The sequence below is a fragment of the Papio anubis genome, chromosome 17 (genome assembly GCF_008728515.1).
Source record: "Papio anubis isolate 15944 chromosome 17, Panubis1.0, whole genome shotgun sequence".
In the NCBI taxonomy this organism is placed as follows: domain Eukaryota; kingdom Metazoa; phylum Chordata; class Mammalia; order Primates; family Cercopithecidae; genus Papio; species Papio anubis.
The window spans coordinates 15,222,566-15,350,990 of NC_044992.1; the positions used below are offsets into that span (position 1 = coordinate 15,222,566).

Genomic DNA, 128,425 nt, shown 5'->3' on the forward strand with positions numbered 1-128,425 from the left:
TATGTTAATTTTGTATCCTGCAACTTAACTAAATTTGTTTAACTATTCTGTTAGTTTTCTGGTGGAGTCTTTAGGTTTCTCCAAATAGATGATTGTATCACCTGCAAACAAAGAGAATTTGAGGTTTTCCTTTCCAAGTTGGATGCAGGGCTGTTATTTTATTTCAGGCCATTTTCCAAGCTCAATGGTTTTTGTCAGAATTCAGTCCCTGTAGTTACGTGACTGAAGATTCTGGTTTCTTTTTGCCTGTCAATGGAGAGTTGCTCTCAACTCCTAGAAGCTGCCCACCATTCTGTTGCATGCAGCCTTTCCTACAGCATGGTAATTGTTTACCATGGAAGAAAATCTGAGAAGAAATCTTCATATCACCTACCATACAGTTCCCTCTAAATTTCAAATAGTCTTATTTTCCCTAAAGGCAAAATACATTTACTCCCTCTCAAAGATTTTGTTTCATCATCAGCTCAGATCCAAAGTAGTATTATCTAAATCACATCGTCTAATCACCTCAAAGTCCAAAATGGCCCCTAAACATCATAAACTTGAAGTTTAAAATCTTACCTTCTAAATGTTCTAAATCAGGTGCAGATGTTACAAATCATTTAGTGCAGCTCCTGGGGGCATACTTTTAATTTGTGGACCTGTGAAGCTAAAGAAACAAGTTATTTCCTCCAACAATCTGTTTGGGTGATCAGACCCAACACCAGCTGGTGGGGGCTATGAAGTTCAACGGAGTCAAAGGAATGAGACAAGATAAGAGTACGTAGGGTGGGTCCAGGGGGCCAATGCTAGTATGGAGGCTGCAAAGGCTCTGAGCTCTGGGAGCCCACACTATTTGTTGGTAATCAAACAAAGAAGCAGGTGGTGTGGACGTGGGGGTAGATAGGTGAGGACGTGAGGATGTGGGGGTAGAAAGGTAGTGGTGCATCAAGCGTAGCTGTGACGGTTTAGCATATGCTCTGCTACTTGAAATAAGGGAGAACAGATTCTTCTAATTCAAGATACAATCAGTTTATGATCTTTGGAGAGCAAGAAGCAAGGGGCCAGCGAGTCTGGACACTTTCCAGAGGCTACGATGGGTTTTATGCCCTGAACCCTGGGTGCTCTCCAAGTCACGAAGGGTTTTATGCACTGGGCTTAGATTGTAGTGCAGCAGGGCAGTCTTCCACTCTTTGGCAAAGAGCTTGGTGTTCCATAGGCCACAAGGGGTTTTAGACCCTGGACCCAGGACATGTTCCAAGGCTCTTTTACATTACGTCAGACAAGCAAGCCCTGCCTCAGCCCTTCTACCAATATGTCTCCCTTTTTTGTTCTGCAAAACTGCCACAGCTATCGTTGCTTGTTCTTGGCGGCGGCTTTCTCTCCAGAGGCAGCTTCTGCATCTATAGACTAAAAGGAGACAGCACAAGCACATAATTATTAGAACAAAATTTCCAAGTGTAGAGTTTCCAATGGTCTTAATTCATTTAAGAGGATTGAGTGCAGACAACCCATCGGCTGCCTTGCTTAAAATATCACTTCCTGGAAGCAGGGCTAAGTGAGCCTGAGAGACTTCAAAAACCTGTTCTTTTAATTTTACAATATTGAGGGTGAGATTTTCCTCTCTTCCCTCTAGATGGCGTTTAATTCTTTCCCACTGGTGTTCTGTTTCATTGTAACCACAAGGAGTAATGCAAAAATCGGATGTATTCGAATCACATTGCATTTGAATTCTAGTTTCTAAACGTATGATGCATTCCCCTATCCAAGTCACTGTCTGAGAGAGATCATTAATTTGATTAACTATCTTTTGATCTATTTGGGCTTGAGAGTTCCATAATTTTTTTTGTAGAATTATTTTGCCATTTATTAACAAATTCAACAGTTTGCACAGATGAGTGTAAAGCCACACCAGCTACTTCAGCAGTAGTGGTAACCACAATGAGGCCAATTACAGCAAATATAAGAGCAACTATAAATCTTTCTGAATGGGATAAGAGTGTTTTAAGGATCTCAGTTACAATATGAATGGATGGTGATGACTCCTATGGTCTATTTAGAGACACCCGGATCCAAACTCCTTCTCTGTCTCTAATTAACAAGATAGTTTGGTTTTTATCAAAGGTTGAGTTAATGCAAGTAAACAAGTGACCTTCAGGGCAGGTGATAAAACGGGTATTCATGTCAAGAGTAATATTTCCTATTGCTAACATAAAAGGTGGCCGGACACAACTTTGAATCCAAAAGGTCCTGTTAGAAAGAAAGGAGAGAACATATTTATCTTTACCTCCCTCCCCTTTATACTTATTATATTTACCCTCTCAAATTTTGATTGAACTTTGAGCCATAGCTAATTTCCATAATTCTGAATGTTCCTGTCCTATGGCAGGAGATACCATTTTTGGACTAGGAGTGACAATGCCACCAGGGCTCCATATGATAGAGACATCAGCTTCTGTCTGAATATACTGTGTATAGTTTTTTTTCCGATTCCATTGGCCTATTTTACAAGAAGGCCCTCTAGTGCAATTTTTCTTAAAAATGCCCTTAGGGGACCAATCAATGACGATTCCATAGGAATTATTTTGTAGCACCTCAGCCTTACTTGCTATACAATTTTCCCAATTTCAAGCATCCACACCTTCAAACCAAACTCTATTTTGTTTACATTCGAGTTCGTTTGGATGGAACTGCTGAGTTTTAGGGCTAGAATGTTTGTATTTTAAACTTTGCCCTGAAATCATATGCAAGGTAGCCTGTGATTTATTTTTTTCCAGGGATTACTGCCAACCAAACTTGTGTGCAAATTTGTAAGCATCCAGTGGTAGGTCCTAGGCATATTGGAGGATATTTATATCCTATTGATATATTTATTTTCATCCCTTCCTCATTAGCATGCATTGGCCCTCAGTTATCTATGGGCTCAGGCATCCAGGTACCGTCATTGGTATACACCTCATAACAGGTTCCATCCAACTCACAGACCTAATTAAAGGAGGAAATGGGACATATGCCCAATAAGGAAAATTTTGAGTTGCTCTTACAGTAGGGAGGCTTACTGCCGCAGTGAGTACTGCCATCATAGCCACTGTTACGTTACTAGTTGTTTTTGGTTTGTTCTGTGCTCTCAGATTGTCTTCTGCCATCTGCACCAGTTTCTTGATTTGTCCCCATGTTGGAGGATCTGCCTGGGAGTATTTTTGGTCTTTTCCTTTGTCTCTGAGAGTTCATTCATGCTATCACTTGCATCAGGAATTCTGGCTCTTCATAGAGTCCTCTCTTCCTGGTGAGGGTCATGATAGATCTTCAGATGTTTGGTGGGCACCCATACAGGCACCTGATTGTCACCTGGAGAGACACAAGCAAATCCTCTTCCCCATGTAATTATTTTTCTTTTTTCCCAACTCTTTGTATGTGCATCCCTCCACCATACATCTTGTCCAGCTTTTTTATTTTCTTTTTGTCTTGTTAAGTGTTGTTAAGCTGCTGTCATGGGTTGATCTCTTTGTAAATTAAAAAAATTTAATGTTAATAAAGCTAAATATAATTGCATATGGGGTGTTTTACATTCCTGATCTCTCTCTTTTTATTTTTGTATTTGAGTTTTTAAAGTATGATTAGCTCTTTCAACTATTGCCTGTCCTTGTGAGTTATATGGAATACCTGTAGTGTGAATAATGTTTCAGTGTTAAAAAAAAAATGTAGCCATGGCTTTCCTGCAATACCCTGGGCCATTATCAGTTTTGATTTTTTCTGGGATTCCCATAACTGCAAAGCAAGAAAAAAGACGTCTTTTAACATGAGCTGTAGCTTCCCCTGTTTGACACATGGCCCAGATAAAATGTGACTAAGTATCTACTGAAACATGAACAAAGGACAATTTTCCAAAAGTGGGAATGTGTGTTACATCTATCTGCCACATGGAATTTGGAGATAAACCTCTAGAGTTGACTCCTGCTCCTTGATGTGGCAGATGCAGGACTTGACAGGCAGAGCAGTGTTTTACAATCTCCTTAGCCTGCTTCCAGGATAAGCCATATCTTTTTCTGAGGCCTGCAGTGTTAAGATGCATTGAAGAATGGAATGTTTGTCATTTAGCAAAAGCTGCAGAAACCAGTGCATCTGCCCTTTGATTAAGTTTAGTTAAAAGACCAGGGAGGTTAGTATGTGTTTTTATATGAGTAATATAGAAAGGGGAATGTCTTTGTTGTACTGCTTGTTGTAAAGAATGAAATAAAAGATTAAGTTGTTCAGCAATCACATCACGAATTAAAGTACTTTCAATATTTTGTGTGACTTGCACCACATAAGCTGAGTCAGAAACAATATTAACTGGCTGTTTAAAAGTTTTCAGTACTGTAATTACAGCTGTAAGTTCAGCCCTTTGAGCAGAAGCAAAGTCAGTTTGAAAAACTTGTTGTTGAGGTCCCACAAGTGAGGCTTTTCCATTACTAGACTCGTCAGTAAAAACAGTAATGGCCCCTTCAATAGGGGCTTTTTGAGTAACAGAAAGTGATATCCAGGATGTTAATTTTGGAAATTGAAATATCTTAGATTTAGTATAAAGATTATCAAGAATGCCAACAAAAACTCTGCCAAATTAACTTGCCATTCCTGGGTATTAATATAAGCTTGCTGAATTTGTTGTTTGTTTAATGGAACTATAATTTGATTTGGATCATATCCTATTAACTTTGTTGTGTGCAGCCTTGCTTGTCCTATTAGTACAGCAATTTGATCTAGGTACAGAGTGACCATTTCGGTTGTATTGTGAGGTAGAAAAAGCCACTCAACCAGATCATTTTATTGAACAGTACTTCCTGTAGGTGAATGTTTAGTAGGAAAAACTAAAAACTGTAATGGCTGCATAGGGTTTGCTTCACTTGTGCCTGTTGAATTTTTTCTTCAGTTAATTGAAGTTCCTCTAATGCCTCTTTGGATAGGGCACATTTACTGTTTAAGTTAGAATCACCTCATAAGGTAGAAAAAATGTGAGACATAGCATAGGTAGGAATGCCTAAAGTTGGACGAATCCAATTAATGTCTCCTAAAAATCTTTGAAAGTCATTTGAAGTTTTTAAATTATCTCTTCAAATTTGAACCTTTTGAGGCTTAATAGCACTTTGTTCTACCTTCATTCCTAAATATTGAAAGGCAGTAGAAGTTTGGATTTTATCGGGGGCTGTGATTAATCCTGCTGCAGTCACAGCCTTTTCTGTTTGTAGCATAGCATTAATTCCTCCCTAGTTTCAGCTGCACACAGAATATCATCCATGCAATGGATAACATTTTAAAAATTGTTCTCTAACTGGCTTAATAGCTTTTCTGACATAAGTTTGGCAAATAGTCAGGCTATTTAACATGCCTTGTGGTAATACTTTCCAATGGTATCTATCCACTGGTTTTTGTTATTTATAGTGGGAACAGTAAAAGCAAATTTTCCATAATCTTGGATCGCTAAAGGAATGGTAAAGAAGCAATCTTTTATATCTATCACTATGAGAGGCCAGTATTTAGGAATCATAGTTGGAGAGGGCAGCCCTGGTGTCAGCATGCCCATGGGTTGAATTATAGCATTAACAGCCCTTAAATCTGTTAAACATTCTCCATTTACCTTCATAACATATTCTTCTTAATAACAAACACAGGAGAATTCCAAGGAGAGAAAGTAGGCTCTACGTGTCCCTTTTGCAATTGTTCCTGCACCAATTCTTTTAAAGCCTCCAGTTTTTCCTGTTTCAGTGGTCATTGCTCCATCCAAACCAGTTTGGCAGTTAGCCAAACAAGAGGAATGGGAGCCGGAGGCTCAGCAACGGCCGCTCCTAAAAATGATACCCTAATCCGGTTCAGTCTGTTTGCCCTTTTAGTTCTAAAGGTTCTGGTTGGCCATTTTCATTTTTTCCTAGTCCCTTACCTGGGAGATACCCCATTTTTCTTATTTGTTTACTGTTATTACTACACTGGTCCATAGGAATAGATATTTCAGCAACCCATTGTTGCAGTAAGTCTCTACCCCATAGATTGACAGGAATAGGTGTAATAATAGGTTGAATTATCCCTTCCTGGCCATCCGACCCTTGACATGGTAAAATTAAAGAACTTTGAAAAACTTCTGAAGCAGCCCCTACTCCAACAATACCAATGGATGCCTTTTGTCTGGGCCAGTGTCGGGGCCATTGATTTAAAGCAATAATAGAAACATCAGCTCCAGTATCTACTAGCCCTTCAAAGTCCTTTCCTTGAAAGGTTACTGTACAAATAGGTCTCTTATCAGACACTTGATTAACCCAATACACAGCTTTTTTTGCGGGGTTAGTACTACCAAATCCTCCTGTTCTTTTTACTCTGCTGCTTCCCAGTTTTGTATAAGGTAACAGCAACAACTGAGCAATTCTTTCTCCTGGGGAAGCAGACCATGGAGTTGAGGAACCAATAGCTAGTTGAATCTCTCCAGCATAATCAGAATCAATTATTCCTGTAGGTACAGTGACACCTTTTAAATTTAAGCTAGACCTTCCAAGCAATAGATCAACTGTTCCTGAGCGTAAAGGGCCCTGAACTTCCATGGGGACCTTCTTTGATGGCTCCCCAGGAAGTAAAGAGACAGAAATTGTGCTGCAGAGATCTACGGCAGCACTGCCTGCTGTGGTGGGGGCACAATTGTTGTACGTTTGTAAGGGCACTGACTGTGCCGGATACACCTCAGTTTGTTGAGGGGCCCGAGGTGATCTCCTCTTCCCATTTCCTGAAAGGGGTTGCCCATCTTTGCTAAATTTAGAATGACACTGATTTGCCCAGTGATTGCCCTTCTTACATTGGGGGCATACGTGGGGACTTTTCTGTTGATTGATGGTAATAGTTTTTGTCTTTTTATTTCCTTTTCCACATTCCTTTTTTGTGTGTCCAAATTGCCCACAATTAAAACAAGAGCCTGAGAAATGGGGCATATTTCTCCCCACCTTTAGTCCAGCCATAGCTTGAGCTAAAAGAGTAGCCTTATGTAAGTTACTTCCAATGCCATCACAAGCCTTAATATATTCAGCCAAATGAGCCTTCTCTCTCACAGGTCTAATAGCATTTTGACACTCTGTATTAGCATCATCATATGCAAGAGGCTGTATTACAACATCCTGAGCTGTTTTGTCGGTTATAGCTTTATGCACAGCCTCCTGGAGCCAAGAAATAAAATCAGCATATGGTTCTTTAGGTCCTTGTCAGACAGAACTGAAAGAAGGATATTTTTCTCCCATAACATTTATTCTCTCCCACACCTGTAAGCACATGGTGCACAGCTGAGCAATGCCAACATCCTCCATTACTGCCTGATTTTCTAATCATTCCCAATTAGGGCTGACCCCCATTAACTGTTCAAAAGAAATAGGCACAGGTGGCTGTGCTGGTGTATTTTCCTTTGCCTGAGTTTGTGCTTTATCAACCCACCAGGTTTTAAACTGTAAGTAGTGAGACGGAGTGAGAACAGATGTTGTTAAAGTATCCCAGTCATATGGTATTAATCTATTATCAAGAGCCATATTTTTTAGTAACGTTTGTACAAAAGGAGAATTTGGCCCATATTGACTAATGGCTTGCTTAAATTCCTTTAATAGCTTAAAAGAAAAGGTGGCCCAATTAGCTATTTTTTGCTCTCCTTGCTAGGTTATAGTAACTGGAAATTGCCATGCTTCTGGGTCTCCCTCAGCTCTAGCTTTTTGAATAGAATTTTGTATAGCACCAACAATCGCTCCAGGTTTTAATGTTGCAACTACAGGAGCAGAAAGTTTTTCAGCTAATTCATTTTCTCGCCCATTACGGGGAGGGGGAGGAGGTGGCCATTCACTTAATTCAGCAGGCAGAGCCAACGGCTAGTAAAACATACCTTTTTCAGTTTCCTTTTTCTTTAATTTTCTCCGATTTTTGCTCCTTGCATTCAGAATCCGAAGTTAGTTTTTTTTACACTCATCTTCCTCTTCCTCATCTGAATCTGCCTAATCATCTGTTTGAAATGGCTCAAGAGCTGCCTTTATCAATGCACACACCGACCAAACAGAAACTGGAATTTTGGCTCCTTCTTTATACGCCTTTTTAAAATCTCTGCCAATTCTTTCCCATTCATCCAACTCCATAGTCCCTTGTTCTGGGAACCATGGGCAAAACTGCTCTACTGTACTAAAGAGTTTTAATAAATTCTGAGTATTAACTTTCCCTTCCCTATCTCCATAATAAATTCCTTAGAAAGTTTAAATAAGCAGAATGTTTGCTTTCATTCTGTCCCATTGTTACCCTGATTCTTCCGAGCACCTAGCTTACCTGCCAAGCTTCTTTCAGTTGTCCTCAGGTGTCCTCTGATGATGGATCCCCTGCTTTCACATGCTCTAGCGTTCCTTCACCAGAGTTTTCATAGCCCCACATTGGCACACCAGAAATGTTGGGATGATCAGACCCCACAACACCAGGTCATGGAGGCTACGAAGTCCGGCGGAATCAAAGGAATGAGACAAGACAAGTTGAGAGTACATAGTATGGGTCCAGGGGACCAACGCTAGTATGGAGGCTGCGAAGGCTCTGAGCTCCGGGAGCCCACACTATTTATTGGTAATCGAACAAAGAAGTAGGTGGTGAGGACATGTAGATGTGGGTGTAGACAGGTGAGGATGTGAGTACATGGGGGTAGAAAGGTAGTGCATCAAGCGTAGCTGTGATGTTTTAGCATATGCTCTGCTACTTGAGATAAGGGAGAACAGATTCTTCTAATTCAAGATACAATTAATTTATGATTTTGGGAGAGCAAGAAGCAAGGAGCCAGCGAATCTGGACACATTCCAGAAGCTATGAGGGGTTTTATGCGCTGAACCCTGGGTCCTCTCCAAGCCACAAGGGGTTTTATGCACTGGGCTTAGATTGTAGTGCAGCAGGACAGCCTTCCATCCTTTGGCACAGAGCTTGGTGTTCCGTAGGCCACGAGGGGTTTTAGACCCTAGACCCAGGACATGTTCCAAGACTCTTCTACATTATGTCAGACAAGCAAGCCCTGCCTCAGCCCTTCTACCAACACAATCCTAATATACATTACTGGACAGGCAGAGGATAACAGTTATGTGCATCTGGATAAAGATAGGTGCAGGAGGCTGGGCGTGGTGGCTCATACCTGTAATCCTAGCACTTTGGGAGGCCAAGGTGGGCAGATCACCTGAGGTCAGGAGTTGGAGAGCAGCCTGACCAATGTGGAGAAACCTTGTCTCTACTAAAAATACAAAATTAACCGGGCGTGGTGGAACATGCTTGTAATCCCAGTTACTCAGGAGTCTGAGGCAGGAGAATTGCTTGAACCTGGGAGGCGGAGGTTGCGGTGAGCCAAGATCATGCCATTGCACTCCAGCCTGGGCAGCAAGAGCAAAATTCCGTGTAAAAAAAAATTACATATATACACACACAATATGTTCACAAATTAACAAATGAGCCATAAATTGAAAGAGATTAAAAATTAAAGAAGCTATTTCACTGAATATTATACTGGTCTTCATTGATGTTTGCCAAAATGTAAACATTTCAGTTTGTTGAACATGTATGTTAATAAATTATAGATAAGAATATATGTATTTATAAATATATTTCAACAGTTTCACTTCCTCAGAATAGTGTTGCAACTCAAGTGTCAAAAAGGCCATTTGAGTCATGAACACATGTAGAACCATAGACACAAAGTTTATCATCTAATCTTTGTGGGAAAAAAATGCTCAAAAACCTAGAGATGTGAGCAGTACCAATAAAATTTCTACAATTTGCCAAGATTGTTTAAAATGATAAGTCTATTTCCCTGGTTGGCTGTTACTTTTCTGGAAGCCTGAGGAGAGGAGAAGCTGCCAGTGAGGTCTCTGAAGTTACCCAGGCCCAGGAGAGACACAGCATCAGCTGACAACTGTGGTAAATGCCACTGAAGACCCTCACTGGAAAGAGGCTGCAGGACCGTGTCTGCTATGCTTGTGTTTTAAATGCTGGCCAAGATGAGTCAAAACTCCTTTTCCTTTTTCAAATAGAAGAATTTTCAGTTACTCAAAATATGTCACACAAGACTAATTTATTGTGTTTGCCCTATATAATTTCTTTCCTAAACAATTTAAGCAGGAGTTATTTCACATGCTGTATTTGGCAACCAGTTTTTGCTATTTCAAACCACTGAAGACAGTAAATTTGTTTTCTTCCTCTTTTCTTTTTCTCTTTGTTTTTTCTTTTCTTTTCTTTTTCTTTTTCTTTTTTTTTTTTTTTTTTTTTTTGGAGACAGAGTCTTGCTCTTGTCCCTAGGCTGGAGTGCAAGGCTGGAGTGCAATGGCGCGATCTCAGCTCACTGCAACCTCCGCCCTGGCTCGCTGCATCCCTCCCTTCTGCAGGTAAGACGTCAATATTTACCCTACTGACCGTGGCCAGTTCTTGGTATTGCTCAAGACCCCTGGGTCTTCAGACTGGCAGGTGACTTAACGGACCAACCACCCTGGGCCTCTCCTGGGACGAACACTTGGCTTCACCCATTATCATGTCTTGTTCAGCCTCAGAGGAGCGTGGTTGGGGTGGATTACTTCATGCCTTGATTCTGCCTTGCCGGAAACCACAGTGGCAGCAGGCTTGGGTGTCACCAAGTCACCACGTTTCATGCTGTTTCTGGAGGTTCTGGCCTTTGTGGCCTCGGAAAGGAAGGTGATCTGGTGCTTTGGGGAAGGCCCTCGGGATGCTCCTCCAGATGGTCTTCTTCAGGCCTTTTGCTCAGCATTGATCTGATCAGTTCTGCCAGCTCTGGGCCATGATCTCTTGGCACTGGTGCGGCTTTCCGTCAATAATTTCATAAACTCCAGACTTCGCGTCTTTTGCATGGAAAGCACGCGGTGCCTATTTCATATGACACCGCACCCCGGAGCCCAAACGTCAGCCCTGCGGGTGTGGGGTTTGTTGGGGACAATTTCGGGCTCAGGTCTAGGGGGCGCTTCCCCAAGGCGGGCGCGTCCTGGTCCCCATCTGAGGCCGTGGGCTCCTGGCAGGAGGACCTGGAGTTTTCAGATCCCCGGGAAGCATGCATTTCTCCCGACTCTAGGGCACAAACTGCCCTTTGCTGGTGTTGGGCATGGATCATGGCCTGGCAGAAGCTCACGACAGCGTAGAGCAGGCGGTGCCCCCCGCCCGGGACTCCTCAAGGGTGATGGCTCCGGGAGGCCTAGGCTGGGACAGAGCAGGACCTCCCGGTTGGTCAGCAGCCCGCCCCCGGCTGCCACTTTCGGAGGCTTGGGTTTGGAAGACACCGCCTGCCATCCCGTCGCGCCTCTCGGGGTCTGCTCCCCTGGACTGGCCCTGCTCACGGGCGCGGCTACTAGCTGGCGGCCAGGAGCCAGAGGCAGGCGCGGCCGGTGGGACGCCGGGCAGGAGGCTGCGCTAGAGCCCGTTGGGCAGCGCCGACCCCTAAGGCAGCTGGGAGGGTGAGCGAGCAGCATGGCAGTAAAGCGAGGAACTAGTGCTTCCTAGGGCTGGGGTTGGGTCAGTACCTGTGAGCTGAGGGCTGAGAAATGAGGGGCTGAGGCTGCATGTGGCTGACTATGAGGGGCTGGCTGAGGGGCTAGAAGAGAACCTTCTGAGGCTATGTGAGGGCTGGGAGGCAAAGGAGCTAAAAACTAGAGGCTGAGGCACTGAAATGAGTTATGAGAGAATTGAGACTGAGGGGCCAAAGAATAAAGGGAATAAGAAAGGGGAATGAACTGAGGAGTCAGGAGGTTGAGGGACTGAGAGGACAGGAGGAACAAAGAAGAATAAAGAAAGACAAAAGAAAGAGACAAAGGGAACTAAAGACAAAAGAGAGAATAAAAGACAAGACACAAAGGCAAAAGAATAAAGTGAAAGAAAGAACAAGGACAAAGTCAGGATCAAAATAAAGGGACAAGGGAACTAAAGAGAACCTTGAACAAAAGAGCAAAGGGAACAAAGGCAAGGATAAGGAGCCAAAGAACTAAGAAACCAAAAGAATAAAAACTCTTTCAAAAAACAAAACTGAGAACTGAGGGGCTGAGGGCTGGGCAGTGAAAGCCAAGGGACAAAGGCAAAAGGACAAAGAACAGGACAAGGCGTGAGACAAAAAAGAGGGATCAGGGAGACTGAGAGCTAAAAACTAAAGGCTTAAAGAAACGTAAAGAACTAAGACTAAACTATGGCAAAAACGAGAGCTAAAGAGACTGAAAGCCGGTGATCCACTGTCGCCAGGTAAACCCGCCACGTCAGCGATCGAGCTGCTTCACCGCGAATATTTTCATCATACCGGGCTCCTGCGCCGACGTCCTTTCTTTAACTCTGTCTCTGTTTCGGCATTCTGCTCGACCCAGTCTTTTAATTTGCAGTTTGCTGGGTATAGCAAGGATGAACTATATTTCTGGCATTTATTTTATTATGCGTTTTCTCCTAGATTTTGGTATCATTTTTATGCTGACTTGATTAAACATTTTGGAAACTTTGCTGGAACTGATAAAATAGCTTTGATATGATCTTTTTCTTGAGGTCATAAAATAATTTACTTTGAAATGTCTCAACCTAACAACTTTTGTGCTTTTGTTGTTTTGTGCAGAGGTGGGAAGGCTCCTTTGCATTTTGGGTATAACTTCCGTGTTAATGATTTTGTTGTTTGCTTCGCACACTTAGTGATCTGTTTTCCAGCTTCGAGTTAACATGTATCATTTTGTGAATTAAAAAATGTCTCGTATGTCTCTTTGTATGTCTCTTTTCGTTTGTCATATTTGGAATTGCCTTCATTTTTTTCATCATTAAATCAAGAATTTATTAAATATTCCAAAAAGACCAAAGTTTTACTTCCTCTCCTAGGCATTCATTTTTCAATGTGTTGTTCACTGATTTCTCCGTGTTCATTAATACTGGGAATAATTTATAGAAATTGATTATTGCTGCGTTACGAGCTTACAGAACAACATTCTTTGTCTTCAGTATTTTAACGTATTTTTCTATTAAATATACTTCAGTCACTTACACTGTATTTAGGTTTATTTTCCTGATTCTAGACCCACTAATTATTAACTGGAATGCTGATAATTTTCCCTAAGCTTCAATTGTTCATAATTTATTCATTTATTTATGACACATGAGCGTACAACTACTTCGTTACGAAGATTTAATGATATATTATGTAGATATTTTATACTATGTGCTTGGACACAAACACTCTTAAATAATTGTTATATTTTTTCTACCTGCTTTTGACATAATGAAGGTGCATTTTTAATTTTTTAATTTATTTATTTAGTTGTAACAGACTTTAGGATGTAATGGTCCCAGATTCTTTTGTTATCTATTTTTTACCCACATTGTTTATTCTATTGTCATTATAGGATATTTACATGCTGTATTAGTCTGCTCAGGCTGTTATAACAAAATGTTAAAAACTGGGTGTTTTCAACAACAGACATTTATTTTTCACAGCCCTGGAGTCTGGGAAGTCTATAACCAAGACAATGGCTGATTTGGTTCTTGAACAGGCTTTCTGGCCTCTTCTTATAAAGGCATTAATTCCATCATCAGGGCCGGGCGCGGTGGCTCAAGCCTGTAATCCCAGCACTTTGGGAGGCCGAGACAGGCGGATCACGAGGTCAGGAGATCGAGACCATCCCAGCTAACACGGTGAAACCCCGTCTCTACTAAAAATACAAAAAAATTAGCCAGGCGTGGTGGCGGCGGCTGTAGTCCCAGCTACTCGGGAGGCTGAGGCAGGAGAATGGCGTAAACCCGGGAGGCGGAGCTTGCAGTGAGCTGAGATCCGGCCACAGCACTCCAGCCCGGTGACAGAGCAAGACTCCGTCTCAAAAAAAAAAAAAAAAAAAAAAATTCCATCATCAGGACCCCACTCTCATGACTTCATGTAAACCTAATTACCTTCAAAGGCCCTATTTCCAAATCCCGTCACGCTGAGAGTTAGATCTTCGGCATATAAATTCTTGGGGAAACAAATATTCATGCCACAGCACACACTGCTGACCCTTTCTTTCCATTTCCATAGTTGTTTAATTTTATTATTTATAATATTTTGGAGGAATACCCTAATTATATTTTGGGTACTTATTAATTTTTTAATATAAAATGCATTTATTAAGCAGTCAAACTGCTAATACAGTCATATAGTAGTTGCTTCCTATACTATATGTATCTTGCAATATTTCAGAAAGGTAGATTTTGCATAATATATGTAATGCTATCATTCAAATATCTTTAATAAGTTGGTCAGATAGAGAAGAATGTTTTCCATGTTCAGCCAAACTAAGGATACATTCCAGGTTCAAATCACCAAATCTAAGAACTTAGATTTAAATGTTTGTAGTCAGGCATTCAACTGTTTAGTTACACCACACCTGGAACACACATTTTATTCTCAGTTCTCATATCAGCAGGGCATTGATAACGTGTATTTGTCTAATGGCAAGTCTGAACATTAGCTTTTGATAGCATCTTAACCCAATTTGACGTTTCTGTATGTGCTTAAGTGTCCAGATAAGCTTTCTCCAACACTTTTTCTGATGCCGGATATGTTCTGTATTTATGCTAAGAAATGTGCTAACCACTACCCACATGTGGCTTTTGAGAACTTGAAAGGTAGCTAGTGTGACTAACCGAATTTTTATATTGTTGTAATTAAATTTAAATGTAGTAGCCATGTGTGGCTATTGGACAACGTGCCTCTGGGTCATTATCACTGGTATCTAGATAGATGAGACAATTCACAGAAGCCTCACACTTTACCCCATTCTTCTTAATGTCAAAGCATGGGGCCTGCTACTTCACCTGTCTACACTTTTGAGTTATCACTCATTTTTTACCCTAACGTAAGTCAAAGTAGACAGTAGGCCAAAAATTACAGAAAAGTAGTGACAGGCCAGGCCTGGTGGCTGTAATCCCAGCACTTTGGGAGGTTGAGGCAGGTGGATCACGAGGTCAGGAGTTTGAGACCCCCCCTGACCAACATGGTGAAACCCCGTTTCTACTAAAAATACAAAAATTAGCCAGGCGTGGTGATGTCCACCTGTAATTACAGCTACTCTGGAGGCTGAGGCAGGAGTATCCCTTGAACCTGGAAAGTGGAGGTTGCAGTGAGCTGAGATCACGCCACTGCACTCCAGCCTGGACGACAGAATAAGACTGTCTCAAAAATAAAAAAATAAAGAAAAACAAAAACTAGTGACAAAATCAGTAACTTAGCAGTTTTCCTTGAACTCTTCGATGTGGTTCAATAAAGAATCTTGTGGGTTTTTTTTTTTTTTTTTTTTTTTTTTTTTTAGCGGAGTCTGGCTCTGTCACCCAGGCTGGAGTGCAATGGCGTGATCTGGGCTCACTGCAACCTCTGCCACCTGGGTTGAAGTGATTCTCCTGCCTCAGCCTCCCAGGTAGCTAGGATTACATAATCTTGTGTTTTTAGTATAATCTCTATATGTTGATTTTATTATCTTTGAAATTATAACACTAGGAAGACCTACTTTATATTATTTTATTTTTTTGAGACATGGTCCCACTCTGTCACCCAGACTAGAGTGCATTTGTGCTAACGGGGCTCACCCCAGCTTCAACCTCTCATGTTCCAGTGATACTCCCACCTCAGCCTCCCAAGTAGCTGGGACTACAGGTGGGTGTCACCAAGCCCGGCTAATTTTTATATTGTTTTATAGAGACAGGGTTTTGCCATGGTGTCCAGGCTGATCTCCAATTCCTGAGCTCAAGAGATCTGCCCACCTTGGCCTCCGAAAGTGCTGAGATTACAGATGTGAGCCACCGTCTCCCGCCCTCTATAATTTTAAATTAGGCAACTGAAGTAATGCATACATCATACCATATCATGTAAAGCATAAAGTCAGGATAACAAGGTGGTTAAGAGCATGAACTTAGAGGTGAAACCATGCTGGAAAACATTACTTTCGGTAAGAACAACAACACATGGAATAGAGGATAAAATCATCTTTGAATTATTTGTAATATTTTCATTTTTACAAAAATGTTTATGTTTGCATTTAATGTGAAGGGAAAATTTTAAAAGAACTATTTTAAATAGCACAAAATATTTATGTCATTACTTTTTTTTGTTTGTTTGTTGAGACAGATTCTCTCGCTGTCACCTGACTGGACAGTGCAGTGGCACGATCTCAGCTCACTGCAACCTCTGCCTCCTGGGTTCAAGTGATTCTCCTGCCCCAGCCTCCCGAGTGGCTGGGATTACAGGCACCCACAACCATGCCCACTCAGTTTTTGTATTTTCAGTAGAGATGGGGTTTTGCCATGTTGGCCAGGCTGGTCTCAAACTCGTGACCTCAGGTGATCTGCCCATCTTGGCCTCCCAAACTGCTGGTTTATAGGTGTGAGCCACCACACCTGGCCTATCATTATCTTTTTATTATTAAAGGGTTACATTAAAATGATAGGATTTAAAATATCATTTAAATTATTCAAATTGTTATTCAAATTTGAGAAGGAAATACTGAGTTACGGAATAAGCATTATGCTGTAAGTTCTGTGTCCTGCTCTGAGCATAAGTGGTCTGATATTAGGAAAGTCAATAATTACCTTAATAGTACTTTCTCTTTAAATACCGTAAATAAATAATGCAATGAAATGTATCATTTAATCATTACATGTGGTAAATCAGTCACTCAGTCTCACACACACACACACACACACACACACACACACACACAGAGTGAATTTACCAGATGCATCTCATCAGTCTGGCAAAATGCCCATGATTAATAAAACATGTGTGGAGTCATATTGGTCCCTACTCTTCAAAGTAAAATTCAAGTGGATATGGATATATTATCTTTTCCTTTGAAACTGAAATTAAGGTAATATTCTACCTTTTAAAGTGATAATCATTCTCATTTTTAACTATGAGACTATTTCTATCATTCATTTACCTATTTCACAATTCTGAGACAGCCTGAAACAAAATGAAAAAGAATAAACCATATGTATTTATATATATTACCTGACACAAAAATTATTTTGACTGTACTTCTGCCCTTTATTAAGATATATGCTGATTAAATATTATTTTAGAGGATTTGTAGATGATGATGAAATAATTTTCAAGTACAATTTTTAAAAAGGCTACATCTACTCTTGCTGTTCCTGTCATAGCCTAGACTTATAGCTAATTTTCATGAGTTACAGTTTTGTATTACACATCCCCCCACCCACGTCACTTCCCAGCTTTTAAAAGAACTTAACGATTTTTAATAGGAATTTAGACAAAGTATTGCTGCCTCCTATCAGAATTTACTGACACCTTTGCTCACAAATTGGAGGAATAATATGTCACTGTGACCCTTATTGGTATCCCTGATGTATAACATCAATTGCACATTTTCTTTCCTCTGATTTTATGTGTATATTTGGTAGATCACATAAACCTGGGACATGTCGGCCAGGCATGGTGGCTCACGCCTGTAATCCCAGCTATTCGGGAGCCTGAGGCAGGAGAATGGCTTGAACCTGAAAGGTGGAGGTTGCAGTGAGCCAAGATTGCGCCATTGCACTCTAGCCTAGGGGACAAGGGCAAAACTTCATCTTAAAAAAAAAAAATCCTGGGACATGTCAAAATGTCTATAATGAAATGCTTGTGTTTGCCTAAAATAAATTCCTATTAGAACAATAAAAGTGAGAAACAAAACAAGCGTAAAATGGAAACAATTTATATAACCTGGCAAAAGACACTAACATTAACCTATATTTAATGAACACATCTAAACGCAAACCAATAATTATCATTGTAGTAAAAACATACAACAGAAATTATGAGATGGTTTCCTCAGTGAAAAGCACTGTGTATACAATCAGTCCCTAGGTCACTTCTTATTTCTCTAGTCCAATTCTAATAATTTGCTCATAATAGTATAAATGAAACTGTTTTCCAAATAATATTAATGTCTACCTTTACCTATCACCATTTGGTCAATATTTGTGTGATCCTTTAAAATTTAGAAGGCCTGGAAGGATGCTTTTGCTTTTGCAATACCAAAAATGGCCTAACACAGATATAGATGATAGAGATACAGATAGAAAGGGGGCTGCATTTTGAAATTTATTTCTCTAAGGGACTTATTTCACTTCAAGTTTGAAATTATTCTGGTTTTAAAATTAACAAATGATAAACCTTATAGAATGATACACAATTGTACATGTTATAAAGTCACAGGGTATATCAAATGATGAACCAATCATTTTGTGTTGAGGTTGGTAGTATTTTCTTTTTTATCTGAGACTTCAATTCTCAGTAAATGAGAACAGTTTTTATACAGAGGGGCAAACACCAGAACATACTGGGGCTGTTCTCAGACTGTGAGGTTCTGCCCACACCAAGCCAGGATGAGAATTCTATTCCTTATACTGTTCTCGGTACTTGTTTGTATCCCATAATATTCCCCCCCAAAGTTCATTTTTTATGCTGTTTGTTATTCGCTTACATTTAATACATGTATCAAAAAGTTATCTTTTTTTTTTTGAAACGGAGTTTCGCTTTTGTTGCCCTGGCTGGAGTGCAATGGCGCAATATTGCAATATGGGCTCATCACAACCTCTGCCTCCTGGGTTCAAGCAATTCTCCTGCCTCAGTCTCCCTAGTAGCTGGGATTACAGGCTCACGCCTCTACACCTGGCTTATTTTTGTATTTTTAGTTGAGACGAAGTTTCAACATGTTTGCCAGGCCAGTCTTGAACTCCTGACCTCAGGTTATCCACCTGCCTCGGCCTCCCAAAGTGCTAGGATTACAGTCCAGTACAGTTTTAAATAGGACAGATGAGAAAGGGCATCCTTGCCTTGTTCCTGATTTCATGGGGGGAGTGTTCAAGTCTTTCACCATTAAGTATGATATCAGCTGTTGGTTTTTTGTACGTATCCTTTGTTAAGTAAGAGTTTCCCTTCTATTCCTAGTTTGTTGAGAGTTACCACATATAAAAACTGTCTTGGTTGTGGAATTTTGTGTAATGCTTTTTCTTCATCTGTTGATTTGATCATAGGGTTTTTCTCGTTCAGTTAGTTGATGTGATGAATTACATCAGTTTACAAATATTGAACCAGCCTTGTGTTCCTGGGATGAACCTCCCTTGATCACAATGTATTGTGCTTTTATAGATTAATAGATTAAGTGTGTACTCGTGAGAAATTGGCATGTAGATTTCCTGTAACGTTTGTGTCTAGTTTTGGTATCAGGATAATGTTGGGATCATAGAATGAGTTGGGAACTCTTCTGTCCTCTTCCATTTTTTGAAGAGATTGTGTAGAATTGGTATTCTTTCTTCGTTAAGTATTCGATAGAATTCACAAGTGAAATCATCTGGGTCTGGTATCTTTTGGAGGGTCTTAACTACTAATTCAAACAAATGTCATGCACTATAAGATTGTTACTAATGCAGCATACTCTGTCTTCTGAAATGTACAAAATATCTTTTCACAAATTCTCAAACATGATGTTAACAATGTACTAAATATTTTTAGTTCAATTATTATGAAGTTCAAGCATGTAAGATTGTCTGCGTAAAACTGTGAATTTTGACTGGACTTCTGAGTCCTCTCTGAGATTAAAGACACACCCTTTCCATCACACAAAGTGTGCAGTGTGCCATCTCTCTTGCATTTGTAGGCATCCCTCTTTTCCCAGAGCTCATCTATCTCCAAATTGCATGCTCAATTCTTCATCACTTCCTTTCTGTAAGTCACGTTAGCAACCCACCTTGGTAAGAATTTTAGCTTGCCAGCGTCAGTCTGTGTGCAGTCACAACTACAGCAGTGTAGGTAGAAAGAGACATTCTATTCTAGTATTCTATGAAAGTTTGTTTTTCTTTTAAAATTGTTCTAGGTATACCTGCATGGAATGTTCTACCAACTCCTCTTCCACTCCTTTCCCATGATTAATGATATGCTGATAATTTTTTAGCATCACCAGGGAGCAGAATAGGTGAAGTCTGTTCAGATGTTGAATCAGGGGACAAATGGCTCATTAACAGCCTCAGCCAGCCCTGTCAACGCCCAGGAATGGATGTGCTAAGTTCAGCCTTACTTCCATGGCATCTCTGCTTCTGGTTTTACATCAGGATACTTTCCTACTATTCTCTTGTAACCACACAGGAATCCTAATTCAATCCCAAAGTTCATTATTAAATGTGTCCAGTGGCACAAATTTCAGAAAAGTTTGACTGAGTGCCTGACAAGATGCCCACCTTCTTGCCCTTCCCTTTCTGGCCTGGACTTTATGCATGCTCATTACAAGCTCCTTGCAAAATGAACAAAAATAAATCAGTCAGTAAAACCCAGCAAATTAGCAAAAGTAAAAATAAAAATAAGCAAACAAATCACCAAACTGTATTAAATAACAACAAAAAATCACGTCAAATGGTAACACTTAATGCTGGTGAAATAAATGGTTGCATTTGAAATTGGTTCAAGGCTTTTGTGACAATCCCACTCTTAGGAAGTCATCTTGAGGGACTAGTTCGACAGAAGGAAACAATACTGCACAAAGATGCTGATCGCGAAGTCTGTGGTGATGACAAGGTGAGCATACATAGCATGCCGTGTCCCTCGTGGACAGCAGTTTCCCTGGTCAGTGCGCATCCACTAGAATGGCAGCCCACAGAACGGCACAGTAGCACGGGGACCCGCGTGTGAAATGCTCAGCCCACGTAATAGCACGTGTACCGTGCTGGGATCCTGGGGAATTAGAAGTGTGGATTCAAATGTAATTTAGAAACTTGGAAATCATTTTAATAGTGAAATTATGGGTGACTTTTGCTTTTTAAAACTTGTTAAAATGTTGTCATATGGTTAAAAGATAAAAGTGGTGGGAGGTCATGTTTTCCATTTTTGGAAAGGGACAGTATCTCCTGAATAAGTGGGAGGAAAAGGCCTTTAACTCACCGCTTTCAGCACCACCTGTGCTGACCTTCACGTTCTGTTTGCGTAAGTGCAGGGTTTCCAGGGAGTTTAAGCCCTAACCTGGATTGAAGTCCCTGAGGGGAAGGGGTCTGTGATGTCCTGCCTTGTGATCTGTCTCCCATTCCCTTCCCCTGCAGGAACTCAGCGAGATGCTGTACACATACCAGCCCGACTGGCACAGCATGATGCAGTATGCGGCCCAAATCTACAAGTACTCAGACGTAACCCTGGAGGGCCGGAGCAGCCACCACTGTCACCTACTGCAGCTTATCCTGGAAACACCTGATCACTGTCCACCGACCCTGCTCTGCCCACCACCCAGCTGCCTAGACTTCAAAGGCAGGCTCAATCCAAGTGGACCAACACCCAAATAAGAAACAGAGTGGGTCCCACTGTGTACCTGTCTCAAATGCAAACGCAGCTGGACTGTAAACTGGGGACTCTTTGATCTCCCGCAGGTTGCTTCTAAAGAGGGTAGCCTCCCTCCTTACAGATCAACACCCCACACCCAGGCTTGTTTTGCTGATTACATCGGATGGCTGAGCCCATCATCTGCAGAAATTCAGACAAACAGCATCTCCAAATCAGTTTTTTGGTTGTCGTTGTTAAAAATCTCCTGGCTTTGCCTTTATGAAACCTTTGCCCTTGACTGGGTGTGGTAGCTCGTGGCTGTAATCCCAGCACTTTAGGAAGCCAAGGCAGTAGGATCGTTTGAGCCCAGGAGTCCAAGGCTGCAGTGAGCTATGAGCATAGCACTGCACTCCAGCCTGTGTGAAAGAGCCAGACCCTGTCTCAAAAAACCAAGAAACAAAAACCAAAACTTTGCCCTTGTGAACCCTCCCTTCCCCTCCTCAAAAAACAACAACAACAATAAAACACAAAAAGTAAACATTTGTTCCAGAGCAACCTGGAACCATCTACTCACTCAGCCTTTTGAGGAAAGATGGGAGTTCTAGGTAACAATGTTAACACCTAGAACTTGATTCACTTTTAGCTCTCACAGTCCTTTATTTGATTCATTGTAGCAAAAGGAAAGCCTGTGAGAATGCAAGGGAGCCCCTGGCTGCTTTCCTGGACCCGCTGGGAGGCGCCCCACACCTCTGCCACCGCAGTGTGCGTGCTCCCAAGCAGCCGGCGGCTTTCACACTAGGGAAACGGCAGTCCTCGTCACCCGTGCCTTTGTCCTCCCATTCAGTCACACTCACACCCACATAGGCTTGTCCCCCACAGAACTTGACAGGAGGTCACATGTGTGTGAAAGGCCTGTGTCTGCTTTGCAGGGTTGAGCAGGCTGAGGGTGTGTGCCTCTGGGGACGCCGGGCTGACACAAATCCCGACAATATTTCGGCTTTGGACTGACTGGGCCTTCAGTGCTTCCCCAGGCCTCTTACATCAGCATGGGAAAAAGAAGCCCTTAGGTGTGGGCAGTGAAGGCCCATTTATAATTAACAAAGAAGAATGCAGTTGCCCCGGCACCCTACTGGTCACCTCAAGTGGCAGCACAGCCCCCCACCAGAGCTGCCCCAGTCCCTCAGAAGTGCTCGATCTGGCCCAGGTGCCCATCTAGTGGTCCTGTGGTATTCTTTGGGGCAGATCTGTGTGCACTACACAGTGAGTGAGGGTGTGGCTCACACAGGTGGTTGAGGGAAATGGGTAATGCCCATCCCTTGCTGTTTTAAGTGCCAAATAGCCTGTTAGTGCCCCTTCAACAAAGGATCATCCTTCCAGTCCGTCACCGAGAATGACAGTGACTGCCATTACTACTCAAAGTACATTCTGCTTGCTGATCTGAGTCACTGGTTCAGAGCCAGGTTCTAGAGGCTGCAGGTCCAGCCCCTGACCATTCCTGGAGAGGTAGGAGCTCAGTCCCCTCCTCCAAGCCAGACCTTTGTAGAGATGGCAGCTGGGCTGCACGGGTCAGCGGATCTCTGATTCTCAAGCCACCTTGAGACGAGAGACTCCGCCCCAGCCCTGGTAGTGCATCCCAGCTGTGGCTCTGCATCAGAACCTCCAGCGGACCCTTTTGAAAGCACTCTTGGCTGCCCTAGTTGGTTGACTTCAGAATGTCTGGAATGGGACCAGAGATGCAGTCTATATGTTTTGAAAGTTCTTTAGGCGATTGAAGCACAGCTGCATGGAGAACCACTGAAAGGGTGGACACTTTTCCCTAGCAGCCACAAGGCAGGCAGCCTGCTGGAGCTCCTGAGCAGCTGTTTGGCGATGGTCATTATATCACCCATGCCTTTGTATTTAAATGAAACTTGACACATAGTCAGAACCAATTCAACCATAAAGTTACCACTTCTGCTGCTTCAGGCACTTGTCTGAAGCATTTTTTAAATCAACCCTGTACTTCTTCTTTGCCCACCATTAAAGTGGGGGAAAGTAATATCCCAAGTAGTTCAGTTGAGCTGTTGGTTGTTAGATTTAAGCTGGAATTACTACAGGGTTTTATGTGGGGAGGCAGTTGCTGTCTTGGGATACCCAGAGTGGGAGTGGGTGTTTTCTGTGATTGGTTCTGTTCTTTATTTTTATTTTTACTTATTTATTTTGAGATGGAGTTTCATTCTTATTGCCCAGGCTGGAGTGCAATGGTGCCGTCTCAGCTCACTGCAACCTCTGCCTCCCGTGTTTAAGTGATTCTCCTGCCTCAGCCTCCCAAGTAGCTGGAATTACAGGTGCCCACCACCGCACTCGGCTAATTTTTTTTGTATTTTTAGCAGAGAGAGGGTTTCATCATGTTGGTCCGGCTGGTCTCAAACTCCTGACCTCAGGTGATCCACCTGCTTTGGCCTCCCAAAGTGCTGGGATTACGGGCATGAACCACCAAGCCCAGCTGTTTTGTTTTTGTTTTTGTTTTCTGAGACAGAGTCTTACTCTGTCGCCCAGGCTGGAGTGCCAGTGGCCCGATTTCAGCTCACTCAGCGGTGAGCCGCCACACCCCACCTGTGATTGGCTCTGTTTTGAGTAATTATGTGCAAACCATCTAGAACCAACTCTAGGCAATGGTGTTGCAATTTCCCTCCCTCCATGCTGGGGCCATACCAGCCCCTCTCCAATGGGAGCCCAAGTTGCCAATGACTGTGGCCAAACTCCCCATTTTTGTCTGTATCCTGCTCTCTTTAGGTTAAAAAGAAGGAAAGAAACATGAAAGGCCATGTGCAATTTATTTTTATAACTCAAGGAGTTTCCCCGACTACCTTTTTTTTCTTTTTCTTTTTCTTTTTTTTTTTGCCAGTGGGTGTGCATGTAGAAGAGGAATGCCATGTTCTGTCCGTAGAAATACACATGGTGGTGAGGCATGGTGGCTTATGCCTGTAATCCCAGCACTTTGGGAGGCTGAGGTGGGAGGATTGCTTGAGCCCAGGAGCTCGAGACCAGCCTGGGCAACCTGGCAAGACCTCTGACTCTACAAAAAGAATTTTTTTCTTTTTTGAGAGAGTGTCTCACTCCATCTCCCAGGCTGGAGTTGTATGATTTTGGCTCACTGCAACATCCGCCTCCCAGATTCAAGCGATTCTACTGCCTCAGCCTCCTGAGTAGCTGGGATTATAGGCACATGCCACCATGCCTGGCAAATTTTTGTATTTTTAGTAGAAACAGTTTCACCATGTTGGCTAGGCTGGTCTCGAACTCCTGACCTCAAGTGATATGCCTGCCTCAGCCTCCCAAAGTGCTGGGACTACAGGGGTGAGCCACTGTGCCTGGCCCACATTTTAAAAAATATATTAGCTGGGGACAATGATAGGTACCTGTAGTCTCAGCTGCTTGGGAGGCTGAGGTGGGAGCAGCACTTGAGCCCAGGAGTTTGAGGCTGCGGTAAGCTGTGTTTGTGCCACTGCGCTCTGGCCTGGGCAAAAGAGTAAGACTCTGTCTCACACACACACACACACACACACACACACACAAAGAAAAGAAATACAGGTGGTTTTTCCGGGAAGGGAAGGTTCTGCTGGGGTCCTGGAACTGTGACTGATGGCCTCAGGGGTACAGGAATAGGCCCTCCAGCATAGCAGCTAGTAGGCTCCCCCAACCCATCTGCTGGCGTGTGGAGGTGCAGGACCTGGGGGAGGCAGTCCCCCCGCCCCCCCACCCCCAGCTAAGCCAAGGGGTAGGGTTTTTAGGTCTGTTTTTAACAGAGCTCTGAGCACCAGGTGAAGGTGGAAAGTTGGTAAACTGGGAAAACAAGGTCAGCATCTTACATTTTCTATACTCAGCAGAGTGTGCCATTCCCAGTTTCTGTCCTGAGACTTTCAGAGGCCACAACAGCCACGTTTCTTTCCATCTTCCCTCAGCCAGTACACAGTCATTTAAAATTCTTTGGTGGTTCTGAAGATCCTTTTTTAAAGATCCTTTTTTTAATGTATAATTTTTATATGAAAGATAGCTGCAAAATGCAAGCCCCAGTAGAGTGGGGGAGTTTTTCAAGGTGAGAAGTCGTTGTCCTCTGCATTGAACATAGATTGAATTTTCCTTGTCTGATGGTAGCCCATGGCTCCCGCCCTGCGGGCATAACATTCTCAGGAACTTCTCTTGTCCTAGCCCCTTTCATTTCAAAAACAGTATTAGTCTTTTGTTTTCCTTTTTCATTCAGTTGTTGTTTTACAGCTTTTGTAGAGACCAACCCAAGTAGATGCCGGTGGGTGTTAGACAAAAACACACATCCCCAGGGGACAAGCCATCCAACGGTGAGGAATCTCTGCCATGTTCTCTTTCCTGCTGCCCACAAACATTACAGAGACTCCCTTAGTCTCCCCCTTCTCTTCCCCACTGAGGAGTGGCTTGTGGACATGGAGGACTCGGGCCTCTAGATGCAGACCCACTGTCAAATCCAGCAACAGTTCTCACTCTTCCAAAGCTCAAGTGCCATTTTGAGATGACCTACCAATGACATGCAGTAAGGGATATAACTTCACAGCCTTTTTAGAAGCATTTTGAATATCTACAGTTGCCTCAACTCACAGGGCATTTCGCTCCTCTGATCCAGGTTGGAGTTTTGCTAAATCTGTAACATCCTGAGTAGCACACTAATTTTAACTACATCAGTTGAGTGTAGTTGATACATCTGCAGCCTCGTGTCTATAAACAGCACACTAGATTGTATCCAGCACTTTTGGATCTGACATGCTAATTAGATGTATTTAACTATTCATTTTTTTTTTTTTTTTTTTTTTTTTTTGAGACGGAGTCTCGCTCTGTCGCCCAGGCTGGAGTGCAGTGGCGCGATCTCGGCTCACTGCAAGCTCCGCCTCCCGGGTTCACGCCATTCTCCTGCCTCAGCCTCCTGAGTAGCTGGGACTACAGGCGCCCGCCATCGCGCCCGGCTAATTTTTTGTATTTTTAGTAGAGACGGGGTTTCACCGTGGTCTCGATCTCCTGACCTTGTGATCCGCCCGCCTCGGCCTCCCAAAGTGCTGGGATTACAGGCGTGAGCTACCGCGCCCAACTATTCACAGGAAAGTGTATGTTAAATGACTGTAATATTTCTAATAAATATATTTTGTTTCTAGTTATTTTTTCTCAGTGACATTCATCAATGATATGTTTTCAAAGTCCCACCCTTACACTGAGTCTGTTTTCAAACCAGCATCTTCATGCATATATCCTTGTCAGGTCAGTCTCCACGGAAGTTGCTCTTGTGGGTGGTGCTGGAATTTTCCACAGAGGACTGGGCTCCTGCTGGCTCCTCTGCTGCCCATGTGCAGCATTCTTGCTCAGACCACAGGCTTATGTGAAGATCACCCTTCAAGGCTCACCCAGGACGCTGCTGAGCTGTGCAGACGTGCACACAATATGTGCAATGTCATACGTGTGACTAAATGCCAACTGAGACCCCAGAAACCACTCACAGGGGGAATCATGCCAAGATTGAGGAGCCAAGGTGAAGATATTACTTTTTTATTTTATTTTTTTGAGATGGAGTCTAGCCCTGTCGCCAGGCTGGAGTGCAGTGGCACAATCTTGGCTCACTGCAATCTCCGCCTCCCGGGTTCAAGTGATTCTTTTGTCTCGGCCTCCCCAGTAGCTGGGACTACAGGCACGTGCTACCACACCCAACTAAGTTTTGCATTTTTAGTAGAGAACAGGGGGTCACCATGTTAGCCAGGATGGTCTCGATCTCTTGACCTCATGATCCGCCCGCCCTGGCTTCCCAAAGTGCTGGGATTACAGGCCTGGAGCCACTGCAACTGGCCGAAGATCCTTTTTTAAATGATTGCTCCCTTACTCCTTCCTAGTTCATGTTTTCTTATACATAGTCACATTTCTTCCTTGCTATACTACAAATCCCTAATTTTAGTCGATCAGAGAGATGGATTTGAGACTGAGCTCCCATCTCCTCGGCTGCAGCACCTGATTAAAGCCTTCTTCCTTTGCAATACTCATCTCAGTGATTGGCTTTCTGTGGGTGAGCAGCGCAGGACCTAGGCTGAAGCCCTGAGGCTTCAGTGACAAAATCTGTTTTTCATAACGCGATCTGTCTTAATTGTCCTAAAGAATTAGTATTTGAGTGCTCTCTAGATTCTCCTTTGTCCCCTCCCTCCCTTCCTTCCTTCCTTCCTTCCTTCCTTCCTTCCTTCCTTCCTTCCTTCCTTCCTTCTTTCTCTCCTTCCTTCTTTTACTTTCTTTCTTTTTTTGAGACGGAGTCTTGCTCTGTCGCCCAGGCTGGAGTTCCGTGGCACTATAACAGCTCACTGCAACGTCCACCTCCCGGGTTCAAGCGATTCTCCTGTCTCAGCCTCCGGAGTAGCTGGGACTACAGGCGTGTGCCATCACGCCCAACTGATTTTTGTATTTTTAGTAGAGACAGGGTTTCACCATGTTGGCCAGGCTGGCCTCGAACTCCTGACCTCAAGTGATCCGCCTGCCTCGACCTCCCAAAGCACTGGCATTACCGGTGTGAGCCACTGCGCCCAGCTGTCACTTTTCTTAAATCTCACTGGTGCTCGCGGGCTGCAGGGTCAGGACGGACTGGAGGCTAACAACCCCGGTGGCACCAGGCGTTCCCCGACCCGCCTGGGTCGCCAGCCGCACGGACCCTGGGCAGATGCGCGTGGAGCTGCAGCACAGGGCGGGGAGCGGCTGCTCGGCCCCATCCTAAAGCAGCGGAATGTCCAGAGCTGGTCCCTGGCTCCGGGCGCAGGCCGGGTAGGAGCTGGAAGGGCAGCTAGGTCGGGCAGACCCTTCCCGCTGGACGGACAGCCCGCTCTGACCCAGCCATCCGACTCCGCTTGCGTCCTGCAGCGCGGACCCCGGGGCAGCTTCGCTGCGGTGGCCAAGCCCGGGGCGGCCAAGCGATGGCGGCACCGGGGGCGGGAACTGGCCTGCACCCCTGAACCGAGCAAACCGAGGAGCAGGTGCGCCGGCGGCGCTGTGAGGCGTCACTCATGACAGGCAGGCTGGGCGCTGCCATCCCGAACCCTCCCAGGGAGGATCCGCCAGCCCAGGCTGGCGCTGGAGCTGCAGCACCACCTGCAGGCCAAGAAGTTTTTTTTCTGGGAGGCTGGAACTGCAGGTGCAGTAACGTCACCGGCGCGCAGGCGCACTGGTATGTAACGGTTTGGCTTGGCCTTACCCGCGTGGCTTGGCCTTACCCGCGAGGCTTTGCGGTGGTTGCTCGGCTTGGCGGTGATCGCTCGGCTTGGCGGTGGTAGCTTGGCTTGGCGGTGGTCGCTTGGCGTGGCGTGGCAGTGATCGCTTGGCTTGGCATTTCTGGCTTGGCGGTGCTCCTTTCACAGATTGGAAACCGCGGGCTTTCCTGCTGGGAGGTTGTGGCCGAGGCAGTAGCTCGCTACTGATGGCCTTCTGGGGTGGAGAAAAGCGGGGAGGGACTGAGGGGTCTCTGACGCCGGCAGTCTCTGCCATGAGGAAGACCCCTAGCGTCGAGAGCCAGGAGGACCAGCGCTGGTGGAAAAACAGCGCCGTCGAAAGCGAGCACGATGAGGGCGCCTTAGACCAGCCCCAGCACGACGTCCGCCTGGAATATCTCTGTGAGCTCCACAGAGCTGCCCGGTCGGGCGACGTCCCTGGGGTGGAGCGCGTCCTGGCTCCTGGAGACACTGGCGTGGACAAGAGGGATAGGAAGAAGAGGTAATGGCCAGGCGAAGGAGGCGGGCCCGCCATCCTGTCCGGGACACCGGCTTTGTGGTGCCCGCAGGCCCCATGGCACCCGGGATGGGGAAACCTCGGAGGGGTCGGGGCCTAGGCCTCTTAGTGAGACGGGAGCAAATATAAATGATTATTACTATTGCAAAAGTGTTGCTCTACTTTACAGGAGTTTTCTTAAAAAATATTGCACTTCCCCACTGTTTATCCATTTTCTCAATTTATTCGTCAAACATAAGCTGAATACCTATTATACAGCAGACACATTCTACTATCGCTCAGGTTCCTTCCATCCTTAAAAACATCATGTTGACCGGGCTCGGTGGCTCATGCCTGTAATCCCAGCACTTTGGGAGGCCGAGGAGGGCAGATCACGAGGTCAGAAGTTCGAGACCAGCCTGACCAACATGGTGAAACTCCACCTGTTATGCTTTTTATCTCACCCTAGACTTAGCCAAGACCTTCATGATAAGTTATCCTTTAGGCCCTCGGGGTTCAGTTCAAATAATGTTGCAGAAAGAGGTGAGTTTCCTTTTTTCATTGCTACCAGATCTGTATGCTAAGGCCCCTTTATATCCAGTATGATACCTTTTCTTAGCTCGTGGAAGGTCCCATATTATCCTTTCCCAGAGTTGTGGCAGGAAACTGTCACCAGAATTCTGAGTCTCAAGTATGTTAGTTGGATTTAACAGAGCTAAGCCTCATCCATGAATCATGAGTATCCATGTATAAAAGGAGAGCTTTGGCAGGGCACGCCTGTAATCCTAGCAATTTGGGAGGCTGAGGCGGGTGGATCATGAGGTCAGGTGATCGAGACCATCCTGGCTAACACGGTGAAACCCTGTCTCTACTAAAAATATGAGAAAAATTAGCCGGGTGTGGTGGTAGGTGCCTATAGTCCCAGCTACTCGGGAGGCTAAGGCAGGAGAATGGCATGAACTGGGGAGGCAGAGCTTGCAGTGAACGGAGATCGCACCACTGCACTCCAGCCTGGATGACAGAGCGAGACTCTGTCTCAAAAAAAACAAAAACAAAAACAAAAAACGGAGATCTTTGTACTTGCTTCAGCAGCAAACATACAATAAAATCGAAACAAAATGCAGAGAAAATTAGCATGGCCCCTGTATAAGGATGATGCACAGATTTTTGAAGTGGTCCATATTTTGCGCAATCACTGGGAGTTCATTTGACTATTTGCTGACTAGCTCCAAAGAAACAGTGTGAATCAAAGCAAACTGGGTGTCACCTAATATTAATAATTGTGATTTTTCACTACAAAAATATGCAGTAAGGTGATCTATGGAGTGAGAATGGAGCTGAGTAACAAGTGGGATGTTGTGTGCAAATAAATATATTGTTAGTATGTATCTCAGAAATGAGAGAATGTCAACTTGCATCTCTTTCATGGAACTGAAAACAAAAAATAAAAGTAGAATGTTGTTTTCCATGTCAGTTGGAGATAAACATGGGGATTGAGCATCGTTCTAACAAAGATCTGCCGATTCAGGGCTTGAGTCTGTATGGAACAGGAGTCCAAGCTAGGTCTTGACATCTATTAGCTTTCTGCCCTTGACGTGATTGATGAGCTCAGTAATAGGGCACAGTGATGTTATCTAGTTTGATGAAATAATATATTTATAAGTAAATTTAGTTACAAACTATGAAATAGCTGTGATGCCCAAAATTGTAAGCCACAAAGAATAGAAAAACTAATAAGCAAAACTAGTACTTAATTACAGTTTTGGAAAACTGCAACATTTGCATATTAGAATCTCTGGAAAAAATACACATTGGGTTTTACTTGCGATTCCAAAACCATTTCAGCAATTAAGCGCAAGGACAAGTTATTTCATTGCTTCACTGTTTCTCTGAGCATTTACAAAACGTTATCTCGTTAAATCTTTAACAACCTAGTGAAATAAGGCAGTAAAATCCTTGCTTTTTAGAAGAATACATTGAACCTAAGAGAAGCAAATTGTCAGAGAACAAATAGCTGCTGGTAATAGCGCTAGGACACCTTCCATTATGCCAAGCTAATGTGAGTTAGTTTACGGAGCTATATACTCCCTTCAATTCATGAGTACTTGTCGTTTTTTCTTCTTTAGAAGCTTAAAGAGAAGTTGGTAGAACTCACATATTGAAGTATATGGGATAATTAAAGTTCTGATATTAACTCTGATATTGTTTGAAATACTCTAAAAATTTCCTATATTTGGTATTTTTCATTTGTTTTGAAAGAGTAATTTCATTTATTACATTTTTTCCATAGCATTCAGCAACTAATTCCTGAATATAAGGAAAAACAGACACCTGAAAGTCTTCCTCAAAATAACAATCCAGGTAAGACTTCTGATAGTGAATTATTTTCGGTGGTCCTACCATAGATAAAAAAAGTAAGAGTAAGGAAGTTTTGATCATGAAAGAGCAGTTTAAAAATAATCCATGTGTGTGTAAGTTGTTGTACATTTTTCTCTTAATTTCTTTCTGGGTAGGTTAGATTTCACAATTATTTAAAAAGTTAATTGCAGGTCATTTATTTTTTCAAACAATCTGGTCTGAAAAAAATTTATTTAATTATGGTCCCTAACATCCTATGTGATATTTTTGTATAAATAGGAAAAAGATATTTTTAAGTTAGTAAGTTGTACGTTTTCTTTATAGTCACACTATAATGAATTAGACTTGTTATGAAATTGGAACTTCTATTTAATTTTTAAAATAAATGACTTATGTTTAGTAAATGAATATCAATTACAGTTGGCCCTTAACAACATGGAATTTAGGGATGCTTGATCCCCTCTGCAGTCAAAAATCTGTGTATAACTTTTGACTTCCCCAAGAACGTGACTACTAATAGCCAACTGTTGACCAGCAGCCTTTTTTTTTTTTTTTTTGAGACAGAGTCTTGCTCTGTCACACAGGCTGGAGTGCAGTGGCGCCATCTCGGCTCACTGCAAGCTCTGCCTTCCGGGTTCATGCCATTCTCCTGCCTCAGCCTCCCGAGTAGGTGGGACTACAGGCGCCTGCCACCACGCCTGGCTAATTTTTCATATTTTTAGTAGAGACGGGGTTTCACCATGTTAGCCAGGATGGTCTTGATCTCCTGACCTTGTAATCCACCCGTCTCGGCCTCCCAAAGTGCTAGGATTACAGGTGTGAGCCACCGCGCCCGGCGACCAGCAGCCTTATTGATAACATAGTCAATTAAGGTATGTTTGGTATGGTATATGTATTAATATGCTGTATTCTTACAATAAAGGAAGCTAGAGAAATAAACTGTTAAGAAAATCATGAGGAAGAAAAAATATGCTTACTGTTCATTAAATGCAAGTGGATCATTATATAACTCTTCATCATAGTCTTCAAGTTGAGCAGGCTAAGGAGAAGGAGGAAGAGGAAGATTGGTCTTCGCTGTCTCAGGTGGGAGAAAATCTGCTTATAAGCAGACCCCTGCAGTTCAAATCCATGTTGTTCAAAGGCTAACTATATTACAGAGTGATTTGTGTCACTAAAAAAAAGAAATTAGTTTCAAAACTGGAAACTCAGCAATACCTTTCTAGCACCATAAACAAATGGCAATAAGAACTGCGAAATGGCCAGGTGTGCTGGTCCACACCTGTAGTCCCAGCACGTTGAGAGGCCTAGGTGTGAGGATCGCTTGCATCCAGAAGTTCCAGACCAGCGTGAGTGACATAGTGAGACCACATCTCTACAAAAACAAATAAAAAATTAGCTGGGTGTTTTGGTGCACACCTGTAATCCCAGCTGCTTGGGAGGCTGAGATGGGAGGATTGCTTGAGCCTGGGAGTCAAGGCTGTAGTGAGCTGTGATCGTGATCACAACCTGGATGACAGAGTGAGACCCTGTCTCAGAAAAAAAAAAAAAAAAACCCTGCAAAACATACCCAATGTGCACTAATACTAATGGGAAATTATTTTTTAAAGATACCTTCTGAGTGCAGAAGTCAGAAAAGCAATTCCTTGTTGGGAAGAACAGGTCATGTCACATACTTATAAACCAACAAGGTGTCACTATTATTGACTTTCCCCCTAATTTTAAATTGAATGAGGTATATTTACTTCATTAGAACAAGATGTGTTTTTCTACCTGCTGGTTAATTGTTATGTTAACAGTTATTTTGTTAGAGCAAGGTATGCTGTTACCATTAGCCAAAAGATTATCATAATAAATATTCAAATAGCCCAACTCTAGGCTCAATAAATTGTAATAAAAGTATAAAAATGTTTCACAGGCCGGGCGCGGTGGCTCAAGCCTGTAATCCCAGCACTTTGGGAGGCCGAGACGGGCGGATCACGAGGTCAGGAGATCGAGACCATCCTGGCTAACACGGTGAAACCCCGTCTCTACTAAAAAATACAAAAAACTAGCCGGGCGCGGTGGCGGGCACCTGTAGTCCCAACTACTCGGGAGGCTGAGGCAGGAGAATGGCGTGAACCCGGGAGGCGGAGCTTGCAGTGAGCTGAGATCCGGCCACTGCACGCCAGCCTGGGCGGCAGAGCGAGACTCTCAAAAAAAAAAAAAAAAAAAAAAAAAAAAATGTTTCACAATAGCAAAAATGCTTCTGTGCTACCAAGATGTGATGCCTAGTGCACTGGACAATCTAAACTGTAAGAGGATACCTTTAATTTAGTACATATTAGTCAAAGAACTTCCCTAAGTTAGGTTTTGCAAGTTATGGGAGACAAACAGGAAATAGACATAGTTTTGGTCCTTGAGGTGCTCATAATAGAATAGAGCTTTCTCTATTTAATTTCTGTGTTTTTTCAACAGAATTTTCAAAGAAATCATTTATTCATTTGTCCACTTAACAAATAATTATCAAATGTCTTTTAGATACTAAGCATTTTTTTTCTAGTGTTACAGAATACAAACATTTAAAAATACCGTTGGGGCCAGCCACAGTGGTGCAGACCTGTAATCTCAGCACTTTGAGAGGCTGAGATGGGAGGATCACTTGAACCCAGAAGTTCGAGACCAGCCCGGGCAACATGACAAGACCTCATCTCTACTAAATTAAAAAAAATAGGGCCGGGCGCGGTGGCTCAAGCCTATAATCCCAGCACTTTGGGAGGCCGAGACGGGCGGATCACGAGATCAGGAGATCGAGACCATCCTGGCTAACACGGTGAAACCCCGTCTCTACTAAAAAAATACAAAAAACTAGCCGGGGGAGGCGGCGGGCGCCTGTAGTCCCAGCCACTCGGGAGGCTGAGGCAGGAGAATGGCGGGAACCTGGGAGGCGGAGCTTGCAGTGAGCTGAGATCCGGCCACTGCACTCCAGCCTGGGCGACAGAGCAAGACTCCGTCTCAAAAAAAAAAATAATAATAATAATAATAATAATAAAACATTAGCTGGGCATGGTGCCAGGTGCCTGGTCTTCCAGCTACTTGGGAGACTGAGGTGGGAGGATTGCTTGAGCCTGGGTGTTTGAGGCTACAGTGAGCTATGATCATGCCACTGCACTCCTGTCTGGGTAACAGAGTGAGATCCTGTCTCAAAAAAGAAAAACAAACAAACAAAACCCAGGAGCTTGTTATTATCATTGTCATTTTAATTATTTGCTTAATTATTTATTCAGTGCCTACTACTGCGTGTTACATGCCCTCTGGAAGCATATGGTAATCATTTATTATGTTAAATATGTGCCAGACACTTTATGTGGTGAGGAATGAAACCTGTAAAAAAGTGGGTAGAATTTAAGGTAAGCATACAGAGTGAGTAGAACTTTTCTAGGTAAAGAGGCACAAGGCTGATGTGGGCAGAAGATTGTGTCTTTGGCAGAAGGAACAGCAAGTGCAAAAGTAAGATGCTTGAGTAAACTTTGCAGCATTTATGAGCAGTTCAGTTTTGCTAGTGCAAAACATATGAGATGTGAATGGTTGGGAATGAAGTGAATACCTAAGGCAAGCTTATGACAGACTCTTTTTTTTTGTTTGAGACAAAGTCTCACTCTGTCACCCAAGCTGGAGTGCAGTGTCGTTCTCTCAGCTCACTGCAACCTCTGCCTCCCAGGTTCAAGTGATTCTCATGCCTCAGCCTCCCAAGTAGCTGGGATTATAATCGCGAGCCACCATGCCCAGCTAATTTTTGTATTTTTAGTAGAGACAGGGTTTCGGTACATTTGACAGGCTGGTCTCAAACTCCTGACTTCAAGTGATCCACCCGCCTCGGCCTTCCAAGTGCTAGGATTACAGACGTGGGCCACCACTCACTGCCCAGACTTTTTAACACTATAGAAATGAGTTGATCTTGGGCCGGGCACGGTGGCTCACGCCTATAATCCCAGCACTTTGGGAGGCCAAGGAGGGTAGATCACAAGGTCAGGAGATCAAGACCATTCTGGCCAACATGGTGAAACCTGTCTCTACTAAAAATACACACAAAAAATTAGCCAGGTGTGGTGGTGCACGCCTGTGGTCCTAGCTACTTGGGAGGCTGAGGCAGGAGAATCACTTGAACCTGGGAGGCAGAGGCTGCAGTGAGCCAAGATCACACCACTGTACAAAAATCTCCAAGGCAAATGTCAAAAAATAAAAAATAAGCAGATTAGGGAAAGGCATTCTGTGAAATAACCTTCTGATTGTAGTCACATGTAACACATCAACTTAAACAATAAAAAAATTGTATAATGCAATTTCTCAGGGGTTCCCAAGACCACCCTAGGTTTGGTAATTCACTGAGAAGGACTCACAGGACTCAGCAGACAGTTATACTCGGGGCTTTGATTTATTACACTTAATACAATGAAAAGACACAAAGCAAAATTCGAGAAGGGAAAAGGTGCATGTGTCAAAGTCTAGAGGAAGCCAGGCACAAGCTACAGGAGTCATCTCCTGTGTAGTTAGCAGGATATGCTTAATTCCCCCAGCCTCAAATTTTGACGACACATGTGCAGTGTTATCTACCTTACCAGAGTTTCATTAGAGGCTCAGCACCCATGTTTTCGAGGGAGGCTAGTCACATAGGCAACCTTTCCTCTCCCTCACATGTAACAAAATTCTAGACTCCCAGGAGGAAATTAATTGTTCATAGTAAACCACATTTCCACAAACAGTTTAGGCACAGTGAGCCATTCCCTTCTTCTAAGTTAGGGAATGGTGGGAACCCTCCCAAATTCAAGGTCTCAAACACCAGCCAAGGACTAGCCCTGCAAGCAAGCCTTTCTAAGGATGGATGTCTCGTGCCTGCTATATGAAATCTTTGCTGCCCAGCAGCTGTGACCCTGACTAAATTTTTGGTGTTACCTTAAAATTTTATGTAATATAATAGCAAACAATATGATAGACCATAACATTGTACTGGTTTCCATTGCATTATTCATATAAAGTAGCAAGGCTGCTTACATTTTTGTCATTCGGTGAATATTTAACAGGTATTGGTACATCAGTTACTATGACAATATTAAGTAATTATAATCTGTCCTTCTTATCTGATTAGCCTTTCAGCAAAATTGTGGGATAAAATAGGCATAATGTGTTCTGATTTAAAATTAGAATAAAAATTGTCTTTCATTTTATTTTCAGGGATGGACCAGTTTTGATTCATATTATGCTAAATCCCTGTTTATAATTATCAAATAAGAGTAGATATTCAATCATTTTTATCAATATTTTTGCCTAAGTATGCAATTAAAATTAATTGCTTTATGTGTTTTTGTATGCTTCAGTTTGGGAGATAGCACTCATATTCTGTTACCTTGATCTTTAGTGATTTGCAATTTTCAAGGTGACTCTGTCCTTTTATAATTTAGGATAATAGCAAGTTCAGTTGAGTATGTTTTTTTTAAAATTAATAACATTATTTTCCGAACAGTCTTAGATTCACAGCAAAATTGAGAAGGTACAGAGATTTTCCATATTCCCCATGACCCCTGACATATGAACAGCCTCCCTCATTATCAGTAACCCCATCAGAGTTCATCAGAGTTAGAGTTGAGGAATCTACCTTGACAGACACATCACCCCCAAGATCCATAGTTTACATTAGGGTTCACTCTTGGTGTTGTACATTCTATGGTGCTGGACAAATGTGTAATGGCATGTATACACCCTTGTAGTGTCATAGACAAAATAGTTTCACTGCCCTAAATATCCTCTATCCTTCACCTCTATCCTTTATCATCTTTTCCTCTCCACTGGCTTCTAGCAACCATTGGTCTTTTTGGTGTCTCCATAGTTTTGCTTTTTCCAGACCAGTCATATAGTTGGAATAAAACAGTGGTGGATATCTTTTTGAATATTTAAACAATAAAGTTCCATGGTAATTTGATTCTGTCATTTTAGATGTTCTTTGTCCTTGCCTTTGTTTTCCTCATGTTTTGTTCATCGGAATAGGATCTGATGGCATATGACCTGACATGCCGAGAAAGCGTGGTTTCTGTAGACATTTGCCATGTAATGGGGAGGGTGGGGGAAAATGGCATCATGCAGTACTGCAGAGCACTAACTGGACCATCGTGCTCTAGGAGATGGGTCCAGATAGACTCTAGCAATGGGACGGGATAATCTCAAGAGCTGGACTTTATAAAACTGGAATCACAAAGTCTTGCATACTTAACTTGCACTTAAAAAGAAAATCAGGCAGTGAACACTACAGGTGAATAAATATATTCCTCTCTGGTTGTCTTCCTTTTAGGGATGAGCTTGAAAATAGTCTATATTATTATAATATGGCTCATCTACAACTAGATGCTCTGTCATAGGAAATACCAGTGTTTTTCTTTACAAGAAGTGAAAAATAATTTTGTTTTCACCAGAGAGAGTAACAACTGTTGGCACATTCTGGCAGCTTGAGTGAGCTGATAGTTCTGTTCATATATATTTTTCATATCAGGTAGTTCTCCCTGGCAACCTGCCACCACCATGGCAGTGTTTCTTCTTAAGCTTCTCTCTGAATGAATGGTACAGCTCAGAGTGAATAAGCTCTTTAAGGGAGTGATCTTTCCAGTGGTTCTTTCCATGGGAGGTAAAATGGGAGGTGAATTTGAGCCTTGTTTGTGCTAGAGAAAATAGCTAGAACTAAGTAAACATAACCAGCATCTGCCCCAGAAGAGGAGTAGTGAGAGTGAGTACATTGGTCTCCCTTGAGCTCTTCTCCACTGGCAGCTGAAAAGCCTTTGCAAAGATCCTTGTCCCTGATCTCTTCCCTATGTTTTGCCATATAACATAGCACAGTACCCATAGACCTACACAACAAAATGTACAGTTTTCCCTGCTTATCCATGGGCGATATGTTCCAAGACCCCCCAGTGAATGCCTGGAACTGTGGATAGTACTGAACCCTAGATATGCAATGTCAGGATAGAAGGAAGAGAATAAGAGTAAAAGGGGGAATAAAGAATGTGGAAGGCAGAGAGTATAAGGAGTAAATGAAGGGAAAAGAAGCAGGTGGATATGATGGAGGGTGGTGAAATGAGATAATACTTCAAAAAAAGGAAGTATTTTATATGATTAAATATTATTGCCTAGAGGTAACCGACACCCGGAATTAAGCATTTATCATGTACATTCCCTTTTAAAACATTTTGTTACATATGTGTATGATCATAAATAATATGTAGAATTTGTTTTCTCGTCCTAAAATTGTATATAAATTGTTGTACACTCTACATATTTTGCAACTTTCTTTTATCTGGTCACATTACATTTTTGAGGTCAGTCCTTATTGACACAGGAAGCTCTGGTTTTCTATCAAATGACTGGATCTCAATTAAACTCTCTTCATAATGATAAATAAATAATTAAAATAAATAAAAATGATTGTAGATTCCAAAGAGCTTTTATTTAAGTCGGTTGTATCTTTTGGTATTTACTATTTTAGAAACAAAAACTAAAATATTTGAAAAACAAGCATGCACAGCCATACATTCCAATAGCCTTTAGAACTATGACCCAGTCACCATTAGAGCTATGATGTTATGACACACCATGTCATGAAAAGCTCCACTGTACACTTGAAAGAGAACGAGAGTGAAGATGGCAAGTAACATTTTGTATTATTTGACGTCTTGGCCCCCCTGCCCGGACCTGAAACTCCAGAGATCCTCAGATCATAATTTAGAGCCAACATTTTAACCCACATATGTGGTTGTGAATAAATGTGCCCTTTATGATGAAATGGACTTCAAAGTTTCACTTCTGTGTTTTTGGCTTTTTTCTTTCACTTGTCTTAAAAAATTTAAATCCCAGCAATTTTGTTTATATAGGAAAAAGGAAAATAGTTTTGTTACGTATTCCTTTCCTGTTTCGTGGCACTGTGTGCTCTTTGGATCTAGTGTGATCCTAGACTACTCCTGTTTTTATATGGGAACAGTTAGGGCCCTTATGGCTGTCATTTTGCAAATAAATGTATGAAGTTTATCCAAGTATTTGAAAGTAAATTCTGAAGATAGTGGGGCATTGAGGAAAGACCATCTCATTATAATTAAAATAGTTTTCAAAGTATATTTATTATGAATTTTTGTAAATCCTGTGTCTCTACAATACATACACACAATGCTGTCATGTATATTTAAGCTTAAAATGGTTACACATAAATTCTGTTTATAAAAAATTTATATCCATGAAGATTCTTAACAGAAAGAAAAATATGTAATAGAGACTGCTGAGTGAATAAAAGTAAGTAATAGTAAACAGTAAAAATGTAGAAAAGTGAGAGATGATAGTTAATTAAACTTACCTGAATGAATTGCAAGCATAGGACATGTAAAATATAATAAGCCTGAATGTGTAGAGTGTTTTGGGAGAGAGCAGGACGAAGGACTGTTTCTGTGAAGAAAGCATGTATACAAGTTAGTCAGATTATTGTGTTATTTACATCCTAAAAATGAAAACTTCATTTTTGGATTTTTCAGATTGGCATCCTACTAATTTGACCCTTAGTGACAAGGCTTGTCAGAGATCCAAGATTCTGAACGTTGATGATAAATGTCCATCTGTATCACCATCAATGCCTGAAAATCAGTCAGCAACCAAAGAACTGGGACAGATGAACTTAGCAGAACGAGAAAAGATGAACATTGGAGTTATACTTCTCTCAGAGAATGATACTCTCCGTGACCTGTGCCAATCACAGCTACCAGAAAACAAAGAGAGCAAAGACGGTAACAAAGAAGCATAGAGAATTCAGTCCTAGAGTGCCTCTGCTTGCCTGCATACTGTTATAGTTCTGACTTAAAAAAACTTTTTCTGGTAGAATGTGCTTTGTGTTTACTCACCTTTTGCACCAAACAGAATACCTTTTGGCAGGATATTTGTATTCTTCCTTTAACCAAAGCAACATCTAGGTAATGGAGAATTAGGGGAAAGCATGATTTTCTTTAGGAAGTAGGATTATATTTAGAATGTAGGGACTAAGTATGGTTAGGGACTAATGTGAGATTTTATTTAGGATAACTCAGTAGAGACCTAAAGATTGCTGACTCAAACACAATGTGGTTTCTTTGCTTTATTTTTACAGCTCTGAATTCACAGCTGTTAGTTATAACTATATGCACTATAACTTAAAAGGCACCTTCCCATGCCTGTAATCTCAGCACTTTAGGAGGCCGAGGCGGGTGGATCACGAGGTCAGAAGTTTGAGACCAGCCTGGCCAATATGGTGAAATCCCATCTCTACTAAAAATACAAAAAAAAAAACAAACCAACCGGGCGTGGTGATGCATGCCTGTAATCCCACCTACTCAGGAGGCTGAAGCAGGAGAATCACTTGAACCCAGGAGGTGGAGGTTGCAGTGAGCCGAGATTGCGCCACTGCACTCCAGCCTGGGCAATAGAGGGAGACCTCATCTCAAAAAACAAAAAGCAAAAAAACCTTCCAAAAGCAAATATTAAGTACTTCCTATCATTTCTATAACTTTGTGTATTATAGAATTAACTTTCCAAGTCAGTAATTAATGAGACTCATTAAGAATTTGCTGCATAGTATCTCCTTGACTGTGTCCACATGAGCTACCACCTTGCGTTAATAAATGTGTTCACTAGGGATGTTGGTTTTGGCATTGACAGTGTTTTATCACCAGTGCAAATAAGACCAGGGACCACTCTTAAGAACATTAGTGTCCATGCATTTAAAATTATACATAAGGCTTTCATAATGTAACTTCTGCTCTGCTCTCCATCTTTAGCCCTTTCCACCGTGTGCCCTTTCTCTGGCCTTACTGAACTGCTGGTCCTGTCCTGCTGACCCATCCCTCGATTGTAGGCAAATACATATACTCTTTCAGGCCTCTCTCTGCCTTTTGTTGCTGCCTGTCATGCTCTCACTCTTTCCTGTCCCCTACCCCTTCTAAGAGTTTGATTTGCAAATGACAAAAAATATGAACCAAAATAGTGACAGTTGCAGTACAAATAACTATAAAAGCCTGAAACCTAAATTAGAAAATCTGAGTTCTTTACCACCAGATTCTGACAGAACATCAGAAGTATATCTACATGAGGAATTACAGCAAGACATGCAAAAGTTTAAGAATGAGGTCGACACATTAGAAGAAGGGTTCCTGGCTTTGAAGAAAGAAAACGTTCAGCTTCAGAAAGCGGTAGGGTTTTACTTGCTGCCACTCTTTGTTTTTTCTCTATTAATTATCTGGTCCATTCTGATTTTCAACTTAGGAAAAGTACATGAAAAGCATACAGTTTGGTTGTCCAAATCTGGAATTGTGTGTAGAAACAGATGATTTCTAAGTAATAGGAGTTTAGGAAAACTTTCTCATAATCTTTGTTTCTTAATTGACCTAAGTCTCTCTGTCAGTCTTCCAAGTGGCGTATGGATTGTGAAACTCATTTAGCCATATATCATATGACCTTCAGAACCAGGAGAAGCATCAAGAAAATCGCTAAAGAAAATGTGAGGAGCTTGAGGGCTTTTTCCTTTTACTGACTTAAAGATGAGTTGTGTCTAACAATAAGATGGGAATACAGTAGAAAGGAAGCAATGACTAAGAAGAGATATAAAAATGTATCTGGCAGGCATGGTGGCAAACACCTGTAGTCTCAGCTACTCGGGAGCCTGAAGCAGGAGGATCGCTTGAGGCCAGGCGTTCTGGGCCATAGTGTGCTATGCCGATCAGGTGTTCACACTAAGTTCAGCATCAATATGGTGACCTCCTGGGAGCGGGGCACCACCAGATTGGCTAAGGAAGGGTGAACTGGCCCAGGTCGGAAATGGAGCAAGTCATAAGTAATTCCCGTGCTGATCAGTAGTGGGATCGTGCCTGTGAATAGCTACTGCATTCCAGCCTGGGCAACATAGTGAGACCTCATCTCTTAGAAAAGAAAAAAAAAAGTATCCAGCCCTGAGAGCTGCAGCAAATATTCCTGGCCAATGAATCTGTTTATTGTGCTTTTCAGGTTTATCTGTTTAACTCAAACTGTTGGAACTTACAATTCCATCATGACCACTTTAAATATTTTTCAACAACAAGTGTATACACTTTAATATATTTGTTAATATAACCACTCTCCACTGTTTTTGTTGAATCAGACTTTTGTGTTATGTTGTTTAACAAAGTACAGTAAGTTTTGGCATACATATTTTTTCCATATAAGTAGCATAAATGCTTAGCCAAAAACTTAGTATATGATGCCAAAGTAGAAAGCTGAATCTTCTACATTGATTAGGGCAGGCCTCCCACCCTCCGCTAAGGCATTAAATTATTTTGCCCAAGTCACACTTTTAACCTATCTGATTAATTTGCTGAGTTTGTCTGATTCAGCATTATGGAGTTGTATTGTCTCTTTTGGCGCCACAAAATTCTAGGTAATGGCACTTAGGGGCTTTGGATCAATCATTTTAATCATTTTTGGCGTTAGCCCAGTTATCAATAGACAGTAGGCTAAAGTAGACTCTTACACTGTATATCCCCCAGCTATAAACTTTTATGGCTATTGAACGTGAAATTTGGGAAGCATCCCATTTCCAGAATTCCACCCTAGCTCAGCAGTTTCACTCTGCTTTTTGTGTTGTGGCAGACTTGTATTTCAGTAAGCCCCTTCACCTTTTTGATATCCCAGGATTCACATGAAAAAAAAAAAAAAAAAAAAGACAAAAGTTAGTGGGAGAAAAGAATAACTTAGTGCAGAAAAGGGAAGCTTCCTTTCTGTTCCTGAAGCCCCACAGTGTTGTATCTTCTCAATCTGGCTGTTTAATATGAAAGCCAAGTGGCAAAAAGACAGAAGAAGACATGCTTTGTGTCTTTGTCTTCTTATTTCTGTGTTTGTGCCAGTCAAATTAGGTAAAAATTCATAACACATAGTGACAGGTGGTTGGGAATGAAAGCACAAAATTAAGGAGGGCCCTTGTTGAAATTTTGGAAAATTCTGTCTCATTCATTGAAACAGAAATGAAGCTAACTTTACAAAAATGTTGATGATAAACTTAAAATAATTATAATTATATGATGATAGTTCCAGATGTGATAAAATTAAAGTAAGCACCAAATATTTTAATGACTAAAATTATGATATTAAACTGAGTCGAGCGATGAAATCAATGAAAGCAGAAAGAAGTTCTTTGTATTGAATAAAGCAATAACAATCATCCTTAACATCAAACTCTTACTCAAGGTTGAAGAAGAAATAGAGAAGCACAGAAGTAATAGAACAGAAATAACAGGAACCCTAACTGATGGTGCTACTGTTGGCAGTGATGATGATGGACTAAATCAGCAGATTCCTAGGAAGGAGAATGGAGAGCATGACAGGTAAGTGTACAGCAACGTTTAACAGGAGACAATTGGCCAGGCACGGTGGCTCACGCCCGTAATCCAGCACTTTGGGAGGCCAAGGCAGGTGAATCACCTGAGGTCGAGAGTTCAAGACCAGCCTGATCAACATGGAGAAACCCTGTGTCTACTAAAACTACTGAATTAGCCAGGTGTAGTGGTGCATTCCTGTAATCCCAGTTACTCAGGAGGCTGAGGCAAGAGAATCGCTTGAACCCGGGAGGTGGAGATTGTGGGAGGCAGAGTTTGCGGTGAGCCGTGATCATGCCATTGCACTCCAGCCTGGGCAACAAGAGTGAAACTCCATCTCAAAAAAAAAAAAAAAAAAAAAAAACCAACCAGAAACAGAAACAAAAAACAGGAGACAATTATGTGCTATGAAATGAATTCTAATTTGGGCTAATATTCATGATGAACAAATTTTATACTTTTACTAGGATATTCAGCCTTCCTTGGTTATCAGAAAAATGCAAACTAACAATGAGATACCATGTTTTCCAATCATATTGATATTTTATTTAATAAATAGGAAGTATTGGCAAATGTAAAGAAAAAGGCATTTTTATACACTGCTGTTAAATGAAATTGATGAATCCTTTTTGCAGGGTAGTTTAGTAGCATGTATCAAAATTTCAAATACGTCACTTCTTTAACCTAACAACTTCACTTTTGGGATGCGATCCTACAGGAAAATATGACTTGTGTAAACACATACACATATGTGTTAAAGACATTACATGTAGTATATAACATACAATAGGCTAATAGGTTAAATATATATAATATTAAATATATATGATATATTTATGTTAAGGATATTTACATATGTTACATATATACTTATGTATAAGGATATTTATTATAGCATTATAATATCAAAAAGTTGGAGATAGTCGAAATCCTTAGCAATAAGGAAATAGTACAATTGTCATACCCAGAAAATAATGTAGTATGCAATCATTTTAATAAAAGAAGTTGTTAGACTTGGAGTGTACTTATTGTTTCACAATTAAAGTCTATTTAAAGGCTTTGGTTTAATGACACATCTTAAGCCAGTTTTGTTGGAATTCTCATAATATCTACTGAGTTACAAAAGGAAGCTAGCTACATGCTACATTGACACTGTACCTTGTTAGCAACATAATTCTAGTTATTAAATTTTTGTTTTTTGTTCTCAATGCGTGAGTGCTGAAATACCAGATCCTCAAATTAATCTGAATATTGCCAAGGGATTGCACATGGGGATTCATATTCCGTATAAGCATTTCAATATACTGGGTAAGACTTGCTAAAATACAACAGAGGATCTTAGATCTACTGAACTAAGAATTGGACAGCTCTTTTTGTAAAGAGTCAGTTAGCAAATATTTTAGGCCTTGTGAATTATAAAGGGAATAAGTGTGGCTGTATTTCAAGGAAATTTCCTTATGAAAACAGGCAGTGGGCTGGATTTGGTCCACAGGCACCAATTTGCTGATCCTTGGGCTAAAACCAATGTGCTGTTATGCAGTGAATCCTCTTTTTAAAGGTACCCTACATGCATGCCATTATCCTTCCTTTTAAAAGATAATGTATTCCAGTAGGAAACACACCATATTTTTCAACAGTAGCTTCATATAATTTCGACAAATTTGATTTACAAAATAAGATTATTTTCTGCACATGTCCCCTTTCATTCTTGTTATAGAATTCCATATTTTGACTATTACTTTGTATATTTGATGAGTATAAAATATTCTAGAGTTAGATGATTTTTATCAAGCAAGAAATACTTCTCCTGAAACTGTTAGTCTTCCTTGGTCTTTATATATAAGCATGAGCAAATGATAATCAGCTTATATAATCTAGAAATGTTCAAGAGGTCTTTTGGTTTTATAAGTTAATGAATTTTTTATTTAATACCTTCATCTGGCATTTCAAAAATGCCATATAGATATGATTTAATAAAACTTTTAAAAGGTAAAAATATAGTATATAGTTATATAAGAATTGAAAAATACAGCTAAACAAGAAGAAAATTAGATCATCAACGTCATGCCCCTAGGTATGTTGGCCTTGAAAGAATGGTTTATACTCATGGATTCAGATTTCCTGTCTATTCACTCTTGAGCTGACACCAGTAATTTTCACTCCCACCACTCTTCCAAGATTGTTGTTCTCAAGTTTACCACTGATTTGTAAATCTAGACATTGTTTCTTAGACCTCATTTTATTTAACCTGTCAGCAATATTGGACCCAATGGAAAACTCTCTCCTCCATAACAGTATCTTCACTTGGCTTTCAGGATCTCACTCACTCACCTGGCTTTTCTTCCTGCCTTTCTAGTTCATCTGTCATAGTCTGTTTTGCTTTCTTCTCATATCCCACCTTTTACACATGGTATGTCCCAGGATGCAGTCCTCAATCTTCTTTCTCATGACTTTTATTACCTTGTGTGTGCTAATGATTTCCAAACACATGTCTGCAGCCTAGATCTCTCTCCTTAATTCCAGACTTCTATGCCAACCTGCCTACTTGACATCTCTGTTTGATTGGTCATGAACTGTTAGGTATCACAAACTTACCAGGTCCAAGATTGGGATACCGATATTCTTTCTCATACCTACCCCTCTCATAGTCTTTCCTACTTGCATTTATGGCAACTCTTACAGTTGCTCTGCTAGAGACTAAGGTGTCATCCTTGACTCACCTCTCTCTCTGACACCTCACATCTAGTCTGTCAGCAGATCTTGTCAGGAGTACCTGAAGAATATATCCAGAAGCCAGTCATATCTTCCATTTCCAAGCCACCACCATCCGCTGTCTAGATGCGTGTAATAGACTGTTAATTGGTCTGTTTTTGTTTTGTTTCGTTTTGTTTTTTTAAAGAAACTTCTTTTCATTAATCCTTAACTCAGTGGCCGTATTTAAAACATAAGTCAGATGAATGTCATTCCTCTGCTCAGACCATCTAATTGCCTCCCATTTCATTCTGAGTATGTGTCAGGGTTCCTCCTCATACCTAGAAGGCAACACATGATATGCCCTGTTCTCTCTCTCACTTAAACTTCTGTTTCTTATTCCCTTTGCTCTCACTGAACTTCTTGCTCTTCCTTTTCTATCACTATTGCATAAATACTCCAGGCAGACCTCTGACTGGGCAGTTCCCTCTGTCTGGGATGCCTTTTCCTCAGCTAGCCTCCTGGCTTTCTCTTTGCATTCCTTCAGTTCTTTACTTCAAAGCCCCTTTCTCAGTAAGGACTTTTCTGGCTATCCTAGAATTCCCACCACCCCTCCTCTCAAACCTGTAAACATTTCATTTTCCTGCTTTAGTTTTTCTCCTCTAACACTGTATATTTTGCCTAATCTATCTACTGTTATGGTGTTTATTTCACTCCCATGAGTAGGATTTTTGTGTGTCTAGAAAAGAGCCTAGCTTGCAATAAGTAGCTACTCAATAAATACTTATTAAATGAGCAAGTGGAGTTTACCCTTCCGTGTATTGTTTTAAGCATTAGACTGATTCACATGTGAAAAAAAAGAAAAAAAAAAAAAGGTTTGACACAGGCTCATTCTAACACCTTTGCCTGGCAATTATATGCATTTTTGGATTTTTTGACTCTTTGTAATAAGCTACATTGTTTATATTAATAGTTTTCTAATTCCATTAGAGAGAAAAGCTCAATATTGTGGTTACTCACTATTCTTTTACTAATAATCATGATAATTTTACTTATGATAAAATGGATCAAAGGAATTACATACTTCATTGGTAATTTATAAAGAAAATTAAAATATAAGGGTGGTAAATTTAATGGACTTAAAAGTTGTTTCCAAGTGATTACGAACCTTCAGTACTTGAAGTTAGAAGACCAAGTTGGAATGTATTGTTTTCTGTAAGAGAGCTATGCTGATCAGGCACTCTGTATTCTGACAGAGCAGCTGTTGATCTTACATAGGGTTGTGGGAGGAGCAGGCTTGAAGGATTGGCAGACTCTCAGCGGCATAAGAGGGTTGACATCATCTGGAGAAACATGGCTGTCCAAGCAAGGCTGCTGTGGGTTGGTTAATACTCCCAGGCTTGTGGATTGGAGTGAGTTTGTGTTTGATTGGCTGTCTTTCAGAAGCAAGTGGCCCACATTGATATTGGTTGGTGAGAGAGGCCAATGGTCACTGATTGATTGACTGTATTTACAACTGGCTGTGGGTGGTTGCTTGTTACTACCATGGCTACAGGTCAGTTCTTTCCTCAGTTTGAGGCAACTTTAAACTGCAGTTTTCTGTTTAAAAGTTGCCTTCCATCAACTATGTTTAAAATGAAAATGATTTCATATTCCAGAACTATGGACTTAATTTGGAAGTGTGGGTCAAGAGGAATTGTTTAATAATTGCTCTAAGGAGGATCTCTTTTTTTGATGCTTAGTCTTAACCAGAAGAATTCTCTACATAGTTAAAAAACAAACAAACAAACAAAAAGCAATTACTAGTTTTGTTTCAGTTTTTGGTATTTTCAGAGACTTCTGCTAAACTCCTAACATAATCTCCAGTGGGAAATGTTTGTCTCTTTGTTAATGTATGTAGTTATATGATAGTGATACTCTTTTTTTTTTTTATTCCTTAATCTTGTTTTTTGGTTCACTTTCTGTTCCATGCAATGATAGTGACATAATGTGTGTTTACTTCATAAAAAAGTAATTACAATTTTCTACTGGCAAATTCAACTTTTTATATTAAGACTAAATACTAGACTAAACATGTAGGAAATTTACCAAATTATTTTATTTTCAAACAAACTTATATAACTAATCAGAATATTGCTATTTTTGAACTATATATAATGATTATAATGACATTTAGGAATTTTAACAATAACATTTTTTTCTTCCCAAGACATTTTCCTGATTTCTTCTTTCATGTAATATGTGCCTGTTATTTTTAAAACTTTGTTTAATCTGTTTAAACATTATTATATTTAAAAACAAAACCCAAAACATAGCACAGATCTAAATATGAGTTTCATGTGTAAGAGTCATTGCCTGTGTGCAGTGGAATCCAGCTGTTTTTTGTTTTTGTTTTTTTTTTTCTTTTTTCTTTGTGACAGAGTCTTACTCTGTCACCAGGCTGGAGTACAGTGGCGATCTCAGCTCACTGCAACCTTCAGCTCTCGGGTTCAAGAGATTCTTCTGCCTCAGCCTCCCGAGTAGCTGGGACTATAGGCGCGCCACCACACCCAGCTAATTTTTGTATTTTTAGTAGAGACAGGGTTTCACCATGTTGGCCAGGATGGTCTTGATCTGTTGACCTCATGATCCACCTGCCTCGGCCTCCCAAAGTGCTGGGATTACAGGCATGAGCCACCGCGCCCGGCTGACTCCAGCTTTTTAGTGTAGCATTCATCTTCCATTCTTATTTTCCTTGTGTTTTACATTTTTCCATTCAAGTTCCTAGGAAACACCTAGATTCCATGGAACTAATCTTTGTGCCCTCATTCCATTCTCCAAGTGGAGTAGTTTTCTCTGTTTTTCTCTGGTGAGCTCCTCTTATATTTTGCCTCTTCTGTAGTGCCTTTCTTGTGCTAAAATATAGCTTTTCATATATCAGCTCTTAAACTACACATTGTATCATAATTGCATATTACCTGGTTTTTGAGGCAGGAAATATATATTTCTTTATATGTTGTTGATAATTCATAACTGTGTTTTTTAAATTAATGAATTGAGATGGGAAAGAGTTGGAATTTTACAAAATTGTTTTTTATTTGTTATCAGTAGAATTATTGTAAAACATTGGCTTTTTATAGATTTTTTAAAGTTATGGTTCTGCGTTACATATGAAGGAAGTAAAGAAAAATGAAAATAAAAAATGGACTTCAAAATAATCTGTGATTACACCAAAGTTTGAGAAGGCTAATTTAATAACTCGTGGTCTGCTACAGGGAGATGATGACAGCTGTTTAAGTGAAATAGATTAGGTTGAAAGAAGCTAAAATGTAAAAATTCTTTATTTCTCTGAGAAGGAATATTCGCAGTGGTTACTTTTTCTGGAAATAGAAAATAGTGTAGTCTGCCAAAGCTAGAGAATACTCAACTATATCAACACTGAAAGACCGATTATGATGAGGGCTGGTGACTTTGACAAGGAGCAGTTTGAATAAATAATTGCCATGGAACCCTGACTGTAGTGGATAAGCATAGACACCCCTTGAGGGAACCATTACTGGGAAAGGCAATAGAGAAATGAGTGATAACTGAAGAAGAATGTGGGATTCAAGGGAATTTTCTTTCTTTTTTATTTTAAAATAGAAGCTTTTAGAGTACGTTTGTATGCTGCTGGGAATGATAGGGACAAGGAGAATATGTTTATGAGATTTAATTTTGTTTGTATGTCTAAGTGTTTGAAAGCTCGATTCATTATCTTTTGTAGATGTTTAGCAAACTAATTGTCCTTAAAGTGTTTATTCATATAGAGTTTTATGGTAAGAGTTTGTTCCTTCAGCATTAGTTCAGAAATGTAACATATTAGCGTATTAGTTCAGAAATGTAACATATTAGTGTAACTGAACATGTAAATGGTGACCTAAAATTTAAATTATCATATGCAGATTTTTTAAAATTGTGAAATAATAAACATGCAAACACTTAGGCCATATTGAATAGAATTTAAACATCCCTGATGAATAGGTATGATCTGCTAAGGTACTCTAAAATGTCAGGAATATCAACTTTATAGTTGTTTAGATTCTGAGGAGAAAGGGAGGGTTTTGTTCAAGTACTTTAGAAAAGCTAACTGTTGACAATCTATCACAGATTATTACTTCTGGATTATAAAGTGATTTTTTTTGTGTGTGTGTGTGTGACAAAGTCTTGCTCTGTCACCCAGGCTAGAGTGCAGTGGCACGATCTCAGCTCACTGCAACCTCCGCTTCCCGGGTTCAAGTGATTCTCCTGTCTCAGCCTCCTGAGTAGCTGGGATTACGGGCGCCCACCACCGCACCCAGCTAATTTTTGTTTTTTTAGTAGAGACAGGGTTTCACCATCTTGGGCAGGCTGGTCTTGAACTCCTGACCTCGTGATCCACCCACCTCGGCCTCCCAAAGTGCTGAGATTACAGGCATGAGCCACTGCACCTGGCCTATAAAGTTTTTTTAAAAAATATTTAATCAAGTTGACCTACAATGGATTATAAAGTTCTAAATTATCAAAACCATGTTCCCCTGGACCAACATTGCCATCGCATGTATTGTGTGCTCAATGAGTATTTATTTGTTGAATGCATGAATGAATGGGTGAATACATGAATGAACACCTGTTGATGGATTTCATTAAAAATACTTTTTAGTTTTTTGAAAATAGGTTTCTGAACTTGCCTCTGTATGAAGTTTTTTTATTAGAAAAAATTGCAAGATTCTGAAGTTATTATTTACAGTTGTGGTCAGAAATGGAACGACAATATGGGTTCGTCTGCTATTGTCTCTCTTTAAAACACTTGCAAATAAATGTTCCCTTCACAGCATATCATGAAACACATGTTTTTGAGGCGGAATTGTTGGGTTTGAGTTCTGGGTCTGCTACTGGCCAGCTGTATGGGCTGAGGAAAGTCACTTGGCCCTTCTGTGCCTATTTTCTTTCTTTATAAAATTCTTAGTATGTTACTGACCTCACAGAATTGTTATGAGGATTATATGAGTTTGACACATGGACAGTGCTCAGAATGATGAATAGTATCTGCATAGTAAGTCAAGAAAAAGCTAACTAATATCATCATTAAAAATGAGTTTTCCCTATGTAAGAATGTGAGCAATATTTTCCAAATAGGTTTTAGTGCCCGTAAAAGCTTGTTTTTATTGAAAAGGACAACAATGAGACCTGGTATATTTATTTTTATCACATAATGCAGGTAACATGTTTTTTTTCTTTTGGTTTTACTATGAGAAATCTTGACCTAAATTTAATTCTTTGTAATTATATTAGTAGTAGTAAATTTCTTTACCCCTTAATGTTGCTGCTTCTGTTTATAGTTTAATGTCCATTGTAGAAAATTACTGCATTTTACATCACCTGTAAAAAAATTACCTGTGCACTTGATGAATAGAAGTAACACAAATGCAGATATTTTATATGATAAAACAGTAGTATTAGATATTCTTTGTATTTTACATCTTTGCTACTTTTCTAAAAGGAATTGTTTCTTTTTTCAGGTCTGCAGATAAAACATCTAATGAAAATAACAAGGTATTGTAAAAAAGTAAATGATCTAAAATACTATTTTTAAAAAACATATTCTAAAAGGTAAAATAAAAAAACAATGTTTTGTTGTAAAGCTGTTTGGTTAGAAAAAGTGATTAAGAAACAGTAGCCATTGATAACAGTACCTTTTAAGAACATTCTGTTGCTTTAAGAAGTACCTGTGGTTTTGCTCATACAAAAAAAAATGGAGAAATACCACTTATGTACATTTAGTATATGCTATAAATCTTACGAGGACATTTTGAAACAGTATTATTTATCTTATAGGTCAAAAACCAAATACATCCTGGGGCTGACTTTGCTGACTCAGTGGAGCCATCTGAAACAGCCTCAGAGGATTGTGAGTTGTCTCATTCTGTTTATGAGAACTTTCTGTTGCTGATGGAACAACTTAGAATGGAGTGTAAAGGTAGGACCATCGCATAAATGCAAGGCCTTTTGATGTATCCTGCAGTAATGTGTGTATACATTGCTGAGAACTGACCTATGATAGTGAAGCTCATCTCAGAAATATGCTCAGTGTTAAAATAGAGAACTAATTTATACTGTACACCAAAGAGCTATGGTAACTCCACTGTACTTTGCTCAGTGTGAATGGCACTCCCAGTCTTTTTGTTGACTGTTTCTCTCCTATTCCTTACCCCCAATGTCAGGTTACCATATTCTTCTCTACCTGGAATGCTGTGAGAATCTTAGGAACTTAGGAATCTTAGAACTGTTTTCCCGAATACCCCACTTCCTAAAACCATGGTCTACTGTGCAATCATAATGATAAATTTTTTAAAATTTGGATCTGATCATGTTACTCCTTTGCTTGTAACTCAGCTACTACTTCTCATTGCTATAAGGTTAGAAATCTGAATTCTCTAGCTTTACCCTGCATCGTTTTTACTCTTCTCTTTCTCTGTGTCCCACCCAGAGTCTTAGATGTTTGTTCCAGCGGTTGATAGCTTCAGTGAGGTATAATTGATATAAGATAGATTGCATGTATATAAAATATACAATCATATGCACATTTGAAACCATCACCATAATCAAGAGAGTTAACATGTTCATCATCCATAAAAGCCTCTTCTTGTCCCTTTGTATTTCTTTATTAAGAAACTGCTAAATTGTTTTCCAAAGTATTTGTATTGATTTTCCATTCCAACCAGCGGCGTATGACATTTCTTGTTGTTCTGTATCATCACAAGCTCTTATTATTGCTGTTTTTTAATTTTGAAATTTTAGCCATTCTGATGGGTGTGCATTATGCATATCATTATGGTTTTAATATGCATTACCCTAAGGACTAATAATGTTGAGCACCCTGTATGTGCTTATTTGCCACCTGTGTATCTTCTTTGGTGAACTGTCTTTTCCAATCTGGGTAGCTTATGAACTTTTAAAATTGAGATTTGATTCAATCAGCTTTTTTACATACACCAAAGGTAGTCAAACCTTTTCATTTTCAAACTGTTATCTTACTAAACATAGTAAATATTTTAAACTTGTGACAAAATGGTCTCTGCCACAGCCAATCAACTCTGCCATTGTAGTATGAGGTCAGCCATAGACAATACATACGTTAAAAAAACACAGCTGCATTCCAATAAAACTTTATTTGCAAAAATAAGAAGCTGCCCTGCAGGCTGGATTTTAGCTTTCCCTATTATGTGATCATGATTGTGAATAAATACAGTTTTACTTCTTCCTTTCAACTCAGGTAGCTTTTATTTCCTTTCCTTTCCTAACTGCACTGGCTTCAGTACAATGCTGACTAAAATAGTGAAAGGAGACATTCCTATATAGTTCCTGATCTTACAGGGAAAGCATTCAGTTTTTCTTTCTTTTTTTTTTTTTTTTTTTTTTTGAGACGGAGTCTTGCCCTGTTGCCCAGGCTGGAGTGCAGTGGCGTGATCTCGGCTCACTGCAAGCTCCACCTCCCAGGTTCGCGCCATTCTCCTGCCTCAGCCTCCTGAGTAGCTGGGATTACAGGCGCCCGCCACCACGCCCGGCTAATTTTTTGTATTGTTAGTAGAGATGGGGTTTCACCGTGTTAGCCAAGATGGTCTCGATCTCCTGACCTCATGATCCGCCCACCTCGGCCTCCCAAAGTGCTGGGGTTACAGGCGTGAGCCACCGCGCCCGGCCAGCATTCAGTTTTTCATCATGACACATGTTAGCTGTAGGTTTATCAGAGATGCTCTTTATTGTGCTGATGGCATTCCCTTGTATTCTTTGGTTACTGAGAGGGATTTTTTTTTTTTTTTAAATCAGGAATGAATGTTGTATTTTATCAAATGCCTCTATCTACTGAGATGATCATATGGTTTTTCTCTTTTAGTTTTTTAATGTGGTGAATAACTGGTATTTTAATGTCAAACCAACCCTGTATTTAGGGATAAACTCCGCTTGTTTATGATGTATTATCCTTCTAATATATCATTGGATTGGATTTGCCAAAGTTTTATTTAGAACATTTTAAAAGACTGTTTTTTAGAGTAGTTTTAGCTTCACAGCAAAATTGAGAGTAAGGCACAGAGATTATCCTTGTACTCCCTGCCCTGACACGTGCATAGCCTCCACAATTATCAATATCCTCACCAGAGTGGTACACTTGATCTCATTGATGATCCTGAATTGATAGTCACAATCACCCAAAGTCCATAGTTTATATTAGGGTTCAGTCTCGGTGTCTTACATTCTGTGAATTTGGACAAAAGTGTAAGGACATGTATTTATCATTGTAATATTATCCAAAGTAGTTTCAGAACTTTAAAACTCCTTTGTGCTTCATCTGTTCATCTTCTCCCGCCTTCCCTCCCCAGCTCCTGGCAACCACTGACTTTTTTTTACTATATCTATAGTTTTGCCTTTTCCAAAATGTCATATAGTTGGTATCAGACAGCGTGTAGCCTTTAGACTGGCATCTTTCACTTGGTAATATGGCTTTGTGGTTTCTTCACGTCTTTTCATGAGATGATAGCTCATTATCGTATGGCTGTACCAGAGGTTGTTTGCTCACCTAAAGGAGGATATCTTGGTTTCTTGAGAAATTGGTTAATTTTTTACAACCGTGTTCATGAGGGAGTTTTCTCTTTTTGTAATATCATTGTCAGATTTTGGTTCAGGGTAATGCTAGAGTGACAGAATGAGTTGTATTTCTCCTCTATTTTTTTTTTCTTTGAGGGCAGGGGGAGAGGTCATGTAAAGTTGTTATATTACTTCTTAAATATTTGGTAGAATTCACCAGCATAGCTATCTGGTACTGGAGTTTTCTTTCTAGGAAGGCTTTACTTATGCTTTATTTTCTTTTATAGATACAGGACAGTTCAGGTTATTCCTTCTTGATTGAACCTTGGTAATTTTTGTTTTTCAAGGAAAGTGTCCATTTTATGAAAGTTGTCATGTTTAGTCACATAAAGCTCACCTTATTATATTGCTATTCTTTCAGTATCTGTAGAATCTATAAAAGTATCATATTACTATGTTTCTGAAATTAGTAATTTACATCTTCTTTTTTGTTATCAACCTGGCTAGATAGAGTTTTATCACTTTTATTGACCTCCTCAAAGTGTGTGGCTTTATTGATTTTTTTTTCCTATTGTTTTTCTGTTTTATTGGTTTCATCTTTGATGTTGTGGTCTGTTAGGCCTGCTACAACAAAATACCATAGACTGGGTAGCTTATAAACAACAGAAATAGATTTCTCACAAAAGTCCAAGATCTAGGTGCTGGCAGATTTGGTGTCTGGTGAGGGACCAATTCATGGTTCATAGATCCCTTTTTTCCCCCCTGTGTCCTCACATAGCAGAACAGGTAAGTGAGCCCTCTGGGGTCTGTATGTAAGGGCACTAATCCCATTCATGAGGGCTTGGCTTCCATGAGCTAATTACCTTCACGAAGCCCCACCTTCTGATAACATCACCTCTGTGATTAAGTTTCAGCATACGAGTTCTGGGAGGATACAAATGTCAGACCATAGCAGATGTTTATTATATCATTTCGTCTGCTTGCTTTGAGTTTAATTTGTTCTTCTTTTTTAGTTTCTTCTCTTTTTTTAGTTTCTTCAGATAAAAGTCAAGACCATTGACTTGAGAGTCTTCTAATATAGACATTAAGTGGTAAAAAATTTTAAGTACTGTTGTAGCTGTGTTCCACAAATCTTGATATGTAGTATTTTCATTTTCATTCAGCTCAAAATACTCTCTGATTTCTCTTTGCATCATGTCTTTGGCCTAGGGTTATTTAGATGTGTTACTTTGTTTAAAAATATTTGAATATTTTGATGAGATACTTTGTTACTAATTTGTGATTTGATTGCCTTGTGGTCAGGGAACATACTTTGTATGACTTAAATCCTTCTGACTTAATTCTTTAATTAAGATTGATTGTAGAACCTAGAATGTGGTCTGTTTTGGTAAGTGTTCCCTGGGTACTTGAGAAGCATGGTGTTATTCCAGTCTACTCCATTCTTGCTGATTTGCTGCTCCCTTGTTTTATTACTTATTGAGTAAGTGATATTCAAATCTCAGACTGTACTTGTGAATTTGTCTATTTCTTCTATCGATTTTTGCCTCATATATTTTGAAGCTCTTATTAGGTGCACAACATTTGAGATTACATGTTCTTAACATAGCCATTTCTTCTCAGGCTTCATTTGTCAACTCTTAGCCTAGTATATCTTTTTCTGTTCTTTTGAACAATTTATGTTTTTACATTTAAAGTGCTTTTTTTTTTTTAAATAGGAAGCATGGAGTAGGTTCTTGCATTTTTATCCAGTCTGACAATCTGTCTTTTAATTGAGATTTTTAGGCCAGTTTCATTTATAATGTGCTTATTGATACAGTTAGGTTTGTCTGTCATCAAGCTGTTTGATTTCCGTTGGTCCCTGCAGTTCTTTGTTCTTTTCTTTTTCTGCCTTCTTCTCAATTAGTGCAGTAATTTTCATGATTTATTTGTATCTCCCTTTTATGGCTTATTAGCAATAACTATTTTTTTCTATCTTAGTGGTTGCACTACAATTTATAGTGTATGATTTTAACTTATCACAGTCCATCTTCAAAAAATATTATGGCATATCATTTATGGCATAAGAAAATTATGAATGAAAACCCAAACATTGTCTGTTCTCACTTTAAGTGGGAGCTATGCTGTGAGGATGCAGGGGCATAAGAATGATACAATGGAGGTTGGGGACTTGCGGGGAAAGGGTGGCAAGCGGGTGAGGGATAAAAGACTATGGATTGGATACAGTGTATGCTGCTTGGGTGATGGGTGCACCAAAATCTCAGAAACCATCACTAAAGAACTTATTCATGTAATCAAGGACCACCTGTTACCCAAAAACCTATTGAAATTTTTTAAAAAAAGAAAATTGGAATAGTATACTTTCATTTCTTCTCTCCCAGCCAGATACTTCTGGATTTGTAGGATTATAGTTTTCTTTACATTTAGAAAGTTTTGGCCATTCTTTTTTTTTTTTTTTTTTTTTTTTTTTCTGTCTCTCTTTTTCCCTCTTTGGGGACTTATTCCTGCTTGAAGTTTTCTCATAGTTCACTGATGTCTCAAATTTATGAATCTTCTCTTTGGTGATGTCTAATCTGTGTTCACTTCCATCCATTTTAGCTTTCATTCCTGACATTGTAATTTAATCTCTACAAGTGTAGTTCGCTTTAAAAAAATCTTCCATGCCTCTGCCTATCTGATTGAGCTTAATTTTAATATACAGTTGAGTTCCATATGAACGGCTTGATCTTTCTGATCTTGCTTTTATGATTTGGTCGAATTTCCTGCTCCTGAGGCAAGATCTTTGTGATGGCTATTCATTGCCATGCGAAGTCTGAGTCTTCCCAGCATCACTCATGGGAATGGACACTCTTTTTGGCACATGAGCACCAGACATGTTTCTTACCAGCGTTTTTTAGATGTTTTTTCCCCTTGGTCTGGGGTGGTTTTCTGGCACACATGTGCTGTTTGTTACTCTGCTAGATACCCAGGAGGTATTTTTGCAGATCTTCAGTGTTCTTTCCCTGTACTCTGTCTCCTTTGCGGTGTTCTGTTTTGTGATCTCTGTCTGCCTTGGCTTTACCCGACTCTCAGCTTCATCATATCATCTCGGGGAATTTGGTGGATTCTGATTTGTTTTATGCAACCCCCAGAGCAGGCGCCAGAGAAAAGGCAAGTAGGCAAGGTAAAAAGAAACTTTATTAGCTAGCCAATGTGAAGGAAGAAAGGGCGAGGTTCACCGGTCTCCCGCGGTGGAGGCCGAGGAAGTCGCTCCGGTGTTCTCGGGGGAGGTTCCTAGGTCCGCATATGAGGAGGGACCGAGGAAGTTCGTGCTGCGCGCCTGCCGGGAGCGGCTTTTCTGTCTAAGGCTTGGGAGTCGGAGGGCAATAGGCGGGACACAGGCGCATCGGGGGCGTTCGGTAGGTGCGGCCAGGTAAGTTTCGGTTTCCTCGTTCGGACACCATGTTGCGCCTGCGCAGTTGGTCTGTATTTTTCCGCGGGCGCGGGCTGCATTTTCCCGGGCGCGGGTTAAGTTGGTGATGAAGAACCCGGAAATGTGCCATCTTAGTCGTCTTTGTCCTCTTCCCCCCGTCCAGTCAGATTCTATGTCAGTTTTTTCTCTGTGTGGTAGCCTGGAAACTCTGTGAAGGCAGGGAGCTGGAGTGCTGGTATGAATTTCATTTGTTTCCTGTCTTAAGGGGGATCAGATTACTGTCTTCACTACCTGAAGTCCACTGCCTGGTAAATCGTTGTATAATATATTTTTTCTGTTTTCTTTTTGGTTGTTTCAGGCAAGAAGGTAAATCAGTACTTGCTGTCCATTGTGGCCAGAAGCAGATTGCAGCAGAGCTTCAGCACCTGCTGTCGACTGGCTAGAATACTTCTCTACCTCTTTGCTTAACTGCTTCCTTCTCACCCTTCATTTCTCAGTGTAGTTTATCTCTTCCTCAGGGAAATCTTCCCTGGACCCAGTATAGATCAAATTCTCCTATGTGATCATAGAACTCTGTTTTCTTATACCATCTGTCTGAATTTATAATTGTCATTTTTGTTGTCTTTGCTCCTCACTACACTTAAGGCTAAATGAGAGTAGCAGTCTTGTCTGTTTTATCTGCAGAGCTTAGTAGAATGTCTGCCACATTATAGGCATTCAGTGCATATTTGTTCAATGTATGAAGGAGAAAATGTTAAAAATGCGCAGTTTTTTATACCGAAAAAGTACTCATATATTTTATTTCTACCTTGTTTTCTCCCTGACAGATTCTGTTAGCCTAGCAGGAATCCAAGACACATTTTGTTTATGTGAACGCTTACTGAAACTTAAGAATAATCGCTGTGACCGACTTAGAGTAAAAATTAAACAAACGGAAAATACGGTCAGTGTACTACAAAATGAGCTATCTGAAACAAAAAAGACAAAATTACAGTTAGAGCATCAAAAAATTGAATGGGAAAAAGAACTGTATGATTTGAGGTATGACATTCTAGTTCTAAAGAAATATTTATACTAAAGACAATATATCAGAATTTTTGTAATTGCTGACTTACCTTCTGCAGATTAATGAGGGAGAAACATTTTTGGTCTTGTGGAATATGAAATTCTTGGAAATAATAAAACAAATTATTAACTGTGAACTTTTCTAATAAATAAATGTATATTTGCAATCTTAATGGCCATATAGAAGTCCACCATATAAAATCTTGTTATTCGTTTAACAAATTGTAATTTGGGTTTTAAAATTATCTTGTTCTTATAATTAATGATGTAAGGAATATCTTTTATCATCGTCATTATTTGTAGGCACAGGGTCTCACTCTGTGCCTGGGGCTGGACTTCACTGGTGTGACCATACTTCCCTGCAGCCTTGAACTCCATCCTCCTGCCTCAGCGTCCTAAGTAGTTAGGACTCCAGGTGCACATTCCCATGCTTGGCTAACTTTTCAGTGTTTTGTAGAGACAGGGTATCACTATGTTGCTCAGGATGATCTCCAACTCCCGACCTCAAGCATTCCTTCTGCCTTGGCCTCCCATATCATTAGTATGACAGGCATAAGCCATCATGCCCAGCCCAGAACATTTTTTATATAAATCTTTTTCTACATTCCTAAACTGTTTACTTTGAATAAATTCTCTAATATAGAATTATTTGGTTGAAATATAGGAACTTTTTAAAAAGAACTTGGATCATTATTTCTTAATTTTTCACAAGAATGTTTGTGTTAATTTATAGTTCAACCAACAGAGCATGAACTGGTCACTTTTCTAAACCCAAAGTAATTTTTAAAAAATTTATACAGTTTTGGCCGGGTGTGGTGGCTCACGCCTGTAATCCCAGCACTTTGGGAGGCCGAGGCAGGCGGATCACAAGGTCAGGAGATCGAGACCATCCTGGTCAACACGGTGAAACCCCGTCTCTACTAAAAAAAATACAAAAAATTAGCCGGACGTGGTCCTGGGCGCCTGTGGTCCCAGCTACTCGGGAGGCTGAGGCAGGAGAATGGCGTGAACCCAGGAGGCGGAGCTTGCAGTGAGCTGACATCGGCACCCCTGCACTCCAGCCTGGGCGACAGAGCGAAACTCTGTCTCTCTCTCTCTCTCTCTCTCTCTCTCTCTATATATATATATATATATATATATACACACACACACACACACACAGTTTTATTCTTTTTGAAAACTTTTTTAAAAATTTCATAGCTTTAGGGATACAAGTGGTTTTCGGTTAAATGGATGAATTGTATGGTGGTGAAGTCTGGGATTTTAGTGAGCCCATCACCCGAGTAGTACACATTGTACCTCAGTAGGTAGTTTCTCATCTCTCACCCTCCTCCCACACTCCCCCACTTCTGATTCTCCGATGTCCATTATACCACTCCATCTGCATTTGTGTACCCATAACTTAACTCCCTATTATAAGTGAGAACATGGTTTTATTTGGCTTTCCATTCCTGAGTTAGTTCACTTAGAATAATGGCCCCCAGTCCCTTCCAAGTTGCTGCAAAAGACATTATTTCATTCTTCTTATGGCTGAGTAGTACTCCATGGTGTATGTATACCACATATTATTTATTCCATTCATTGGTTGATGGATACTTAGGTTGATTCCATATCTTTGCAATTGTGAAATGTGCTGCAATAGACACACGTTTGCAGGTGTCTTTTTGATATAATGATTTCTTTTCCTTTGGGTAGCTACCCAGTAGGGGATTGTTGGATTGAATGATAGCTCTATTTTAGTTCTTTGAGAAATCTCTCTACTGTTTTTCATAGAGGTTGTACTAATTTACGTTCCTACCAGCAGTGTATAAGCATTCCCTTTTCACCACATCTGCACCAACATCTAATGTTTTATGACTTTTTAATAATGAGCTTTCTGGCTGGAGTAAGGTGACATCTCTTTGTTGTTTTAGTTTGTATTTCTCTGAATATTAGTGATATTGAGCATTTTAAAATATGTTTGTTGGCCACTTGTGCATCTTCTTTTGAAAAATATCTGTTCATGTCATTTGTGTACTTTTTGTTGGGATTATTTTCATTTTTCTTGCTGATTTGTTTGTCCTTTGTCAGATGCATAGTTTGCAAATATTTTCTCCTATTCTGTAGGTTGTCTGTTACTCTGATGATTATTTCTTTTGCTGTGCAGAAGGCTTTTCTTTTCTTTTCTTTTCTTTTCTTTTCTTTTCTTTTGAGACGGAGTTTCACTCTTGTTGTCCAGGCTGGAGTATAATGGCGTAATCTCAGTTCATGGCTACCTCCGCCTCCTGGGTTCAAGCGATTCTCCTGCCTCAGCCTTCTGAGTAGCTGGGATTAAAGGTATATGCCACCACACCTGGCTAATTTTGTATTTTTAGTAAGACAAGTTTTCTCCATGTTGATCAGGCTGGTCTTGAACTCCCGACCTCAGGTAATTCTCCCACCTCGGCCTCCATGTCACTGCATTCCAGCCTGAGTGACAGAGACATATATATATATATATTTTTTGGTAGACATGAGGTCTCACTATGTTGCCCAGGCTGGTCTCAAACTTCTGGGCTTAAGTCATTCTCCTGCCTTGGCCTCCCAAAGTACTAGGATTACAGATGTGAACCACATGTTAGGCCTAATCCATCTTGAGTTAATTTTTATATATGGTGCGAGATAGGAATCCAGTTTCATTCTTCTACATGTGGCTATTCAATTTTCCCAACACCATTTATTGAATAGGGTGTTCTTTGCCCAATTTATGTCTTTGTATGCTTTGTGAAAGGTCAGTTGGTTATACATATTTGGCTTTATTTCTAGGTTCTCTATTCTGTTCCATTGGTTGACATATGTACTTTTATACAAGTACCATTGCTGTTTTGGTTACTTCAGCTTTGTCGTATGGTTTTAAATCTGGTAATGTGATGCCTCTGACTTCGTTCTTTTTGCTTGGGATTGCTTTGGCTATTCGGGCTCTTTTTTGATTCCCTGTGAATTTTAGGGATACTTTCTCTAATTCTGTGAAGAATGACAGTGGTACGTTGATAGGAATGGCATGGAATCTGTAAATTGCTTTGGTTAATATGGTCATTTTCCCTATATTGATTCTTCTAATCTGTGAACATAGGGCATATTTCCATTTGTTTGTGTCATCTATGATTTCCTTCAGCACTGCTTTCTAATTCTCTTTGTAGAGATCTTTCACCTCCTTGGTTAAGTGTATTCCTAGGTTTTTGTTGTTGTTGTTGTTGCAGCTGTTGTAAAAGGGATTATTAGGTTCTTGATTTGATTCTCACCTTGGTCATTCTTGATGTTTACTAGTGCTACTGATTTGTGTACATTGATTTTGTAAACTTAGACTTTTACTGATTTCATTGATCAAATCTAGGAGTCTTTAGGGTTTTCTAAGCTAAAACAGAGGTAGTTTGACTTTCTCTTTTTCAGTTTGGATGCCCTTTATTTCTTTCTTTTACCTGATTGCTCTGGCTAGGACTTCCCAGTTTTATTCTAAATATGCATGAAATAAGAAGTAAAATAGACAGTAATTGATGATTATTTTATTCCATATCTCTCATATGCCGATAAAATTAATTCCAAATTCATTGTTGAAACACATATTATCCTTTACTTTTAAATTAAATATTAGATCCTGTCTTATTCCAAAAAGGGATTTTAAAATTGTTGATAAAGTACATAAGAATCAAGAAGATAAGTTGAAAGTGTTACCAACAAGAGAGACATAAAAAGGATGGGGGTAACAGTTATTAGACAGCTTAACCTAGTTTTGGATTATAGTATTCTGCAGATACATGTTATGTGAATGACATCTGAAGGTGTTATCTTAAACTATAAATCATTTTTATGGCTACACATACACTATTTCAATAAGATGAAAATGCATTTCTAGTGAATTTCTAAACTTGCTTGTAAATAGTAACTTCTTTTAAATTAGCTAACTCTGATCTGTTCTAATTAATTTTCAACTTGCATAACGTGAAAAAGAAGTAATTTTCAACTTGTAACTTTACTGAAAATTTCCAAATATGCTTTTCCATAATATTTACCAGGGTTATCAGTAACAGAAACTTAACGGTTAATGGAATATTTCTTTCCTCACTGCCTCTCAAATATATACATCCCTTAGAAGAGATCGAAGTGAGAAATTAAAAGCATGAGAACTAGAAAGGAAACAAGAGCACAGGAGTTTTTATGAGGATAATAAACCCACATGGGAAGAGCCAGTTCACAAAATAAACTTTTCAATGTTTTTAACAAAACACATTTTAATATAATCCATGTTTAACTGCAGACTTGCCTTAAAACAAGAAAATGAGGAGAAAAGAAATGCCAATATATTGTATAATAAAGATAATGAACAGTTAAGAATAAAAGAAGAGGAATATAAGAAAGTGGTTGAAACAAAGCAACAACTTAAAGGGAATCTGAGAAGACTTGTTAAAGAATTGAGGACAGTAAGAAAGAACTTGGATCTGGTAAATTAATCTTTGGTGAAAAGTTCATTTTTCTAACTTTATGTTTCATCTGTATTACTTATAATTTTTTTTGACTTCATGTATATCATTTAGATTTAAAACAAACCAAAACTGTTATCTCCTCTTAAAAATGAACTATGACATTTATAGATAAAATTATTTACTGTAAACCTTGGCATCTAATAGATGCTCAGTCTATGTTTTTAGAATGGAGGATAAGTTGAGTTTAATCACTAACATAGATCTTCGTTTACACATTTTTTATGTTAAAATACAGGCTAAATAGCTTTGAAACTGTAAGGACGCTAGTTAAATGTTTTGAAAGAAATTTTATTTCACAATGCTGTATCTTCCCGTATTTAAGAACTGTTTTTTCTCTTTGACAAATTTAGCTGTCGTGTGTGCGATTAAGATTTGAGTGATTCTTGAGAGATAAAATTTCTTGTGTTTTAACAGACTACTTCCTTTTAACTGTTTTATAAGAGAGGCTCTGCTCTTAACCTTTTAGACTTTCTTTTTCAGTGCTATTAGACCAAAACCTCAGTGTTATCTCTAGGTTATGCAGGAGCGAAACGATGCCCAGAAGCAACTTTCTGAAGAACAGAATGCCAGAATATTACAAGATCAGATTCTCACCAGTAAAGAAAAGGAACTAGAAATGGCTCAAAAGAAAATTAATTCTGAGGTATTTTCTTTAGTCATTTTCAAATATGTTTTTGTATGTGAATATATTTTTAAAAAACAACTCTGTGCAACTTGGAAAGTACAATGGATTTTTGAACCACACACACACACACACACACACATTTAGGGGTAGTGATAGTGGTTCTGGCATTTTTGGCTTGTTTAATAAAGTCATGTTCTTAATTCAACTCCATTTGTCTGCAAGAGTCAAGAGTCAAGTAGTGACATTTGACTTGACAAGAGTCAAGTGGCCTTATCCAAAGGAGAAACATTTGTTATTTTTCATAGAATTAATGATCTTTCCACAATCTCAAAATCCTTGCTACTAGCAACAGACGTTCTGGTTTTCAGACATTATTTCATCTTCCTAATATATTAATAGAGAGGTTAGATTATTATTTCCACTGGTAGTAAGTATGAAATGTATAGCCAGTTCAGAGGCCATACTTCAGATACCATTCCCCTTACTTTTAAGGAGAGTAACAGTTTGCTCAAGGAGAGTAACAGTTTGCTCCAAGTAGCATCTCATTTCAGTGCAAAGAACTTTGAAAACAATGATATGCCATAATATAAACTTGGTGATAATTTATTGATAAGTGTTTTGTTCTTAGAAAAATAGTTCAGTGTTGGGAGGCTGAGGCGGGCAGATCACGAGGTCAGGAGATCGAGACCATCCTGGCTAACATGGTGAAACCCCATCTCTACTAAAAACACAAAAAAAAATTAGCCGGACTTGGTGGCAGGCGCCTGTAGTCCCAGCTACTCGGGAGGCTGAGGCAGGAGAATAGCATGAACCCAGGAGGCGTAGCTTGCAGTGAGCCAAGATTGGGCCACTGCACTCCAGCCTGGGTGACAGTGTGAGACTCCGTCTCAAAAAAAAGAAAAAGAAAAAAGAAAAATAGTTAGAAAAATAGTTCAGCGTATTTCCCCGTTTCATGCTTATTTCTGTTTCAAACATTCTAAAGGGGAAACAGAAGTTATTGTAATAACAGATAATCTCATGATTTTCTAAGAAAAGCTCTGTAACTTCTTTTTTACCACTGGTGTTTTGAAATAAAAAGCCTCTTTTTTATTTATATATTTACAACACAGAAGTAATCATGATTTGGTGGAAGAGCACTAGAAGTAAAGTAAGAGGACCTAGGGAAAATCCTGCACTTGCATAGTTTTTGACCTCTCCTTTCAGAATTGTGATATAAATGAGTGCAGTGATGTACGTACAAGTGCTTGGTACAAGGCCAGGTGCAGTGGCTCACGCCTGTAATCTCAGCACTTTGGGAGGCCAACGTGGGTGGATCACTCGAGCCCAAGAGTTCCAGACCAGCCTGGGCAGCATGGCAAAACCCCATCTCTATGAAAAGTACAAATAAATTTAGCTAAGTGTGGGGGCGTGCGCCTCTAGTTCAGCTACCCAGAAGGCTGAAGTGGGAGGATCACTTGAGCCTGGGAGGCTAAGGCTACAGTGAGTCTTGATTGCGCCACTGCCCTCTAACCTGAGTGATGGAGTGGAGACCCTGTCTCAAAAAAAAAAAAAAAACTAAAAACAAAAACAAAAAAACGCCTAATATAATGCTTAGATTTAGCCTTTATGAATAAATGTAATTCTTATATAACTGACAATAAAAATGTTAGAAAAATAAAATAGCTATAGAATATTCTCAGGAAAAAAAGAACTTAAAGAACATTGGGACATTTCCTGTGTCCAGATATGTGGAAAGCTACAGCTTTGTTTTTTTTTTTTCTTTTTGAGACGGAGTCTCGCTCTGTCACCCAGGCTGGAGTGCAGTGGCCGGATCTCAGCTCACTGCAAGCTCCGCCTCCTGGGTTTACGCCATTCTCCTGCCTCAGCCTCCTGAGTAGCTGGGACTACAGGCACCCGCCACCTTGCCCATCTAGTTTTCTTGTATTTTTTAGTAGAGACGGGGTTTCACTGTGTTCGCCAGGATGATCTCGATCTCCTGACCTCGTGATCCGCCCGTCTCGGCCTCCCAAAGTGCTGGGATTACAGGCTTGAGCCACCGCGCCCGGCCAGCTACAGCTTTTATTATAGGGTGGTGTATAAGTTAGATGTCAGATTGTAAAGCCAATTTTTTAATATAGGCAAATTTATTAATCTTTAATGCCTTTGAGTTTGCTGTAAGTCGGAGAAAGTCTTTTCCAATTCTGAGATGCTTAAAAATTCTCTAGTCATTTATTTTTTACATTCATGGATTCCTTGTCTTCAAATTAACTTATGAAGTTTTGGGAATTTATGAGGTTTGAAGTTTTGATCCAATATTTTTTTCCAGTTGGATGTCCACTTGTGGCAATCTTTTCATTGTATACATGTATAGGTTATTCTTTAATTTCAGAGGAAATCATGCTATGTCATTTTATTGGGTGCTACTGAATGTTTCCTTTCTTACTTAGATTTCTCATAGGCATCAGAAAGAAAAGGATATCTTGCATGAAAATTGCATGTTGCAGGAAGAAATTGCCTTGCTGAGACTGGAAATAGATACAATAAAAAATCAGAACAAGCAAAAGGAAAATCAATATCTGGAGGACATTGAGGTTGTGAAAGAAAAGAATGATAACCTTCAAAAAATTATAAAACAAAATGAGGAAACATTAACAGAAACAATACTCCTGTACAGTGGACAGCTGAACGATCTGACAGCTGAGAACAAAATACTTAATTCTGAACTGGAGAATGAGAAACAGAACCAAGAAAGACTAGAAAGAGAAATGGAATCATACCGTTGTAGACTGGCTGCTGCTCTATGTGACTATGATCAAAGTCAGACAGCAAGAGACCTAAAGCTTGATTTCCAGAGAACAAGACAAGAGTGGATTCGTTTACAGGACAAAAGGAAGGTTGATATGTCTGGCCTACAAGCTAAGAATGAGATTCTTTCTGAAAAACTTTCTAATGCTAAAAGTAAAATCAACAGCCTACAAATTCAGCTCCATAACACAAGAGATGCTCTTGGAAGAGACAGTTTGATTTTGGAATGTGTGCAAAGAGACCTCAGCCAAGCACAGTGTCAGAAGAAAGAAATTGAACAAATGTACCAAATTGAACAACACAAACTGAAGGAGTACATTACCAAGCAGGAATCTGCAGAGGAGAGATTATCTCAACTACAAAGTGAAAATATGTTGCTTCGACAGCAACTGGATGACGCTCACAAGAAAGCTAACAGTCAAGAAAAGACAATCAGTACGATCCGAGACCAGTTTCATTCTGCTGCCAAAAATCTTCGAGCTGAGAGTGAAAAGCAGGTTCTTTCACTACAAAAGAAGAACAAGGAGCTGATGGATGAATATAATCATTTAAAAGAAAGAATGGATCAATGTGAGAAAGAGAAAGCAGGAAGAAAAGTAAGTATTAAGAAAGATAAAATACTTTTCAACCTTCCTGAAAGAAAATGTAAAGTAGTATTTGGTTATGGCTAAATGTTGTATCTTGCTGAATATGAAAATATATAGATCATAAATGTATTTGCTGTATCAGCCTAGAAATGTACAAGTGAAAGAGAAGTTAAACCTGAAAGATGCTTTACTTTGAGGAAAGAAATTGTGTCACCTATGAAATTTTAAGTTCAGTTATAGTGTTAGTAGGTACAGACTAATACTCACAATGTAGTCTGATACTGCTGAAATGATCATTGCAATGCCTTTATGTGGCCCTGTTTTAAGACCATGATGAAGCAGATAAACAGAAATGCTCATACCTGACATGAGTATTTTGAAATTAAGATTCAGTGAGGAGGGTTACTTTGACCATTAATTCCAGATTTCCTAGGTGAACTGAAGTATGCTGCTGTATCTCATAATACTTTTCCTTCAGTAGTTTTGTAATGTATTTAAGTTGGTGTAATTTTATTTTTATTCATATCAATTAGACTTAAATCTGAGACGATTTCAGTCTCAAATTACTTGTTATGACCTCTCAATTCTTTAAAAGCATTTACTTTCTCTGTAAGTTTTGTATTTTTAGTAGAGACGGAGTTTCGCCATGTTAGCCAGGCTGGTCTCGAACTCCTGACCTCAGGTGATCCGCCCACCTCGGCCTCCCAAAGTGCTGGGATTACAGGCGTGAGCCACCGCGCCCATCCTGAAGGCATTTACTTTTTATTAAATCCTAATTTGGGACAGATGTGAATTTCAGCAAAGCCATGTTACATTTAATCTTACCACTGGTATTTATAATTTACTTTGAATGTTTTTACAAAGAATTTGCTCATAATTTTCATTTCAAGGCTCACTGCCTATGATTCCCAAATAACTTTGACCAATACAAAGTTAACTGTGGCTATCTGTGATTTATTTGTCTGGCATTGAGTCCCATTTTCAAACTAATGAGAGGTGGCAGGATTCACAAATAGCAAGAATGGACTGAATAGGTGAGATAGTTGTAGGAGCTGAGGTCAGGAGGGAGGTAGAGGCCAGGTTACCTGGAGCCTCAAAGGCCATTAGAATTTCACTTGTATTCTGAGATAGGAATCTTTTGGAAAGATCTAAGCAGGCAAGTGAATACGCAAGGAACTCTGAGGTTGATTGGAGCTTCTAATCAAAAAGAGGGAAAACATTTCACAGTGTGGGATTTACCACCAGCAGCCCCACCCACATATCAATTTCTTTTTGAGACTTCAGTAGGTTGTTAAGCACTGCAGATGTTTAAGGGAAGAGTGAGTAGTGGGCTGAATCTATTGCCTAAGTTAACAGAAAACTGATTTGGCAGGAAGATAACACCTGTGTCCTTAACTAAATTCAGTAATAAACAAGAATGTGTGCACATGAGGAAAAGAAGGCGAATCATGTATGTGTTGATATTTTTCAAAGTATATATTAGAGTTAAATCTTACTACCATAATTTAATAATAAGGTAATTTATAAATCAGTAACAAAAAATACCTTCACAGGTAGTTATGAGACAACTCCAACAAGAATGGACTGATCTCCTAAAACAACCTATGTCAGAGGCTACATCATGTTGTCACATTAATTTAGATGAGACACAGGATTCAAAGAAGAAATTGGGTCAAATCAGAAGTGAAGTATGTATGAAACATAACATGTCAACAGTTAATCTATAGGTGGTGAAATAATGTCAGATGTTTTAGGATACTAATTGCAGTGGATGGCTTTCTTTTGTACTTTTATTGTAACTCATTTTATTACAATTTAATTATCTTTATAATGCACTTGTTTCTTAACCTCTGGCTTTCATTCTGTCTTTTTTCCTCATAAGTACATACATTTTTAAAATAAGGATCATTTCCAAAGATCCTTGGGAAAATTGGGAATTATTCAGTATTCCTCATAGAAGTTGAGAGACTTTTTTTTCCTTTGAAGTAGTATTTTTTAGTGATTTCTCTATTGCCATGGTGAGGCAAGCCAGATTAAATTATAGGATAATGTTTAATAGACTGTTCCAGAAAATTGTCTTATTTCTTATCTTTACTTTTGTGAATGGGTACAGAATCTGTGTATATTTATTTCATGAATTTCAGGATGACTTGTACAGAAAGGCCATAGTACTGTTCTCCAAAATGCAAATGTTTTAATTCACAAACTACTTGAAATGTTAGGTACTTCCTTCATTTTCCTTTCATTTTAAATATATTGTGTTTTTTTACAGATCATGTATAGTATGTACATCCAAAGTAGAGAATTAAGAGATGTTATCTAGATTCTACCACTGAATTTTTAAAATCAACTTTACTGAGACATAATTCTCACACCATACAGTTTACCCATTGAACATGTACAATTCATGGTCTCTTAGTGTAGTCACAGAGTTGTATAACCATCACCATCATCAATTGTAGGACATTTTGATAACCCTGAAAAGAATCAGCAATCTATTTTGTTTCCATAGATTAGCCCACTCTGGACACCACATATCAATTGGAACACACAATATGTGGTGGTCTCTTGTGACTTCTACTTAGTATAACATTTTTAAGGCTCATTGTGTTGTAACATGTATCAGTATTTAATTTCATCTTATTGCTGAGTAATTTTCCACTGTATGGACATACCACTCATTTATTTAGCCATTCGTCAGTTGATGGACCTTTGGGTTGTTTCCATGTTTTGGCTATTATTAATCATGCTGCTGTGAACTTTTATGTACAAGTTTTTGTGTTCGTATATGTATTCCTTTCTCTTGGGTGTATACATATGAGTCGAATTTCTGGGTCATGTGGTAACTCTGTGCCTAACCTTTTGAGGAGCTGCCAGTCTGCTTTCCAAAGTGGTTGTACCATTTTACATTCCCATCAGCATTGTATGAGGGTTCTAATTTCTCCACATCCTTGCCAACATTTTTCATATTTTTGATTGAAAAAGGATTCCAACCTAGAGGTATGAAGTGGTACCTCATTGTGGTTTTGATTCACATTTCCCTAATGATGAATGACTTTAAGCCTCTTTTTATGTGCTTATGAGCCATTTATATCTTCTTTGGAGAAATGCCTATTCAAATCCTTTGACCACATTAAAATTGGGTTGTCCTAGATTTCTGAATTTTAAGAGTTCTTTATATACCCTAGGTGTAAGTCCCTTATCAGATATGTTTCCAAATATTTTCAATGGCTTTCATTTTTATTTTCTTTTTTATGATTTATTATGTTTTTAAAATTTATATAATTTTAAATTGTAGAGAGAAGGTCTCACTATGTTGCCCAGGCTGGTTTTGAACTCCTGAGCTCAAGCAGTCCTCCCACCTCGGCCTCCCAAGTGTTGGGATTACAGGTGTAAGCCACCATGCCCAGCCTCCTTTCATTTCTTCATGGTCTCTGTTCAAGCACAGAAGTTTCACATTTTGATGAAGTCCAGTTAATTTTTTTTCTGTTTGCAGTCACAAGATTTATGGCTATATTTTCTTCTAGGAATTTTATAGTTTTAGTTCTTACATTTAGCAGTTCTATTTTGTTAACTTTTAGATATGACATTTGGTGGAAGTCTGCCTTTATTCTTTTGCATGTGGTTATACAGTTTTCCCAGAACCATTTGTTGAAAAATCTATTCATTTCTCATTTAATTTTTTTACACCCTTGTTGAAAATCAGTTGACCATAAAAGTATGAGTTTTTGGATTCTCACTTCTTTTTTTTTTTTTTTTTTTGTTTTGTTTTTTTTGTTTGAGACGGAGTCTCGCTCTGTCACCCAGGCTGGAGTGCAGTGGCCGGATCTCAGCTCACTGCAAGCTCCACCTCCCGGGTTTACGCCATTCTCCTGCCTCAGCCTCCCGAGTAGCTGGGACTACAGGCGCCCGCCACCTCGCCCGGCTAAGTTTTCGTATTTTTTAGTAGAGACGGGGTTTCACCGTGTCAGCCAGGATGGTCTCGATCTCCTGACCTCGTGATCCGCCCGTCTCGGCCTCCCAAAGTGCTGGGATTACAGGCTTGAGCCACCGCGCCCGGCCTGGATTCTCACTTCTAACATATTGAGCTATGTCTATCCTTATGCCAGTAGCAAATCACATTTTAGGAAAATTTGTTTTCACTGCTTTTACTTATTACCAGTTGTCTTATGTAAGAATAGAAATTCACGTAGTAGAACATCTTTAATTTCACTTTTTGCTTCTTGAAGAAGTGTATGGCCAGCTTATGCCTTGCTGACTCCGTGACATGATGAGAGTCAGGCTTACGAAGACAGATCCCATTATTTTTTTTCTCCAGTCATTCCTTTTGTCTCTCACCCAGTGCCTCTCTCTTCATTCCCATTTCCATCAAATCTTGGTCACAGGATATGCTGACTCCATCTACTATTTACTGCATTATGTTTTATTAACTCATTGTAAGTCATAGAGTCACGTAGAGATTTTAACTATCTATGAAGGGCAAGATTAAGTCTAGGCTTTCATCTTTCCTCATTGGAAATTGAACTAATTCGTCATGTTGCAGTTCACAGTTAGATCCTCTTTTGACCCAGCATCTGGTTCTGTTGTACACCCCCAGAGCTGAATTCTCTTCTTGGCTCAGATCCTACATTCTCAGAAACCAGAGTTCCCTGCATTTACCTCCTTTTGCTTAAATAGAGATGCATAGCTATGCTTTTATAGTTCAATATAAATTCATTGAATAAATACTTCAACCCATTCAAAGAACAACTTCCAGGAGTGCAGCAGCTGGAAATCAGGTCATGTCGAGGCATTTATCAGAAACAAATAGTTGAATTAGTTGTATGAATTTCAAAATTTCAGAGCCAATTTGTATGATATGGAGAGGCATTTTGTTACAACATAAAGATGAGATGCTCTTCCCTTCTCCATACAAATGAGCTTGAAGTAAGGTAAAGGGGAAATTGCATTTAATAGCTTAACACTCAAAGGACACTACATTTGTTTTACTTCTGAGATTGTTAAAACTGATTCCATAATATTTTAAAAATTTCCTCATTGAGGAAATGGAAATGAAGATTGAATCCTAGATTGATTAATAAACATCCAAAGCAACTTATCACTTTTAGAATTTCAATTCATTGAAATCAGGTACAATGTCTGATTTTTGGTTATTAATAAAATATTTTTAGTTTTTTCAACTTTATACTTCAAATTATATATCTCCTTCCTTCCTCTTCCTTATTTCATAACTCGGGGGACAAATTCTAAAAGCCTCACTGGCTTAGTCATCAGAATTTGTAATCGAAAGGAACTTTTTCTAAACTTCCTCTGCAGTAGTTCTCACGTCCTTCTCCTGGTTGTCTGCTGCTTCTCATTAGAGTTGTTTGTCATTAATAAATTAACCTCAACATTTGTTAGATCTTACTTTAAAGGAGACTATTTTCTACTGGGTATGTTACTCTATTTCTTATTGTCTCCTTGTTTAAATTTATTTTTCTGGTGATTTTTTCCTAACAAATTACCTAAAGCTGAGTGACTAAGAACAACATTCGTTTAGTTTACCAATCTGTGGCTTGGGAAAACCTTGGCCAGGACAGCTTTCCTCTGCTCCCTTCAGCTTCACTTGTATAAATCAAAGGCTGAGAGACTGGAATCATCTGAAGGTTTGTTCACTGAGATGTCTGTTGCTGATGGTGGCTATTGGTTGGAACTTTAGTTGGGGCAGGATGCCCAGATATCTACACTGGAACTCCTAGGCTCTCTTTGTGGCCTAAGTTTCTTCACAACATCGGGACTGGGGTCCAAGGGTAAGCAGTCTGCAGCAGAGAGCCTCTTCTAACCTAATGTTGGAAGCCACATGGTTATCACTTTTAACACATTCTGTTTATTAGAAGCAAGTCACTAAGTTTCATCCATAGTCTGTGTTTAGGATAAATGACTTGGCTTTTATTTTTAGTCATATATTTCCTTTCTTAGACATGGTGTCTTGCTATGTTACCCAGGCTGGCCTTGACCTCTACAGCTCAAGAATTCTTCCTGCCTCTGCCTCCCAAATAGCTGAGACCACAGGAATGTGACACCACACCTGGCTTCCTTTGATTTTTTGTGGACCTGTATAATTGTACATATTTATGGTATACACAGTGATATTTTGATATGTGTAAACAATGTATAATGATCAAATCAGGCTAATTAATATATCCATCACCTCAAACATTTACCATTTCTTTGTGTTGTGAACTTTCAAAATCCTCTCCTCTAGCTTTTTAAAAATATTAGCTAACCAAGCCAGGTGTAGTGGCACACACCTGTAATTCCAGCTGTTTGGGAGGCTGAGGCAGGAGAATGGCTTGAACCCTGGAGGTGGAGATTGCAGTGAGCTGAGATTGCGCCACTGCACACCAAACCTGGGTGACAGAGCAAGACTCCATCTCAAAAAAAAAAAAAATTAGTTAACCATATTTACCCTACAATGCAACGGAACACTAGAATTCATTCCTCGTATGTAGCTATAATTTTGTATCCATTAACCAATCTCTCCCCATCTTCTACTCCCCTTTACCTTTCTCAGCCTCTAATACCCACAATTCTACTCTCTACTTCCATGAACTTTGTTTTAAATTTTAGCTCCCATATGAGTGAAAACATACAGTAATTATTTTTCTGTGCCTGAATTATTTCACTTAATGTCGCTTAATGTCCTCATCCATGTTGCTGTAAATGACATGATTTTATTCTTTTTTATTGCTGAATAGTATTCCACTGTGTACATATAACACATTTTCTTTACTCATCAACCACATTCATCTGTTGATGAACATTTAGGCTGATTCTGTATCTTGGTTGTTGTGAATAGTGCTGCAATAAACATGGGAATACTGGTATCCCTTTGATATGCTGATTTTCTTTCTTTTGGATAAATAATAGTGGGATTGTTGGATCATATGAGACTTCTGTTTTTAGCTTTTTAAGAAACTTCCATGGGTATACTAATTTACATTCCCTCCACGAGTGCATAAGAGTTTTCCTTTTCTCCCCAACCTCACCAGGATTTTTTACTTTTTTGTTGTTTTTTTGTTTGTTTTTGTTGTTGTTTTGTTTGTTTGTTTGTTTTTGATAGTAGCCATTCTGTGGTGAGAGGATATCTCATTTGGGATTTTGTTTCCATTTTCCTGTTAGTGATGTTGAGTACTTCTCCATGTATTTGTGGCCATTCGTATGTCTTCTTTTTAGAAATGTCTATTTAAATTCTTTGTCCACATTTCAGGGGGATTATTAACTATTTTTACTGTTGAGTTGAGTTCCTGGTATATTCTAGATATTAGACCTTTCTCAAATGAACAGATTTGTGAATATTGTCTCCCAGTCTACAAACTGTTCATTGTTTCCTTCACTCTGTTGGTTATTTCCTTTGCGGTGAAGAAACTTAATTTTAATATAGCCTCACTTACCTATTTTTGTTTTTATGCTTGTGCTTTGTTTGCATATGCCTATGATAACTTAGCTATAAAATCTTTGTGTTGACCAATGTCCTGAAGCATTTTCCCTATATTTTCTTGTAGTAGTTTTATAATTTTGGATCTCATGTTTAAGTCTTTAATCCATTTTGAGTTGATTTTTGTATATGGTGAAAGATAGGGACCTGGTTTCATTCTTCTTTTTACAGATACCCACTTTTCCCAGCCCCATTTGTTGAAGAGAGAGTTCTTTCCCCTATGTATGTTTTTAACACTTTGTTGAAAATCAGGTGTCTGTAAATATGTGGATTTATTTCTGGGTTCTCTATTCTGTTCCATTGGTTTAATTTTTCTATTTTGATACCAAGACCATGCTCTTTTGGTTACTGTAATCTTGTAATATATTTTGAAGTCAGGTGGAGTGATGCCTCCAGCTCTGTTCTTTTCCCTCAGACTTGACTTGAATAGTCTAGCTTTTTTGTGGTTCCATATGAATTTTAGGATTTTTTTTCCATTTTTGTGAATAATGTTATTGGTGTTTTTTTGTTGCAAGTTATAAAGGGCATTTTATCTTATTTATTCTTTCTCTTTCTTAACTTTTATTTTAGATTCAGGGGGTACATGTGAAGGTTTGTTACAAAGGTATATTGTGTAATGCTTAGGTTTAGGGCACAATTGAACCTATCACCCAGGTAATGAGCTTAGTACCCGGCATGCCATTTTTCAACCATTGTCCCAACCCAGTCCACCTTGTTATAGTCCCCAGCGTCTATTGCTCCCATCTTTATGTCCATGTGTACCCAATGTTTAGCTGCCACTTATAAGTGAGAACATGTAGTATTTGGTTTTCTGTTTCCGCATCAGTTTGCTTAGGATAATGGCCTCCAGCTGCATCCATGTTGCTGCAAAGGACAGTATTTTGTTCTTTTTATAGCTGCATAGTATTCCATATTATATATGTGTGACATTTTCTTAATCCAGTGCACCATTAATGAGCTTCTGGTTTGATTCCATATCTTTGCTATTGTGAATAGTGCTGCAGTGAACACTGGGTGCATGTGTCTTTTTGGTAGAACCAATTTGCGGGGGAGTGGATATTTAACCCACTAATGGGATTGCTGGGTTGAATGGCAGTTCTACTTTTAGTTCTGTGAGAGAAACCTCCAAACTACTTTCCACAGTGGCTGAACAAATTTACCATTTTCTCCAGTAGTGTATTAGAGCTCCCTTTTTGCTGTAGCAGCTCTGCCCAAATCTGGGTTGTTGCTGCTTATTTTTTGACTTTTTAGTAATAGCCATTATGTCTGGTGTGAGATAGTATGTCATTGTGGCTTTAATTTGCTATTCTCTGATGATAAGTGATGATGAGCATTTTTTCATATATTTGCTCTCCACTTTTATGTCCTTTTTTGAGAAGTGTCTGTTAATGTATTTTGCCCGCTTTTGTATATATATTTTTTAAATTCTTGTTTGTTGATTTAAGTTCCTTATAGGTTCTGGATATTAGAACTTTGTTCAGTGCACAGCTTGTAAATACCTTCTTTCATTATTTAGGTTGCCTATTTAGTCTCTTGAATGGTTCCTTTTCCTGTGCGGAAGCTCCTTTGTTTAACTAGGTCCCAATTTTTCATTTTGACTTTTGTTGCAATTGCTTTTGAGGACTTATTCATAAATTATTTTCAGAGGCTGATTTCAAATAGTGTATTTCTTAGGTTTTCTTGGAGGATTTTTATAGTTAGAGGTCTTTTAAGAATGTAATTCAGCTTTCATTAATTTCTGTATGTGGTGATAGCTAGGGGTCCTGGTTCCGTATGAAATTTTAGAATAGTTTTTTCTAATGCTGTGAAAAATGACATTAATAGTTTGATAGGAATAGTATTGAATCTATAGATTGCTTTGAGCAGTGTGACCATTTTAATGGTATTGATTTTTCCAATCCATGAGCATGGAATGTTTTTCCATTTTTTTTGGTGTCATCTGTTTGGTGTCATGATTTTTTCAGCAGTGTTTTGTAGTTCTCCTTGTAGCCACCTTTCATCTCCGTCGTTAGATGCATTCCTAAGTATTTTGCTCTTTTGTGTGTGGCTGTTGTAAATGGGATTACATTCTTGAGTTGTCTCTCAGCTTGAACTTTATTGGTATATAGAAATGCTACTGATATTTTTACATTGATTTTTGTGTCCTGACTGAAGTCATTTATCAGTTCCAGGATAAATTGGCAAACTCTTTAGAGTTTCCTAGGTATAGAATCATATCATCAGCAAAGAGAGATAGTTTGGCTTCTTTTCCTTTTTGGATGCCTTTTCTTTCTTTCTTTTGCCTAACTGCTCTAGCTAGGAGTTCCAGTACTATGTTGAATACATGTGGTGAGACTGAGCATCTTTGTCTTGTTCCAGTTGTCAAGGAGAATGCTTCCAACTTTTTTTGTTCTTTTTTCTTTAATTTTTTTCTTTATTGTTTTATAGAGACAAGGTCTCGCTGTGTTGCTCAGGCTGGTCTCAGACTCCTGGCCTCAAGTGATTCTCCTGTCTTCGCCTCCCAGCATGCTGGGGTTACAAGCATGAGCCACTGCATTCAGCCCCAACTTCAGCTTTTGCCCATTCTGTATGGTTTTTAGCTGTGGGTTTGTTATAGAGTGGCCTTTATTATTTTGAGGTCTATTTCTTTGATGCCTAATTTGTCAGGTGTTTTCTTCATGAAGGGATGATGGACATTATTGAAAGCTTTTTTGCATCTTTTGAGATGATCATATGGGTTTTTTTTTCATTGTTTTCTTTCTGTTTATGTGGTGAAACACATTTATTGATTTGTGTACTTTGAACCAACTTGCATTACAAAAATAAAGCTGACTTGATTGTGGTGAAGTAAGTTTTTGATGTGTTGCTGGATTTTGTTTGCTGATATTTTGTTGAGGACTTTGGTGTCTACATTCATCGGGGATATTGGGCTGTAGTTTTCTTTATTCGTTGTATCTTTGCTGGTTTTTAGTATCAAGATGATGCTGGCATCATACAATGAGTTAGGGAGAAGTATCTCCTCAATAATTTGAAATAGTTTCATTAGGTATGTTAACAGCTCTTCTTTGTATGTCTAGTGGAAATTGGCTGTGAGTCGGTCTGATCTGGATCTGTTTTTGGCTAGTAGGTTTTTTATTACTGATTCAATTTCAGAGCTTGTTATTTGTCTGTTCATGATTTAAATTTCTTCCTGGTTCAATCTTTGTTGTGTTTCCAGGGATTTATCCATTTCTTCTAGATATTCTAGTTTGTGTGTATACAATCGTGTTCATTGTAGTCTCTGAGGATCTTTTGTATTTCTGTGGGATTGGTTGTAATGTCATCTTTGTCGTTTCTGATTGTGCTTATTTAGATGTTCTCTGTTTGTTTATTTATTTATTTATCTAGCTAGCTAGTGGCCTATCAGTATTGTTTATCCCTTTAAAAAGTCAACTTTTGGTTTCATTGATCCTTTGTATGGATTTTTGGGCCTCAATTTTTCTCAGTTATGCTCTGATTTTAGTTATTTCTTTTCTGCTGCCAGCTTTGGGATTATTTTCTTTTGGTTTTTTAGTTCCTCTTGGCATGGTGTCAGATTGTTAATTACAGATCTGTCTAATTTTTCGACATGTTTGTTTTGCACTATAACTCTCCTCTTCTGCTGCTTTTGCTGTATCCCAGAAGTTTTGGTATGATGTTTCTTTTTGCTTATTATAAATCATTATTTGATTTCTGCCTTAAATTCTTTCTTTTCCCAAAGTCATTTAGGAGCCAGTTGTTTGATTTCCATGTAATTGTGTGGTTTTCAGAGATCTTCTTGGTATTCATTTCTATTTTTGTTGCACTGTGGTCCAAGAGTATGGTGTTGTGTGATTTCATTTTCTAAACATTTATTATGACTTGCTTTAAGGCCAAACATGTTGTTGATCTTGGAGTATGTTCTTTGTGCAGATGAGAAAAAAGTATATTCTGTGGTTGTTTGGTGGAGTATTCTGTAGATGTCTGTTAGGTCCAATTAGTCAAATGTTAAATTTAAGTCCAGAATTTCTTTGTTAGTTTTTTTGTCTCGATGATTTGCCTTAACACTATCAATGAGGTGTTGAAGCCCACCACTGTTATTGTGTGACTGAGTCTTTTGGTAGGTCTGGAAGTACTCGGTTGTTTTTGAATGAGGGTGCTCCAGTGTTGGGTGGGTATGTATTTAGGATAGAGATGTCTTCTTGGTGAATGGAGTCCTTTATCATTGTGTCCTTTTGGCTGTTGTTGTCCTTTTTTGGCTTCTTTTTCCTTTTTTGGCTGTTGTTGGTTTAAAGTAAGTCTGTTTTATCTAAGAATAACAACCCCTCATTTTTTGCATTTTATTTGCATGACAGATCTTTGTCCATCCCTTTACTCAGAGCCTGTGGGTGCCATTACATATGAGATGTGTCTTTTGAAGATAGCAGACTGTTGATTCTTTTTGGGTTTTTTTTTTTTTTTTTTTTTAATTCAACTTGCTACTCTGCCTTTTAAGTGAGGCATTTGGACCATTGAATTCAATGTTAATATTTATATGTGAGATTTTGATTCTGCCATGATGTTTTTAGCTGGTTGGTTTGTACTCTTGATTGTGTAGCTGTGTAATAGGGTCTGTGGGCTATGTACTTAAGTGTGTTTTTATGGTAGTGGGTATTGCTCTTTCTTTTCCATATTTAGAACCCCCTTAAGAATCTCTTGTAAGTCTGGTCTAGTGGTAATGAATTTCTTTACTGTTTGTCTGGAAAAGATTGTATTTCTCTGTCACTGATGAGACTTAGATTGGAGTGATATGAAATTCTTGGCTGAAATTTCTTTAAGGATGCTGAAAATAGGCCCCACTTTCATCTGGCTTATAAGGTTTTTGCCAGAAAGAGGTCAGTTGTTCACCTGATGCAGCTGTTCTGGCTACCTGTAAGATATTTCCTTTCATGTTGGCTTTGGAAAGTCTGATGGGCTGTGTATCTTGGGGATGGTTGTAGAGGTTCTCTGAATTTCTTGAATTTTTCCATCAACCTCTCTAATGAGATTGGGGAAATTTTCATGGACTGTATCCTCAGATATGTTTTCCAAGTTGATTACTCTCTCTCTTTCCCTCTCAGCAATGCCAATGAGTCATACATAGATTGGTGTCTTTACAAAATCCCACATTCCTCAGATGTTTTGTTCATTTTTAAAATTGTTTTTTCTTTATTTTTGTCTGACTGGACTGATTCATAAGACTAGTCTTTGAGCTCTGTAATCCTTCCCACCGCTTCATCTCATCTGGTTTTGAAGCTCCCTCCTGTGTTGAATTTTGCAGCTCCAGAAGTTCAATTTGATTCTTTTTAAAAATGGCTCTGTCATGTTGCAACTCTTGAATGGTTATACTTCCTTGGATTGGGTTTCAACTTTCTCTTTAATCTCATTGAGCTTTGTTGCCATTGAGACTCTGAATTGCATGTCTGTCATAAAGCACGTCATTACACTTTAATCTGGTAAGAATTTATTGCTGGGGAGCTAGCATGATTTTTTGGAGGTAAGGAAACGCTCTGATTTGTTGAACTGCTAGAGTTCTTGTGCTGATTATTCCTCATCTGAAAGTGCTGATGTTTTTTTATCTTTTTGAAATTCCTGTCATTTGGATGGAGATTTTTGTTTTTATGTTCCTTTTTTTTCCCTTGAAGGTTTATGGTGTGTATTGTGTATAGTTGATTGGCTTTTGTTCTGGGTGGTTTCAGATGGCCAGGACTCTACACAGGTTCCTTCCTTGTGGCTACTTTCCTGCATTGGGTGTGTTGAAGGTATATAATGATTTTTGTTTGGTGGTGTAACTCAGTCTGCAATCCAGGAGATGGTGCTCTAGAGTACGGGCTGGCAAGCCTCTTTTCTGTTTCAGCGTGTTTGCAGTAGTGCTCTGGTGAAGAGGGAGAAGTAGGATTGGGAAGGCAAGAGATAACCCTCTCACCAAATCAGTTCCTGGAACTTGGGAGAGCCCCCCCAACCACTGGTGCCACACCTGAATTTTGAGGGCTACACACCTCCCCACCCTTAGGGCGGCCCAAGCCAAAAGTTAGGTTGCCAAGAGACCTACAACTCTGTGGGGACATGCTGCTCCTCTGGGTTTGGTAGAGTCAGAGCAGGTTGTACAGTATGTCTGCAGATCTGCGGGTGGTCTGCTGATATACTGTGGGTCAAGGAGGGAGGATCTCCGGGCAGGGCTGCGGTTCTGTGGGTGTGCACCTGGTGTGGTGCCTGCAGCCCAGGGTATTTTGCCCAGCAGACAGCTGTGGGGACCACCCAGCTCGCACTTACCCAACCAGGCCTCCCTCCAGTGTCTGCCCTCAGGGCAGGCCCAACTAGGTAGTTTTGTCCCCCAGCCTTCCGTGCCCAGATCAACTGGACTGTTAGCTGTTTCAGGCTGTGGTGCTCCCTCAGGCAGAGGCTGTGGACAGACAGGTTACACCCTTCCCGCACAGGTCTTGTAGAACAGGGTCCCCAACCCCCAGGTGGCAGACCAGTACTGGTCTGTTAGGAACTGGGCCACACAGCAGGGAGTGAGGGGAGGGCTGGTGAATGAGCATTACCACCTGAGCTTTGCCTCTTGTCACATCAGCAGCGGCATTAGATTCTCATAGGAGCACAAGCCCTGTTGTGAACTGTGTACGTGAGGGATCTAGGTTGCATGCTTCTTATGAGAATCTAATGCCTGATGATCTAAGGTGGAACAGTTTCATCGCAAAACCATCCCGACCCCCGCCGTCTGTGGAAAAATTGTTTTCCACAAAGCCAGCACCTGGTGCCAAAAAGGTTGGGTACCACTGTTGTAGAGGGAGCTCACCTGGCTCCCACACTGGCATATGAACTTGGGCCTCCCTCTTCTTGGTATTGTAAGAGAGAAAGCGCCTCCTCTTCTTGAACTCAGGCCACAGATACCAGCTCAGTATACTTGAGCAGTGTGCTTGAATCCTGGGGTATTGAGACCAGGTTCATGACTTTGTCTTCTGGTCCTATGGGATTGAGCATTGGCTGTGCTGGGGGTGGGGGCTGAACTGCTCCCAGGCCTCCAGCAAAGCACTCAGATGGGGCAGTGGAGGCTGTGCTGTGTGCTTACCCTTGTGTGAGTAGCCAGGCAGGGGCCTTGGGAGGGGCTGGTGGACAAGAAGGTACACATACCAGATATGCTGCAGTCCCATAGTAAATGCAGCCCTACTGTCTGCTGGCCTGGCAGTAAGCAGGAGCTAGAGTCACTCAGAGCAAGATGGAGAGCCTTGGGGGATGGGTGCCTGTGGTCACGTTTTGCTGCAGCTGTACCAGGTGCAAAACCTTCTGGGCTGTATGCGGGTTTGAGCTCTGCCTCTGCCTATTCTCCAGGCAGCTCCTCTTGCAAATTCAGATGTCTGTGTGGGTCCAGGAATCTCTGGGAGCTAGTATCCCAGAGTTCCTCGCTGGGAGTGTGGGTGTGGTGGTGCACAGTTCCTTCACTCACCCCTTCCTTGCTTTCTGGATTGGGGAGCGATTCTAGTGCTTGGTGACTGTGCAGGCTTCCCAGATTTCTTCCTCTTCAGCCTTGATGCCTGCATTACCTATCAAATTTCAGTGTTTTCTCTCCAAAGACCTGCTTGAAGTGTGATAATTTACTTGATATTTTGGTTTCTCTCTCACACAGAGAGGCATTTCCTGGCTGCATGTGGTGACCATCTTGTCTCCCCCTAAAAACATGAAAAATTGATATTTAACAGAGCTTGCATTCAGTCTGTAGACCGCTTTCAGTAATAAGGTTATTTAACCAATATTCTTACAGTCCTTGAGCATGCAATATCTTTCCATGTTTGTGTCCTCTATAATTTCTTTCATCGGTGTTTTGGAGTGGTTTTTTTTTGTTTTTTGTTTTTTGTTTTTTGTTTTTTTTGTAAAGGTCTTTACAAAATCTCTGTGGTTAACTTTATTCTGAGGCATTTTATTATTTTGTAGCTAGAGTAGTGGGACTGCCTTCTTGCTGTGTTTTTATGCTAGTTGATTATCAGTGTATAGAAATGTTACACATGCTATTGGCATTATTTTTGTATGCTGATTTTGTGGCCTGAACCTTTGCTGAATTCTTTAGTTCTAACAGGCTTTTTTGGTGGCATGCTTATGGTTTTCTGTGTATGAGATCAGGTCATGTGCACAGGGAGACAATTTGACTTTCTGTTTTCCAATCCGGATCTCCTTTATTTCTCTGACAATTTTTGTATCTGTGTTCTTCAGGGATATTGGCATGTAGTTTTCTTTTGTAGTTGTGTCCTTGTCTGGGTTTGGCCCTAGACTAATGCTGACCTTTAGAATAAACTAGGAAGATTTTGGAATAATTTATGAAAAATTGGTGTTAGTTTTTCCTTAAAAGTTTAGTAGAATTCAGAGTAACTTATCCAGTTTTAGACCTTTCTTTGTTGGTAAACTTTATTGCTGATTCAATTACATTACCTGTTATTGGTCTGTTCGGGTAATGAACAGACCATTTCTTCTTGGTTCATTCTAGCTGGTTGTGCATTTCCAGGAATGTATCCATTTTCCCTAGGTTTCAGTTTGTTGGCATATAGTTGTTCATAATAGTCTCTCATGACCCCATATTTCTTTGCTATCAGTTATAATATCTCCTTTTCTGTTTCTCTTTTTATTTACTTGAGTTTTCTCTTTTTTCTTGTTTAATATAGTTAGCAGTTTACCAGTTGTGTTTATCTTTTCCAAAAACCATTTTTTACTTTGAAGGGTATTTTGTTTGTTTTGCTTTGTTACTCTACCTCATTCAGTTCTACCCTGCCTTTATCATTTCTTTCCTTCTACTACATTTGAGTTTCGGGTCTGTTCTTGCTTTTTTGGTTTCTTCAGGTGCATTGTTAGGTTGTTTATTTGAAGTCTTTCTCTTTTTTGGATGTAGTTGTTAATTGCTATAAATTGTCCTCTTAGTGCTGCTTTTATCACTTTCTATAGGGGTTGATTTTTTCCCCCATTTTCATTTGTTTCAAGGTATTTTCCATTTTTTTTCTTAATTTATTGATGGGCCCAGTTGTTCATTCAGGAGCATGCTGTTTAATTTCCATGTGTTTGTACAATTTACAGAGTTTTGTCGTTATTGATTTCCATTTTTATTCCATTGTGGTTTGAGAAGATATTTGATACGAGTTTTTAAGTTCAACATATGGTCTATTCTAGAGAATGTTCTATGTGCTGATGAGAAGAATGTGTATTCTGCAGCTTTTTAAGTGAAATGTTCTGTAAGTGTCTGCTAGGTCCATGTGGTCTATAGTGCAGGTTCATTTCGATGTTTCTTTGTCGATTTTCTGTTTAGATGATCCCTTCAGTGCCGAAAGTTAGGTGATGGAGTCCCCATCTATTATTGTACTGGAGACTGTCTGTCTCTTTAGTTTCAGTGATGTTTGCCTTATATATCTGTGTGCTAAGGTATTGAGTGTGTATACCTTTATGACTGTTGTATCCTCTTGCTGAATTGATCCTGTTATTATTATATAATGGCCTTCTTTTTCTCTTTTATTTTTTTTTAACTTAAGATCCATTTTGTCTGATATAAATGTAGCTACTCCTGCATGCTTTGGGTTTCCATTTGCCTGGAATATCCTTCCATCCTTTCACTTGCAGTCTATGTGTCTTTACAGGTAAAGTGAGTTTCTTGTAGGCAGCATATCATTTGGTCTTTTGTTTTTGTTTTTGTTTTTGTAATCCATTCAGTCTATCTATATCTTTAATTGGGGAATTTAAATCATGTATATTCAAAGTTTTTATTGATAGGTGAGGACTTACTCCTTTCATTTTATTAATTGTTTAATGATTGTTTTATCTATCATTTGTTCCTATCTTCCTCTTTTATTGTTTACCTCTACAATTTGCTGGTTTTCTGTAGTGATAATATTTGATTCCTTTCTGTTTTTCATTTCTGTACCTTCTCTACCAGTGAGTCTTACGGTTTTTTTTATTTTCATGGTGGTGGACATTGTCTTTTTGCTTCCAGATTGAGGACTCCTGTAAGCATTTCTTGTAGGATCAGTCTAGTGGAGATGCATTCCTTCAGGTTTTGCTTGTCTGAGACATTACTTCTTTTTCAGTTTTAGTTATTTACTTATTGGAGACAGAGTCTCACCCTGTTGCCCCAGCTGGAGTTCAGTGGCATGATCTCAGTTCACTGCAACCTCCACCTCCCAGGTTCAAGTAATTCTTGTGCCTCAGCCTCCTGAGTAGCTGGGACTACAGGCATGAACCACCATGCCTGGCTAATAGTTTGTATTTTTAGTAGAGATGGGGTTTTGCCATATTGCCCAGACTGGTCTTGAACTTCTGAGCTCAAACAGTACCCCCACCTTGGCCTCCCAAGGTGCTAGGATTACAGGGATGAACCACTGCACCTGGCCCCTGTTTTTAAAGGATAGTTTTGCTGGATATAGTATTCTTGACAGGCAGTCTTTTTCTTCCCGCATATTAAATATATCATCTCATTCTCTCCTGTCCTCTAAGATTTCTGCTGACAAATATGCTGTTTATCTGATATGGATTCCCTTGTATATGACTTGGTGTTTTTCTCTTGCTCTTTGTCTTTGACTTTTGACATTTTACTCTGATGTGCCTCAGAGAAGACATTTTTTATTGTATTTCTTTGGGGATCTTTGAGACGTCTGTATCTAGATGTTTACATCTCTCACAAGACTTGGGAGTTTTTCAGCTATTATTTCATTTTCTGTGCCTTTTCCCATCTCTTCTATTTCTGCAACTCACAATATTCAAAAAATTTTTGCTCATGATGACCCATATATCACATACACTGTCTTCATTCTTTTTATTTTCTTTTGTTTTCCTTTTTGCTTTTTATTTGCCTGACCTCATACAAAGACCTCTCTTCAAGTTCGGAAATTCATTCCTCTGCTTGATCTAGTCTATTGCCAGCGTTCTCAGTTGTTTTTATTTTATGTATTGAATTCTTAGTTCCAGGATTTCTGGTTCCTTTTAATGCTATCTTTTTCATTGTTGAATTTCTTATTTAGATCATAAATTGTTTTCCTGATTCATTTGTACTACCTGTCTTTCCTATCAGGAATCTTTCCTGATTCGTTTGTATTATTGTGTATCTCACTATGTTTCTTTAAGATCATTATTTTGAATTTTATAGGTTTTGTTTTCTTTGGGATCTGTTACTGTTTTCTTTGGGCTCTGTCCTAAATGTTGATAACTGTGCAGCTGGTGTAACAGTCACTTCATCTAGTTTTAGGGGTTGACTTTTTCTGTAGATGTATCTATGTTTTTGGTTGGATATGGTACTCTGGCAGTGCTGATGGGTGGGTGCATTGGTGTAGTCTCTATATACTTATGCTTTCTTCTGCTGTAATCAACACCAGTGTCTGTAAGTTCCTCAGTGGCTTACGGTGTGGTTGTTAGTAGCAGGGGATGCTGTGGTGAGGCCTTGATGGTGATGGGCAGGACAGCAGGCCAGTCCTCAGGCACACTGATGGCATACACAAGTATGTATGTGTGGCTGGCAGCACCAGGCCATGCTTCCCAGTTTTTGATGGCAGTGGGTTACCTGAGTGGGCTAGCCCTTGGGCCTCTAGGTGGTGTGTGCTGGGATCAGAGGTAGCAGTAGCAGGCCAGCCCAAAGGACCTTGGTGACACTGTAGCACTGGAGATGACAGTAGCAGCTGGGGGCTGGACCTTGGATCCCTTGGTAGCATGCATGGGCACTGGTAGTGGTGAAAGTAGGCTGCGTGGGCATTTCTCTGGCCCTCTATGAGGAACATTTGGGTAGGCACCTATGGCAGTGTGTGGAGCAGGTTTGTCCACAGGTTCACTGAAGGCATGTGCAGGAGCCTTTGTCAGTGGCTGGTGAGGCAGCCCTGTCTTTATGCTCCTGGATGCCATGTGCAGGTGCTGGTGGGGCAGTAGGACTCTCCTTGGTATTATTGGTAGACAGGGCCTGGGTAAATGCACACAGGCCTGGGTGGGGTAGGCTGCTCCTCAGGGTCCTGGACAGTGTATGTGTACACTGATAGCAACAACAGCAGCAGCAAGCAAAGTGGTCTCGTCTTCAGGCTCTCATATGGCTCACATGGGTGCCGCCCCTGGTGGGTTTAGCAGGCTTGTTCTCAGGTTCCTGCATGGTACACTTGAGCGGGCCAATCCTCCAGCCTCCTAAAGGTATGTACAGGTATGCACAGCACTGCCACTGAAGGGGATAGGGCTGCTGTTGGTGGCAGTGGTATCAGTCAGGTGGCTCCCAGGCTCTAGAGAGCATACACTTAGGATCCCTTTGACCTAGAGTAGTTTTCCTGGTGGGCTATTAGGTGACCACCTATTTCCACAGGTATAGGGTGCTGTGGGGCTAGGGATTTGGGGGAATCTGTCCAGGCTTTGAGATGATCTTGGCCGGGCTGGCTACCTCAGGTCCCATTCCTTCTGTCATCAGAGGATCCCTATCAATATCCTGCTGAATTCCAGTATGTTCTCTTTGGTGTTTTCCTCAAGGTGTGGTTACCTACTTGCTGTTTTGGTTTTTCTTTTTGAAAGAGGTAAGTACTGGGTATTCCCAGTCAGCCATCTCAATGATGTCTTTGTCTATGCTGTGCATATTAAGGAATGTATAGACACGTTTTAAAACCTGCACAATTGACCCCATAACTATAATTTCAAAAATTTCTACCACTTGGAAAATCACACTCATTTGTAATTATTACCTCCCACCCCACACACAGGTTTCATTTTGTATGGCAGCAGGCTCAGACTTAAAGTGCAAGATCCTAACCCCCCACCACACATATACATGTTTCATTTAATATGGCAGCAAGCTCAGGCTTGAAGTGCAAGATCCTACCATCTTTATCACATCCAATAGGGATTCACCCTGGGTTGTGGTTTCTGTGGTATAACCCCTTGAGTGCATTTCTTGTCAACACAAAGACTTAAGAACTAAAGGGACAAGTTTTCTACCACTCACCCACCCAGCATTCTCCTAAACTGCTGGAGACCCTCCTATTGAACAGAGAGAAAATGGAAGTCACAAAGGAAATACTAGACCATAGCAGTTCTGAAATACAGCCTGATGTGTGCTTCCACTTCTTTGATTTGGACTTTGTGGGAACCATCCTCTGTGGCTCTTTGTGGTGCCTTCTTGGCTCTTTGTTGTATCCTTTTCATAAGCAATGACCTGTGTTTCCAGCTAAGTAGTTTCCTCAGCCAGCTTCCTCCCTATAGAACTTCTTAGGTCCTAAGGCCTCTTTTGATTTTTACTGTCTTGGTGTCTTTTAAGCCAAGCTAGCAAGCAGTGCTATTGTTACTATAATTCTCTTAGAGTCTCTTGTGAATTTTACTTGAGTTCTTGTCATTGGAAAAACCACTTGTCCAGATCTCTTTAAGGTAAGCACTTCACCTTGTGCTTCCTGTGAAGGAAGCACACTGTTCTGTGTAGTAGGACAGTGCCTTAAGATGCGTATACCCTTAAGATCTTTAAGGGAATTTGAGGCAGCACCTTAAATCTTTCTGAGGTCTTAAAAAATGGTCTTACACTGACAGTCTTGGCTTCACCTTCAGACTGTGTTCTCCTGACAGCACCCTGGATTTGATCTTGTCCCAGAGGCCATTTATCTCAGCAATACAGGTGCTCCTCAAGTTAGGATGGTGTTATGTTTGGATGACATTTGCATTTGTTATGTCTGATATTTGCAATTTATGGGCCATCATAAATTGCAAATACCAGAAGTTGTGGGAGGGTTTTCCATTTACGTGCTGTGAGATACATCAGGATAATTTCCAACATGCTGTGAGAACCCCAAACCACACCGTGAATCCTCATGTAGGTAGGTGTTCGAGCTGACTTCCCTACCTAACGTCCCAGCCAAAAGCCAGCTTCAAATGCGGCACAGGTGAATGAACAAGGCTTTAGACGATTCTAGTCCCCAGCTTTAAGTCACCTCAGCTGATGCCAAGTAAAGAAAAAGCGAGCTGGTGTAACCACCCCTGTAAGCCAAGAGGCATACGCATATCATTTCATTACTCAACACATATCATTTTCACGCTATTATAAAAAGTTGGAAAACGGTGAGTCAAACCATGCTAAGTCAAGGACTGTCTATATTTGGGAATCTGACATGTGGAGAGGCTATAAAAAGGAAACAGATACTTGAACCCAGAAAGTCCTGGTTCCTTTATATGTAGTAGTCTTTCTTTAGCTTATCTCTTGCATTGGTTTTACTTTCAGCAGTTGTGTAGTAACAGTGCCCTTTCCTTCAGGTTCCGGTATCACTTTCTTCCCTATCCTTGTAAACCCTTCCTACCAGCTTCTTCGAGGACCATCAGGCTTCCACTAAGTCTCTTTAAAACTCTTCTTGTTTTTATGATTATTCTTCTGTAGATCCTTTCATCTTCCGCTTAGCTCCTGGTTCAATGGTAATCCTACATGTTTTAGTAGTTTTTGTTGTTTTGTTGTTGTACAATCCATATGTAGTGTTGATATCTGTATCAGTTGTTTCTTGGTATATAACAAAATGCAGTGTCTCAAAACAACATCTATTTTGTTCACAATCTGCAGTTTTAGGCAAGGCTCGGTGGGGCCAGCTCACTTTTTCTTTACTTGGCATCAGCTGAGGTGACTTAAAGCTGGGGACTAGAATCGTCTGAAGCCTTGTTCATTCACCTGTGCGGCATTTGAAGCTGGCTTTTGGCTGGGACGTTAGGTAGGGAAGTCAGCTCGAACACCTACCTACATGAGGATTCACTGTGTGGTTTGGGCTTTCTCACAACATGTTGGCTGCATTTTAAGGTCAAGTGTCCCTAGAGAGAGAGAGTCAGGTAGAAGCTGTATGACTTTTTGTAACCAACCTTAGAAGTCACACAGCAGTTCTGCCACATTATGTTCACGAGAAACTGGTTGTCAATGCCAGCTTGTATTCAGGAGAGGGAATGTCATGGGAGAAGCGGCAAGCAATTTGTAGGTGTTTTAAAACCACCACTTCACTTACCTTTATAAAATAAAAAACAATCATCATTATTTCCTCTAAAGGAAAGCAGTTCTTTCCAACTCAACACCACTGAAATTTCAGTGTAATTTTTTGTTGTCATTATTTAATGTGCTTCCTTATTTTGTATAAAGTAACAATGAATTACAAGATTGTGCTACTGAGTTAAGGCATTTTTCTTCAGAAAAATGGTATGGATAATGCCATTGAACTTTTATACTGGGAGATGTGATTGCTTCTTAACTCCAAGTATTATTACTCTTTGAAATGTAACTCAAATTAGCATAAGACATTTGCAGTTCAGCAAAAGACTTATGGTATTGGAATCCATTTTTTTTTCAAGATTTATTAATTAGAGTCTTATTTTCAGAGTCTTATTATGGGAGCCATTTATTGACTCAGGCCCAGATAATTCAATATGATGCCCCTAAAACTTCTTTGCAAATTATGGGGAATGATAATGGGTTAAAGGAATAAGAGACTTTGTGCTAAGGGGGTGACTTAGAGCCATTTTAAGGAGGAAACAATCATAGAAAAACAGAAGTCTAAGATCAAGTCCAAATGTTGTATGGCAAAGATGATGAAAGTAAAGGATATATTTTTGTGAATTCTGGTGGTTTTAACTTTGTTTTTAATTTTCTGAGTAATCGAAGGGTCTGTATTTTATGAATCTACAACAGTATAGGTAACATTTTATTGCAACTGAATTTATTTCAAAAATTATTAGTTTTGGCCGGGTATGGTGGCTCATGCCTGTAATTCCAGCACTTTGGGAGGCTTAAGCGAGTGGATCACGAGGTCAGGAGATCGAGATCATCCTGGCTAACATGGTGAAACCCCGTCTACTAAAAATACAAAAAAAAAAAAAAAAAAATTAGCCGGGCGAGGTGGCGGGCGCCTGTTTTCCCAGCTACTCAGAAGGCTGAGGCAGGAGAATGGCGTGAACTTGGGAGGCAGAGATCCCACCACTGCACTCTAGCCTGGGTGACAGAGTGAGACTCCATCAAAATAAAATAAAATAAAATAAAATTAAATTAAATTTAAAAATAAATAAATAAATAAAATAAAATAAAATAAAATAAAATGTTTTATGTTAGACCATTTTCAGTCTACCTTCTTCATTACCAAACTATATTGTTTTACTCATGCAGGTTGACCTTACAGAAGCACAGGAAACTGCCCCTTCACGATGTCTACATCTGGATGCAGAGAATGAAGTTCTTCAACTTCAACAGACATTATTCTCTATGAAAGCAATACAAAAGCAATGTGAAACACTACAGAAGAATAAGAAGCAGCTGAAACAAGAAGTAGTACACCTCAAAAGTTATATGGAGAAAAATATGTTAAAACATGCTGAAGCTGAACAGCATAAACTGTTGATTGAAGAAAGAGCAAGGAAGGAGATAGAAGAAAAATTAAACGAAGCTGTTCTCACCTTGCAGGTTGGTTTATTTATCTGTAATGTGCTTTCATTCATTTCGCTGCAAATTTTATTTTGGATATATACATGTTTTCTCTACTTTCCTTATAGCAATTTGTTTGGTAGATTTCTAGAAGGAAGGTGGTATTTGTTTCTCCATTTAAATATTTTCGTTTGCATCATTCTTATAACTAAATTGATCTTCCATAATAATAATTCTCACTAGAGAATCATTTGATACTAAAGCCAGTTGGCATAAAACAAGACTAATAGAAAAAGTTAAAAAAAATTGTGATTTAAAAAATTAGCCATACTCTTGAACTGCTTTTAAGTTACATTGTTCCACTTTTAAAATTTTAACTTGGTTCTGTCATTCTTTGGAGAATTGTTCTACAATTCAGATTCAATTATTAATTCAGTTGGTACTGATGATAAATATGTTAAACTTGAGCTTCTTTCTTTCTTCACATCGTTCTTAAAATTGTTCTCTGAATCACATACTTAAAATTGTTCTCTGAATCACTGACTCCAAACAAAAGGAAACAAATACACAGTAATTATTCAAGTTATAATTACTTTTAAAATGTTCCCTTTTAATTTATTTTAGAAACAAGCAGCAGTATCTCAAGAACAATTAGCACAGTTAAGGGAGGATAATACTACTTCAATAAACACTCAGATGGAACTCACAATCAAAGATCTGGAATCTGAAATCTCCAGAATAAAAACTCCGCAAGCCGACTTTATTAAAACCAAATTGGAAATATATAAGGAACTCTACCTACAAGAAGTAAAAGTTAGAGAATCCTTGTCAAGTGAACTGAATAGGTAAGTCAATACACAGAATCATAGAAAATAAGTTAAGCTCATTAATTTGCCTTCAGAAGCATAACTTTTAGTGAGACAGGTTCGTGAGATTTGTGGGAAGTGAAAGCTAACTAGATTATACAATTTTGGAAAATTGTGAATTATAAATAGTAAATGAACTTAACCTTTAAGTAAAATTGAAAATAGTAAATGAACGTAACCTTTAAGATCTTAGTCCAGGACAGTTCATTTCTCTGCTGTTTTTTGTTGTTTTTATGTGGCTTCCCCTCACCCCTTAATATTCTTACATAGTTAACCTATCTGTTAGGTTTTCAGCTAAGTATTTATGAAGCTTCATAATTTAGACAGTGATACCATTATAAAAATTGCTTGTCAGTATTCCCTTAATTCGAAATATTAATGAATTTAATTAACTTGAAAGGGTCAAGTACGACTACTCTGGGCACATTCTGGCACTCAGTAAATTCACTTTGCTTGATTGTGATCATTAGAGGGTGCCTTGAGAAGAAGTGTTCTGTGTAGTTTTTCCAGTCCACATAAAGGCACACCTGTGAAGTAGAGAATGATTAACATAGGGTTGAAGGGAAGTATAACTTACTAAGTGATAAAAAATAACACCTGGGTCAGCCTGAGGGGGTATGTGGAAGACAGAAAGAGCGGGCCTCACCTCTGATGCATGGGCCACAGTGTTAGGAGCTGATTGTCCTCGATGCTGCTTTAGTTCTCTTTGATTTCAGCAGTCTTATTCTGCCCTAGGAAAAGTTGCCCTGAATGATTCCTCAGTGCCAAATGCTCAATTTTTTTCCAGATAATGGGTGAAATGTACAAGGGCGGTGAAAACAATTGTTTGAAAATGTCTTTGAGAGATAGTTTTTTAGAAAATCTCTAACTGGTTTACTAAATACAAGTATTTCTAACTTTTATTTTTACTTTTAGTTTTTTATTGTATATATTTAAGTAGTACAATGTGATGTTTTGATATATTTATACACAGTGAAATGGTTATTTTGTCAGGCAAATTAATATTTTCATCATTTCACATAGTTACCCTTGGAATACAAGTAATTCTAATGACATCTTAAGAATCTTATGAGTAGAATCATTCCAGACAGGCAACAAGTGTTAACTGTGAAGCCGTACATCACTGATAGTCTTTTCTGTCCCCTCCCTCGTTTGAACTACTTGTTTGTTAGAAATCCCCCTAGAAACATATGTACTTCTTTAGAACAATGTTAAAACTATAATTGGATACAGTAGGCATGCTCTAACACATTTTCAGAGTTAAAACATGGCTTATGGTATATTCCATTTACTCTTATGGCAACTTTTAGAACAACTGAAGTCATTTAGGAATCATTTAGGAAAAAATGAAATACGAAGCGTTTGTCTTTTGCAATCTTCATAGAACTAATGAGAAGATAGCAGAGGTCAGTGCGCAACTTACTGTGGAGAAAGAGCAGACCAGATCTCCATTCACTGCTTATACTACAAGGCCAGTCCTAGAGCCACCTTGTGCTGGAAATTTTATTGATAGTGAAGATCTCAAAAGAAGACATATTCCAGGAATAAAGAGGTCTGCCCTTAACAGCGTGGAGAGCTACTTGTTGAAGGTTAGTTATCTTTTTTATTTTGGCGTTCAGATTTCTGATATAATTCTTGTATGTTTTTGGTGAAATACTCAGTTACTTAACTGTCTTGTGTATGGTAAGTAAAGGTAATAATTATCTGTGTTAATAAAGAGAAGAGACAGAAATTTTACAGTTATTTTTAAGTCCCTGGAGCTCTAATTCATAAGAGATTACTCCTCTGTTAAATTTATTCAATAAATGTAACCAAACTGACACATTTTAAATTTCTGTAAAAACTGCAATTAATTTAGATTTTAACGAAAGGTATACTTTGATGTGCTTTGTCTTACTATCTGATTTTAGTTTGTCTGAGGTTCACTTTTAAAGGGTTTAGTGTGCCTGGGGTCACTTTTAAAGTTTTTCTGCATCATCTCAGGTTTTCTACCCCTCATCATATGTGAATGATTGGTATCCAAACACTAACCACACTTGGATGTTTATTATTTAAAAGGATCCAAGGTGAACACTTTTGTATGTTATATAAACCTGCAAGACTTGATTAATCTGTTCTTTAAGTTAAAAGTTTTGTGATTTTCTTACATGAGTACATCTGTAATTGCTATTGCACTTACAATGTTTTAATCCCAATTTTAGTAAAATGTGTCTATTGCTATGCAATTGTACAGTGGTTTTGAAATAGTTAAATCAAGCAAATATTTGAATTTTTAAAGTAAAGCTCACATAAGTTATGTCTCTCTACCTGGCCATAACTGGAGTGATTGATGACTAAGATGGCAATGATATCTAGAGTCCTTCAATAGCAAATGTGACCAAACAGAATCAATTCTTTTCTTTTTTTTTTTTTGAGACGGAGTCTTGCTCTGTCGCCCAGGCTGGGGTGCAGTGGCCGGATCTCAGCTCACTGCAAGCTCTGCCTCCCGGGTTTACGCCATTCTCCCGCCTCAGCCTCCTCAGTAGCTGGGACTACAGGCGCCCGCCACCTCGCCCGGCTAGTTTTTTGTATTTTTTTAGTAGAGACGGGGTTTCACCGTGTTAGCCAGGATGGTCTCCATCTCCTGACCTCGTGATCCGCCCGTCTCGGCCTCCCAAAGTGCTGGGATTACAGGCTTGAGCCACCGCGCCCGGCCTTCAATTCTATTCTTAATACCCCAAATTCCATGTAAAGCTGCACATGGACATCTCCCCTGGACATGTAACAGGAACCTTTTAGTTCAACCATGTGGTTTCACTCACAGTAAGAGTCTATTTCTGGGGATTTCAAAATGGATCCAAGAATGACAAGCTATATAAACTATAGAGTTGGTAAGAAAAAAAAAAAAACAAAAACAAAACGTAATTCAGCTATGCTTGACCCAGATTAAGGGTATTTGTCTAACATTTGTCTATTTTTCAACTGGGGGAGAATTACAAAAGCTGAGCACAGTGGCACACACCTGTAGTCCCAGCTCCTCCTGAGGCTGAGGCAGGAAGATCACTTGAGCCTGGGAGTTCAAGGCTGCAGTGCACAGTGATTGTTCCTGTGAGTAGCTATGGCACTGCAGCACTCCAGCCTGGGCAACATAGCAAGATTCTGTCTCTTAAAAAAATTACAAAATCCATAAAACATTTGTTTGAACAAAAATAAACAAATAGTTTTCTTTGTGTATATTACTGTTTTTAAAATTTTCAATTGATGCACATTGGCTTATAGTTTTGATGTTTTTATGGTCTCCTTAATGCACAGAAAAGTAGCACAGGCCCACGTGGAATGAGCCTCAACCTTGTTGTGTTTACCTGGCTATTTCGTGTCCTAACAAATCATAGAAGAACAAATCTAAGGTTTCTTAGACAGCACTGCAGCCAAATAGCTTAAAAGGGAACACATTAAATGATTGTTTTAATACATAGATTACAAGAGCCCAGCTAGCTGATATTTTTAATCATATTGTTCACTTAGGTTTTATTTTTCTGAAAAAAAAAGAGATGATTAGTGTCCAAATGCCTCAGTCACAAAATTGTACCACTGGGTACTAATGGAAAATGAATGTTAAATACGTCTGTAAGTGGTTAAGCAAGATGCAAATATAATGTTCTCATTAGTACTATGAACCCCCAAAATCTGAGACAAGTCTCAGTTAATTTAGAACGTTTATTTTGCCAAGGTTGAGGACACGCACCCATGACACAGCCTCAGGAAGTCTTGATGACATGTGCCTGAGGTGGTTGGGGCACAGCTTGGTTTGATATATTTTAGGAAGACATGAGACATCAATCAGTATATGTAAGAAGTACATTGGTTCACACTGGAAAGTCGGACAACTTGAAGCAAAGGGAAGAAGACTGGAAGCAGGGAGAGGGCTTCCAGGTCACAGATAGGTGTGAGAGACAAACAGTTGCACTCTTTTGAGTTTCTGATTAGCCTTTCCAAAGGAGACAGTCAGATCTCTATTTATCTCAGTGAGCAGAGAGGTAACTTTGAATAGAATGCCAGGCAAGTTTGCCCTGAGCAGTTTCCAGCATTTTCCAGAGTTTCCTTTTAGTTTAGTGATTTTGGGGCCCCAAGATATTTTCCTTACACAATACTTACCAGAAAAACAAGGTAATGTATCATTTTACAAGATGGTGCTGAGAGAGTTAAAAAAGCAGATGTAGGCTAGGCCCTGTGGCTCACACCTATAATCTCAGCACTTTGGGAGGCCGAGGTGGGTGGATCACCTGAGGTCAGGAGTTGGAGACGAACCTCCAACATGGTGAAAACCCATCTCTAATAAAAATACAAAACTTAGCTGGGCATCGTAGTGTGCGCCTGCAGTCCCAGCTACTTCGGAGGCTGAGGCAGGAGAATCGCTTGAACCTGGAAGGCAAAGGTTGCAGTGAGCTGAGATTGCGCTACTGCACTCCAGCCTGGGTGACAGAGCAAGACTCCATCTCGGGGGTGGGGAAAAAATAAATAAAATAAATAAAAGCAGATGTGAAGCAAGGGAAGATTTTTGAGGAACTATTTTTAAAATTTTTTGGGGGGGGTGGGGAAAGGGGTGTTCATTTTTTAGTATTTCTAGATAAGTAGAAAATTTGTTTGTTTTGAAGTTAATGTTAATGTAGTAGTTCCAAGTCATACCTAGCTTCCTTGTGGGGCATTTGTTTGCCCAATCATGTTAGACTTACTAAAAGAGATGAAAAAGCATGATAATATCAAGATATGAGTGTCGGATGCAGTGGCTCACACCTGTAATCCCAGCACTTTGGGAGGCCGAGGCGGGTGGATTACTTGAGGTTAGGAATTCGAGACCAGCCTAGACAACATAGTGAAACCCTATCTCTGCTAAAAATACAAAAATTAGCCTGGCGTGGTGGTGGGCGCCTATAATCCTAGCTACTCGGGAGGCTGAGGCAGAAGAATCACTTGAACCCAGGAGGCAGAGGTTGCAGTGAGCCGAGATCGCACCACTGCACTGCAGCCCAGGTGACAGAACAAGACTCCCGTTTCAAAAAAAAAAAAATAGATACAAAGGCATGTCTCCATAATCACACCTTGGAAGAGTTCTTATATAGTTGTTGTCTACAGAATTTTTAGAGTTACAGAAAGAAGGTGCCTTCTAGAGTTGCTAGGAACTTAAGTATTTCCTATAGGAAAACATCAGCTAATACAAGGAGGAGGTGGTAACATACCATCTAAACTGATATTTACAAAAAAAAGTGGGGGTGGGTGGGTTTCTGGGTGGGGCATTACAAAACAGGATATTTAGAAATTTTTAGCTATGATTTTCAAAAGTAAAATGTTAAAAATAGCACTAATATTGGATCTGTTTATACATCTCCTTTATTTGCAAGATTTTAACACTTTGGGCCATTCCTACTGTGAAGTGCTATTGTACTCAGCATTTTCTCTAACCTCAAGAAAAATGGTTATAATTTTGTATGAAATCACACACCAGATAAGTAATATAACTGGTTGTTGAAACAAGTTTTCTCTACATGCATGACATTTAGCATTTATTGCATCTCTCACCCCATTATATGAAATCTAGAGTCTGACTGTTCCCAGACCAAACTGAGAGTTGGGCTGCTATTTATCATAGCCCAGTAATGAGATGCAGATGAATTGGGGAGGAAGAGAGGTTTTATTTTCTGCAACCGGTTACAGGGAAGGCCTGGAAATTATTACCACACCAACTCAAAATTACAAAGTTTTCCAGAGCTTATATACCTTCTAAGCTATATATCTACAGTAAGTGTGCATTCGTCTATAGACATAAGTGATTAACTTCTTTTAATCTATAACTAAGGTCTAAGTCCTGAAGACCTACCTCTGCTTCAGTAAATTTATTTAATCTAAATGGGTCCGGGTGCTGGGGTGATAACCCTTATGTTGTCTCCTGCTAAATCATGGAGGTTTGTGAGTTCCATTAGACCCCTATCAATAAACTTATTTGTGGAGGCCTGGGGAGTTTCTTCAGATCTCCAATAAAATGTATTTAATACTAAACAGGTCCTATTAAGAATTCCTTCATTATTTTGTCATACTTTAAGGCCCAGGAAAGGCCTAGGCAAGACTCTTGGTGGGCTTTTGTTACATTCCAGCCTGTGTAAGGACACTGGCTCTTTCAGCTTTTAATATTTAACTTAACTATTCAGTTAAGTATTAACTATTTAATACTTAACTATTCAGAGTGCCAAAGCAATGAGACCTGACCTGCCGCATAGCCTTGCCACTTAACACCATTGTAGTGATAATGGATTGCTCTGCATATGTTTTACTAATTTTTACTTACGGTTTTCACATTCTAGATTAACCCTGGGATCCTTTGTCCTATATATCAGAAGTACTTTTTATAGTTTTATTGGCCCCTTATTTTCCAGCCCGTAATCTCAAGTATAATTTAGCAGTAGCCTGTCAATAAGAAGTTATTGCTGAAGAGTGAACTTTGTATTTATTGAACTTTGCCATTGGTACTGATTTCACTACATTTCTTTAAAAAAATCTTCCTTCTAACTCCTCCCCTCTTTAAAGTGGAGGTAGTTGTGAAGAATGTATGGTAATATTATAAAGTCAAGGAAGAAGAAACTATTTCTATAAGTGTTATACAGTCATCTTTCTTGTTCAGGCTGTGGTGGATAGGCAGCAAATGGTACTCCTCGTTCCCTTCTGAGTTCAGAACACTGGAGTCAGATGGACATCAACACACTAGCTCTATCACAGACTCATGATAACTAATGGGGGGATGTGGCTCAGATGTGCAGTCACAGTATTTTATCCCAGATTAGGCACTAACCCACAGAGTTTTAAGCGGAGAAAACAAATGCTTGACACCCATCGCAGTTGCATGCTGCTTACTGCAGAGATGACAGCAGACCTGAACTCATGTCACTGTGGGCAGACACATCTTTTGAAAGAGACCCTGAGCCAAGCGAGCACACTGTGTGCTTTGCCCAAATTCACCCATTAGGTAGATCTGATATCCTCTCAAGAGGAAGCTGTAGGTGGAGAGAGTCTAACTCCTCACTTGAAACCTGAGGCCAGGGAAATGAAAGTTCTCCTGTCATTTCTGCCTGTATATAAGTGATAATTGAGATTAAGCCCATGTCTTTGTATGTACAGATTAATGATGAGAAGTTGGACAGAAGTGTGCTAAATGGTAAAGAGAAATCTGTTTTGTGTTTTCAGTTTTTCTATAAATAACTCACAACATGGATAATTGACTTGTTGATTGATTTTCGTAAACCAAGTCTTATTTGGAGGAGAATGAATAATTCTTTTAAGGAATAGTTTCCTCAATTTCTGCTTGCTTGGTTCAGCTAAAGATTTTCTCCTTCAAGTTTTCTGTTCTGCAGTTTGAAAAATGTGTTCTTCATAAATTGAGTGTCTTGACTGGTACTGGCCAGAAGTTATGATATTAATTGTTTAAATTTGATTCATAACTTACAATTTGGAGAGCTACTCTTTTTTGTCTCCTGCTTAAACATTATAAAGCATCATGATAGTTTATAGATGCATTTTCTCTCTCTTTTTTTTTTTTTTTTGTTGTTGTTGTTTTTGTCGCCCAGGCTGGAGTGCAGTGGCGCGATCTCTGCTCACTGCAACCTCCGCCTCCTGGGTTCAAGTGATTCTCCTGCCTCAGCCTCCTGAGTAGCTGGGACTACAGGTGCACACCACCACGCCTGGCTAATTTTTGTATTTTTGGTAGAGACAGGGTTTCACCATATTGTCCAGGCTGGTCTTGAACTCCTAACCTTGTGATCCACCCAGTTTGGCCTCCCAAAGTGCTGAGATTACAGGCGTGAATCACCATACCTGGCCTGAGTTATTTATTTATTTATTTATTATTATTATTTTTTATGCAGAGTTTCACTCTGTCGCCCAGGCTGGAGTGCAGTGGTGCGATCTCGGCTCACCACAAGCTCCACCTCCCTGGTTCACGCCATTCTCCTGCCTCAGCCTCCTGAGTAGATGGGACTACAGGTGCCCGCCAGCACGCCCCGCTAATTTTTTGTATTTTTAGTAGAGACGGAGTTTCATTGTGTTAGCCAGGATGGTCTCGATCTCCTGACCTTGTGATCCGCCCGCCTCGGCCTCCCATAGTGCTGGGATTACAGGTGTAAGCCACCGCACCCAGCCTGAGTTATTTTTAAGAAATCTGTGTTTCTTTTCTGAATATGAAGGAAGCAACTGGCATAGAATAACTACAGGCTCAGTGAAAGATCTGAAGCCTACTCCTAGCTTGTAACTAATTGGCTTCGTGACCTCAGGCAAGCTGCAGTCTCTCTGAGCCTGTTTTGTTTCTTATATAAAATTAGGGACTTTGATTAAATCAGTGACATTCATACCTTTAAGTAACTCTTTTTTTTTTTTTTTTAAAGAATAGAACTTTTAAAAATTGCATGAAACCATATTATAGAAAACAGAAGCAGTGCTGTCTGACTAAAGGAAGGATCAGTGCTCTGAAGCTATGACTTTCTTATCCCTTCATCCTTCAGCGTCCTCTGTGGAACCTTAGATTTCGGTGGGACATAGCTTGAAAAGGATCATTTCTAAGATAATCCTACTAATTAGCTGAAATGTGTTGGTACATATGTTCTCCCCTGTATAACTTTCCCACCTACTTATATTTTTAATGAAAAAGTGTAAATATATTTGCAGATGTGCTCGCATTGTTGTTGGACTTCCTCCACCGTCTGAGACATAATCCCCACTTGGAGATAAAGAGAAAGGCCATGGAGACAGGAGGAGCAATTTTATTAAAAAGTTTATGTATTTTGCTCCATAAGGAGCTAGTGTAGCTTTTGATTTAGTATGTTGTATAAAGTGAAAATTAGCAGTTTACTAAGCTCTTATATCCTCTGGCTACATGTTCAGTTTCTCCTGAGCTATTGCTCTGCACACTACAAAAGCCATCGATGGCCCGGCCCCCTTGTCTCATTGAATAGGACAGTGATTAATGTCACCATTATCTCTCCTTTTATCTACTTATCTCTCTTTTTCCTTTCTATTATCTGTGCCAGGCACTGTTTTAAGTGGTTCAGCTGGGGACAACAATTCTGAATGTCTGTGAAGGGAAATATGAGGAAAATGTGTGATTTAATGGTAAAGCAAAAATAAAATGAAAGGACTTTTTAAAAGTCACTTAATATTTGCCTGTTTTTACTTCTGAAAATAGGTAAAGCCACCCCAGCCTTTCACTGGCCAGGAAAAAAACTGGAGCCATCAACACTCAAAACCCCTTTCCTACGGTTTTGGGTTCCCATCCCACAGGCACTCCCTCCCCGTGTTCTGGGCCTGTTCTTTTTCCCTCTGCTTTTGCATCTGATCTGTGATCTCCTTCTCAAAGGCAGCTGCCCTCCACTGTCATTTATGTGGGGAAATATTCAAGGGTCAGGGAAAAGCTGGAAGAGAATTGATGTAGGGGGAGGCCACTCCGGGGCTGAAAGACAGGCAGTGACTTCTACCATGTACTCTTACTGAAGAGTTTGGAGAGAAAATGACCTTTACTTAAAGTTGTTATACAGAAAGTATTCTCTCTCTACAGAGTTATGATTTATTCACCATAAAAGTAAGCAATTTGTTAAGAAGATTATTTCATTTTTATGTTAACAAAATTGAGGTAGTATGAAAATATTGTGAATGGGGTATAAAAAAATAATAAGATCTATTACATTAGAAATATTTAGCCAGAAGAGCTTTTGCAAGAAAATATAACAACATTACAGTAGTAGTGTCTTAATTTGAGTCATGTAAAAATGTATTTTTTACATAGTGTTTATGAATGGCAGTATCTAGTGTTCTTTGAAGAAAGGCTTTCCCCTTTATCTGGTATTGAATTACTGCTTTTATAAGGCCTGGCTGGTAATGCTGTAGTCATATTCCTTACTCTATAAAGCCTATCTATAATGTTTTTGTCACAGAAATGTTATGGAAAGGAGTCTCAAAATATTGGTAAACCTGTTAGTAAAACAAAAAAATTGACTTGACACCTAAAATTTGTAAAGGCATTAGATATCATTATCCTTGTCACCACAAACTATCTCAGACCATGTTCTAGGCATTTAGTGAGAGAATACCTATTCTACAAAAGATTTAAATAAGAGCACTCTAGATAGAGACACCGGCAATAAGTTTGAAATATTCCCACACCTTTCATAATTAAGTAGATAACTATAACTTGTCAGACGCTTCAAAAAATGGGTACTAATTTCTGAAAAGCAATCAAAGTTGCAGTTACATAACTCTATATTGTTTTCCTAGTTTTTAATTCTAGACACTCATGAATCAAAGAAACTAAGATTGAAAACTGCCTCTAGGCCGGGCACGGTGGCTCAAGCCTGTAATCCCAGCACTTTGGGAGGCCGAGACGGGCGGATCACGAGGTCAGGAGATCGAGACCATCCTGGCTAACACGGTGAAACCCCGTCTCTACTAAAAATACAAGAAAATTAGCCGGGCGAGGTGGTGGGCACCTGTAGTCCCAGCTACTTGGGAGGCTGAGGCAGGAGAATGGCGTGAACCCGGGAGGCGGAGCTTGCAGTAAGCCGAGATCGCGCCACTGCACTCCAGCCTGGGGCACAGAGCAAGACTCCGTCTCAAAAAAAAAAAAAAAAGAAAACTGCCTCTAACCTATATTTATCCTTGTTTTCATGTAAATTTTCTGAAATCTTTGTGTCCATATGAATAAAGAAATGTTAATCATAATAGACAGCATAATCTTTTGCTGGTAGAACTTTTACATGGCATCACAACAATGCTGCTTTCTTCAAGTATGTATTAAAGATTCTGTGCTGAATTAATAGCAAAGAATATACTTTGAAATTATTATTTTCTAAAAGTGCAGAATAAGGAGTTCATTTTAAGGAAGTATTCATTAAAGTGAAAAACTGATTAGACCTTGATAAAGGGCAGAGTTTTGATAAGAATGGGAAAATGCATTCATTGCAAAATATGACTTGAATTATTTAACCTCTGTACTAATAAGGGAAAACATCACACTTTTGAAATGACATAGCTCCAACAGACCAATATTAATTGTACTTTTGTGAGATTAATCTAAACAGCATAACACATATATGTTCTCCATTATCTAAACTTAAAATAGGTAGGAATTTATGTGATTTTTTAAAAATTTAAGCATTCTTCAAGTTAGGTCTAGTCTGTAAAAGTGTTATTTAAAGGCCACATTTTGTAATTGATGCTCCTTACCATGATAATGTCTCTTCTTAAACATTGTAAATAATATTTGACTTATTTCAGATGTAGCAGAAGTTGCAGAATGATATAACAACAGAAGTAGCAGGTATGTTACCAAAATTTATTAATTAAATTTAGATTAAGTAATATATATCTGAAATAAACTGCAAATGACATCCCTTTCTGTTCTTGGGCTAATAGATAATACATTAAATATTCTTTCTTACACATTAGATAATGAAAGATGTGAAAAATTGAACATGTATAATGAAGAGCATACTTATGCCTCACTAATTCATCACGTTCCATAGCTTGAAAAACAAAGCTCAAGGAGTCTGGCTCTGTACTTCACTTCTGCCATCCCTATGGAACTGTCAGCCAGCACACAGAAACTGTTCTCAGAAAACAAAGTCATCATCAACTTCTCAGGGTTATGGTAGTGATTTTTAAGGCCAAAACACCCCAGTCTCATCTAGTAACCTAGTCAAGCGGTTACAGTTTATAAGCAGTCACTTGAGAGGTAACACTTTAAGTCTCCAGTTGTTTACAGTGTCACCGGTTTACTTTTGCCCTCAGGAAAAGTTCCAAATTCCTTAACATGGAATATAAACACCCACATTCATTTGGTTCTCGTCAAGTTACTCAGGCTTCTCTCTCACCACTTACTGTGCTCTGCCCTTTGCTCTAGGATCCAGCCAAACTGGACTGCACAGAACTCTACAGTGCTCTTCCTTCTCCTCCAGCTCTTTGCACTTGCTTCTTTGCTCTGTCTGCCAACCTTTTTTTCTCGTCCTTCAGGTATTCATTAACCATGCCTCTACCAAAAAGCCTACAATATCAAGACAAAACTGGAATAGGTGTCCCTCTTGAGTTCCAATAGTGCCCTATTTTATACCTGTCAGGATATCTATGACTTGGTATGAAAATTGCCTATTTGTCTGCTTTTTCAGGTTATAGCATATGATTGCTGAGAGGTGGGCTGTATCATCTTCATCTTGTAACTCCAGGGCTTGTCATAGTCTAGTACCTTAGCACATGGTTGTTGAATAAATGAATGAAGAATGAGAAAAGCAGAAGCTGTGATACACAACCACAATGATCATTAATTCAGTGTGCAACTATGGGCAGATTCTTATCTAATACTAAGTTAGCATTGCAGTCATACGTACTTTTCATTCTTAATAACACTGAAAAAAGCTCTTAACTCTTTTTTACTGACTTATACTTAGTTAACTATGAAATATATAGAATATAATTCTTTGGCCAGGCATGTTGGCTTATGTTTGTAGTCCCAACACTTTGGGAGCCCAAGGCAGGCAGATCACTGGAGCCCAGGAGTTTGAGAGCAGCCTGGGCAACATGACAAAACCCCACCCCTATAAAAAATACAAAAACTTGCCAGGCACAGTGGCTCATGCCTGCAGTTCCAAATACTAGGGGCTGAGGCAGGAGAATTGCTTAAGCCTGGGAGGACGAGACTGCAGTGACCTGTGATCACACCATGGTACTCCAGCACAGGTAAGAGAGTGAGACCCTATCTTAAAATAATAATAATAATCGTAATGTAATTCTTGCTTTTTGTTTTCAGCTGCTACTAAATGTGAACCTGGATCCTATATAGCTTCTCCTCTAGGATCTACACACAAGGAAAATCTGAATCCAGATCCAGTTTTGGAAGTAAAAAAGAATATGCACAGATTTTAAGCAGAAAATACATGTTCTGAAAGATAAGGCAATTTTATTTCTAGGCTATTCACATGATATTTTGTTTCCCATTAAGTATATGATGTGAACATTTTTATTAAAGGGAAATATTCTATATTATACATGTCTGATGAAAATTTCTATAGTTTTTTTTTTTTTTTTTGTGATGGAGTCTTGTTCTGTCACCCAGGCTGGAGTGCTGGAATACAGTGGTGCAATCTCAGCTCACTGTAAGCTCCGCCTTCTGGGTTCACGCCATTCTCCTGCCTCAGCCTCCTGAGTAGCTGGGACTACTGGTGCCCGCCACCATGCCCGGCTAATGTTTTTGTATTTTTAGTAGAGACGAGGTTTCATTGTGTTAGCCAGGATGGTCTCGATCTCCTGACCTTGTGATCCGCCCGTCTCAGCCTCCCAAAGTGCTGGGATTACAGGCTTGAGCCACCGCGCCCGGCAAAAGCGGCAGTCTTTTATTGCAAATATGCGCACACTCTTGGGCGAGGTTCTCTGGTCCTCAGGTATGGGGGGCCAGGGAAGTTGCGCCCGCGCTCTCGGGTGAGGTTCTCCGGCCCACGAAAACGGGGGTCGAAGAAGTCACACCGGCTCCTGCCAGGGGCGGACTTTTATGCATTGGTACTGGAAGGGGGAGGGCAGTGGGCGGGATAAGGGCGTGATAGGGGCGTCTCCGTAGGCGTGGCCGGGTAAGTTTCGATCTCTTCGGATTGACGTCACCTGGCGCATGCTCGGTTGTCCTGCACTTTCCCGGGTGTGGGAAAGTCGGTGATGAAGAACCCGGAAGCAGTTGGGACTGTGCCATCTTGTTCACCTTCCTCCATCTTGGTCCCTTCTCCCTCACCCAAACAGAAACTAGGAACAGCGCAACCCTGGAGTGTATCCTAAGGCCCGAACTGATGTGCCCTGCCTGCTGCTGAAGTTCACCTGTGGCCTGATGTCGCTTTAGAAAGCCAGAGGTGATGCAGGTCAGAACATGAGACTGTCCTGTTGGGGCTGCTGTTTTTTAACCAAGTGCTGGGATGAGTCCAGTGACTGCCCATGCATCCTTTCCTGGGCTAGAGGCCCTGGGGTTCTCCCTGGTACTGAATTTTACAGTGATGGGTTCAGAACGGGGCTTCAAGTCAAAGCCCTTCATTCTCATCACTCCTCTTCCCCAAGTGAGCTGTGTCTCTGTGCTGTATTGTATCTCTATATTTTAATTTGCTTGTCTGTAAATTGGGAATCCCGGTCCCTGGCTTACGTCCTTCACTGAGCATTTGTGAAAAGCAAGAATGATATTTTATTAAACTGTTTTCTCTTACAATGTAACAAACCAAAAACCCTGCCCACTTTGTTTTACTAAGTTGGCAAGAGTTCTGACAGACGTTTGTAAGTTTCCTGGTTATTCGAAGCAACTGCCAAAATTGGTAACTTTACACCTCATAGGGACTGTTTGCAGATTCTTAAGCTTAGATAAACTAGAATGGAATCTGCATGTTTGAGTCCAATCTTTAAGATTTTTTTTAATCTGTTGATTATTAATTGGATTCACGGAGGGAGGCAAATTTAAAATACTGTACTCTCACTGTATTCAAAGTTGAATTGTGGGTTTTGAAACAGGCCTGAGACCCTCAGGGCACAACTGGAATGGTAGTTTCTGAAATAATGAAACTACCATAACTATGGGTTATTTGTGCTGGGAGAGATTAGCCCAGTCTTCTGCCTCCTGGGGTCTTTCAGGAAGAAACTGCACTTGAAAAGAAAGGAGACAGGGCTGTCGCCAACAGCTATCTCTGTTGCTCTCTGCATCCCACTCTCCCCCAGCCTCTCACTCTCATCCTTATGACTCCATTAGAAAACCTCAAGCAATCTGTTCCCATCAGTCTCCACCAAGACCTGCTTCCTGCTGCCCCTCTCAGCTTTGAGCTTATTTTAGACCGTCAAAGCTGGAAGATACATCAGCCCCTATTGAGGCCACCTCCTCTTTAAGAGGCGAGGATACTGGGTCCAGGGAGGTGGTGAGCGACCTTGGCCGGCTTTTGCTCTTGAGATGTCATCTTCCCGGGAGTAGACATTTCTCTGAGCCTTCTGGTTTGAGCTTTATTTTCTCCGCTGTGGGTTTTGTTTGTTTATTCCCTAAAGAGGCACAGAAACCTCTTGCAGGGACAGTATTATGGCGTGGAAGCGCCATAGCTCTTGTGTGTGGCTGTGTGCTCCTGTCTGAGTGCCAGCTTTGTCCATGCCTCTTGTCCTTGGTGGCATAGTGCACACAGTGGCACAACTGGAGACTTGGACTCAAGAGAAAGGAGAAGTACAAGTTGGATTCAGCCGTGCGGGGGTCGGGGAGGCCCCGGCTCGTGTCTAGTGTCTACTTGCTCCTCAGAGTGCTGATCATCCCTCACTGCTGGGTGCTGACCAGCGTCGCCCTGGTGACCTGGGAGCTCCAGGTGTGGGACGCAGAGAGGGGCATCCTGGCTCACCTAGGTGTTGGCTGGGAGGGCCTTCCTGCAGCACTCAGAGCTGTTAGGGAGAAGTTACCTTTTCAGCTGGTTGGAGGTGACTAATAAATATACCCGTAGACTTATTCAAGTGTTTATTTATTTAGTCATTGGAGCCCAACTTTGTACTGGGTGCTTCACTGGATAAGGCAGGATTCTTGTCCCCAGCGAGGAGATGTGGTGGTGTGAGAGAGAAGGAATACATTTGGCCTTGGGGCCGGTTAGTGTTCTTGAAGGAGGTGTGGGATTTTGAGGGGACTGGGTATGGGACAGTGAGTCTCCTTATTTCATGAAGTAGAAGATGTTTGTGTATGGGAGGTGAGGGGGCGTGGGACCATTGAGGCCTTCTGGATGGCAGGACGTGATGGGGTGAGAAGGGTGAGACCCACCTGTCTGCATCGACTGTTTGAGGCCTGCCCTCTTCAGTGCCGAATTGCGCAACGTGTCTGACTACCTTTCTCCCCACCCACTGCAGTCTAAGGGCAGGTGAGTCCAGGGGGACAGGAAACCTGGGTTAACCACCTGTTAGAGATCCTGTCACCAACTGTTCCCTCCTTCTCTTGGAGCCACAGACAGGCCACGTGGAGTGAGAGCCAAGCATGTTGTGTGGGCTGGTTCTGATGGGGTGGCTGTGTCCAGAGACCTGTGCACATCTGGGAAGCGTCAGTGTTGGCAGCTTGACAACACCGGGTATAGCAGGATGAGATGTTTCTCCCTCCCTTGCTCCTGGCCGCCCTCTTGGCCAGAGTTGAGACAGTTGGGTTCATCCTGGCATGCATCCCAGATCTTTCCAGGGAGGGTTGTGAGGGGAGAGGGCAGAAGAACCCCTGAGAGAGGGGATGTGCATGGCCTCCAGGGAAGTAGCTGGAGAGGCCAGCAGAGCATACGCAGTGCAGCTCTGGGCCATGGCAGGCAGGCGTCACTGGAGGAGGCCTGTGGCCATCCACCATAGACCCCTGAGGACTGACTGCAGAAGCCACAGTGGCTGAGTTTTGTTTTTCCTTTATCATTAAACTTTTTATGTTAAGATAATTGTGTTTCCTCTGTGGTTGTAAGAAATAACAGAGATCCCATGTACTCCTTTGCCCAGGTCCTTTGATGGTGAAATCCTGCAACATTGTGGTACGGCACCACATCTGGGATAGGATACTGGCTACAATGCAGAAAGTACCCAGTGTCTCCATCACCTCCTCCCTCCCACATCACCCCATCCCCAGCCACCCAGGAATCCTCCATTTCCATAAATCTGACATTTGAAGAATGTTATGTGAAGAGAATCATATAACCTGGAATCTTTGAGATTGGCTTTTTTCACCCAGAATTCTCTGGTGATTCATCCAGGTTGTTGCTTGGATCAGTAGTTTGCTCCTTTTTATTGCTAACTCGTATTCCATGACAAGAGGGGACACCTAGGTTATTTTCAGTTTTGGGCTGTTACAAACAAAGCTGCTGTAACCATTCACATGTAGTTTGTGTGTGAGTGTATGTTTTCATTCTCTGGAATGAATATCCAGAAGTGCAGTTCCTAGATTGTATGGTAGTTGCATGTTTAGTTTTTTAAAAACTGCCAAACTGATTCACACCAGCAGTGTATGAGTGATAGATATACTTACTTTGTGACCTTGCCAGCATTTAGTGTTGTCACCATTTGTTTTTTTAACCATTCTGATAGGAGTATAGTAACATCTTGTGTGGTTTTAATTTGCATTTCCACTATAGCTCATGGTGTTGAACACCTTTTCATACTATTTATCTGCTGTGGAAAATGTTCTCATGTCTTTTGCTCATATTCTAATTAGACTGTTTAGTGTTTTTCCTATTGAGTTTTAAGGGTCTTTATATAGTGTAGATACTAGTATATAGTCTAGATACTAGTCCTTTGTCAGATACGTCGTTTGCAAAATACATTATCCTTCTTTGTGGTTTATCTTTTCATCTTCCTTAGCAGGACATCATGCAGAGCAAAAGTTTTTAATTTTAATGAAGTCCAATTTATCAATTTAAGTTTGTTCCATTTTCTGTTACTTTTTGTCTGACATTACTTTTTGTATCAGCTTGAGGCGTTTTTGGTTTTGGTTTTTTGCCTATGGACGAGGGTCACTCTAGCACCATTTGTTGAAAGGCCGTCTTTCCTACATTGAATTCCTTGTGCACCGTTGTCAAAATTGGGCATATTTGTGTTGGTTTATTGCTAGCTTCTGTTCCATTGATCCATGTATCTGACTTTCCACTAATACCACACAGTCTTCATTACTGTGGATGTGTAATATGTCTTGTAATTGGGTAAATGGATTATACCTTCTTTTTTTTTTTTTGATTTAAAAATATCCTAGTTCATTTACCTTTTCATGTAAATTTTAGAATAATCTTGTCCATGTCTACAAACAATCTTGCTGGGATTTTGATAGGATTGTGTTAAATTGATTATCAATTGGGTGAGAATTGACATCTTAGAATCTTCCAGTTCGTGAATATATTATGTCTCTTCATTTATTTAGATCTTCTTTGATTTCTCTTATCAGTGTTGCGTAGTGTTCAGCAGTTCCTGTACATGTTGGGTTGTATATATACCTAATTTTTTTTTTTTTTTAAGATGAAGTCTCGCTCTGTTGCCCAGGCTAGAGTGCAATGGCACGATCACAGATCACTGCAACCTCTGACTCCCAAGTTCAAGTGATTCTCCTGCCTCAGCCTCCCGAGTAGCTGGGATTACAGGCGTGCGCCACCACACCCGGCTAACTTTTGTGTTTTTAGTAGAGATGGGGTTTCATCATGTTGGCCAGGCTGGTCTGGAACTCCTGACCTCTGATGAGCCGCCCACATGGGCCTCCCAAAGTGCTGGGATTACAGACATGAGCCACTGTGCCCGGCCTTCTTTTTTCTTTTTCTTTTTCTTTTATTATTATTATACTTTAAGTTCTGAGATACATGTGCAGAATGTGCAGGTTTGTTACATAGGTATGCATGTGCCATGGTGGTTTCCTGCAACTGTCAACGTGTCACCCATATTAGGATGTTAGTATTTCCTTTTTTTTTAAAGCAATTGTAAGTGGTATTGTATTTTAATTTCAGTGTCCACCTGTCCATTGCTAGCATATAGAGATACAGTTGATTTTTGTTTGCTGATCTTGTATCCTGCAACTTTGTTGAACTCACTAGTTCTAGGAGTTTTTTTGTAGATTCTGGGATTTTCTACACAGACAACTATGTCATCTGTAAAGATTTTATTTCTTCCATGTTGATCTGTATGCCTTTTATTTCCTTTTCCTGCCTTATTGCACTGGCTAGAAATTCCCACACTATGTTGAATAAGAATTCTGAGATGAGCATCATTGCCTAGTTCTTGATCTTAGAGGGAAAGCAATCAGCCTTTCCCCATTATGTATGATGCTAGATGGAGGGGTTTTTTTTAGAGACACTCTTAGGAAGTTGAGGAAGTTTCCCTGTATTCCTACTTTTCTGAGAGACTTTTTAAATAATTATGAATGGATGTTGAGTTTTGTCAGATGCTTTTTCTGCATCAATTTCTGCATCAATGTGGCTTTTCTTCTGTAGAGTATTAATTTGGTGGATTACATTGGTTGATTTTTGAATATTAAACCAGCATCCTTGGAATAAACCCTCTTGGTCATTGTGTATAATTCTATAAATATATTGCTGAATTCTATTTGCTAATATTTTGTTGATTTTTGCTTGTATAGCAGTCCCCTTTTATCTGCAGGAGATGCATTCCAACACCCCCAGTGGATTCCTCAAACCACGGATAGTACTGAACCTGATTGCTCTCAGTAGGAACACATTTCTGATTGGAAACAACCTAGGAACCCCCTCGTATCAAACCCAATGTACTTTTTCCATCTTTTTTTGTGTGTTTGTTTGATGCAGGATCTTGCTCTGTTGCCCAGGCTGGAGTGTAGTGGTGCAAGCATACCTCACTGCAGTCTTGAATTCCTGGGCTCAAGTGATCTTCCTGCCTCAGCCTCCCAAGTTGCTGGGCCTATGCCAGCACTTGCCACCACACCTAGCTTAATATATATATATATATATATATTTTTTTTTTGGTAGAAACAGGGTATTGTTGTAATGCCCAGGCTGGTCTCAAACTCCTGGCTTCAAGACCTCCTCCTGCTTCAGTCTCCCAAAGTGCTGGGATTACAGGTGTGAACCACCACACCCAGCCATAAATACTTTATATATATATATTTGGAATCTCTGTCATCCAGGCTGGAGTGCAGTGGTGCGATCTTGGCTTATTGCAACCTCCACCTCCTGGGTTCAAGCAATCCTCCTGCCTCAGCCTCCCAAGTAGCTGGAAATTACAAGCACCCACCATCGTGCCTGGCTAATTTTTTGTGTTTTTCTTAGAGGCGGGGTTTCACCTTGTTGACTAGGCTGGTCTCGAACTCCTGACCTCAGACGATCCATCCGCCCCGGCCTCCCAAAGTGCTGGGATTACAGGCGTAAGCCACCATGCCCAGCCAACTATTTATATCTTAAGTAGACACTTTGTCATGGACTATGGCTGTAACATTTGTAGTTAGAGGTGTAACAGCAAAACTAGCATGAATTTCTTTTTCCTTCTTCACAATTTCACAGATAAATTTTTTTCTTACTGTAAATCTTAACAAGCTTAGCATATGATTTTTTTTTTCTTAAATTGAAAGCTTTTACCCTTTCACTTAAAGGCAGCACTTTATGGCTTCTCTTTGGCATATCCAGATTGCTGTCATCACTACTTGTATTAGTCCATTTTCACACTGCGGATAAAGACATACCCGAGACTGGGAAATTTACCAAAGAAAGAGGTTTATTGGACTTAGAGTTTCACGTGACTGGGGAGATCTCACAATCATGGTGGAAGGCAAGAAGGAGCAAGTCACATCTTACGTGGGTAGCAGCTGGCAAAGAGATTGTACAGGGAAACTCCCATTTTGAAAACCATCAGATCTTGTGAGACTCATTCACTGTCACAAGAACAGTGCCGAAAAGATGCACCCCCATACTTCAATCGTCTCCCACCGGGTTCCTCCCACGACATGTGGGAATTGTGGGAGTTACAATTCAAGATGAGATTTGGTTGGGGACACAGCCAAACCATATCACTACTGTTGTGCTTTGGGGCCATTATTAAGTAAAACAAGTGTTATTTGAACACAAGTACTGCAGTACCACCACAGTCGATCTGATAACTGATGGCTACTAAGTGACTAAGGGGCAGGTGGAGTATACAGCATGAATGCGCTGGACAAAGGGGAGGATCTGCATCCCACCAGGGATGGAGCAGGATGATGCAAGATTTCATCACACTACTCAGAAAGACATGCAATTTAAAGCTTGTAAATTATTTCAGGAATTTTCCATTTAATATTTTGAGGCTGTGGCTGACTGTGAGTAACAAACCCAGGAAAGTGAAACCGCGGAACCATGGATGGGAGAGAGGGTGAACTACTATATATTCGTGAGGGATGTTAGTCCATAGTTTCTTTTTTCCCTTTTAACAAATTTTTGGGTTTTGTATATAGTTTGTCTGGTTTTGGTATCAGGGTAATACTAGCTTCATAAAATGAATTGGAAAGTGTTTCTTCTGTTTTCTTGGAAAGATTATATGGAATTAGCGTTCTTTAAACACTTGGTAGAAATCTTAAGTAAAACCGTCTGGGCTTGGAGATTTTTGTGTGTGTGTTATAACATTGCATATTCAGTTTCCTTAATATTTATAGTATCATTTTAATTATCTGTGTTTTTCAGTGAAATTGGTCCATTTTCTGTATGTTGTCAAATTAATATTTGTAGAATTGTATTAGTATTCTTCATTATCCTTTTGATGTCTGCAAAATCTGTAATGATATCCCTGTTTTACTTCTGTTATTAATTTGTGCTATTATGTCTTTTTCTTCTTTGTTAGTCTTGTCAGAAGTTTGTCAATTTTATCAATTTGTTCCAAGAACCAGCTCATTGATTTGGTTTTGGTTTCATTGATTTCTACTTTTATCTTTATTATTTCCTTCTTTTTCTTGCTTTTGGTATATTTTGTACTTCTTTTTCTAGGTTCTAGAGGTAGAAACATAGATTATTGATTTGAGACCTTTCCTCTTTTCTAATGTGAGCATTTTAGTTACATTTAGTTCCCTCCTAGGACTGCTTTAGTTTGGTTATTGAGAGGTGTTGAAGTCTCCAACAATATTTGTGGATTTATTTATTTTTCCTTTCAGTTCTATTAGTTTTAGCTTCACATTATTTTGCAGCTCTGATGTTTAAAGATGCATGAACATTTAGGCTCACTATGTCTCAGTGAATTGACCCTTTTATCATTATGTAATATTCTTCTCAGTCTCTGGTCATTTTCTTTATGCTGAAATATACTTTATATGATAATATAACTACTCTGTTCACTGTAGATTAATGTTTGCAGGATGTATGATTTTTATTTTTTTATTTTCAACCTCCCTGTAATCATTATATTTGCAGTGAATTTTTTTCTAGACACTATATAGTTGAATCATTTTAAAAAGTCTGCTCTGTCAATGTATCTTTTAATTGGTGTATTTAGATCATCACATTTAATATATTTACTGATATGTTAGGGAATAATAGTTTTTTGTTTTCTGTTTGTGTCTCTGGTTATTACTTCTGTTTTCTTTTTCCTGCTTCCTTTGGGTTATTTGGATGTTTTCTTTAGAATTATATTTCAATTTATATATAGTTTTTTTTTTTAAAGAATATGTCTTCATATAAATTTTTTTAGTGGTTATAACCAGCTGATGTTGCTGGTTCTAGAGCCCTTTGGCTGAGAAAGCAGATAGCTTACCTGCCCGGCAGCCTGGGTCCCCAGGAATTATTAGGTCGGGCCGAGGACACTGAAACATTTGTCCACCCTGAGAAGACTCTGAGCACCTGTGGCTGAGGCCAAAGGACCACGGGGCTAAGGATGGGGAGAGCCCAGCTCTAGTGGATACGCATCCCTTGGCAAGCTTCTCACTACAGCCCACTGTTCATGGAGGAGCTGGGCCCTGCAGATCGACCAGAAACCCCACGATATATCACCTTCTGCCCCTACGTCCTGTGTGTCCTGGGCTTTGGCGCTGTCTCCCTTGGCAAACACAGAACACTGTTCCGTCTCAGAGATTGCTGAACCAGAGAAACAGATGCATTTATGGTACCGTAAATACTATAGTATATTTGTTGCCAACTACTGTAAAGTCATAAGTATTAATAATCCTGGTTCTGATTTGATGGGCCCTTGAGGTAGCTGTGGGTGGAGGATATGCTTATTGTCTGAGGAGACTCACAACCATTTCTCAGGTTTCCCTTCCAGAGTGTATGCCCTTCCCAGTGGGACAGTGGGGGTGCCAAGGAGAAAAACGGCCAGTTAGAAAAAATCCCAAGACTAGTCTATGCAGAATCTCTCCCCTGCAGACAGGGCATTAATAGCCCAGTGGTGGGTGAGTGGCAGAGGCCAGGACTGGACTTAGACTGTAGCCTCACAAAGCTGTAAGGACTCTGGAGCTCCTGCCCCTGCCTCACACAGCCTCGCCAGGAGTCTGCTGAGCACCTTTGAAACAAGCGCAGGGAAAAGATGAAGGTCTGCAAGGCCACTGAGCTCACAATATTCATCTATACTGGTCATCTTTGTGTTAAGAGAGTGTGTGTATCTGTATGACTCAATACATGTGTCTGTGTGCATAGATATATCTGCGCATGCCTGTCTGTATGTGCACATTACATCTTTATGCTCATCTATGTCAGTTCTATGGCTGCGTACCTGTGTGGATATGTGCACACTGGACTGTGGGTCTCTGTGTGAGGATGTAACACTTGCATACATGTGAGGATGCATATCTATGTGTAAATGCTCTCATGTTTTGCATGTTTAGCGTTTGTGTACCTGGGCACACATGAGTGCATGTGTAGAAATATGTGTCTGTGTGTATGCTTGCTCTCCATGCATCTGTGTTTTTATATGTGTAACTGAGCATATTTCTACATGTAGGGATGACTGCGTGTTCATCTTAGAGGATCTGCATGAATCTGTCCTTTTTGTGAGATTTCTCTTCCCATTCATCTTAAATCTCTCTCACCAGCTAAATGTTTGTTCCCCATCTCTGTGCCTCCTCTATTCATTCTCTCCCCAAACGAGCTTCTAAACACCAGCCTCCCTCTGCCACCAGATAGGCTGCCTTTGCTGCCCAGTTCTCTTCTCGCCCCGTACTTGCTTTCTTCCCCTACCTTTCTACCTCAAGCTTCCTCTGTCTGCTTTTGTCACAGTCTCATTGCTTGCTGACTTGGAGGCTAGGGCTGGTCTGCACTTAGCCTCTCCCTTCCTAATTTCTAGCCCTAGTGAGCAGCCCTGTCTTAGCCCTGGCTGACCTCCACAGTGAATCATCGTGTTCCTGCCACCTTCCTGACCCCTATGCTCAGCCTGGAATTGTTGTAGGAGATAGCAAGGGCATTCAGAAGAGTCAGTTGGTTACCAGTGCCTTGGTGTTTACTCTTTTATGTCTTAGTTCCTGAGTCGGGGGTGGGGTTTGATAGGGAAGAGGTGGTGTAGCTAGAATGCGAACTAAGAACTTCTCCATGTGCTTTACTTTTTCTTTTGTTGACAAATTGTCAGCTTTTCTACTCAAAACTGACCAAGAAGTTGTATTTGCCTTTTGTGGCTACTCAAGTCCTACTGCCCAGCCAAGCGCCACACAACGTCTCAGCCCAATGGGTTGGTTAAAAAAGACAGAGAGACAGAGAGAGAGAGAGGGAGGAGGGAGAGAGAGAGAGAGAGGAGAGGGAGACAGAGAGAGAGAGGAGGGGGAGAGAGAGAGAGAAATCACTCTCATTTTTGTATCACAATTGCCCTTGTTTTTAGCAAGTGTGTGAACTCACAGTGCTTTTCTATGAATAAACCATGGATCACATGAAAGATCATTTTTCTTAAAGGAAAAAAAATTCCCTAGTCCCAGAGGGGACCAGCAAATACTTAATAGAAGATTATAGATTTCTTGTGAGTGCATATGGCTCGGGGAGACCTGATTCTGTAAAGCAGATGTTACTATCCTCCTCAAATTCATGTGTTGAATTCTAATTCTATGTGATGGTATTTGGAGGTGGGCCTTGGCAGGTGAATAAGTTCATGAAGGCAGGGACCTCGTGAATGGAATTGGTGCCCCTATTAAAGGGACTGCAGAGAGCTCCCTCATCCCTTCTGTCATGTAAGGACACAGTAAAAAGATGGCTGTCTATGAACAAGGAAGCCAGCCCTCTGTAGACACGGAATCTGCTGACCATTTGACCTTGGATTTTACCATCTCCAGAACTGTGAGAAATCAATTTTCTATGCTACCTAGTCTGTGGCATTCTGTTTTGACACCCAGATTAGCTAAAGTGCCAGCATGTCAACTTGCACACATAATTCTTGGAAACTCTGATGCCAAATCCTTGATGGCAAAAGGTGATTGATCTGCCAGAGACATGAGCCTACATCATCCCTCTTTCCACAATAAACCAGAGGGAGAGTCAAAACAGGCAAGAGTAGGTCAAAGTCTTCTAAAAGCCATACCTGAAAAGTTTCCAGTAACAGTTGACTCGACAGTAATTTAATCACACAAACAACCACAACAAAAGACACAACTATCAGAGATATTTAGGATCACCTCAAAAACACCGTCTAACATTAGGGAGTTCAAAAAGGTGTGAAGTTCCGGAAATCAAACTTTATTGAAATATTGTTTCTTCAACTTGCAATTCTAACACTATTAATAAATGCTAGGGCAGGTGGTGGCACAGAGAGCCTGGGGCACAAGTGCTGTCTTTAAAAGCTTTGCTTGCTGTACCCTTTGGAGCTGCCTCCTGGCCCCCTCACCCTCTGCCCACCTTTTAAGAGCCTGTCCTGGATAGCACGACAGGGGCAAACAGCCTGGATGCCCAGCTGCAGACAGACATCTATGCCTGGAGGAGGAGGCTGCCTCTGGGTGCAGGAGGAGCTGCTGGAACTCTTCTTCTGAACCTTCTTTTAATGCCCTCAAGCACCTCCTGCACACAGATAGACCCCACCAGCAGCAGTAGAATAAACAGGCCCTGCAGCAGCAGGACTGCAGCTCTAGTGAATGAGACAAGCCTCTCTCCAGCAAGGTACAGGAGCCCAGGCTCAAAACCCTGGTCTTTGCCTCCATGTTTGCCACCGTGCCCAGGACTAGGGGCAGCATGGGAGCTGCTGGCGGGGGCCGTGCTGGTCATCCCGTCCCTGCCACCTGTCTCTCCAGCCACCCTTTCAGCTGCAAGGCTAAGGCCAGTGGCTACAGTAGGTGCCGTGATTTCAGGCAGCTCCTCTCTGGGCTGGTCCTTGGCTGGAGCTCCCTTCACCTCCAGCGCTGTCTCTGGAGGGGGCTCTTCCCATGCTGGTTCTGGCTCAACAGCTGGTGCTGGAAATGCTTCTATTTCTGCATATTGAGCAGGAGCTGAGAAAGGAGAAAGGGTCCCTAGCGTCAGTCACTTTCCACTGGAATTTCCAAACACAGAAACAACCTCCCTGAATTTAAAGGAGTTCCAGCCCTTAAACACCGCCCCTACAAAGTCTTCCAGACTGCAGGCCACCTCACCATGGGCCTGTGCCTCCATGGGCTCCCGAATCTCCTCCTGGACAGGGACAATGTGCAGATGCAGCCCCGATGGGATCTCTGCTGTGGCCTGGCCTGCTAGGGCCTGCCCCAGGCTGCCCTGTGGTACCTGGGTGCGCCTTCTTACAAAGGGCCACAGGCGTCTGGGGTGAGGGATGAGCCTTCTTCGGCATCGTCGGAAAAGGCTCTCACTCCCTCCATTCCTGAAGCAGCAGCCTCTCGAAGTGGGGGAGCAACACGAGAACATCTTGCTCTCTCAAGCGTCTCCCACCAAGTTGAGCTGGTTACAGTGCTGACTCTAGGATCTGGGCGCCTGGTTACCAGAGTTCTAAGTTCTGTTCGGGTCTGTCATTAAGGAAGTGAGGTCGCTTCTTTAAGGTTCTGTCCCCTCAGCCCCTTCCTTCCATAAGACCTCCTCAGGACTCCACTGGGCTGCTGACTGCTCACCCTCCCCCCAGGACAACTCCTTACCTAGACACCATTATGTCCACCCAGGGCCTGCTTGGACACCTGTGCCTGATGTTCACCGGGGGCCAGATATCCTCCTCAGGCCTGATGTCCACGGAGGGCCTGATGTCTGCCTTGGGCCTATGTTCCTCTTGGGGCCTTGTGTTCACCTGGGGACTGTATCCAGCTAGGGCATGATGGCCTACTGGGTCTTGTTATTCACCTAAGGCCTTGTGTCCACCTGGGGTCTAGTGATCACCTGGGACTTGGGTATCAACCTGGGACCTGGGTGTCCACTTAAGGCCAGATGTGCGCCCAAGGCCTGAGTTTTCACCTGAGCCTGATGTTCTCCTGGGGACTGGGTGTGTTCCTTGGGTCTAATGTCCACCTGGAGCCTACATGTCTACCTAAGGCATCCATCGTGTCTACCTGCGGCCTGATGTCCACATGAGTCTGGTGTTCAACATGGGCCTGCTGTCCACCTAGGGCCTTGGTGTCCATCTGGGGTCTGGTTGTCAACTTGGGGCCTGGTGTACACCAATGGAGGGTCCACCTAGGGCCTGATGTCTGCCTGCAGGACTGGCGTCCTCCTGAGTGAGGTGGGAGGATCTCTGGAGCTCAAGAGGTGGAGACCACAGTGAGCCTTGATTGTGCCACTGCCCTCCAGTCTGGGTGACAGAGTGAGACCCTGTCTCAAACAAATCAACGAAAAACCGCACAAATTATATAGCTATACAAAAATATTTTCTTTCAGCCGGGCGCGGTGGCTCAAGCCTGTAATCCCAGCACTTTGGGAGGCCGAGACGGGCGGATCACGAGGTCAGGAGATCAAGACCATCCTGGCTAACACGGTGAAACCCCGTCTCTACTAAAAATACAAAAAACTAGCCGGGCGAGGTGGCGGGCGCCTGTAGTCCCAGCTACTCGGGAGGCTCAGGCAGGAGAATGGCGTAAACCCAGGAGGCGGAGCTTGCAGTGAGCTGAGATCTGGCCACTGCACTCCAGCCTGGGCGACAGAGCGAGACTCCGCCTCAAAAAAAAAAAAAAAAAAAAATTTTCTTTCCTTTTAACCTTATTCTGTGAGCTTTTTTCATTATTTATTTATTTTATTTTCAAAACCTTTTTAGTTAAAAACCAAGACACAAACATACACTTTCGCCTGAACCTAAGCAGGGTCAGGATCATCAATTTCACTGTCCTCTACCTCCACATCTTGTCCCACTGGAAGGCCTTCAGGGGCAGTAACAGGCATGGAGCTGTCATCTCCTTGATAATAATGCCTTCTTCTGGAAACCTCCTGAAAGACTTGCCCGAGGCTGCTTCAGTTAACTTAAAAAAAAGTAGTGATGGAACTGTTCAAAGTTACTAAATTTGGGTTTTCTGCCCACCTAACTGCCGGAGAAAGATTTTTAAAGTAGCATATGAATTATTGCTTTTTATGGAGATGCCATTATTAAATTTTATAATTGCCCTGCTTTTTCCAAATATGACATAGAAACAGTTAAATCAATTCAAGATCATTAAATCATATGAAATAATTTTTATATACATTATCTGCTGGGTTGAATATTACATAAGTCATCTCCAAACCATAGGTAGTCTTACAAAGACAGAGGCATATTTTTTAAATTGCTGAGCTTGATATCAAACAATATAAAGGCTGTTAAGAATGCTGAGATGGATTTGCTTAATAGCTATCAAACCGGCCTGCCTTCACAGGAAGGGCATATAGCTGCTGCACTTGCACCGGACAATTTATTTGTGTGTCTGTGGATAAGATGTAAAGAAAAACAATGAATAACTTCCAAGGCAGTGAAAACATTGCAGCTGAGCTCTGGAATTCTTAGTAGAAACCATGAAAAGGGAATGAAAACACTTAGAGCAATTGCAGGTTAGAAACTGGGATTCACAAGAGCTTAATGGGGCACATTATGTTAAGTGAAATTGTAGTGGGACAAGCCGCAGACAAAACTCCTCAGACACTGGATTAAAGAAGAAAGAGGTTTTTTATTCAGCCGGGAGCGTCAGCAGACTCGCGTCTTAAGAGCCGAGCTCCCCGAAAAAGAAATTCTTGGCCTTTTTAAAGGCTTACAACTTTAAGGGGTCCACGTGAAAGGGTCATGATAAATCGAGCAGGTGTGAGAAATGTGACTGGGGGCTACATGCGTCAGCTAAAAGAACAAAAAGCTTTACAATGCTTTTTTCATACAGTGTCTGGAATTTACAGACAACACAAGTAGTTTAGGTCAGGGGTTGATGTTATTATTATTACTTTTTTTTAGCTCCTAGGGCCGGGTGGTGGTGCCAAGGTTGTCTGGCTATTTATCTTACTTGGTTTTTTCTAACTTTTTGCTTTCTCTCTTTCCTCCTGTCTTGTGAACTAGGCAAGGTGGGGGGACAAGGGCAGCAGGAGTAGTGGTGATCTCCTTCCTTATCCCCCTCTTTGAGAATTTATACTAATTAGTGGGAGTTCTTTTATTTTTACTTTCTGAGTCTCTTTGCGAGACAGAGCAATAGTGTTTTATGTAATACACTTGTGCTGAAGTCTTCTGACGAACCTTTTATCATTTGAAGGAGCAAGTGTAATACACAGGGGAGCAGCAAGCAAGTTTCTATTACTAGTAATACACTTATAATGAGGGTTTTACATTTTTTTGTAGTTGGAAACTGTTTTCTGAATGAAGACTTAGGTTCAAACCTGTGTTAAACCTGTACAGGCACATGTACCAACTTTGTCATGTCTTAAGCAAGTTAGTTTTTTTACTGGGTCGTAAAAGCTTTTTCTTAGCAAGTAACACAGTATTTTTTAATAACAGAAACTTTTAAGAGCCAAGACGCTTGAACTTGGGGCGTCTGTTTGGGGAAAGATTTAGTTAAAGTAAAGTTATTTTGAGGCATTAACTCTTTTGCTTCTCAAGGCTGTTGGTCTCTTATGTTAGCCTTTTTATAAACATAACGTAAAGAGACATCCAGGTTGCCAGCAATGTTTTCAGCCAGCTGAGCAAATAGGTTTTTTTCTATTTTCTTTTTGCTAAAGGAGGAGGTTCTGGTAACTTCTGGTTTATATGTTTAAAGAATGACTGAAAGACTCGGAATTGTTGCTGGGCTGGATGGGTCTGGGTTTCCTAAGTAGTATGTGTACAGTGGGGACACCTTATATGGGTGTTTCTTCTAGCATGGTTATGGGGGGTATCAACAACAAAACAATGTACAGTATATTCATATCCAGCAAGGGCAAAAGAGGTCCTTACCTGGGAAAAAGGTTGAATACAGACACAGAACAATAGGAAAACAGTATTACAGGAAAACTATCAGTCTTAAGATTTTTAACTACATTTACTTGCTTGATGAGTCCTCAAGCTTCGGCCGTGCGTAGACTAGTCAGCTGCTGGTGTGTGACTAGAGCAGGGCTGTCGTTCTCAGCAGCAGCTTGGTCTCATCTCAGGATCGGCTGGGTTGGGTGATCTGCATCCTGCTGGCTGGTCCATTGTCCTGAGCTGCCAGTGTTATCTGACTGTGGTGGATCTAAGACACAACACCTGCAACTTTAACAGCAGTGGGAGTGGACAAGGTTACAGTACAGGGCCCATCCTATATGGGTCCTAGAAAAATTAAATTTTACTTTAAACAGAGTCACTAGATTTAAAGGGGTGTCAGGCTTATAGGCATTTTCATTTACTTAATTATGAACACTTTGTATGGCTATTTTTAAAGCCTGCATTTGCTTTTTTAAGGTTAATTCCTTTGGTTTCTGGAGGTCCCCTTTAATTTGACCTATGATTTGGGGGTGGCAGACTGAACACAATCTTATAGGGCAAATACCTAGTTTGTTTGGTGGGGGTGCACCTGACTCGGAGGAGGACCATAGCCAAAAACCTGATTTTATCTTAAATGAATTTCCTGGCAATATTTTTTTCAGTAGCTGCTGGAGTGTCTAGTTCATGCGTTCTACCTTTTCTTGAACTTTGTGCCGATAGGCTGTGTGTAACTTTTATTTTATTTTTAACAGTCTTGTTAAATCTTGCACTATGTCAGCTGCAAATGCTGGCCTATTGTCTGACTTTAAAGTTAGAGGTACTCTAAACCTGGGGATAATGTCTTTTAACAGTACTTTAGTCACTTCTTGTACTTTTTCTGTCCTGACAGGGAAAACTAACTTACCCTGAAAATGTGCAAACAAGCACTAACATGTATCGACAGCCTCCAGCACGGAGCAGTTCTGTAAAGTCTATACGCAAGTTTTCACAAGGTATTGCTCTTTTTCCTGTTTAAGTTTCTTAGAGGAGGGGCTCTTCTCCCCTACTCCCTCTTGGTAACACTATTTAGTGGCTTAGCCTTCAGTGAGTAGTTGGAATCCAGATGCGGCAGAATCTTGTTGCTTTTAACTTCTAATGTGACCATGGGCTCCTGGGAGCCTAAAATAAGGTGCCTAGTCTGCCTTAGTCTATACATTCTTCAGCTCCTGTCAGCCTGATCAGGTCAGTATTTCGTTCCTCCAAGGTGCGGCAGCCCTTGGCCGATGGCCTCTTTGTCTTGCAGCCTTGGCCATTTCTTTTATTGCCTTTTAAATATTTACCTTTTTAGTGTCCTTTCTTTTTGCGTCTCACACATTAATCTCTCTCTAGCCTTGTCCGGCTCTTGAATCCTTGCCTAACTTGACTTCTTTCACATTTATATCCACGTCCACGTCCTCTCACATTGCTAATTTTTGTTTTTATAAGAGCTGTTGCTAACAGATTGGCTTTTTTTCTTAAGTCTTTAATTTGCTTTTTTGTTTTTTCCTTCTGAGTTACCCTGCTCTTACAGCCAGCTGGTGGGGCGGGGCAAGGGCACGGGCCCCGCCCCCGCACACTGCTCTCTGTCTCTCCTGTTTTCTTCTGATTCTTTTTTTTACACTTACTTTTAGTCTTTTTGTTGTTGTTGTTCTTTTCTTTATATAGTTTTTTTATGCACTTGGAGGGTTAAACAGGCATACCGAGAGTCAGTGTAAATGTTTACATTCTTACCTTTACTGAGTACTAAGGCCCGAATTAAAGCAATGAGCTCAGCTTAACAAGACAGTGTCCAGGGTTACCACCGCATATTCCGCACCTCTCTCTCCTTGTGGGTTGATGAAGCTGTATAGCTCCTAGTCTACTGATGCCTAAGACTGGTCCCGGAGGTCAGGTCTGCTAGAGTAAACTTGAGTCCCACACACCTCTACACAGTTATGCTCGACAGGGCTTTAGCTGCCGGGAGCAAGGTGCCGGGTTCAGGGTGTTTCCAGTTTAGTAAATCAATGGTTGGAAAGGGCTGATAGATGAAAGTCTGTTGCCCACCCCTGGATGTGGGCCTGGTCATTATAATAGACAGGTCCTTGCGTCTGCCTGAGAGGCATTTACATAGCTCAAGCAAGAACAGATCTGAGAGGGCCCACTTGACTATCTTGACTTCCTTCCTTGGCCTCTCTAGGCTCCCATCCTCCCCTTCGAGGTGAGACCTGGGGCATGTTAGCTCCTGAATCTCGTTTCTGAGGGGGCTGTTGGCCTCAGTAAAGCGGGGTAGGCTGGGACATATGGAGAAAGAATTTCTATTATCTCTGGCAACTCCTGCAAAACTGGCTTCTCTTGCTGTTTCTGGGACTCCTTTTTTTTTTTTTTTTTTAACTCTGTGTCTGCTGGCGAAGCTGCTCTTACTTTTACTTTTGGCTTTTTTGCAATAAGCTCTTAAACAGGGCTAAATTTATGCTGGTTTTGTCTATCTTATATTTAACCATGAGTCAATATACAGGAATTTGATCTAGGTACACTGGCTGTCCTCCGACCCCTGTCACCACCTTAAATACATGGCCAATTGTTCTCTGTCTGTAGTTCCTTCAGTGGGCCATCCAACACCAAAAGAGGGCAATTCTAATTTACACAGAGTTCTTAACCTCTAGGGGGTTAACTTAACTCTATAATCTCCTGCAAAACCTTTTTTAAGGTTCTGTAACATGCATTTTAATAGAGTAAGTTTTGATGATTTGATGACTTTCCTTTTTTCTTTTTGAAATGTTTTTAACACATTTCCTAGTGGAGTGGCCTTACTTTGTGTCTGACCTATTTTTCTCTCGCGACAAAACAACATTCACACTACAAGAAGGAAAGGGCACAAGATCACTCACTCGTCTAATTCACACTAAATCAAAATCAAAGCTATAACCAAAGTGTTGTTAAAGGCACAACTGTTCGTCAAGCACTTTAAGCCAAGTCAAAATCAGAACCAAAACCAAAGCGCCAATAAAGGCACGCCTGTTTATCAAGCAATTCAAGTCAAGTCAAAATCAAAACTAAAACCAAAGTATCAAGCAATTAATTCAAATCAAGTCAAAAACAAAAACCAAAGTGCCGGTACAGGCACGCCATGGGTGATCAGGCCACGCTTCCACTCAAATGGAGTGGGCAAGTTCTAAAGACCTGTCTTACCAAGTTTCAGATGTCTGGACTTAAAGTGCCAGTGCCGTCCCAGTGTTCAGCCACTGTGTTGATCCTCCATGGGGGTCTGCCGTGCACTGCTCTGACGAGACGTTCCTGACGAGACGTTCCATTGCGGCAAATGCCTACCCGGGAGCGTTCTCAGGATCCTCATCTCAGGATGTACATCTCAGGATCCGCCCAAGCTGGCCAGAGTCCGCCTACAGGGCAGGCATAAGCTGCCTAAGGGGCTGCCTCTACCGTCCGTAAATCACCTCGCTTCCCGGTCAAGGAACCAAGAAATGTAGCAGGATGAATACAGACAAAACTCCTCAGACACCAGATTAAAGAAGGAAGAGGTTTTTTATTTGGCCGGGAGCCTCGGCAGACTCACGTCTTAAGAGTCGAGCTCCCCGAGAAAGAAATTCTTGGCCTTTTTAAAGCCTTACAGCTTTAAGGGGTCCACGTGAAAGGGTTGTGATAAATCGAGCAAGTGTGGGAAATGTGACTGGGGGCTACATACATCAGCTAACAGAATAAAAAGTTTTACAATGTTTTTTTCATACAGTGCTGGAATTTACAGATAACACAAGTAGTTTAGGTCAGGGGTTGATATTATTATTACTTTTTTTTAACTCCTAGGGCTGGGTGGTGGTGCCAAGGTTGTCTGGCTATTTATCTTACTTTTGTTTTTTTCTAACTTTTTGCTTTCTCTCTTTCCTCCTGTCTTGTGAACTAGGCAAAGTCGGGGGAGGAGGGCAGCAGGAGTAGTAGTGGTCTCCTTCCTTAAAATCAGCCAGGCACAAAAAGACAACTACCACGTGATCTGACTTATGTGGAATGTAAAACAATTGAACTCACAGAAGCAGAGAGTAGAATGGAGGTTACCAGGGGCTGGGAGGCAGGGGCTTGGGGACATAGTGAAAGCATTCAAAATTGTACTTAAGAGGAATAAGTTTAAGAGATATATTGCACAACATGGTGACTGCAGTTAATGTATTGTATTCTTGAAAATCAAGAAGTGTTCTCACCACAAAAAATAAGTATGTGTATGTTCCTGAGCGCAATGTAATCATTCCACAATCTGCTTATTTCTAAACAGGTTTTACACAACATATATACAATTTTATTTGCTATTTAAAAAGCTAATGGATTGTAAAAATTAAGTACTGGAAAACTTGTAACAGTTTAGAACAACTCTCTTTGTAAAATTAATGGTTCCTTTCTTAACCAACCTGCTGGTCTCTATTAGTTAATGAAATGGAACTTAGTTTATACTCTAAATCTCAATACAAAATTGTAGTCGTCTTCTACGTATTAACTGATCTGAAAGTAACAGCAGAATCATAATGAAAGCCATCTGAAAAGAAAGTTATCCCAAATGAACAGTTTTATTAGCCTTTGATTTATCTCTTTTACTTAGAAATAAAATGAATAATTATTATTTTAATAGACCCAGTTGCTTCAGGCTATAAACTTGATTATTCAATTTCCACTTCAATTTTTATAGCCTGAGAGACATGCTTTTGAAAATATTCTTGGCTGTGTGCGGTGGCTCACACCTGTAATCCCAGCACTCAGGGAGGCCAAGGCAGGCAGATCACGAGGTCAGGAGATCAAGACCATCCTGGCTAACACGATGAAACCCCATCTCTACTAAAAAAATTTAAAAAATTAGCTAGGAGTGGTGGTGGGCGCCTGTGGTCCCAGCTACTAGGGAGGCTGAGGCAGGAGAAAGGTATGAACCCAGGAGGCAGAGCTTGCAGTGAGCTGAGATCGTGCCACTGCACTCCAGCCTGGGGGACAGAATGAGACTCTGTCTCAAAAAAAAAAAAAAAAAGTAAATATTCTTGGCCGGATGTGGTGGCTCAGTACCTATAATCCCAGCTACTCAGGAGGCTGAGGGATGAGAATCCCTTGAACCCAGGAAGTGAAGGTTGCAGTGAGCCGAGATCATGCCACTGTACTCCAGCCTGGGCAACAGAGGGAGACTCTGCCTCAAAAAAAAAAAAAAATCATTCTTGAATAAAAACACAACACCTTTAATTCTATGCTATTGTCCTTTATATATTAACTTGTAGAAAAAGAAAAAATTTGTACAATGAAATTTATTAGTCTACTTTAGATTAATATGTTTTCCTTTATATCATGCAGTTTACTTCTTAATCAATCTCCATAATCAACTGCATTTTTTTTTTTTTTTTTGAGATGGAGTCTTGCTCTTGTTGCCCAGGCTTGAGTGCAATGGCATGATCTCAACTCATCACAAGCTCTGCCTCCTGAGTTCAGGCTATTTTCCTGTCTCAGCCTCCCCAGTAGCTAGGATTATAGGCATGTGCCACCACACCTGTCTAATTTTGTATTTTTAGTAGAGACGGGGTTTCTCCATGTTGGTCAGGCTGGTCTCGAACTCTTGACCTCAGGTGATCCACCCACCTCGGCTTCCCAAAGTGCTGGGATTACAGATATGAGCCACCGCGCCCAGCCATATTTCTTTACAGATGTTAAATTTGAGGCAATTGTCTTTTAAGATACCCTTTTGTCAGTTTCACTTACTGATGGCAACTTTCTACTTTGAGTAACATGATTCATCTCTACTGTCAGGTGTTGGGGTTGCTGAGGGAGGAAGGTGTGTGTGTGTGTGTGTGTGTGTGTGTGTCTGTGTTTATTTTGTTTACAGACTGCATTTGTCCTACTGGCTGGGAGAACACACACCGACATCTGTCCTGGCAGTGAAGGAGGGAGCCGCCCTCTGGGCACAGAGAGAAACCATCACTGCACCCAGAGTGCACCTACTCCAGTAAAGAAAAAGTCTGAGAGCTTGCACACTAGTGAGATGATCAGTTCCTCACTCTG

The 128,425-nt window shown here is 40.4% G+C and overlaps 3 protein-coding genes and 1 non-coding gene across 5 annotated transcripts; 3 read left to right on the forward strand and 1 right to left on the reverse strand.

Moving 5' to 3' along the window:
* The first annotated feature begins 10,262 nt into the window (after positions 1-10,262).
* On the forward strand, positions 10,263-21,717 carry LOC110741588. Of its 2 annotated transcripts, XR_002518001.2 has the most exons (3): positions 10,263-11,438; positions 20,460-20,542; positions 21,061-21,717. XR_002518001.2 is itself a non-coding variant. In XM_031657386.1 (2 exons), the coding sequence occupies exons 1-2, from the start codon at positions 10,840-10,842 to the stop codon at positions 20,470-20,472; spliced, it is 612 nt and encodes a 203-aa protein (XP_031513246.1). In that variant the 5' UTR covers positions 10,263-10,839; the 3' UTR covers positions 20,473-21,042. The 2 variants fall into 2 exon arrangements, 1 of the variants encoding a protein (XP_031513246.1); XM_031657386.1 differs by lacking the exon at positions 21,061-21,717 and having other exon boundaries at positions 20,460-21,042.
* Positions 21,718-28,536: 6,819 nt separating this feature from the next.
* LOC101025815 (coiled-coil domain-containing protein 144A) lies at positions 28,537-105,716 on the forward strand. Its single transcript, XM_009189728.4, has 17 exons — positions 28,537-29,011; positions 31,296-31,366; positions 39,901-40,149; positions 41,450-41,583; positions 43,610-43,746; positions 51,945-51,978; positions 52,261-52,402; positions 59,245-59,458; positions 63,756-63,939; positions 64,496-64,624; positions 67,033-67,986; positions 69,531-69,665; positions 91,551-91,844; positions 92,430-92,650; positions 94,056-94,260; positions 103,958-104,000; positions 105,483-105,716. The coding sequence occupies exons 1-16, from the start codon at positions 28,719-28,721 to the stop codon at positions 103,961-103,963; spliced, it is 3,402 nt and encodes a 1,133-aa protein (XP_009187992.2). The 5' UTR covers positions 28,537-28,718; the 3' UTR covers positions 103,964-104,000; positions 105,483-105,716.
* On the forward strand, positions 30,088-30,192 carry LOC116271211. Its single transcript, XR_004179632.1, has one exon. It is a non-coding gene; the product is annotated as a U6 spliceosomal RNA (small nuclear RNA).
* Positions 105,717-117,768: 12,052 nt separating the features above from the next.
* Positions 117,769-119,963, reverse strand: LOC101024758 (CMT1A duplicated region transcript 15 protein-like protein). Its single transcript, XM_017950372.3, is given in 2 exon segments — positions 117,769-118,532; positions 118,674-119,963. Coding segments are annotated over 2 exon segments (846 nt in total). The 5' UTR covers positions 118,939-119,963; the 3' UTR covers positions 117,769-117,951.
* Positions 119,964-128,425: the final 8,462 nt, after the last annotated feature.

What these genes read in the sequence shown, in the direction of transcription:
- LOC110741588 (XM_031657386.1), top strand. Translation starts at nt 10,840, where the DNA reads ATGGAAAGCACGCGGTGCCTATTTCATATGACACCGCACCCCGGAGCC.
- LOC101025815 (XM_009189728.4), top strand. Translation starts at nt 28,719, where the DNA reads ATGGCCTTCTGGGGTGGAGAAAAGCGGGGAGGGACTGAGGGGTCTCTG. An exon ending in TCCTCAAAATAACAATCCAG is followed by an intron (nt 31,367 to 39,900) that starts GTAAGACTTCTG and finishes TGGATTTTTCAG; the next exon opens with ATTGGCATCCTACTAATTTG. An exon ending in TAAGAAAGAACTTGGATCTG is followed by an intron (nt 63,940 to 64,495) that starts GTAAATTAATCT and finishes TGTTATCTCTAG; the next exon opens with GTTATGCAGGAGCGAAACGA.